Genomic DNA, 132,232 nt, shown 5'->3' with positions numbered 1-132,232 from the left:
ATGGCGCGCGGTGGAGTATGGCTCTGGCTGGTATCACTCGCACTTCTACGTCCAGGCATGGGACGGTGTTTTTGGGGGTATCGTGATCAATGGCCCTGCTACGGCCAACTACGATGTGGATCTTGGACATCTGTTCCTGAATGATTGGTATCATGTATGACATCTCGGTCCCTTGTCACTCCCCAATGGCGATAGCCTCTGAACTGACCGGTAGAAAACTGCCGATGAACTCGTCCTGCAAGCGTCTACCAATGGACCACCTACACCTCCTAACGGTCTAATCAACGGAACCAACACCTACGGCAGCTTAGGGTCTCGTTTCGAGACAACATTTGCTGCGGGAACCAAATACCGTATTCGCTTGGTAAATGCTGCAGCGGACAATCACTTTCGCTTCATGATCGACAACCATACCATGGAGGTGATTGCGGCGGATTTCGTCCCAATTCATCCCTACAACACGACCCAGCTAAGCATCGGCATGGGCCAGCGCTACGACATCATCGTGACAGCCAAGGAGCTGACCAGCGGCAATGTCTGGCTACGAGCGATTCCTCAAGAAGCTTGCTCCGAGACGGACGCTTTAGACAACATCAAGGGCATCATCCGCTACGACAACTCATCCACGGCCGACCCCACCACCATGGCATACAGCTACACAGATTCCTGTGCAGATGAGGCAGCGTCCAATCTCGTGCCCTACCTGGCCATCAACGCCTCGGACAGCTACACATACAGCACCGACGAGGAGGTCGCCGTCCAAGTCACCGACAACGCCCTACTATGGACGATGAACAAAACCTCCTTCCACACAGAATGGGACTACCCAACCCTAATGCAAGTAGCAGACAACAACCAAACCTGGAGTGCCAAGGAGCGGGTCATCCACCTCCCCTACCAAGACAAGTGGGTATACATTGCCGTTCATTCCCCGTTTGCGCAGGACCATCCGATGCACCTGCACGGACACGATTTCTGGATCTTAGCCTCGGGGTATGGCAACTTCGACTCATCCCAGACAGACGGCTTGACGCTGGTGAACGCCCCTCGGCGCGATGTGGCCATGATGCCTGCTAGTGGGTACTTGGTGATTGCGCTCAAGACCAATAACCCCGGTGTAAGTGCCTTCCTATCCCGCCCCGAATGATGTGAGTGACTGATGAAACAGGCGTGGCTCATGCATTGCCATATTGCTTGGCATACTTCTGAGGGCTTTGCGGTGCAGCTGTTGGAGCGGGCCTCGGAGATCGAGTATGATTATGACACGCTGAACAATACCTGTGCGAGTTGGAAGAGCTATGTGGCGGCGAGGGATGTGACTCAGCATGACTCGGGGGTATAAATTGAGATGGAATCAGAGTCTTTATTAAGACCTGCTTTTTTAAAGGAAGGGTTTGCTGCTCAGATGTTCGATCACTCTTGGTAAAACAGGGTTTTGTGGATGGGTGGATGGTGGATGGATCGGTTCATCCCGCCGACGGCGCTAAAGGGACTAATTGTCACTGCCACGTCTAGCCTCGATTGTCACTCAATGATGTCCACCAAACACCGTATGAGATTCTGTCAGTGGGGACACTCAATTAATGGCGCGTAGCTACTGTCAAGTGTCAACAATAACCCAGCACCCCAGCAACCCAGTAACGGTAGAAATATCCGGTCAATGCCGTACAATACGTTCCATACCGTACCACCATCTGACTCAGCGGTAAGCACACGCGTAACAATACACCTCCGGTACGGATATATATAGCAGCCCTTCATTGCTCAACCCACCCAACAGGCTAACCACCATGGCGCGCCCCTTCAACCCCCCCGATTATTACAGACTGGACCGTCGTTCATCGGTAGAGTCCAATGCACTTTTATCCGTCTCCGACCTGGATGAAGATGACTTGGTGCCACTCCGAAGAAAATCCGCGCAGGCCCGCGGAGGGCTGTGGTCCTGGTGCAGGGCGTGCTTCCGACTCTTCCGTCGCGGTAGCGCTGGTCGCAATGGACGGCGACTCGTGGCTCTGATCCGCCTGGTTCTTGGGTTCCTGATCGTGCTCGTCGCGGTGACGGGGATATTCTGGCCCTCGTATACACACTTGCCTCCTCACTACCAGGCTCTCCGCAGATCAGCCGCCCAATCCAACATCAGCGGTCCGGGGAATCCCCACGACGAGAAGATCTTCGTCGCCGCCATTCTGTACGACCAGGAGGGGGAACTAGCAGGCGGTAGATGGGGAAATGCCTTGCTACGGCTAATCTACCTCCTCGGCGAAGACAACGTCTTCCTGAGTATCTACGAGAACGACGGAGAAGCCAAGGGCCACCAGGCCCTTCGAGATCTAGAGCGCAAGCTGCCATGTAACAGGTCCATTCAAATAGATCCGCATCTAGATCTGAACACATTCCCAAGGGTTATAGCCCCGGGAGGGGCGCAACGCATCAAACGAACCAACTACCTGGCCGAGCTGCGGAATCGCGCTCTTCGCCCTCTGGACGAGCACCCAGAAATCAAGTACGATAGAATTCTCTACCTCAATGACGTCATCTTCGATCCTATCGACGTACTTCATCTCCTTTTCTCCACCAACAGCGATCAAAACGGGGTAGCCCAGTACCGTGCGGCATGTGCGGTCGACTTTAGCAACCCGTTCAAATTCTACGACACCTACGCCACGAGAGATCTGGATGGATACGGAATTGGACTTCAATTTTTTCCGTGGTATACCACGGCCGGTAGCGGTCAGAGCAGAAGGGATATGCTTGGAGGGAAAGATGCCGTGCGTGTTCGCAGCTGCTGGGGAGGGATGGTGGCTTTTGATGCAAAGTACTTCCAACGACGCGACAACCCAGTGCGGTTCCGCGCCGACCCAGATGTATTCTTCGATGGATCCGAATCCTGCATCATCCACGCCGATATCCAGGATCCCCCTTCAAATGACAAGGAAGTGCACGACAGCGGCATCTACATGAACCCCTTTGTTCGAGTCGCATACACGGAACGCACCTACTCCTGGCTATGGCTAACCCGGCGATTCGAAAAGCTCTATTCCATTCCTCATAACCTTGCAAGCCAGGTGGCTGGGTTCCCCCGGGCTAACCCCCGTCGAAGCGAGACTCCCGGCCAGGTGATCAAAGAGACCCTCTGGGTTCCGGATGCGACAGATACCCGTGGGGGCGCATTTCGAGAGGTAGATCGGGTAGCGGGGAATGATGGCTTCTGTGCGGATGGATTTGGCGGATATCGTGGGCTGCAGGTGATTGTGGAAGATCGAAAACCAGGCCAGGGTGGATGGGAGGAGATTCCCTTGCCATTGAATTAGCTGGTAACCCTATATTCCAACTACCGACAATAAACGCGAGTACTGTTACAATAGACCGAATACCAAACATACTGCATTAGCTGAACTGAATTAACTTAATAACCCCTTAGGCACTTTCGACCAATACCGACACCTGCCAAACACCGTCCGACAGAACTTGCCATACTCGACGCGCAGGTTGAATGCTCGCCAGGAGCCTTGCGCGCGGTGCAGCAGACGAGCAGAGGGGTCAGTAATAGGCTTAGACCCCATGTTCCCATACGCCCCTCGACCAGGACTACCCTAGTTAGCAAGCAAACCTCCACAAGGGGACAAAACATACCTAAACCCCGTAATCGGCAACACCAACACATCCTCCACCAACTTACTTCTCCCCCCATCCTGCAACCCAGACAACGCATTCCACCGCAGCCCCGTCATCGTACCCAGCCAGCTCTGCACCGCGTACGTGAACGCCACTGGCCCCGTCAACGCAATGGGATCCAACGCCTGCAACTCACTCTGCGTCGACTGTGCATGAAGCTGTCCGGCATGATGAGCAGAGACCGTCTGAATCTCCCCGAAAATATGATCGATGAAAACCTGCAACACCGGGTGACCCGGCGCCCAGGCAAAAGCCCATTGCGTCAACTGGGTAGGGAGGAGATATCCCATCCTCCAGTAGGTGTCACTGTCGGGGGGACAGTCTGCTTCTAATCCGACAATGGCTTTAACTGGACGCGTAGAGGTGGAGGTGTATTCGCGACCGGTCTCGGTATCTTTCCAGGGTTCTAGATCCGATTGTGTGATCCACGCTGCGGGGGATTGGAGGGGTTCGGTGTCGATGTCTGCGTACTACTCACCACTCCTTGTCAGTATCCCAACGGCATACAATAAGTAGAGCTGGATGGCATACCACACCCCCAATCCACTTAGCCACCAACACCCTAAAAACATCCGACTGCTCGACATGACTCGGCAACGCATAGAACTGCTCCTCTAGCTCCGGTTCAAACCGTCGAATAAACTGCGCGATGCCCTCATCATCCCAGAGAAAATAAGCCATCTGGCCATTGATCACTCGCAGCCATCTCTCCGTGCTTTGTTGGATCTCATGTGGCCAAGTATCCACCCGGGTGTTTTTCCAGGTTTGATGGACGATCAATGGGATGGAGGAGTGAGGGATCTGGTATTCGACTGTCGAAAGGGCGGCGTGGGAGGCTTGTTCGGCTGCGTCGACGATATTCTCGGGGGTAGGGTTGGTGGTAGTGTTGGAGGTCCAGCCTGCGGGGATATACCATGCTAGATATCGTGGATGGGTTAGTTAGTTCGGGGTGTTTAGCACCTATCATGGCAGTAGACTAACCTCCACCAATAGCACTATTCGTATGAACACGTTGAAAAAGCAGAGGGTATCGATGCTCGAGCAGGGATATCTCCTGCACAGAGGTATCCGGACGATAGAAGAACCAAGTGAGCAGAACTACCAGAGTTAGCGCGGCCAACACCGGCCGGCGTAGTAAGTAGCGGGTAATCATGAGGAAAATGTCTCGAAGCGTAGGTTGTAATTGGGTGTGTCAGCACGAGGTTGTCTATAATAATAATATAAGTAACCGACTATGGAAGCGAAGCGAAGCCATGGTAAAGATCCATCATCGGAGCTTGTCTTCTGAATCTGCCCCTTTCACGACTTCACCCCACTGGGCACTTGAGGAAGGGAGGCTGTGTGGTAATGGTAAAACCCGATGGTGACACAGAAAAATACGGTTGCCTAACGGATGGCCCCAAACAGAGGGATTAATTCCTGCGGCATCGAACCCTGCCGCCAGGCTGTCAGACTGTCTTTCTCTTTGGCACTTGGCAGAGTGTTTGTCCCACCATGCCCGGATGGGATAGTCACCCTTTCACTAGACCCTGAGGTGGAGGGTTTGCGAGGTAGAAAACTGCCATTGGCTCTGGTGTGTCCATAATCATCCGAGCCGGCCAATGGCAACTGCTGCGCCTCGCACGGTGTCCGTCGGGGACATATCAGACCAATAAAGAGACGGAAATGTCATCAGGGCCCACGCCCTACGCAGCCCTAGCCGCGGTGGGTCGATGCTTGGTATCGCTTGGTGAAGACCCTTCCTTTGCACTGCCTCTCTGGCAGGGCAGTGCAGATGGTTGCTTCTGGTTTTTCCTCATGATGGTGGACCCGACTATCCCGAATTCAGGCATTGTGGGGTCGTCTTAATAATGGTAAATGCGGTCAGTCGACCGATGCTACTCTATAGATTAATGTCTCAGCTGAGCCTCATCGCCAAGGTGCCAGCGAACTTTCCAAGGACTTGTCCGTTTGTTGTGGTGCGGCGGTCCTTGCGTGGTTTCTAGAGTGATAGATCACTCGATTGATATCTGTGGGTAATGTATTTGCGGTGAGGGCAATAGTTCATATTATGTCTTAGCTGAGCCTCATGAAACCTTCTTCCGCTACCTCAGCAGTCTGTGGGTGTAAGCAGACCCACGAGGTATTATCGGAGGAAACCTCGGAATGACAACCGTAGACGCCAGGCAGCCCCTGACCAGGGCATGGTGAAACCAGGCTGCAGTACGGACAATACCGTGCTGCAGACGGTATTACCCGTCAGGTATCGATGGTATGGAAGCCGCGGATCCCACCCAGTCGGATATTCCCTGGGCATGCATGGCATTCACCGGCTGTAAAAATCATACCCTAAAAACTTCACCTGGGCCTCATCTACGGTGCCTAATGTTATGTCCTTTTCTTCCTGCTTGTCCTGCTCCAATTCCTCAGACCATGCACCTATTAATCGCCAGCCATGGCCCACACTCGCATGCGACTGCTCTTGGCAGTAATCCTGCTCTTCATTCTGACCTGTCTTCTGGCCCCATTCCTGTGGAATCTTTACCTCCTCCTCCGACTACCTTTCGTCTGGAAAGGTTCCTCGACAGATGCCATTGTTACCCAGGAGCATGATGCATTCGACCCAACCTTTGCCGCCTACGACAGCAGCTATTCCACAGCTGACTCCGGCCTCCCCGTCCTCATCCCCGCGCGACTACACCACGTCCACCTAGGCCCAGAGCCAATCCGGCCCGAATGGAAGACAGCTCGCGACGAATGTCTAGCGCAGCATCCCACCTGGGAATTCTTCCTCTGGGACGACCGAAATGCCACCCGCTTCGTCCAAAACCATTACCCGCATTTCCTACCCACCTGGGACAGTTACACCCATCTGGTGCAGCGGGTAGACGCTCTACGATACATGATTCTGCATACTTACGGAGGTACACACCCTTCTTATCTTCTACCATATCACCATAACCCCCAACCGAAAAACTAACCCATTCATCCTAGGCGCAATCCTCGATTTCGACCTCGCGTGCAAACGCCCCCTCGAACCCCTCCGACGCTTCGACTTCGTCGCCCCAGCCGCCAACCCCGTCGGCATCTCCATCGGAATGATGCTGTCGTCACCGAATAATACCTACGTGGGGGATTTAGTCCGAAACCTGCCCAATTTTAATCGTCGGTGGTCGCTTCTCCCTTATATTACGGTGATGTTTAGTACGGGGTGTCATTATGCTTCGTATGTATCCTTGTCTTCCTTCCTTTATACTTTCCCATTGGGGGTTCGGACTAATGTGTTGTGTATAGTACGATATACACCATGCAACGCAATACCTCCAACCTGCGCATTCTTACCGGTCCTCCCGAGAACCCGAAACTGCATATGCTTAATGGGTTGGTGGATACTCCGCTTTTTCATCATCTGGGGAGTTCGTCGTGGCATGAGATGGATGCCAAGTTGATCAAGTCGTTTGCGGGTTTTGATCAGCGGTTATCGTTTGGGATGGTTCTGGTGGCGGGGGCGGGGGCGATGTGGGCTATGGGGTTGTGTGTTTCGAGAGTGAGGAGGTGGGGAGGACAGGGGAGGAAGGGGGTTGGTGAGGGTTGTGGGGGTATTTGGGGGAGATAGAGATGGTTAGGGTTGCTGTTTGGTTTGTATTGATGGGTACTTCTAGTAGTAATATGTCTAAAGTATGCAGGTATGATACATGGGATAGTTATGAGAAATGAATGCTTGAATCTGCTATGCTTGTAACAGTAAGATGCTTGGACTAAGCTATGCGATACAAATTGTTGAACCACATGTATCGACTCACCACCAAGTACAATACTCGGTCCCATGAATATTGACTGGTGTGTTGGCTGAATGCGTTTCTGGCCACCAGATATGTCCTCCACGGGCTGACCAGCAGTGCTTTGTCTCCGTAGGGATCCTGTCCTCCTACCAGCTGTTTTCCTGGCGATGTGAAGACCGCTTTGACGATCCGCCAGGAGAATGGCACCGAGGTGAGTACCAAGTCGATCAGCGATGAGTATTTGCGCAGTAAAAAGGTACTCTGTAATGTGTAGACCGGTGGGGTGTGGGGGAAGCTTTCCGCGTATTGCCTATATTGTCAGTCGATCATTCTAGAGATGGAGAGGTATACATACAGAACACCGGCGCTAACAGCGCGATGATTGACGTGACCAGATACTCCACCATAGTCAAAGGTAAAGATCTATATCCATCAGTATCATCGCCTCATCAATGCTGCAAACCTACCAGATCAACTTTCCACATATGGACGTAATGCGCCACAATATCCTGAATCACATCCTCACGCCACCACTTCTTGGGATTATCCTGCAACGCGCCATGCTCCAGCACAACACAACGGGCGGGTAGAATGCCCAGCGCGGCACAACTGCGCTCGATTTCCCCTTTGCGGGTCTCGCCTAGGCCATTGTAATCGCCTGTACGTCGTTAGGTGGTCTTTAGGCAACCATGTCACACAGTACTTACCTGTCGATAGTACCAACAAAGCCCGGGTTACATCCGGGTTGTCGTGGCCGTGGAGGATGGTTGGGCTGAAGAACAAGGTCTCATCATCCGGATGGGCAGTCACGAGGAGGACATTGCGCGCCCGCTGGATAGTCTCCGGAACCAGACGCGGGTCCTCGGCCAGCCAATATGCCAGCAAGAAATACAACCACAGCGATGCTGATAGCAGGATCAGCGCCAAGGACACCATCAGCCATTTCCAGCCATATCGGCACGTCTGGCGGACGAGGCGCTTGAGCAGGCGGGTGGGGGAAACCATCAGCGACGGTGGGCTGGACTTGGCGGGATGTTCGAGGGGAGAATGCGTCCCGATCATGATGTGAAGATGAATTGAAGACTGTCCACCTACGTTGCGGAAAGTCCCATGAATAACGATGAATTCACCTGCTCGAGTGCCTGGGGCATGGCTGCCGCCTGACGGTACGGTACGGTTCCGCCGGTCACAATACCCCGCGGAACCCGACAATACAGCCTTACCGTCAGGGTCTCACGATGCACAAGCTTCAGCGTCAAGCTCCATCCACAAACTAGGCAGCCATTTACGCTGTCACGGTCATTGGCTCGCCTGAATAACTCTATTTTCTTCAAAGTCTGGCCATGAGCGATTTACCTGGCCAATGGCTGTGAGCCAGTGGCGGCTGAAAATGGCTGACAAGCTTTGCTGACCGAGGTCTCGATGCTTAATTGTCTTCAAGCAGCACCGTGGGGGCCAGATGAGCAGGATGCAGCAGAGTAATAGGGGTTCATGTCACACGGCCATCCTGGTCCGACTGGTTTGCGAACCGGCCCCAATGTTCAATCCAGGGCTTATTGCGTATGGCCCTACGGAGTAGCCGTCGCAGGATGGCAGTGCCCCGCGGCTATCCAGATCCTGGGTTAAACTTATTGCCAGGTTATCATTCATTCTAGACTCGGGATTCTTATTCCTGCTGCCTATCCCTTTGCTTCCTCCCGTCTCTTTGTTGCATGTAACCCCGTGTCACCGGCTTCATAGACAGGTACCACCTTGTCATCCGATAAAAAGCCACGGTCATCTCCGGACATTGGCATCGCTGTCGCTGCAAACGCGACTATCAACTTATGTGAAACACAGGGTTTGTGTAGCCTGCATGACGCGGCTTCGTAACAGAATCCTGGATGGGGTTCGCTGCAGTACCTCTTAGCTACTCTCCGTGCAAGTCCAAGCGGTCGCAACAGTTATCAAGAAATCCATCGTTCCTGTGATCAATTGACCAAATCAACCCAGACTGTCTATGTCACAACAAATGCAGGAATCAGGGAGCTGCTGGTTCCTGCCACAATGGATGATTGGAGGTGTCCGATGGGATCGATCGGTCCTCCAACCGGAAGGCGCGGACGATCTGCAAGGGATTGCCAAGTCCACCACGTCAATCATCTCAGCTCGACCGACAGCTAACATCACCACCTCACCACTGACCTTTCAACCATTGCAGTATCCAAGATGATTCTATCTAACCTGGGTTTGTACCTGCTGGCTCTGGTGGCCCCCTCCCGCACCGACTCCCACCGACGAACCTATTTCTATGTCGGAGGCAACTATACGCTCGACAGCAAGGGCGAGCATATCTACACGGACCAGATGTACGTGGAGAAGCTCACCCCTGCGCATGTCACCCAACCCCATCCCATCGTCTTCATCCATGGCATGGCACAGACAGCCACGGTAGGTCCCCAAGCTACATGGTGATCCTCGCTAATGTATCCCAGAACTGGCTGAACAAGCCGGACGGCCAACCAGGATGGGCATCCTACTTCCTCCAGAAGGGATATGAATGCTACCTCCTGGACCAGCCATTCCGGGGCCGCAGTCCCTGGCAGCCGTCCAATGGCCCGTTGGAGACTTACTCGGCCGAACATTTGCAGAAATACTTTACCGCGCCCGCCCAATATCGTCTGTGGCCACAAGCTTCGCTGCATACCCAATGGCCTGGCTCCGGTCTGATGCATGACCCTATTTTTGATGCCTACTATGCCAGCACGGTGCCCTCTGTCAGTGACGATATCTCCCAACAACGTGCCATGCAGCAGGCTGGCGCCGCTCTGTTGGATCGGATTGGTGAGCCGGTCATTCTGGTGGCTCATTCCCAGGCCGGTCTTATGGCGTGGCTCATGACCGACCAACGGGCGGATTTGGTTCACTCCATCGTTGCCATCGAGCCCGCTGGTCCTCCTTTTAGCTCCATGTTTGGGGGCGCTCCCACAAAGCCATACGGTCTCACCGATATTCCCCTCACGTATACGCCACCAGTGTCGAATCCTAGCTCGGACCTTGTCACCACCGTCATTCCGGCCAACTCATCGGACGTGACGGATTGTCACATTCAGGCCGATGACTCTTCGGCGCGGCAGTTGGCCAACATCAGCAAAGTTCCTGTGCTCTTGGTAACTACGGAAGCGTCGTACCATGCTCAGTATGATTGGTGCACGGTCAAGTTTCTGCAGCAGGCCGGAGTGCAGACGCAGCACTTGCAGCTGGGGGAGATTGGCATTCACGGCAATGGTCATATGGTGTTTTTGGAGAAGAACAGCGATGAAGTCGCAGCTGCCATTCAAAAGAGATTGGAGACATCTCTTGCGGTGCACAAGTCGGATCTCTAATTGGCTTGTACTGAGACTAGTCCACTTATGTGATGTCGTTAACATTCCATGTCAGTGTCTTGACTTTGGCTTTGTCTATTGGTATGAGATATTTCTAGGACGTCGCCAGATCCTGAGCTGTAGTCACTTACAATCATATAAAACCGCAAGATGTTCCGTTATGGGGAGCTCAAGGACATTACTTTCGTCTGTAGCAACGAAGTTGATAGATCGGCCTGATATAGGACAATATCTACCCCATATTGTCACGTGCAGGGCAGTACCTAAAAATAACTTGAGAGGAAATACCATCACCTGATCCTCCTCCTCCGGTAATTGCCACAGTGCCGAGAATGGCGTACCGTAGCTAGCCGTCTCCTCAGCCAATGAGAAGGCTCAGTTAAGCCCAACAACTCAAAATACAGAGAACAAGAGCGATAGGAGCAAAGGAGAATCGGTATAAACACTCCAGATAAGGAGAGATACAAGGAGTCTCATGAAGGTCGGTGTTTGATCTCGAGTTGATGCTAGTCGAAAGACACAGATAGTCTATATATTTGTCCCATACTGTGGGTTTCATAAGTGCGTTTCCCTGCGGCAATAAAATGCGAGCGTTCACACGATATATATCTTTGGACACGGCTGTCTGGTTCTGCACGAAAATTTGACATTAGTATTTTAACCTACTAATAATGCTGCACACAAGAAAGGGATATTACAATTTGCATCTCCGCATAAAATCGTCGACTAATCAGCAACATGGCCAAAATGCGACCGGGGAAGCTTTCTCCAGACCCCGCAGATGGTTGCCAGGCGAGCGCACGAGCCCCAGTTGCGCATATTACCCGTTTCGGCAGGTTCTTCAGCCACCCGTGACACGGGTTCATTGTTTATAACCTTTCCTCCTTTCTTTATTTTTTTTATTTTTTGCTTTTTTAAAAAAAAACCATCCCTCGTCTAATTACTTGACTTTGTCTTAGCAGGCTGTCAACAGGTTTGTCAGGCTGATTCATTGCATTATCTGCTGCTCTCCATGGATCCCGCGGAGCCGGAATTCATCAGTCTCACCGACACCGGACGCGCCCCAATCCCACCGGTGGAAGAACCCACCATAGTTGATGCTACCCCAGGAGGAAAATCCCTTCACCTCAAGCTCATCGCATCCGGATTCTCCTTCTTTGTCGCAGGTGTCAACGATGGTAGTCTCGGTTCGTTGCTCCCATACGTGCTACAGTCTTATCACGTTAGCACAGGACTTGTCATCGTCGTGTATGTCTTTCTAGCTGCAAGAATTGAGATATGATGAGTCGAACCGCTGATACGCATCAGATACGTGTCTACTCTCATAGGCTGGCTTGTCGCTGCCCTTACCAACAGCTCCATCTGCCAATACTTGGGTTTAGGGGCCATACTCGCCCTGGGAGCTTCATTCCAGGTGCTCGCCCATGTATTGCGGGCCTGGCTTCCCTCATTCCCACTGTATGCCATCACTTTCTTCCTGGCTAGTCTTGGGCAGGCCTTTAACGACACCCACGCGAATACCTACGTGTCTTCGGTGAAAGCTGCCCATCGATGGCTCGGATTCATCCATGCCATGTACATGGCTGGATGCCTAGTTGGCCCATTGGTTGCAACTGCCGTGGCGGCAGCAAATCGGCAATCACATTGGAATTTGTTCTACGTCTTTCCGCTGGGGTTGGGCGTAATTAATCTGATACTGGTCCTCATAGCATTCCGCGACCGAATGTCCATCGAGGCACCAGTCCCAGCCACTCAATTGAACGACAGTGCGGACTCCAAACGCCGCCGTGCTGTCAGAGAAATCAAGGATACCCTCAGAGTGCCGGCCGTGTGGTTGACAAGCTTGTATTTCTTTTTCTTTCTCGGAGCGGCCATCACGGCTGGCGGTAGGATACCTCCTTTATCTAGACTAGCAGAAGACTCACGGGTAATAGGATGGATTGTCGAGTACCTCGTTCACGTCCGACATGGCGACGTGCAACAGATGGGCTATATACCGACAGGCTTCTACGGCGGCGGCTTTCTCGGTCGCTTGATCCTAGCGGAACCTACATATCGATTGGGAGAGCGTCGCATGGTGTTTATCTACGCAGCTCTGTGTGTGGGTCTGGAGTTGACCTTCTGGCTGTTAGTTCATTGCTGGTTTCTGATGAAGTGGTTGACTAACTCATAACAGGGTCCCCAACATCGCCGTGGAGGCTGTGGCTATCTCCCTGCTGGGCTTTTTCTCAGGGCCATTTTTCGCGACCGTGCGTATACAATGCCCATGGCGACTGGGGAGAACTAACACTTTAATAGGGCATCTCAGTCGCATCCAAGATATTTCCAGCCAATATACGCTCCTCGGGAATCGGTACGTGCCTGCAGTTTCTGTTTGATGACTATGCTAACAATGGTCAATGGCACCAGCGTTCGTCTTCGTCCTTGGTCAGGTCGGTGGATCACTCTTCCCGGTGCTGACGGGGATCATCTCCTCTCATACTGGCGTCAAGGCACTGCAGCCCATGTTGCTGGCCTTGCTTGCTGCCACTGGGATCAGTTGGCTGCTGGTGCCCAAGGCTCCCCGCATGCGAGCAGACTGAGGCATCACTAGCTAGAGAAACCATTCAGTCAAAGGACACCCCTGCTAGATCACAGAATTCAGAACCTGCTGCGCTACCGCCCATCCGTGGCTTTCGCATTCGATGTCGATATAGTGTTTACATAATTACCAGGCAAATCCAATATACACGATGGATCAAACTGAGTTGTGGAGCTTTGAGTGGTGAAGTTGATAAGTTGAAGATCATTGACGATTTGCCATAATCAGAGTTACAGAACAAAGCCACTGCGATAACCACAGTATCATTGGAATAGCTACTATAAATCACAACATAAAGCACCCAGAAGCGGAAATCAGAACAGCGGCTGATGACCATGCTTCTCCGCCAGCAACTGCGCCGAAGCCGCAACAGCCGCATTACATCCACTCGAAATCGCCCCTGCAACCACCTTGTACGGAGTGATACAGTCACCCGCAGCAAATACACCCCGAATGCTGGTCTGATAAAAGGGCGCGGCAGCAGCTACATCACCAGTGCCGGGAACGAAGCTGGGCGAAATGTCCAGTCCAAGCTGACTAGCCGACGAGCCCTTGACCTCCGTGTTGGGGTTGTGCACGAGAAACGCCTCCTCAACCTGGCTTCCATCGGAAAGCTGTACCTGAACGGCGGTGAAGTCATCGTCATTCAGCGCCAAGCCGGTGATTGCACGGTTGTCAACCTTGAACACAGCATTGGTGCCCTGACTAGATAAGGTGGCGGTCAACTGTGCCCCCAGATCCTCAGTCCCATTGGTATAAATGGTGACCTGCTCAGCCAGCTGGGCAGCATTCTCCGCCTGATACATAGCCATGGGCACATTCGCAGCGGACTGAATGGCAAGGACACCGGCCCGTTTTGCAGTTCGGTCCTCGTATCCTTTGCAGAAGAGGCAGTGGAAGCTACAACCCACATTAGCACAGCCAGTTAGAGAGATGAAGGACATCATACATGCGCTTCCCCCAAGCCTCAGCATATCCGGGAATCTCTGGGAAAATGTCCTTTGATCCGGTAGCCAGGATCAACTTCCTTCCTTTCCACACGCCGCCATTGGCATCTGTCAATTTGAAGAGACCATCATCGCTCTTCTCAGCCTTTCAATGCCGATGTCCTCAATGCGAATGGTGGAATAATTCGATACGATCTCCTGACGGGCTTGAGCACGGAATAAAGCTGGATCCTTGTGGTCCCATGTCGGGATCATATGCATGAAAGGAGAGTTGCCATTGCGGTAGGACTGGTTGTCGAAGAGGACGGCCGTGTGGAGTTGACGTGCCAGAGTGAGGGCGGCTGTTAAGCCGGCGGGACTACCGCCAACGATGAGGACGTCAACGGGTTCGGTGGACATCCTTGCTAAACTGAGGACACAACTGAGCTGATGGAATATTTCCAACGCCAGAAAACAGGAGAATCAGCTCCAGACTTAAATGCTGGCCTCACTGATAGGTGTGACCTGTCAGCAAGGCTACGACGCAGAGGTTTCTTTGTTGGATGCATACAGGAATCGAATCCCTGTAGAGAAGACCCACGGCTCGGGCAATGAGAGGCCACCCTATTTTCTTATCACCCGACGGGCCGATCAAGAGGTTGGGCGGGATCGACCCGAAAAGCGGCCGATGATTTGGCGAAGCTTTTGTAGTGGGTTTATCTTGGGTGGTGATAGCCAACGGCGGGAAAGGTGTAACCGCTCAGCTAGTGATCGGCGATACACTGTTCTTTGTTCCTAGTGCTCTGTCACATTCCATCACATAGGGTAGCTGCCTGTTTTTAGATCGTGGGTATGACTGCATGATAGATTCTGTTCCGGTCATGGTGGTAAGACATGTTGGATCTTTGTAACGCTGTTAAGAGATACTATATTCATCGACCTGCAATTTCCATATAAGACATAAATCATCAGAATCATCAATGAACAAACCGCTAAACATAATGAAAACAAAGTGGAAGATAATCCGCCAGACCAATAGATGCACCAACGTGATGCCATGTGTTGCTCTCTACTCAACATGCTCCACAGTCTGTTCATCCACCTTCGATAGGTTAGCTCCCCCCTGTTTCGTAGTCTTCCGTAACTCTTCATCTTCATGCTGGATATACTTGAGTGGTCGCTTCACACTGATCGCATCCGGATCATTGATGACAATCAAAGGCGGGTTTGAACGGTAGTAGGCATCTAGATCCTCGAGTGTCCGGTTCGCTGGGAGGGTCAGCCTAACTCAATCCCATAGATGCAAACCACTCACCTGTCTCCGGATAGAAGAGATAAATAACCGGAAGGAAAGCAGCATTAAACACCGTCCATATGACCCAGAACTTCCACCCAATACTCTGGATACCAATAGGAGTAATCTCCACGACAACAAAATTCATGATCCTAAACCATCAGCCTCAATCAACAGCACTCATCAGACAACCTTACCAATTTGTCGCAGTCGACACCGCCGCTGTTTTCGTCCGCATCGGAAGCGAGCTAATCTCCGTCGGATAAAGCCACGGCACGCCCAACATACCCATCCCGAACGCAATATAGAACAAAAAGAAGAAGACAATCGACGCCGACGCAAACTTCTCCCCATTCGGCTGCGTCCCTGAAAACCGCAACATGATCGTAATCAACAAGAACGAGAAAAACTGCCCAATCGTAGAGATCATCATGAGGCCCCGTCTTCCCCATCTCTCCACCAACAGCACAGCCCCGGAAGTAAACACAAAGTACGACACGGCATTGCAAGCTGTCAGTAACCGGGACATTTTGTTCGAGAGACCTACCGATTCCATCAAGACAGTGGGCAAGTAGTATGAAATGACGTTGACTCCCTCGAACTGCTGCATGAATTGCGTGCCCGCGCCTAGGACCAGTCGTCGAAGGGTTTTGGTGTCGTTGGTTTTCTTCCCGAGGAAGAGATCGCGCCATGAAACGGCATTCTCTCGTTCGTATTGGATGCTGTATTCGATTTCGTTGCGCTGGGTGGAGATGTATGGGTCGTTGACGGATTTGGCTTCGATGCATGCGATGACCTCGATTGCTTCGGGGATGCGGCCTTGGGCCATGAGCCATCTGGTTGAGACACTATTAGCCGGCGTCCAAGCAAGAGGCAAGATTGAGTAAAAAATAAGGGAGGGGGATTACCTAGGGGACTCAGGTAGCCACGGCACCGTAGCGAACAAGACAAAGATAAAAAAGAACTGAAACGCAATAGGGAACCGCCAGGCGACGGAACCACCATGAAAGGACAAGCCATAGTTAATCCAATTGACCAAACAATACCCAGCAAGATTCATCAACATTTCGAAGATGACTAGTCTTCCGCGCCACCTTGCCGAGGAGGTTTCCGTCTGCCAGATCGGGGCGGTCGTGGTGTTGATGCCATTTCCTAGACTATTCCCATCAGCAGGCTAGATTGAACGCATGAGGTAATGACTTACCCCGAAACCACACGACCAACAAACATCTGAGCGAGGTTATACGAACTCGCCTGCAGAATCGTACCCACGGCCATGATCGAAGTGCCCCAGATGATAGATTTCTTTCGACCGAGACGTTCTCCGAAGCTGAAGGCGAGGATTGCCCCGAAGAAACAACCCACATCATAGATAGCGGTCACTGTGGATAGGACTTGGGTCTTGCCGGATCCCACGAGATCGAGGGTTTCGAGGAAGTTCTCTGTTACCACCACGCCACCTTGTAATCTTAGTATCTGTTCGGGTGAGGAAGGGAAGGGAAACCTACTGAAAACACCTTGATCATATCCGAATAGAGTCATGTCGGTGGCACATGCTACCTGAGGAGTTTAGCTGTTGTTCATGGAGTTGTGTCAGGTGGCTTACCGTGATCCAGACTGTTAACCATCCACCGGTGAGCCCAAAGTAGGGCTCCTTGCTGGAGAACAACGAGAGTCCCATCGTGGCAACTAACGATGAAGCAAAGAACAAAGAAAGCAATAAAACGACAAACCAAGTGATTTACTGATTAGTAAGTGGAGGGGTGATTGAAAACAATCGACTGCCATCTGCCCGGTGGCCATCATCGCTCTATATAAGGGCCAGGGTTAGGCACCGGCACCTTCATGCTGAATCCGGGCTAGGCGTCACTCCCCGCTCCCGACATTTGCGGGGAAAGAGTCTGGAGGAACTTATTGACGCGGCACGATTCGGGCATAACGCCTGCGGCATTTTCACTTGCCGCTGGTCTCCGGTGAACATTGGTCCGTCCGTCGTGGTCTGCTCGGATCAACATCATACTATCCGGATGAGGAAAATTAGGAGGCGCCATGACGCATGGCGTCAATTCGTTTTCCCGGTAGTCATGGCCAGTTGACTCCGAGGAAAGAAAGGACGGGATTGATATCATACGACGCTACTGGGATACACAGCTATGTTGATCCGGTTGCAGTGGTGTTACAGTGGTACTACTGACTGAAGAAGCTGAATGACGTGAACTAAGGAAATCTTCATTCATTAATCATATCTAAGGCAAGGTGTATCCTCCATCGATGACGATGTTGGCGCCGGTCATATACGGGCAAGCATCGCTGGCAAGGAAGACGTACGCCTATGAGAAATTAGCCGGGGTGCTTAGTTAAAAGAAAGGGATGGATCTTACCCCCTTCAGCTCTCGGGGATCGCAGATGCGGCCACCGGGGACCATGTTCAACCACTTGTCGAACAGCTCCTTGGGCTGCTGCGTGAGCACTAGGACATATCAGTATCTAGCGTGCTGGTTGCCGACGGTCACTTACTCTTGGTCATGATGAACCCCGGGGAAATGCAGTTGACTCGGGCAAAGTCGGTCCACTCGACGGCCAGACCCTTGGCGAGATGGACAGCCGCGGCTTTGGAGGCATTGTAGGCGACCTGAGTCTGGGGGATGTTGACGAGGATGGCGCTCACCGAGGCGGTGATGACCAGATTCCCGCGTCCCTGCTTCTTGAAGATCTTTCCCGCCGCCTGTGCAGTCCACATAACCCCATCGTAGTTTACCCGGTTGTCCCTGGCCCAGCTTTCCTCGTCGTATTCGAGATTAGGGGAGTTGGTGCAGACACCGGCATTGGCGACGACGACGTCCAATCGGCCGTTTCCGAACTCTTCAGCGATCTGATTGAGAGTAGCTGCAATGGTGCTCCGAGTAGTGACGTCAGACTGGAAGGCCTGCACGCGGACGCCCGTCTCTGCAGCCACCTTGGCGGCGGTCTCATCGGCCTCGCTGTTGGAAGAGTAGATCAGGGCCACGTCGGCCCCGGCCTCGGCCAAGCCGCGGACGACCTCGAGGCCGATACCTCGGGCACCGCCGGTGACAGCGGCAATTTTACCCTTGAGGGAAAATTGGGAGAGGACGTTGTCGTCGAGGTTGGAAGGCTGGTAGAGAGGCATTGTGGATGTCAAGGAAGGCAGGAAAGATCAGATGGAATGTGATGTCAGGAGATTGGCATACTGGATAGGGGGACCTGATGACCCATTAAATAGGTCATGATGGTGGTATTGAAGACGTGGATATCGTGAAGATTGGAACCCCTCCATGTTGGAGGACAAAGTCATGATGAACATCCGGGCTGAACTACCCGATCGGGCAACATTGGCGGTCCCCCAAACAGGCAATTCAGGCGACCCCACAATCTTCTGGTTTTCCAGCAAACCTTCAAAGTTCAATTTCCCCCTCCATTGTTTCTCATTGTTTCTTGCTGCTCCACCAGGCACCCCTCAATTTCGATCCAGTTTCCTCGGCCCACTATCCGTGCTGATACGAGCGGCTAAGTCTTATTTGGTCAGGAGCCCTGAATACTCCAGACTTTGGCTGGGAAATAGCATGACATCAGGGGCACCCGCATCACGTGGTTCTCCGCAGCTGGCTGCCGGATGCCCTCGAGTGCCGAACACATCGTCAACCATCCCAGATCCCGCTCATTAGATCATGGACACCCCTGATGTCGTCCCCTCCGATGACGGGCCAACTGCCCGATTCCCCCAGCCACCGTCGACTGGCTGCCAGGAGAGAAACCCAACGTTCCCGCAAAGGCTGGTACGTGCACTCCTATTCCCGGTTATGAGCCTGACTGACCATCCAGCCCTGCATGCCGGAGGCGGAAAATTAAATGTGATGAGCAAAAGCCCAAGTGCGGCCAATGTGTGCGGAGTGGCCGGTCCTGTCGCATCATTGACAGCCTGTTCCGGCCACATGCTTACTCCTTTCTCACGGGATCGTCGCCACGCAGCCACGACACTCGCCCGAGAAGTCGGTCTCCCGATTCCCCCAGGGGCACCCCGGACGTCGCATGGGCAGCCGGCAGCCCCCAGCCAGGTAATGCTCACTCCCACGTGAGACTGGAGGTCACTAACCGATTTGCAGTCGACTTGGGTGGTCTGCATGCCCCAGACACCGCTCCCACATCGCCGACCTCCCCTACCCCGACTAATGTCCTTGCCTTGGTCAATGCATTCACTGTAGTTGCCCCATCAGAGGGGTTCCCTGTAGACAGAGACGCTCTTCCGGTGCCTACGGAGCCTCCCATCCTGACCACAGAACCAAGTCCCCGTCAGTCGCATAGCGATCATGGGCCACGTCGGCCCAGTCACGAGCAGTCTCGAACACCGGCGGATCCTTGCTTATCACAGGAGGATGCCATCGCAGATAGCTATCAGGATCGATGTGAGATTGCTTTCTTCCTTCGATATTTCTCCGAAGAACCTGGGAGGTGGATGGACCTGGGTAACGACACCCAATACTTTAGCCGCTATATTGTGTCCCTCGCCGATATGAGTGCGCTGATCCGATACGCTGCCTGCGCGCTGGCAGCCAAGCAGTTGGGGCAGGTAAAGGACCCTGAATCCAGTATTCGACAAACGTCCTGCCATCGGACCATGTTGAAGGCGTTTTCCAATTCCAAGCTGGACTTTCTCTGGTACGGGGCCAAATATTATGAGCGGGCGATTCAGATTCTTGCCCGCCAGATCTCCCATGAAGACCGATCGGACTGCCATATGTCGCCTGCTTGTATCTACCAATCCGGATTGACTCCGCAAAGTGTGGATTATAGCGTCCTGGGCGACCAGGAAATTGCAGCAGCGACGTTTCGTCTTCTGGCTGCATGCATACTGTGCCAGTATGAGGATTTGAGCGTGACCTTGCGGGCTTGGTCCGGCCATCTGGATGGAATCTACAAACTGCTTCGTCCCCATCTCAGCGGCGCGGTTGAATTGCAACCCTCGCATCCCATTCCGCAGCCCGCAAATGTGGTGGAATCCATATTCTGGTTTCTTGCGATCAACGACATGATGGATGCCTGTGAGTGTGTCTTGATCATTGCTAGACTGCAGTGTTGACCTGTATATCTCTTAGTTGTGTCGCGAAAGCGTACCAGAATAAATACCGACGACCTCTCGGTCTGGCGCAAGTTCGGGGGTCTACCTTTAGATGACACTGGGAGTCTCATCATTCACTACACTGACGAGCGACATGCCGAGTCCATTCTATCAAAAGGGTTGGTCCGACTGCTGTGTCTGATGGTTAATGCCAACCTGGCCAACGTCATGGAGTGGAATTACATCAACGCGGAGCTAGACCGATGGCATAGTATTCTGCCGTCCAGCTTCCTGTCTCCTGTCAGCTGGCCTCCTTCCCAGTCTGCAACCCAGACGGATGGCTCACAACCCAACGCTATCCCCGAATTATTCACCCGCGAAACATGGTTCTCAAGCGACACCTGTGCCATCGCGATGGCCTTCTATCACATGGCCCGAATGGTGTTGTTGATCAACCGACCCTTGGAATTGTTCTTACAGCAGCAACCCCACCAGCTGGATCTGCTTGCCACATACCGGTCTCTGCAAGAAGGCCTTCGTCACCATGCATCCGAAATTGTCCCTATAGCCCACGGGATGCCCAGCGATGTGGTCCGAAAGTACTTGCTCCAGCCCCTTTACGTCGCAGGCCGATGTCTCCAGGATATTAGCGACCGGAAGAGCCTCCTGGCTATTCTTAGCCAGATCGACGATGATCTCGGGGCTTTTACAGACTACCGCAAGAGGGACCTTTGTGAAGAATGGGGGATTCCGTACGAACCGGTCGAGCGAAATATTGTATTATGACAATGAGCCATGTAGCAATGGATGCCTGCCGTGCCATTTGATTGGGCTGTATCTGAAGTTCGATTGCGGGACAGGGGTGGATTAGCCGTAAGCTTACCCACGACATTTATACGCAGGTTGTCTAGCAAAATAAACAGAAATCATCCAGCAAAGAAAAATAAAAACAAAAACATACAACAGAAGGGATTCGCTGGTGGTCACCCACCCAACTACTAACCTCCCGGCGTGTGGCTTAAGTACGGCTGAGCGGACGGGAAGCCCTGTTCTCCACACCCTATGGTCGTATGTACTGGGTGAAGCATGGGAATGAATGATATAGGGGCCCCAGGCCAGAATTTCTGTTGATTCTCAATAGGATTGTGTCCTAAAGTCGCATAATGACGGGTAGGATACCTCAACATGACCTTAAGGGCAAGATACCCTCAATCACTCAATTTCACCTGGCTGACAAATTTAGAAGATTGTTTCTCAGCACTACTGTAACCCTGCATGAAGAAACATAAAGACCCATTGATACTTGGGCTATGCAGCCGAGCCCAGCTTCCTATTCCTCCATCACAAATTCCATGATGGACATGATACTCCCAGCCGGTTTGAATAAGCGCCGCAGTTTCAACCCCGGATGTGCATCCTGACACAGCTTCTTCCAGTCCTCCAGCGGACGTTCCCGCGCGTTAAAACTGGTGATCATCTCCATGTCCATGATTCTATATGTATTAGCCAAGTCACCTCGAAGGAATGCACCACTTACCGTGCAGTCCTCTCCTCGCCCCTCCCTAGCGTCAATGGCTCCGGCAGAACTCCCTCATTCAAAATCACCCGACTTCCCTTCTTCATGGCGGGGATGAGATTCTGCAAGATCTGGACGGCCCGGGCATCGGGATGATCATGTAAAATGAAGCGCAAGAGATACACGTCGGCGCTGACGGGCTGCGGTGTGAAAAAGTCGTGCGTCTGAAAGGTAACCCGCTCTGTCAGCGCAGCAGGCAGGACGGCGCGACCCTGTTCAACCACTCCCTCGACATCCTGCACCACGAACCGGGCCGTGGGGAACTTGTGGCTGATGGCAATGCTCGCATGGCCTGTTGACCCACCGACCTAGAAACATTAACACCTACACATTACTCTATATCAAGGGGCTAAGCAGGGAGAGATACATCCACCACCGTGCCTTCGATCTCCTCCCACGGATACCCGTCGACCAAGTGATGCACACCATAACCCTCGGTGGAGGTCATCTCGACCATGGTGTTAGCGAACCGCCGCTCCCGCTCCGGGAAGCGCTGCAGGTGGACGAACATGGGCTCATCGGTATCAAAGGCAAGGTTATAGGCAGCATGGTTAGCGAGCTGGCTGGATCCATAGCGCTCGGTGGCTTCGACCAGCTTGACCGAGGCGGGATAGCTTTCCTCGGTGGTGTACCCGACCCAGTCGTTTAAGGCAGGCGAGGTGACCAGGAGAGCCGAGGCAGCGTTGTGGGCTACGAACCCCGGACGCGGCTCGCTGAAGAGCCGGTTTGTCATGGCCAGGCGCAGGACGGTTTTCAGTCGGTTTCCATCCACGTTGGCTGTGGCGGCGACCTCGCTGTACGGGACGGCCCGGTCCAGAGGAATGGCGGCGGCGATGTTGAAGTGGTAGAGCCATCGGAGGCTGGACATGTCGTGGTACTGTTGATGTTAGTCTCCTTTATTTTATCTTTCTCTTTTTTTTCTTTTTTTTTTTACTCCTTTCATTTCATCGATCTCGATTCTTGCCAAGGTTCAGACATACTCTACATGCCATCCAACGGAGATGCTCGGCCGGTCCAACCAACGCATCATACATGGACTGACAGGCATCCAGGATCTGCTGACGGGCGGCCTGAATGGCGGCCGGTGCTTCGGGGAATGCAGGGGGTGCATCGCGGTCGAACGAGGGCTGGGGATGGCCGTTGGCAACCAGAAAGGCATTGACTTGGTCGGTGGCTTGGCTGATTTGCGCGGCCAGGTCGGCCAGATTACTCGAAGGGATACTCATTTTCTTGATTTTAGGGATGCAAGGGGTACGTACAAATTGAAGCACAAAATGAGGGGCATGAAGAAACGGCCACATGGGCCGACAACTGCCAATTTCTGCTAGGGTCCACTCAGATAAGACATGACGTGCTTATAGTCACCCTCGATCCTTTTTATTGTGACTCGCCGTTAATCCTATCTGGGTATAGCAATCCTTCCAGCCGACCCCCTTATTCTGCCAAGAGAAGGAAGGATGAATTGTCCCATTGAAGAGGGAATGGTCTCTATTCCTTCATCAACTTCGGAACGAATGATTCCGATCAATCTCTACTGGTACTTGATTTCCCTTCGATTCCGGCAACTCAGAATAACTGTGATCCCATGGAAAAGCACCTTTCAACTCCCCCGTGGGTAGGATGGAATGGACTATACCAGGTCCAGTCTAGCATCGGGGTACTTTTGCTTAGAACCAAGCAGATTGGTCGCAGTACTTAAGACGACCAAGTAACCGAGCACATCTGGCCACCCCCGAAGCAGCGTTTCTTCGGTTGATCATGTCTTCCTCCTCCCATCCGATCGAATCCATCGAGGCCGATGAACCGTCCGTGCACCACGTCCTGGTTGATCCCGAAGTGGGTTGCCTTTTGCCGAGTTATTTGCTTCTGGGGCTGACGATCGCTAGGATGACACGTGGGGGTTGATGGAAGACGGAGGATATCCGACCGACGTGTATGTCTTCCTTTGCTTTTTATGATGCATAACTGACTGTTCGCAGCGAGAGCTTTGCGACCTCGCTGAGTTCCACCGTTCTAGACTACAAATGGGTCAATGGACGACGTTTCCACGCCTACAAGGAGGGCAGTAAGTTTCTTGCCTCCTCTTCACGCGACAGTGATTCATCGACACAGGCTACAAATTCCCCAACGATGAACGAGAACAAAACCGACTGGATATGATGCACTGCATGTTCAAGCTGGCCATGGGTGGCCAATTATTCCTCGCCCCGGTGGAAGTGGAGCAGCCTTTGCGGGTGCTGGACATTGGCACGGGAACGGGTATCTGGGCGCTGGAAGTTGGTCAGTACATATACAACCGGCAACTATTACTTCACTAAAACCCTACCAGGCGACCAAGACCCAAACATCAAAATGGTATGCCATCGATCCCATTCCTTCCCACAGACACTAAACCCTTCAGATCCTAGGCAACGACCTCAGTCCCATTCAACCCGATATGTATGCCTCCTCTCCTCCCACTCGACCAAATACTAACCAAAAAGTGTTCCGCCCAACGTGGTATTCGAAGTCGACGACGTCGAAGCCTTATGGCCTCCACGTCAACCCTTCGACTTCATCCACGCCCGCTACATGTGCGGATCCATCCAAGACTGGCCCAAACTCTTCCACCAAGCCTACCAGTACCCGCCCTTACACCCATTCAACGACCCCAACTAACCAATCCCACCAGACAAACCCGAGTAGGAGGCTGGATCGAATTCCAAGAATTCCACCTCGTCAACTACAGCCAAGACGGCACACTCACCCCCGATAACAACGTCAACAAATTCTTCCAGCTCCTCGCCGAGGCATGCGAGAAAATGCACCGCCCCGTGACTGTCGGAACCGAACTAGCCAACTACGCCGCTGCAGCCGGGTTCCGTAACATTCACCATCAAGTCTATCCCTTGCCGTTAGGGCCGTGGCCCATGGATCGCCGAATGGTATGTACCTCACACAGACTCAACGCAGACATTCCAAAAAAATACTGAATCAGTAATAGAAAGAGGTTGGGGCCCTCAACATGATCCAGTTCCTGGAGGGACTGGAGGCATTTAGTGTGGCGACATTCAGTCATGTACTTGGGTGGAGTCCTGAAGCGGTGCAGGTGTTTTTGACTCAGGTGAGGGCGGATTCGCTGAAGAAGGACGTGAATATGATGCATAATTTGTATGTTTATCCCCTATCCTTCTTTTGAACTTGCCGGGAGGGTTGTGGGGTTATGATACTGACGGAGTTGGTTGTAGTCATGTGGTGTATGCTCAAAGGTTGTAAGTGGTCTCGATTGATGATATCCGGGTGGGGACTTTATCTATTAGCAGTATGGTATCTCAGTATCATCCTAATCATACTGTAATTATCTGATTTGCCGGTATACAGTGCAGGTCCGAAATATTAATGGGGTATGTCAAGATAAGATGCGAACAGGCTGCCAATAGCCTATATAGCCGGAATCAAGAGGTCGCTGGCATATGCGAAGCAAATCCAGTCAGGGCAGATGCTGCCTCGATAGAATCGCATCATTGTGGGTTTATCGCTTGTGTCAGACGTTCAAACTGCGCGAATAGCCTCTCGTGTTGTTCTTTCTGCTCTTGCCGTTCCTTATCATGTTGTTCTTGGTGCTCCCGCCATTCCTGCTCCCAATGTGCATGTAGCCTTTCTTCATGCTCTTTCCCATCCCTTCGTTCTTGCTCCAATTGCGCCTGGAAATTTGCTCTCCACACTCTCCCCTCCTTTCGTTTCTGCTCCAACTGCTGCTGTAACGTCTGAATCATGGCCCGGATCTCAGATTCAGTGACCGATTGTATCTCGCGAGCATCGTCGACGTCATGGGATGATATGTCATGCGGCTCGGGGATCCGGTCCAACATATCCATCACCCGTTGGATATGACGGGGTAGGAATATCTCATCCAAGCTCTGCACAAAGCGATAGCAAGTCCACTTTTGCTCTTCAGCCCAGATATGGACCCGTGTAATCGACCGCCGATAGTAAGATGCTTTGTCGCCCTCAATCTCGGGATAATAACCATGGATATGAGCCGTCTCTAGATCGTGAGATATCGAGAAGCCCAGGATTCGCCGGTGGACTGCTTCAACGCACCCAGCCCTTCGAGCCAGATGCACCAGACCACGAAGGGCGATACACATACTATGAAGGTTTAGTTGATCTGCAATTCCTATCACCTCATGGACTTCCCCTGTCAAGTAAGAGGATCTGGCATAGACCGGTCTGCCCACCCGGAACAAAACTGGACACTCCGCATCGGCAGCATCACTGCCCGAGTCGGGCTCCAGCTTCCCCGCAGCCGCGCCGCCTGAATTGCCATGTTGGGCATGGTGGCCGCGCAACGTGGGGGTTTCCCGGGGAAGCCCTTAGCCGGTGGTCTGGCCAGTGTCTATCAATACTATTAGTGCGGGGAGATTTATTTGGTAATGATTGTCCTCGGTCCTGATTCTAATGATAATGTTGTGGGGGTATACCAAATACCATTTGTATGACATGGGACAGGACAGTTCAGCTGAATTACTTGCTTTTGAGAACTTTATCGAAGTACCAGTTCTTCACATTCAACAAAGCATTAAGCAGACATCTTATTCGCAAACAAATCATCCCATTGACTTGGCATCAGCTCACCTAGCACAATACCCCCCATCAACAATAATATCCGACCCAGTGGTATAACTACTCGCATCACTAACCAAATAAACATACAACCCCTTCAACTCCTTCGCCACCCCATCCCTCCCCATCGGAATCAACCCCATCCACAACTCCTTCGTCCTGCGATCAATAAAATCCGACAACCCAGTATCAATATACCCAGGGGACACCGAATTGACCCTCGCAAAATCCCTCCACTCATTCGCCAACGACTTGGCAAAATGCACACACCCTGCCTTGGACACATTATAACTCGTCTGCTCTTGGGGGTAATTGGCAATATGGCCCGACATGGACGAAGTCACCACAAATGACCCGGTGCCCCGCTGTCGGAAATGCTCCCCAACAGCCTTGGCACAATGAAACGTGCCGTTCAAATCCGTCTGCACAATCTCCATCCAATCGGCCACTGAGCCTTCCAAAACACCTGCATCTGCTGCGCGGCCCGCATTGGCAATGAACCCGTCAATGTGTCCAAAATCGCTAATGACAGATTGTACGAGAGTCTCAGCGGCCGCATAATCACGGATATCGCACGGGTAAGCCTTCGCCTGGACGCCGTATTCCTCGGCCAGATCGCGGGCGTTCTGCTCTGCCGAGTCCTTCCGGGTAAAGTAAGTGATGGCTACCGAGGCACCCATTTCGGCGCAGCCCCGGGCGGCTTCGATGCCGATGCCGCGGGGGTTGGAGGCGCCGGTGATGACGATGACCTTGCCTTTTAGGCTGAGGAGGTCGGTGAGTTTGTTTGCGGTGGGGATGGGGATTGGCATGGTGACTGAAGTAGATGGATGAGGTAAACTGAGACTAAGAATTGGTAGCAATTGTTGGTATGAAAAATGGTAGTGGATGAGATGTAATGTCTGGTTATACCCCGCTATATAAACTATTGCCTGGGGCCTGGAGTGGTGGCCTTGCCGTGGGGTTCGACCGAAAAGGTAATTGTCGCGGGGAAAAGTGGGACCGCCAGAATTACCGCTTTGGGGAAGTTTGCCTTGCCCCTCCATCACATACTCCAACTCTATCTCTATCTCCCCACCATGAGTTCAGCAGTGTCTCTGGGATATATAAAGGGTATTCCAGCTCGTACTTAGAAGGTATCATATCATTGCAATCATCTACTACACAATGGAGGTAAATCATCCCCTTCCCCACAAGTGACTTCTTCTAACTGGTATATGAAAGAACCCCTCATTCGTCCTCCGCGATATCAAAGACGTGGTCATCGAAGACCGTCCCAAACCTGTCCTCACCGATCCCCACGACGTGATCGTCCACGTCGCACAAACCGGTATCTGCGGTAGCGATGTATGTCCCCCATCCCCTCCTCCCATTACCCTCACTTCTACTAACAACCCCAGGTCCACTAGTATGCCCCCTACCCTCACCACCCACCCACCATCCTAACCCTAATCCTACCCAGTTGGCAACGCGGCCGCATCGGCGACTATATCCTCACCCGCCCCATGGTCCTCGGCCACGAATCCTCCGGCGTGGTCGTCTCCGTCGGAGACAAAGTCCAGCACCTCAAACCCGGCGACCGCGTAGCCATGGAACCCGGCGTCCCCTGCCGACGATGCGACTACTGTCGCAGCGGGAACTACCATCTCTGTGGGGAGATGATCTTCGCAGCGACGCCACCCTGGGACGGCACATTAGCCAAATACTACGTCAACGCAGCGGACTTCTGCTATAAAGTGCCCGACCACATGTCCCTTGAGGAAGCGGCTATGGTAGAGCCGGTATCTGTTGCCGTGGCGATCGCTAAAACGGCTAACTTGCAAGCGCATCAAACCGTCTTGGTTCTTGGGTGTGGACCTATCGGCGTCCTCTGCCAGGCTGTGGCTAAGGCCGCGGGAGCGAAGACTGTTATCGGTGTGGATGTTGTGCAGTCGAGGTTGGATGTCGCCAAGTCCTACGGGACGGACTATACTTATATGCCTGTGCGGGCGGAACAGGGGGTTGATCCGATGGTTCATGCCGAGAAAGTCGCTACGCAGATGAAAGAGGAACTAGGACTAGGCGAAGGGGCAGATGTAGTCCTGGAGTGTTCTGGGGCTGAAGCCTGCGTTCAGATGGGTATTTATGCTGCTCAGCGCGGAGCGACCTTTGTGCAGGCGGGGATGGGGAAAGAGAATATTCTTTTCCCGATTACGGCGGTGTGTACGCGTGGACTGGTTATTAAGGGGTCGATTCGGTATCTGACTGGGTGTTATCCTGCTGCAATTGATTTGATTGCCAAGGGGAAGATTGATGTGAAGAGGTTGGTGACGAATCGGTTTCCTTTTGAAAAGGCGGAGGAGGCGTTTGAGTTGGTTAAAGCCGGGAGACAGGATGTGTTTAAGGTGATGATTGCGGGGGTGCAGTAGGTGCTTGTTTCTTGGGTGGTTTTGTATGGGTCTAGGGGGATGTGATTAGTTGTGGTGATTGGATCAGTATATTGATAAACTAAGTAAAGTTCTAAAGCAGTGCAAGTAATTGTCTATTTACATGATAAGTGTATAACAAGCATCTTGTGTAGGCCAGGCTATCTAGTCCAACTTGCGGAATCCCAAACTCTCCCAGTTAGCCCTCACCTTCTCCTTCAGTGCCTCCGGGTAGGAGTGTTCGAAATCAGCCGCCTCCCAGTCCGCCCCGGTGGTATACTCCGTCGGCATCAGAGCATCAGAAACAACCTTGCCGCCCTTGTTCGGGATTCCTGTACCGTGAGACATGTACGGAATGAGAGGGAATCCACGAACATCTTCAAAGAACGTCTCATCGGCATTGGGACGGCACCGAGTGGAGAACGCCCACATGACGTCCTTACCATTGTAGACGTCGATATCGTCACCAACCAGCACCAGTCGGTGGATAGTGTATCCGGCCTTGTGCGCGAACACGACATCGCCGACCTGCTTCTGGAAGTCCTTCGGGGCGATTTGCATAGCGCGCAACTTCTCCGTATCCACCTTCAACGCCACCCAAGTGACCTGGGACTCGAACGGGGAGAACGCCTCGGTGATAGGCAGTCCGGCGTTCTGGCACACCTTGCGGATTTCAGCTGCCGCCAGAGCACCGATCATAGTGTGAGTTTCGTCAGTGAGACGGCCGCACGCGGACATAGGCATGATGGGGTTGGTCCGGTAGGTGATCTTGTTGACGGTGTAGACGGGCCATTTGTGGGTATCCCCGGGGAAGACGTATCCGTGCATTTCGCCAAAGGGACCCTCGTCAGCGGTCTCGCTAATGGAGAGGGTACCTTCCATGACGATCTCAGCGTTGGCAGGCACGTGCAAGTCATTGGTATCGCATTTGACCAGTTCCAGAGGACGACCGGTCATGGCGCCGACGTAGTCAGCCTCGGTGACGCCGTCGGGGATGGGCATGGAAGACGCCATGATAGCGGCAGGGGGAACACCGAAGCAGAGGGCCCAAGGGACGTCACGGCCCTCCTTTTTCCACATCTGGTGGATTTGCCAGATGTGTTGGGGTTCGATGACGAGGCCGGTCAGATGGTTCCGGTCCTTGACCATGGCGCGGGCGATGGACCAATTGGTCCAGGAGCCGTCAGGGGATTGGACGACGTGCATGCCGTAGGTTTGGATGTATTTCCCGCCATCAGACTGGTGGATCATGGGGACGGGAAGGGCCGTGAGGTCGATTTCGTCGCCGGTGAGGGAGTTCTCCTTGACGGGGCCAGAGGGGACGATGGTGGGAGGGATCGGGGGGAGGGTGCTAGCGGAGAGCATCTTATCGAGGATTTCCTTCATGCTGGCGGTGGGAGGGAGGGCGAGGTGGCGGGCAAGACGGCCATAGCGGTCTTTTTTGGATGCGCGGAGAGAAGCGGGGGCACCGAGGATCCGGAAGAGGCCTTTCTTGCCCATGCCCTTGAGGTTGTTGAACAGGGGGGCTTTGTCGTCGGTTTCGCAGACGAGACGGGTGATGGCGGCGGCTTCGAGATGGGGGTCGATTTCGGTGTTGATTTCAACGAGGTCATTGTCGGTGCGGAGGGCCTCGACGAAGGCGCGGAAGGAGTGGTCCACGCTGAAGGTAGAGTGGTTGGACATGATGATGCTGACGTGCTGCTAGGGGGTAAGATTGAATAGTAGGCTGTGTGTTGTAATGGAGGGGATGTGGTTGCGGGGGGAGGCTGCTTATATACCCGTGGAGTGGGTGAGGCCCGCATCGCTGAGGCAAGTTACAGACAGCTCGGAATTGATGCAGTACATTGGCAGGCAGGACTGGCACGGAAGCTCGTTGCTTTCGGGACCTCGGAGGCCTCGGGGAGAGTTTCTGGTTCAAGGCGGGAAGACCCAGTTTATGATGATCTTCATCCGTGATATCCGAGTGACGGAGTTGTAGCTGTGTTGGATAATGACATTGCGAATGTAGCATTTTGTGGGTGGATGAGACTACGGCAGTAACTGCATGTTGATATTAGGGATGGTGAAAATGACATTGGGAACCTCTATTTCAGTAATATTGAAATTTCATGCGGTTGAACCTTTGAAATTTTTCAATATCACGTGATAATAGTGGATCCTTATATGATCAATCAATGAAATTTAAAATCGCGGGTAATATGTAGTATATATACTTATACTAAAATACATATATCTGTACACAATATAGTATTTTTTATATATATTTTTATTAAGATTACTTGTACTTTTCTAACTTAAATTAGAATATTAAGTATAGATTTACTTATATTATCACTATATAAAATTACGGCTTTATAGTGATTTTTTACTAAAAAATAAAAAAATTACGCGATTTTATGACTTATATATTAAAAAACGAAGTATATTTCTACTAATTTAGACAGATAGTCTAGTAGTATAATATTTTTTTATCATCACAAGTTCGATTCACGTTTATATCTTTTTTTCAAGAAAAAAGTTTAGTCTAAAGAAAATTAGCTTTAAGCACTATGAAAAGGGTTAGACCCTGTTAGCCATCCGGAACTGGAACATCCTATGTTCCAGCCTGTCTGGCGCTATAACTCTAAATCAACAATATCTGAAGAAGTACAGAAACTATCTAATAAAAAAGAATAAATCCAGAGAACTCTCTAAAGCTATAAAAAAACTAGTTAAAAGATATAAAGATCTTTTAATACTGTACGGGAAGTCTTTAAAAAAGATTATTTATAAAAAAGATTATTTAACCTATAATTAAATAGCTCTTTAAAGAATTTAATTTCTATTTACTATTATATATTTTGTGTAGTTCTTGAATTCTTAAGTCTATTATAATTTTAAATTCTCTTTTTTTAAGAATTACTTATTAGATTAGTATTAACTATGTATTATAATTATAATATACTAATAAATTTAATAAGCTAATCTAGTAGTACTTATCATGATAATATTATAAAATAATTAATTAGATAAATTAAAAAATTATTTTTTTCAAAATATTTAGATATAATATACTCTCTTCTAACAGGACTCCATAATAAATAGCCAGATTTAAACTAGTCTTTAATAAATTAAGTAGTTTATTAATAACTCATTTTTTTTCTCCGATATTTATTATATTATTTCTTATATTAGTACTAGTTCTCTTCCAAGAACCAGCTAAGATAAAGGAATCTAAGTTTTTAATCTTTATAAACTTTAATAAAAAGAATAAAAGGAAGTTTTCTAATTAACTTAATAATATATAAATAAAGATTAAGATTAATTAATAATTTATTAAGTTATTAGCCAATCAGGTCTAATATAAATTTATATTCTTAAATAAAGAAATTACGATAAAGATTAATTTATAGATTAAGATTAACCAGAAGAGTCTTACCTTCTCAATCATAATCTTAATTAACTATTTTAAACTGATTTATAAGAACACTGCCTATTAGAAAAAAGTTATTAATAAATTATTTATACTTTATTAAAAAAAAACTAAGTAAACAATAATCTTTTTGTAAAGATTAACAATCTGTTAATTAAGATCAACAGCTATAACTAAAAAGATATAAATAAAAAAATCTTCTATATGAAGTCTTGAATAATGATATCTGTTAATAAATAGTAAGTATTAAATGAGAGATTAACTTTAAAGATTTTTACTAACGGGTTAACTAAATAATAGATAAATTAATAAAGATTAACTAACTCTTAAAATAGCCTACATATTTTAACACTTAAGCAAGCAACTCTATTAAGAAGAATAAGCTTAAATAATATCATAAACTAAAAATAAACTATAGCCAGTACTAAACCTGTTTAATAAGTCTAGTAAATATTAAAAAAGATCTTAAATTAGTATGAGAAGTAGAGACTGTATTTCTATTATAGAATCTTAAATTATTATATTATTAAATACTCCCATCTGCCCCTATAATATTCTTTAAATAAGAAAAGCTTAAAGAATAAGATTTTTTAAATCTTACTTAAAAAGCCCCTGTAATAAAAATTAGTTAAAAAGTCTTAATAATCCTCCAGATCTCTTTAAAAAAAAGTATAGCTTTTCTAGATTATTATCTAAAAAATTATCTATCAATAAAATATTATTATAAGAAGTTTAAAAATAAAGTATAGAGATTTAAAGATTATTATACCTTCTCTATACTAAAATTAATTAATAAATTTTATTTTATAAGTATCTTGATTAATATTAGCTATATGCTATATAGAATTATTAGCTAGAATTTTATAATTAAATATAAACTAGAGTATATATTAATTAAACCATGAAGTATTAAAAGTTTTAAAGGAGGTAAGGTTTTTATGATTAAATTTATAAAACTATTTTTAGATATTAATAGAAATCTATAGAAATATATATATCTGTATGTTCTACCATGTCTCTATAAGTATAATATTATATTAAGACTTCTATAAATAAAGTATCTGTGACAGCAGCTCCGCCAGGTATCACGTGACGCGTATGTCATCCTGTTTGTTTTGTTTGCTTTACTGTCACCAGTGTTGTTTTTCTTTAGTAAACATCCACAACACTTTCTGTTTTCCTTTTTTTCTATTTATACTTAAAGTTCTAGAGTAGTTAGTATTAATACAACTTTATTTTATATTGAACAGCCATTTTATAACTTTAAGTATTCTTTTTATCTCTTTTTTACTGTTATATATAGTTGGCTTCTGTTAATCTATCAGTAGTTTTCCCTACTCACATTCTTAATAATATTTAACAGCTAACATAATCCACGGCCTTGTGACGCAGTTTTGCCGCCACCTCAAATTATTCAACAACAACACCACTTCAACGCGTCACCATTCTATATTTATTAGATAAAAATGTCCCTTTCTCAAGAAAACCGATTACAAATGGCTATTTTAGCTATTAAAAATAAAAAAATCCAGACAAATCGAAAAGCTGCTGATATATTTCATATATCAGAAGCCACTCTTCACCGTCGGCTTCGAGGAAAGAAATCACGTACAGAAACACGCGCTAGCGGCCATAAATTATCAGTTCTTGAAGAAGAAGTCCTTGTTAAGAGACTGCTAGGTGCAGATAAACGAGGCTTCTCAATTCAACCCGAATTTCTACGTAGAATGGCGCAGATTCTACTTCGCGAGCATACACAAGATCCGACTACAGTTCTTGAAGTTAACTGGGCCTATTCATTTATCAAACACCGCCCTGAGCTACGTACAAGATACAATTAAAGGATTTCATATTAGCGGGCAAAGCAAGAGAATCCAAAGATAATAAAGCCATGGTTTGAAACTATATGTGACGATATTCAAGAACATGATATAGATAAAGATAATATCTAGAACTTTAATAAGACTGGCTTTATAATAAGACTCTGCACAACCTCTAAGGTTATTACTACAGTAGAGTGCAGTGAAAGACCTCGGAGAGTCATCCAAGACAATCATAAATAAGTGATAATTATTGAAGGTGTAAGTTTTAAGAGAATTATTATACTATTAATGATTATCTTAAAAAGGAAAAAACATCAGGCTCTGTAGTATCAAGAGCCTAATCTTTCTCTAGATTGGAGGCTTATCAACAGTGCCAATGGCTGGATAACAGATAAAATAGGCCTAAAGTAGTTATCGCAAGTGTTTAATCCTTTTCCTAAGCTCTATTTAACTGGTGTAAAACAGTTGCTTATTCTTGATAGTCATTCAAATCACTAATCTACAGAATTTGATACTTTTTACAGAGAGAATGTAATTATCTGTCTTTGTATGCCTCTACATACGTCCCATCTTCTTCAGCCACTTGATATTGGTGTTTTTGGACTGCTTAAATGCGTATACAGTAAATTAGTTAAAGATATGATAAAGGCTGGAAATAATTATATTGATAAACAGGATTTCTTATACCTATATCCTTCTGCACGGAAAAAAGTCTTTATTTTAAAAAATATATGCAACAGCTTTACAGGAGCTGGTCTTAAGCCATTCAATCAAGACTGGGTTCTTAAAAAAATCACCTTTTAACTTCGCACACCAACACCACTATTACTTACTGAAGGCTCAATATCATCAGCTTTTCAAACACCTCAGAACTCTCGCTAGATTGATCGTAAGGTTCAAAGGCTACAAAGAAGCCTTTAAAAGAAAAGAACACTTTCCAGCAGTCCAGTCTCTCATATTCAACATCTTGAAAAAGCTGCGCAAATGGCAATAAATATGAACCTTCTTGTTACAGACCCCTGCTAGCCAGGTCACTAGCGGAGCGGACTCGTTAGGCAGAAAAGCGATAACAAGGCAGGACTCGGACAACCAGCAACTCTTATCAAGTAGAATCCCGGTCTGAGTAATGTCTGAAGCGGTGTTGTATCACATGGCCATCTACTATCAGATCTACTATTAAGAATATATAATATAGTATATGGGAATCCAGGAACATGATTAGATTAATCCTTAATCTACCCTGAATAGTATATGATATGGTATATAGAGGATAGGATATAAGAATACTCTTTCATATACTTAGCTAGTTCTGTTCTTCATACTCAATAATACTGTCTTTAAGTAACCATATATTTTGATAAAGCTTAGCAACAATACTCATCTGTACTTACTTACGGATAGCTGCACGGTACTATCTGGCCTTACTTCTCTTCTCTTGTTCAGGACCAGTCATCTTTAGATAGTCAACAGCCTGACTTACCCTGATTCAGTTCGAAGGTACGTATTGGAACGGGAGCTAAGCTAACAGGAACAGGGAGAAGCGATCCTAGGGTTTGACACTTCTTCTCCAACAAGAAATAAAGGTTCTACGGGCTGAAAATGAGTAGAAAATAAGGAAGAAAGCAAGAAGGCGCACGGCTCTAGAAAATGATCTCTTTATTTCTGTACAGGAAGGTCGTGACCGCATTCAGCAGCTTGATACGCAGCTTAATGAGCAGGTTGACGAGCCTACACCTGTCCTCGCCAACGCGTTCCACCACGCTGCAGTGGCTGTGGGACTATTGAACATACTATAAGAAGCTGCCCTAGTAAATAGCTATTTATTTCATTTTCTATACATTCAAATTAATGGTGTTGTTAGTTGCAAAGCCTCAAATACATACTGGGTGCGGCAAAACTGCGTCACACGGCCGTGTGCGTCACTTGGCCGTGGATTACGTTAAATGTAACCTATCTGACTGACTAAACTAAACAGAATGGCTAGAGAAAGCAGTCAGACCTCTATTTCTGAGGATAATCAAAGATTCTTTATAATAATCCCTGATACACCAGACTAGAAGAATAGATTTAACCAGGCTGAATTCAATGCCTGATACCAAAGGGACCCGAAGCAGACCTTTGACATCCTGCTACAGATTTTTACCAACCTGGAAACTGAAGGAGGTGACTCTGTACAGCTTCAACGAGGACCATTCCTTTGACTGCTATGTGAAAGAATGTGCTAACTCTGCTGGCCTTGTTAATGACTTGATAAGATACTATACTAAGGGTAATACTGTAACTACTGGCAGTCATAAAAAGGCCTACAGTCCTTATATTATTTCAGTTATATTAAGTATTAAATATATATTCTTTAAAGCTCTTACCTGCACTTCTAACATGAAATCCAAGAATAAGAAGACTTTAATAAAAAAAATAGTATTTTTACTGTAAGAAACTACATTATTAAAATAGAGAATATTTAAAAAAGAAGACTATACAGATAAAGGCCCTGAAAGTCTTAAAAAGTCTTAAATTAAGAAAAGATAATATTTAAAAAAGACTTCTTTTTAGTTAAGTTAAAAGCTTAAGCTAGTACAGTAAACGTATAAGACCTATTAAAAATAATAATAACAATTTTCTAATTATTATTTTATTTTTTAATAATAATATCACTGTTCTAACTTATATACTTACTAATTCTGGAGTTAATATTTACTTATTAATAAATACTATCTTTACTATTAAAATAGTATAATACTTTAAAATTCTAATCTGATTTTTAAGTAAGACCACTCCTGTAATAAGCTTTAATAAAAAGTTAATTATAAATTTAATTTATATAATTTATCTAAACTTAATAGTTAATAATTACTTATTTTTAAAGACTCTGTTTCTTATACTGGATTTAAAGAGATATAATATTATTTTAAACTAAATATAGTTTATTAAATATAATTTTATATTAAATTATCAAAATAGTTAACTAGTCTAGGTGAACTAATTAATCTTAAAAGAGAAGATAAAGACTGGCTTTTTTATAAATATCCTCTGAAGTAATAATAAAATATAATTTAGAGAGATCACAAGATATAACTTGTAAAGATATGATTAAAATCTTATTCTCTTATTATTATTTTTATACTAGTTAAGGTAGTCTGTATAAGACTTTTATAAAGATAAAGTATAATCTAAAAAAAGAAAATTACTAGTATTATTATTCTGATTAAATATAGATAAAGATTAAAAAAATTAATAAGAATTTAAAAAATACTAGAAGACTGTAGCTGAAGATTAGTCTAAATTTTTTAAATAATTAAAAATAAAGATCTTTATTATAGAATATTAATTAGATATTAATAAGTATCTACTCTTCTAAGAACAGATTTAAATCTTTAATTTAAAATTTTTATAAATCTGAATTATTTAAAAAATTTATAATAGTATGATTACTAAATATTCCAGATAAAATTAATTATATGAGATTATTATTTGCTATTATTACTAGCTAAATATACAGAAGAATATTGTCAAACCCTAGGATCGCTTCTCCCTGTTCCTGTTAGCTTAGCTTCTGTTCCAATACGTACCTGTGAACTGAATCAAGGTAAGTCAGGTTAATGACTATCTAAAGAGAACTGGTCCTAAACAGAAGAAGAGAAGTAAGGCTAGATAGTGCCGTGTAGCTATCCATAAGTAAGTGCGGACGAGTATTATCACTAAGCTTTATCAAAACATATGGTTACTTAAAGACAGTATTATTGAGCATGAAGAACAGAACTAACTAAGTATATAAAAAAGTGTCCTTATATCCTATTCCTTGTATACTATTTTATATACCATTCAGGGTAGATCAAGGATTAATCTAATCACGTTCCTGGATTCTGTATATCATATTATATATCCTTAATAGTAGAACTGATGATAGATAGTTATGTGACACAGTGCTGCCTCAGACATTACTCCAACCAGGATTTTACTTAATAAGAATTACTAGTTGCCCGAGTCCTGCCTGGTCATTGCTTTCTGCCTGACAAGTCTACTTCTACTAGTAACCTGGCTAGCAGGGGTCTGTAACATCACTTCTCCTTCTTCAAGGTTTCTTATCCTCAAGAAACATAAAGATACATGGTTTTCCTGTGTTTATTAAGTTTTCTCAGTTTTCTTTTCTTTCTTATAATAGGCCATCATATCTCGTCACTGCGCTAATTATGATTGAATAAAGAAACATATTCATCAGTCTAATAAAATCTGTAATAACAGCTTTATTACTAAGAGTTCCTGTAAACATTGTTTTCTAAGAGATATCTCTTATATTATGGATTCAAAAAGCTGAAATTATACTGTCTGTATTTATTATAGTTGAAAATATAAAAAGTAATTTTACAGTGATAGAGAATAAAATAAATTAAAACATAATTAATCAGATATATAAAACAAACTTGCTAAAGCCCTTGCTAAACAGGCCTATATTGCTGCTAAGATGGTTCATTTATTCAAGCAACAGTAATTCCTAAAAGATCATGGCGAGCAGATGTTGGATCACGACTCAACTGTATTAGAACAGTTAGATAAGAAAGATTCTCTAAGCACTGAGGATCTTCGGGAGCTAGAGTATCTAGTTAATAAATATAATATTACTCAACTTGTCACTGTGTTAGACGACCCTAGTCTGATTCAGTTAATTAGTTCCCCTTCTTTCTGGGCGAACTTTAACCTGTTTGTTAGTAATACTACTCCACAAGCTGGTAACAGCCTATCAAATTCTTAATAGATTCTCATATATTTTCTGAAATATCATATTCTTCCTATTTTACCAGATACTATAACCTACTGCTAATCTTTTTATAGTCCAGGATTTTTTTAACTTTATATTCTTATTCTATATTATCATCAATCTCCATATTTTCTATAATTCTAATGTTCTTTAGTACAGGTTCCAGTAATAAGATATAAAATACTGGATAAATTTTGCTCATTAATTTTAATAATCTTAACCTGTAGTTAACCGGTCTCTTCTTATCTTTAATAATAAATAGCCCTAGCTTGTAATGATCAAGCTTCTAATTTAATTATTTTATCTTAATATTTCTACAGAGTAAGAACATTTTCTTCTCCCTTTTTAAATCAGGTTCCTTCCTATATTTGTAATCATAGTATATCTTACTATATAAGTTTATAAACTTAATATTTTAGGATAATTATAAATACATGTTTTCTATAAATAAGACAATATTCTCAGCTATATCAGTAACTTACTATTTTTCTAATAATGTTTTCAGAAACCTCAGGTGGTAACTGTAATTAGTATAAAATAATGAGACTCTAATAATTAAGTAATTAGTATTATTATATAAGAACTATACTATTAGTAACAGGTTTATTTAATCATCCTGCTAGTAATTTATATAACATCTCAGATATTACTTAATTATCTGGTTAATTCTTTCTGTTTGCTTATTTGTCTGCGGGTAATAAGCTATTATTATTTATTCTTTAATTTTCATAAGATCTGCAAGTAATCTCTAGAACTTTAAGATAAATAACTTATCTTTATCTAATATAATATACTTTAGTATCCCATGGTGTGTAACAATATTTCTAAGAAACAGTTTTACTATCTATATTACTGTTATTATTATCTTACTTAATACAAGATAAATATATTTAATAAGATGATTAGTAATGACTGTGATAGCATTAAACCCTTCTAATTCTGGTAGTAAATTAATAAAGTTAATTATTATCCATTTCTATGGCTGCTGTAACGCCTTTTATACTTATATTTATCCATAAGACTAGTATCTTGCAGACTTATTTCTAATATAAGTCTCACATTGTTTAATATAATCATATATTTTCTGTCTGAGGTTTGGAATGTAATAATTCCTCACGATTAGTTCAGTTATTTTTTCCATTCTTAAGTAACCCTTAAATAGTCCGTCATAGTGTCTAGCCATAATCTCTGTTCTTATTATAATTAGTATAAAGATTAACCCATGAAAATAGACTAGTCTGTTTTTATTGATAGTAATCTTGTCTGGTGAGCCTTTGCTCATCTTCTAAAGTATTTTATTATTTTTTATACTGTTAGCTAATTATCTGGTTAAGTTACTGCCTATCTCCAGCATTGCTGCTAAATTAGTCTTATTATAACTGATTGACTTATCTGTATTCCGCTTTAGGATGGCCAGTTTAATAGTCTTTTTATTTAATTCATAATCTGGCCTGCGGCTCAGTACATCTACGTATTTATTCTCTACTTCTTTACAGTGTATGATTCTGAAGTCATATTATAACAGAATCTTAGCCTATCATGCCTGCCTTCTAGTCAACTCTTTAATTATTATAAAGTAGGTTAAGTTCTTATAGTCTATCTTTATAATAACAGTATACTTTATTTCTTTAAGATAGATCCTCTACTGCTTAAACATTACTATTATAGCTAGCAATTCCTTGTTGTGAATATTGTAGTTGAATTCTGCTTAAACCAACTTTCTTAAGTGAAATATAATCAGTCTCAGCTTTCTGTCTTCTCTGGGTTATGTTATATACATACTAACAGTATAGTTCAATATATTGATCTTAATAGTGGTTTCTTTCTCTGGATTGTGCTGTACAAGTACTAGTAACATAATAAGTTATTACTTAATATTCTTAAACATGCTCTACTGTGGTTCTTTCCACTAATATTTCTTCAACTTCTTTATAAGCTTGAAGAGTGGCATTATATAGATAGTATATCCATCCACGAATTATTAATAATAATTAATTAATCTGATAAACTGCTGTAGTTCTTTTAGATTTCTAGATTAAGATTAATCCTGTATAACTTGCACTTTAATCTACTCAGTATAGATTCTCTTTATGGATATTTAATATTCCAGAAACTCTGTTTTCTATACATGGAATTCACACTTCTTTAGCTTATATTATAACTAATATAAGTATAATTTATATAGAACTAGTTTTATATATCTTACATATTCTTCCTCAGTCTTCAAGAAGATTAATATATTATCTAGATAAGTAATTATAAACCTATCAAGATATTCTTTAAAAATCTTGTTAATGTATCACTAAAATGATACTAGTGTGTTAATAAGTCCAAATAATATAATCAAGTATTTAAAGTATTTATACTTTATTCTAAATATGGTTTTTCATTCTTTATCTTCTGTGATGTGTATATGATAATATATATCTAACGTAATTCCCGGGTCGTCCGATCATCCCGGGTCATCCGATCACCCACCGAAAAATCATCACACGTTCAACGCGTAATTATTCAAGCAACCACCATGCCACCAAAATCGCGTCAGTCACGTCAAAACTTGGTGAAGCAAGAGGGCAGAATCCAACTTGCAATTAAAGCCCTAAAGAACTGTGAAATCCCAAGTATTCATCGAGCGGTAGAAACCTTTAATGTGCCCTATACAACGCTTTCAAATCGACTAAATGAACACTTATTTCAAGGAGAACTTCGGAACCACAACCTCAGGCTGTCTAAAACTCAAAAAGAGGCCTTGATACAATGGATTATATCTAGAGATATGCGTGGGGTCGCTCCCAGGCCATCACATATACAGCAAATGGCCAATATAATCCTCCAACAGGATTTACCAACACCCCCCAAGCCAATTGGAAAGAACTGGGTCACTGAGTTTATCAAGCGCCATAATAGTATCAAATCTCGATTCACTCAACGATACAACTATTCTCGTGCCCTTTATAAAGATCCTAAGATTATCAGGGATTGGTTCAAGCGCTTAAAAAAGGTTCAAGACAAGCACGGCATTCAGGATGAAGATATCTACAACTTTGATAAGACTAGCTTTACTATAAGTCTTATTATAACTACTAAAGTAGTTACACGGTTAAATATGCCAGGAAGGCCTCATATTATTTAACCAGGCCAGCGCGAATGGGTCACCACAATCGAATATATCGGCTCTACGGGATTTAGTATTCCAACATGTATTATCTTCAAAGGAAAAGTCCATATACAGGGATGGTTTGAAGAACTCGATTTACCCTGCAACTGGAGGATTGAAGTAAGCGCGAATAGATGAACAACAGATCAAATAAGCCTTCAGTGGCTAGAGAAGTGCTTTATTCCTGCAATAACTGCACGGACCAAGGGGGGGTCTTAATTACTAGTTCTAAACAGTTATAAGAGTCATCTCACGCCTGAATTTAATAAGATATATAAGGACAATAATATTATATATATCTGCATGCCTTCTTATTCATCTCACCTCTTGCAGTCACTAGATATTGGTTGTTTTGGCCCATTAAAGCGCGCTTATGGGGGCCTTGTTGAGGCAAAGATGCGGTTAGGATATAACCATATTGACAAGCTTGACTTCTTAAAGACCTATCCTGCGGCTCGCCAACAGGTCTTCTCTATAGAGAATATTCAAAGCGGCTTCCACACAGCTGGAATACAACCTCACGATCCTAGCCAGGTACTTGATAAGTTAAATTACACGGTTTATACACCTACCCCCCCAGGAAGCAGAGAGGGGGCTTCAACCAGCTCTTCTACACTTGCCACGTCTTATACAGTTCGTCAACTATATAAAAAAGCTTTATCAGTCAAGAAGATGCTTGCTAGAGGCTGTCAAGCCTCTTTTAGTCCTTCTAAGCAAGCACTAGATAAGCTTATAAAGGGCTGTGAGATAGCGATATACAACACCGCGATGATCCTTAAGGAATTGAATGATCTCCGTGCAGAAAGCCAGATTCAACAGCAAAAAAAGGATCGATCTAAGCGGCAAATGAGTCCTATAGCTGGTCTACAAGTGCAAGAGGCAAGGGACCTAATTACATTGAGAAATGAGCAACTGGAAGACTTGGGGGGGGGGGTCCAAGTACATTTACTTTGGAACCTTTAATAGCCCGAAAACGCGCTCCACCAACATGCTCTGAATGTCGAATTCAGGGGCATATTAGAACTCAGTGTCCTAAACGTCGTGTAATTTAATTTATTTAAAAATATTATGAATTGCGTTGTTGGGAATAGCTTCAAGTTTAACAAGTATCTATATTTTTGATGGGTGATCGGATGACCCGGGATGATCGGACGACCCGGGAATTACGTTATAATATTAAGCTTAGTAAACTACTTCATTCTTTATATCTTATCTTAGATTTCTGAAATCAAAGATAACAGGTGTCAATCCTTAATCATAATAATATTTAATAACTGATAATCTATGTATAGTTATAAATTACTGTCTTTTTTCAGTATAAATAGGACTCCATATCCTGCTGGTGATTTTGAAGACTTGATATTATCTTTAATTAGCTAATTATTAATGTATTCTCATAATGCCTGTGATTTCTTTTTAGATATTGGATAAATCTTTTTATATATCAGTAACTTTTCTTTTTCTATAGAAATAGTATGGTCATGCTTTCCGTGCTAAGATAATTTAGATTGTTCTAGCTACTTGAACAAGTTCTCAAATTTCTTATACTGTGATAGGATCTGTATATTACTCTTAATCATAACTAGAAGTTTCCATGAATCTTCTAATCTCTAAATAGTCATCTCGATCTCTGTATCAGTACTGTTAATACTATACTTTCAATATTCTTTTATTATTATCAATGCCTTTCCTGATAATCTTATGAGCCAATCTCTCTGTAATGGCTTAATTACTGCTATTACTTATATAACTATATTTAAGATGTTATTTTTCTCTAAGTTATCTCTGATACCTGGCGCGTTAAGCTTTCATAGCGATCTTAACCTTTCCTTGATAAGTTATTTAGTCCTTACTTCAGCTTCTTGCTGTGTAGTGGGCTATACAGATCCAGACTCTATATCTGGTTCTTGCTGGTGTTGTCTTGGGCAATCACAATTCATGAATTAAAGATTCTCAGTCTTTTAATTAATCTGTAGATTATGATTTCTGAGCCATAAAATCTTTAACATAATATCATATTATCTTAAAGATATTATATTAAAGTCTATACACTCATAGTAGCTCTTTATAATTATAAATATAGTTCCTGACTTGACTGTTAATGCGAGAGTTTCCAAATTCTCTCTGTTCAGTCCTGCAATTGGTTCAGATTCTGCTTTCTGTTGTCTAAGTATCTTAAGCTGTTGTATGAATTGCGGGTTCATAAAGTTTCTAATCACTCTAGAATCTATCAATACTTGAGCTAATTAATCTAATACAACTACTTAAATCTTCAGATGTGGTCCTGATTTAGTAGCTACTAATTACTATTCCGGCCAGTTAGGTGCTAGCTACTGTGGATATCTTTGTCAAACCCTAGGATCGCTTCTCCCTGTTCCTGTTAGCTTAGCTTCTATTCCAAGGCGTACCTGTGAACTGAATCAAGGTAAGTCAGGTCGATGACTATCTAAAGAGAACTGGTCTTGAACAGAAGAAGAGAAGTAAGGCCAGATAGTGCCTTGCAGCTATCCGTAAGTAAGTATGGACGAGTATTATTATTAAGCTTTACCAAAACATATGGTTATTTAAAGACAATATGATTGAGCATAAAGAATAGAACTAGCTAAATACATGAAAGAATATCTTTATATCCTATCCTTTATATACCATTTCGTATACCATTCAGGATAGATCAAGAATTAATCTAATCATGTTCCTGGATTCCGTATACCATATCATATATTCTTAATAATAGATCTGATGATAGATGGTTACATGACACAGCGCTGCCTCAGATATTACCCTAACCGAGATCTTACTTAATAAGAGTTACTGGTTATCTGAGTCCTGCCTAATCATCACTTTCTGCCTGACAAGTCCGCTCCTGCTAGTAACCTGGCTAGCAGGGGTCTGTAACATCACTTCCCCTCCTTCAAGATTTCTTATCCTTAAGAGACATAAAGATGCGTGTCCCTCCTATATCAGTTAGGTTTTCTTAATTTCTCTTTTTCCCATGATAGTCTATCATGTCTTATTATTGCACTAATCATGATTGGGTAAAGAAATATATCCATCAGTCTAACAAGATCTGTGATAACAGCTTCATTACTAAAAGTTTCTATAAATATTGTTTTCTAAGAGATATTTCTTATATTATAGATTTAAAAAACCGAAATTGTACTGCCTGCACTCGTTATGATTAAAAATATAAAAAGCAATTTTACAGTGATAAGAAGTAGAATAAATTAAAATATAATTAATTAAATATATAAAATAAACTTTCTGAAGCCCTTGCTAAACAGGCCCATATTGCTATCAAGGTGGCTTGTTTATTCAAACAACAGCAGTTCCTAAAAGATCGTGGCGAGCAGATGTTGGATCATGACTCGACTGTATTAAAACAGTTGGATAAAGAGGATCCCTCAAGTGCTGAGGATCTCCAAGAGCTAGAGTGTCTAGCTAACAAACATAACACTACTTAACTTGCCGCCGTGTCAGACGACCCTAGTCTGACTCAGTTAATTAGTTCCCCTTCATTCTGGGCAAACTTCAACTTGTCTGTCAGTGGTACTGCTCCACAAGCTGATAACAGCCTGTCAAATTCTTAATAAGTTTCCATGTATTTTCTGAGATATTATATTCTACCTATTTTACCAGATACTTTAATCTGTTACTAATCTTCTTGTAGTCCAGGATCTTTTTAACTTTATATTCTTATTCTATATTATTATTGATCTCCACATTTTCTACAATTTTAGCATTCTTTGGTGTGGGTTCCAATAATAAGATATAAAATACTGGATAAATTTTGTTTATCAATTTTAGCAACCTCAACCTATAGTTGACCAGTCTCTTCTTATTCTTGATAATAAATAGTCTTAGCTTGTAATGGTCAAGCTTCTAACTTAATCATTTTATCTTAATATTTCTGTAAAGTAGGAACACTTTCTTCCCCTTTTTTAGATTAGGTTCCTTTCTATATCTATAATCATAGTATATCTTACTACGCAAGTTCATGAACTCAATATCTTAAAATAATTATAAATATATGTTTTCTATAAACATAACAATATTCTTAGCTATATTAGTAACTTACTACTTCTCTAATAACATTTCCAGAAATCTTAGGTAATATCTGTAATTAGCATAGAACAGTAAGACTCTAATAGTTGAGTGACTAGTATTGTTATATAAGAACTGTACTATTAATAATAGATTTATTTAATTATCTTACTAGTAGTTCACATAATGTCTCAGATATTGCTTAATTATCTGATTAACCCTTTCTATTTGTCCATTCATCTGTGGGTGGTAAGCTGTTATCATTTATTCTTTAATTTCTATAAGATCTGTAAGTAATCTCCAGAACTTTAAGATAAATAACTTATCTTTATTTAATATAATATACTTTAGCATCCCATGATGTGTAACAATATTTTTAAAAAATAGTTCTGCTATCTATATTACTATTATTATCATCTTACTTAATATAAGATAGATATATTTAATAAGATGATTAGTAATAATTATAATAGCATTAAATCCTTCTGATTCCAGTAATAGACTAATAAAGTTAATTATTATCTATTTTTATAATTATTATGGCGCCTTCTGCACTTATATTTATCTATAAGATTAATATCTTACGAGCTTGTTTTTAATATAAGTCTTATATTATCTGATATAATCGCGTACTTTTTATCTAAGATTCAGAATATAATAATTCCTTATAATTAGTTCAGTTATCTTTTTAATTCTTAAATAATCCCTGAATAGTCTGTCATAATGCTTAATCATAATCTCTATCCTTATTACAGTTAGTACAAAGATTAATCCATAAAAATAGACTAATCTATTTTTATTAATAGTGATCTTGTCTGGTAAGCCCTTACTCATTTTCTAGAATATTTTATTATCTTTCATATTATTAGCTAATTATTTAGTTAAGTTATTACCTATTTTTAATATTACTGTTAGATTAGCTTTATTATAGCTGATCAACCCATCCGTGTTCCGCTTCAGAATAGCCAGCTTAATAGCTTTCTTATCTAGTTTATAGTCTGGCCTGCAGCTCAGCATATTTACATGTCCATTCTCTACTTCTTTACAGTATATAATTCTAAAGTCATATTATGACAGAATCTCAGCTCATCATGCCTGCCTTTTAATCAACTCTTTAATTATCATGAAATAGATTAAGTTCTTATGATCTGTCTTCATAATAACAGTATACTTCACTTTTTCAAGATAGACCCTCCACTGCTTGAATACTATTATTATAACTAGTAATTTCTTATTATAAATATTGTAATTAAGTTCCGCTTAAACTAACTTTCTTAAATAAAATATAATCAATCTTAGCTTTCCATCTTCTCCGGGTTGCATCATACGCATATTAACAGCATAGTCTGATATATCAGTCTTGATAGTGGTTTCTTTCTCTAGATTATGCTATACAAGTATTAATAATGTAGTAAGTCACTGCTTAATGTCTTCAAACACACTCTGCTATAATTCTTTCTACTGATACTCTTTCAACTTTTTTATAAGCTCAAAAAATAATATTATATAGATAGCATATCCGTCTACAAATCATTAATAATAATTAATTAATCCAACAAATTACTATAGTTCTTTCAGATTCCTATATTAAGACCAATCCTGTATAACTTATACTTTAGCTTACTTAATATAGATTTTCTCTATAAATATCCAGTGTCCCAGGAACTCTATTTTCTGTATATAAAATTCACACTTCTTCAGCTTGCATCGCAACTAATATAAGTATAATTTATATAAAATTAGTCTTATATATCTTATATATTCTTCCTCATTCTTTGAAAAGATTAATATATTGTCTAAGTAAATGATTACAAACCTATCAAGATATTCTTTAAGAATCTTGTTAATGTATTGCTGAAATAATACTAGTGTATTAGTAAGCCTAAATAGCATGATCAAGTACTTAAAATATCTATACTTTATTCTGAACATGGTTTTCCATTTTTTACCTTCTGTAATGTATATACAATAATATACATTTATAATATTAAGTTTAATAAACTACTTTATTCCTTATATCTTATCTTGGATTTCCGAAATCAAAGATAACAAGTATTAATCCTTGATCATGATAACATTCAGTAATTGATAATCCACGTATAGCTGTAAGCTACTATCCTTTTTTAATATAAATAGGACTTTATATCTTGCTAATAACTTCAAAGACCTGATATTATCTTTAACCAATTAATTATTAATATATTCTTATAATATTTATAATTTCTTTTTAAATATTAGATAAATCTTTCTACATACCGGTAACTTTCCTTCCTTTATAAGAATAATATGGTTATACTTTCTGTATTAAGATAATTTAGATTACTCTAACTGCTTGAACAAGTCCTTAAATCTCTTATACTGTAATAGAATCTGTATATTACTCTTAACTACAGCTAGAAGTTTCTATAAATCTTTTAGTCTCTGGACAGTCATCCCGATCTCTATATTAATATTATTGATACTATACTTTTAATACTCTTTTATTATTATTAATACCTATCTTGATAATTCCATGAGCCAATCTCTCTGTAATAGCTTAGTTACTGCTATTACTTATATAACTATACTTAAGATACTATTTTTCTTTAAGTTACCTCCAATACCTGGCGTGTTAGGCTTTTATAGTGATCTCAACCTCTCCTTAATAAGTTATTTAGTCTTTACTTCAGCTTCTTGCTATATAGCAGGCTGTATGGATCCAGATCTCATACCTGGTCTTTACTAGTATTATCTTAGGCAATCATAATTTATGAATTAGAGACTCTCAGTCTTCCAATCAATCTATGGATTATGATTCCTGAGTTATAGAATCCTTAATATAAGGTTATACTATCTTAAAAATGTCATATTAAAGTTTATATACTTATAATGATTCTTTACAGTTATAAGTATGGTCCCTGACTTGACTATTAACACGAGAATTTCTAAATTCTCTCCATTCAGTCCTGTGATTGGTTCAGATTCTGTTTTCTATTGTCTAAGTATCCCAAGCTATTACATGAATCACAGGTTTATGAAGTTCCCAGTTACTCTAAAATCTACTAGTACTTGGACTGGTTAATCTAATATAACTGCTTAGATCTTCAGGTATGGCCCCGATTCTGTAACTACTAACTACTGTTTTGGCTAGTTAGGTATTAATTACTATAGATATCTTTTTAGAAATCTTAAGCCTTCTATCTTTACCGCGTAGTGTATTATACACTGATTATTAAAACATGCTAGCCAATATATTGATCTGTGGTAAGAGTATTTCTGGTATCCTTTACACACATACCCAAAGATAAAGCATAAATAGTGGCTTATCTTAGCCCTAACTATTTCCAGTATCTTAGATCAATATTTGATGATATATTTCTAATCATAATATGTTAAGCATGTGTTTATATAATATATAAGCTAAAGAAGTTCATCATGTCTCCAATAATCTCTGCTTTCTTTAAAATAAACACACAGACATGGTTTATCACACCAAGGTTCTGTTCCAGCAATATTTATCTTCTAGCTAATCTCTGATAACTAATAATAATAGTCCGTGTTATCTTGTCTACATATCAAGCAAACTTCTAGATAATAAGAGCATCTCTGTAAATATTGTTCCCAAATCTTGTTTTATGATTTTCAATATTCTAAATCCCAATATGGGCAATGCTGCATGATTATCTTAAACTCTAGACAAAATTATATTAGATTTTCTAAGATCTTCTTTAAGATACGGTCTAACTAATAAACAACATCTTCTTTATTATTCTTTTAGTTCTTCTTATCCTTATCTCGCTGCGATGGACAGGGTTTACTTATTTCTGATAAGGGTTTTTCCAGGATATCAGGTACCTTGTTGAGTCTTTTCTTACTAGGTTCAAGGTCTTTAAGTAGTATACTGTACTCTTTATCTAATGATTTATCTTTATTCTAAACTATACTAGGATAGTTATTCCTTGAAACTAACTTATAACTGTTATTATTAACTTCTATGGTCTAAACTAATAATATAGATAATCATCAATCCTCTTATTAACTGGATAGTACTATTAGCTTATCTATAATAATCTATTATCTCAACCAATCATAATATATCCTATTCTCTAACAGCTAACTATACTAAATAATATATAACTTCTTATTATCTAGTATCCATGTTATAGATTCTATCCAAACTTCATACTAAATAATAGTAACATTATAGACTCCTCTGCCTTAATCTTGATTCATAATTCTTAACTATTTCTGAGGCTGTTACTGTTTCTAACTACAGTTCTTTAATTAGTGACCTGCTTTGCTATAGCTAAAGTACAAGTAGTCTTGTTTACACTGTTTAAGTTCTTTCTTGGATACTTGAGTCTATTAAGTCTGATACTATACTACATCTAGCTCCATTGATTTTAGTCCGTAAGAATCTTTGTATCTTAAGTTTCTAGGTTATACTGACCTTCCATTATTGACTCAGTAATCTGATTAATTATTTTGTTAAGATATAGACCTGCTGGTCTATCAACCCTCTCATTATTTTATATTATATTTATATAATTTATTATCAATCTTGACTATTACTTTAATCATCTTTAATAACATGTCCAATTATTCTTACTAGATGAGTTTCTCTTGAATCTCCATCTTGAGTCCTTCTTCAAATCATGTGATATAGGCGTTATTATCCTAATCTAAGTAACTAGTGACTTGTAAAAACTCTAAAATATATTTAAATACTAATCTAGTTTGCTTAAATCATTATAACTTTTACTTAATATTCTATACTGTATTAATATCTTTAAACATCTATTCAAGATATTACTTAAATCTGGTATAACTAGTAAAGAGTCATATTATATCATTATTCTAATTATTTACTAACTTCTCTTATCATTCGCAGATGTATAGTTTAAACTAATTAAATATTATTCTAATCAGATAAGTAAATATGAAAAAGATCTTATTTTTCTTATTCTTAAGCTTTTTCTTATTTATGTTAAGATACAGATCTAACTAGGTCAAGAAAGCCCTGAGCTTTGCTCGATTACTGTCAAATAGCTCTAATAGTCAGACCTTAACAGACTTGATTACTAAGCAACCTTTAAATAACTGATTTTATTATTTTAAGACAGTGATGCTTTCTTATAACTAATTAATCATACTTATTAGTTTCTATATTGTCAGGCCCTGCTGCTGTGGGGTGCGTGATGAGTTTAATATAGTTAATATAATAAATAATTATTACTAGATAATACTCATACTAACTGATACTTAATATATCAAACCCTAGGATTGTTTCTTCCTATTTTTATTAGCTTAGTTTCTATTCCAAGGCGTATCTGTAAACTGAATCAAGGTAAGTCAGGTTAATAATTATCTAAAGAAAACTGGTCTTGAATAGAAAAAGAGAAGTAAGGCTAGATAATACCTTGTAGTTATCTGTAAGTAAGTACAGATAAGTATTATTACTAAGCTTTACCAAAACATATGGTTACTTAAAGATAATATGATTAAGTATGAAGAACAGAACTAGCTAAGTATATAAAAGAATATTCTTATATCCTATTCTTTATATACTATTTCATATACCATTCAGGGTAGATTAAGGATTAATCTAATCATGTTCCTGGATTCTGTATACCATATCATATATTCTCAATGGTAGATCTGATGGTAGGTGGTCACGTGACACAGCGCTGCCTCGGATGTTACCCTAACCAGGATCTTACTCAATAAGAGTTGCTGGTTGCCCGAGTCCTGCCTGGTCATCGCTTTCTGCCTGACGAGTCCGCTCCTGCTAGTAACCTGGCTAGCAGGGGTCTGTAACAATCTTCTTAAAAATCTTGAGTCTTTTATCTTTACCGCGTAGTATATCATACACTGATTATTAAAACATGCCAGCCAATATATTAATCTGTGGTAAGGATGTCTCTAATACCCTTTACACGCGCAATTAAAGATAATATATAAATAGTAATTTATCTTAGTCCTAACTACTTCCGGTATCTTAGATTGATAATTAGTGATATATTTCTAATCATGATATATTAAGCATATATTCGTGTAATACATAAGCTAAAAGAGTTTATTATATTTTTAATAATCTTTACTTTCTTTAAAATGAATGCACAGACATGGTTTATCATATTAAGATTCTGTTCTAGCAATATTTATCTTTTAATTAATCTTTAATAACTAGTAATAATAGTCTGTATTATCTCATCCACATGTTAAGTAAACTTCTAAATAATAAAAATATCTCTGTAAATATTGTTTTCAAGTCTTATTCTATGATTTTTAACATTTTAAATCTCAATGTGGGCAATGCTGTATAATTATCTTAAGCTTTAAGCAGAATCATACTAAATTCTTTAAGATTTCTTTTAAAATACAGTCTAATTAATAAGCAATATTTTTCTTATTATTCTTTTAATTTTTCTTGTCCTTGTCTCGCTGCAATAAACAGAATTCACTAATTTCTGATAAAGGTTTTTCCAGAATATCAGGTATCTTGCTAAGTCTCTTCTTACTAGATTTAAGATCTTTAAGTAGTATACTGTACTCTTTATCCAACAGTTCAAATTCATTTCAAACTATACTAGGATAGTTATTTCTCAAAACTAGTTTATAACTGTTATTATTGGCTTCTGTGGTCCAAATTAATAATATAGATAGTTATTAATCCTCTTATTAACTGGGTAGTACTGTTAGCTTATCTATAGTAATCTATTATCTTAATTAATCATAATATATTCTGTTTTTTAATAGCTAATCATACTGAATAACATATAATTTCTTATTATCTATTATCTGTGTTATAGTGTCTGTCTAAACTTTATATTAAATAATGGTAATATTATAGACTTCTCTGTCTTGATCTTGGTTTATAGCTTTTAACTGCTTTTAAGACTGTTGCTGTTTCTGATTATAGTTTTTTGACTAGTGACCTGCTTTGCTACAGCTAAAGTACAAGTAGTCTTGTTTACACTGTTCAAATTTCTTCTTGGATATTCAAGTCTGTTGAGTCTAATATTATACTGTATCTAGCTCTATTAGTTTTAGTCTATAAAGATCTTTATATCCCAAGCTTCTAGATTGTGCCAACCTTCTATTATTAGCTCAGTAACCTGATTAACTATTTTATCAAGATATAGACTCACTGGTCTATTAATCTTCTCATTATTTTATATTATATTTATATAATTTATTATTAATCTTGACTGCTGTTTTAATTATCTTTAACAACATGTCCAGTCATTCTTGCTAGATAAGTTTCTCTTGAATCTTTATCTTGAGTCCTTCTTTAAATCGTGTAATATAGATATTATTATCTTAATTTAAGTAACTAGTGACTTGCAAAAACTCTGAAGTATATTTAGATATTAATCTAGTCTGCTTAAGTTATTATAATTTTTATTCAGTATTCTGTATTATATTAATATCTCTAAACATCTATTCAAAACACTGTTTAAATCTGATATAACTAGTAAAGAGTTATATTATATTATTATTCTAATTACTTACTAACTTTTCTTATCATTTGCAGATATACAGTTTAAACTAATTAAATATTATTCTAATTAAATAAGTAAACATGAAAAAGATCTTGTTTTTCTTATTCTTAAGCTTTTTCTTGTTTATGTTAAGATACAGATCTAACTGGGTCAAGAAAGCCCTGAGCTTCGCTTGATTACTGTTAAATAGCTCTAATAATTAGACCTTAACAGACTTAACTGCTAAGCAATCTTCGAGTAACTAATTTTATTATTTTAAGATAGTGATACTTTCTTATAACTAATTAACCATATCTATTAGTTTCTATATTGTCAGGCCCTGCTGCTATAGAGCGCGCGATGAGTTCAATATAGTTAATATAATAAATAGTTATTACTAAGTAACACTCATACTGACTGATACTTAATATATTAAATCTTAAGATTGCTTCTTTCTATTTTTATTAGCTTAGCTTCTGTTCCAATACGTATCTGTAAACTGAATCAAGGTAAGTCAGGTTAATGATTATCCAAAGAAAACTGGTCCTAAATAAAAGAAGAGAAGTAAGGCCAGATAGTACCACGCAGCTATCTGTAAGTAAGTATAGATGAGTATTATTATTAAGCTTTACCAAAATATATGGTTACTTAAAGACAGTATTATTAAGCACGAAGAACAGAACTAACTAAATATATAAAAGAGTGTCTTTATATCCTATTTCTTGTATACTATTTCATATACCATTCAGGGTAGATTGAGGATTGATCTAATCACGTTCCTGGATTCCGTATACCATATCATATATTCTTAATAGTAGAACTGATGGTAGATAGTCACGTGACACAGCGCTGCCTCGGATATTACTCCGACCAGGATTCTACTCAATAAGAGTTGCTGGTTGCCCGAGTCCTGCCTGGTCATTGCTTTCTGCCTGACGAGTCCGCTTCTACTAGTAACCTGGCTAGCAGGGGTCTGTAACAAATATTTATTATTTTTACTAGAATCATAATAATTATAGAGTTAATAATATCTAGTAAGACTGTGAATAAGACTTACATAATTTATTACTACTCTTACATTAATTTTAGTAAGATATTATATTTAACTTTCTAGTAGACTTTCCCGAGTCTTAAGATTATAAGAATATTATACTTGTTATTAAAATTATATTCAGTATAGATATAAAAGATTTTATAAATATTTTTATTAAAGTTTTTTATAATTATTATAAAGTACTGTAATCCATAATCATTAATTGAGATTTATAATTTATAAGTAAGCTTTAAACTATATTATATAAGACTTTATAATTTTTTAAAATTTACTATCTAAATATAGATAATATTATAGAATACTATATTATAGTTATTAAAATATTTTTATAATACTTTATTAATCAATTATAGATTAATTAATAAGAACTACTGCTTATAGCTTAACTAGTTCTTAATAACTGGAAATCTATATTCATAAAGATTAGCTTCTTCTTTTTATAATATAATTTCTATATAAAACTTCTAAATCTGATAATCAAAATTAATATTTTAAAAAGTTATTAAGCTAAAATTTCTAAGAACAGATTAAAGTTATTCTTAATAAGCTTTAAAAAAAACCCGTAATATTACTAGTTTAATAATAATAACTATTTAAGAAGTATAGAAGTAATATATTAATTAATAATAAAATTTAGTATTCTGTTATAAAATTAGTAATAAGATCTAGTTAAATTCAATGAATATTATTATTAACTATTCTAGTAAGAAATTAGATTAATATAAAATAAAATTTGCAGTATTTAAACAGATTAAAATATATATTTATAAATTAAATATATTATCTAGAATCTAATATTTTATATTAATTTACTTCAGTTTACTGTTATAAATCTCTTATTAATATAAGAGATTACTGACTAGTAACCAGATATTATAATTATTAAAGATAAGATTATAAAATAAGAAGTTAAAAAGATTTTGAATAAGAAAAATATATCTTAAGAGAAATATAGCTATAAAAAATATTCTTAATTGTATAAAATATTATATTATATCTATCTAGAAGCTGGCTACAGAGCTTTATAGAATAAAAATTTATAATATTTAGTATAAACTTATTTATTTTTCTTTATTGATATTTATATTAGTCCTTGTCAAAACCTAGGATCGCTTCTCCCTGTTCCTGTTAGCTTAGCTTCACTGGTGTACGTACCTTCGAACTGAATCGAGGTAGTGTCAGACTAATGACTATCTAAAGATGACTGGTCCTGAACATGAGAAGAGAAGTAAGGCCAGATAGTGCCGCGCAGCTATCCGTAAGTAAGTGTGGACGAGTGTTGTCGCTAAGCTTTCCAAATGTATGGTTATTTAAAGACAATTGTATTGAGCACGAAGAACAGAACTAGCTAAGTATATGAAAGAGTGTCCTTATATCCTATCCTTCGTATATCATATCATATACCATTCAGGGTAGATCAAGGGTCAATCTAATCATAATCTTGGATCCCCATATACCTTGCATATACCTTCAATGGTAGATCTGATGGTAGATGATTACGTGACACAACGCCACTCCGGACGTTACTTAGACCGGGATTCTACTTAATAAGAGTTGCTGGTTGTCCGAGACTTGCCTTGTCGTCGCTTTTCTGCCTAACGAGTCCGCTCCGCTAGTAACCTGGCTAGCAGGGGTCTGTAACAGTCCTGTTATATCAGAATCAGGTAAGGAATAATTAAAAAAGATTAAATCCTGTTAACTATCTGAAACTAGAATATCTTATATTTTAGTCTATCTAATTCTATAATTTTAAATTAAAAATATCTAAAGAAATATAGAAATTATTTAATAAAAAAAAGAATCTAGAGAGCTTTTTAAAGCTATAAAGAAATTAATTAAAAGATATAAAGATTTCTTAATATTATATAGAAAATCTTTAAAAAAGATCAATTATAAGAAAGATTATTAAATCTATAGTTAGATAGCTCTCCAGAGAATTCAGTTTCTACTTACCATCACATATCTCGAGTAGTTCTTGGGCTCTTGAGCCCGTCACACACTAAACTAAATTAAGTTTTAGAATAGGCTAAATCATGGCGCTAAGCCTATATAAATTTAGTGTGGTTTAACCCTTTTCACCCCCATACACCGTGAAATGAAAAAACGCCAAAAAATCGTGTTTTTTCATGAAATTGAAAATCAACTTCGCATCCCTAGTTGATATGCCCTGCGACTGGGGATGGTGTCAAACCCTAGGATCGCTTCTCCCTGTTCCTGTTAGCTTAGCTCCCGTTCCAATGCGTACCTTATGAACTGAATCAAAGATAGTCAGGTTGTTGACTATCTAAAGGTGACTTGATCTGAACAGAAGAAGAGAAGTAAGGCTAGATAGTGCCGCGCAGCTATCCGTAAGTAAGTATAGACAAGTATTATCACTAAGCTTTTATCAAAATATATGGTTACTTAAAGATAGTGTTATTAAGCATGAAGAACAGAACTAACTAAGTACATGAAGAAGTGTCTTTATATATCCGTTCCCTGTATACCATTCCATATACCATCAGGTCTGTTATATACCCACTTAGTAGTTATAAACCATGATAGTATGTTATATACTACATGCTTATCTGTATACCATGGTTATATGATCCATACTGCCTGATAGTTCAGGTCAGGATCCTTCTTGATAAGAGCCCCCTTTTGTCTGGATATGGCCTTCTGCCTGACATACCTGCCTTACTAGTTATTCAGCTAGCAGGGGTCTGTAACACTACCTCCCCTTCTTCAAGGTTCTTGTTCTTAAGAATATAAAGGTGTGTGTTTCTTATTCAGATTGGCTGAGTTTCTTGGTTTTCTTTTTTCCTTAAGATAGATTATCATGCCTCTGCGTAATCATTATAAGGAGTACTATCAGCAGGCTAACCAGATTATTTATAATAATATTCAGGTTGACTTTTCTTATACTTGGTGCGATTTTTATAGTCTTTCTTGTTTCATGGATTTTAAAAACCGAAATTGTGCGGCCTGCACTCGTCATGGCTGAAAATATGAAAAGTGATTTCACAGTAATTCTGAGTAAGATAAGCTTTAATATGACAAAGAAAGGATAGCTTAAGAGATTAAAGAGACCGAAGAACAGATTAAGCTATTATTTGCAAAAATAAAGCGGTTGCGAAAACATTACAGATTTCTGAAGAATTATGATAGTCAGATGTTAGATCACGACTTAAATATGTTAGAGTAACTAAATAATAAGGATTCTCCAAGCACTGAGGATCTCCGAGAGCTAGAGCATCTGGCTGACAAACATAACACCGCTCAACTTGTTACTGTGTCAGATATTCCTAGTCTGACTTAGTTAATTAGTTTTCCTTTTTTCTGGGCGAACTTTGACCTGTCTGTTAGTAATACTGCTCCACAAGCTGGTGACAGCCTGTTAAATTCTCAATAAGTTCCCACGTGTTTTTTAAGATATTATATCCTACTTATTTTACTAGATACTTTAACCTGCTGCTAATCTTCTTGTAGTCTAGGATCTTTTTAACTTTATATTCTTTCTCTGTATTATTATCAATCTCCATATTTTCTATAATTCTAGTGTTCTTTAATGCGGGTTTTAATAATGAGATATGAAACACTGGGTAAATTTTATTCATTAATTTTAGTAATCTTAATTTATAGTTAACCAGTTCCTTCTTATCTTTAATAATAAATAATTCTAGCTTGTGATGGTTAAGCTTCTGACTTGATCATTTTATCTTGATGTTTCTGCAGAATAGAAACACCTTCTTCCTTCTTTTAAGGTCAGGTTTCCTCCTGTATTTATGATTATAATATATCTTGCTATACAAGTTCATAAACTTGATATCTTAAGATAATTATAAATACATGTTTCCTATAAATATAACAATATTCTTAATTATATTAATAACTTATTATCTCTCTAATAATGTTTTCAGAAACCTCAAATAATATCTATAATTAATATAAAACAGTGAGACTCCAATGATTAAGTAACTGATATTATTATATAAGAATTATACCATCAGTAACAGGTTTGCCTAATCATTCTATTAATAATTTATATAGTGTCTCAGATATTGTTCAATTACTTGATTAACCTTTTTTATTTGCCCATTCGTCTGCGGGTGGTAAGCCGTTATTATTTATTCTTTAATTTTCATAAAATCTGCGAGTAATCTCCAGAACTTTAAAGTAAATAACTTGTCTCAATCCAATATAATATACTTTAGTATCTTATAGTGTATAATAATGTTTTCTAGAAACAGTTCTACTATCTGTATTACTATTATTATCATCTTACTTAATATAAGATAGATATATTTAATAAGGCGATTCGTGATGACTATGATAGTATTAAACCTTTCTAATTCCAGTAATAAACTAATAAAATCAATTATTATCTATTTCTATAACTATTATAGCGCCTCCTGTACTTGTATTTATCTGTAGGGTTAGTATCTTGCAGGCTTATTCCTAATATAAGTCTTATATTATTTAATATAATCATGTATTTTTTATCTGAGATTTAGAATGTAATAATTCCTCGTGATTAGTTCAGTTATCTTTTCTACTTCTAGATAATCCTTAAGCAGTCTGTTATAATGCCTAACCATAATCTCTGTCCTTATTACAGTTAATATAAAGATTAATCCGTGAAAGTATACTAGTCTATTTCCATCAATAACAATCTTGTCTGGTAAGCCCTTACTCATTTCTTAGAATGTTTTATTATTTTTTATATCTTCAGCTAATTACTTAATTAGGTTACTACCTATTTCCAACATTGCTGCTAGATTAGTCTTATTATAGCTGATTAACCCATCCGTATTTCGCTTCAGAATGGCTGGTTTAATAGCTTTTTTATCTAATTTATAGTCTGGCCTACAGCTTAGCATATCTGCATGTTTATTCTCTACTCCCTTACAGTATATAATTCTCAAGTCGTATTATAACAGAATCTTAGCCCATCATGCTTGTCTTCTGGTTAATTCTTTAATTATTATAAAATAAGTTAAGTTCTTATGGTCTGTCTTTATAATAATAGTGTGCTTTGCTCCTTCAAGATAGATCCTTTACTATTTAAATATTACTATTATAATTAGTAATTCTTTATCGTGAATATCGTAGTTGAGTTCTGCTTGAACCAACTTTCTTAAGTAAAATATAATTAATCTCAGCTTTCTATCTTCTTCAGGTTATGTTATACATATACTAACAGTATAGTCTGATACATCAGTTTCAATGATTATTTCTTTTTCTAGATCATGCTATACAAGTACTAGTAATATAGTAAGTCGCTGCTTAATATCTTCAAACGCGCTCTGCTATGATTCTTTCTACTAATACTTCTTCAACTTCTTTATAAACTTAAAGAATAGTATTATATAAATAACGTATCCGTCCACGAATCATTAATAGTAATTAACTAATCTAATAAACTGCTATAGTTCTTTCAGATTTCTAGATTGAGGCCAATCCTATATAGCTTGTATTTTAGCTTACTTAATATAGATTCTCTCTGTAGATATCCAGTATCCCAGAAACTCTGTTTTCTATATATAGAATTCATACTTCTTTAGCTTGCATTGTAACTAATATAGGTGTAGTTTATATAAAATTAGTCTTATATATCTCATATATTCTTTCTCAGTCTTTAAGAAGATTAATATATTATCTAAATAAGTAATTATAAACTTATCAAGATATTCTCTAAAAACCTTGTTAATATATCACTGAAATAATACTAGTATATTAATAAGCCTAAATAGCATAACCAAGTACTTAAAGTATCTATATTTTATTCTGAATATGGTTTTCTATTCTTTATCTTCCGCAATATATATATAATAATATATATCTATAATGTCGAGCTTGGTAAACCACTTTATTCCTTATATCTTATCTTAGATTTCCAAAATCAAAGATAACGGGTGTTAATTCTTGATTATGATAATATTCAGTGACTGATAATCCATGTATAGCTGTAAACTACTGTTTTTTTTTAATATAAATAAAACTCTATGTCCTGCTGGTGACTTCGAAAGCCTGATGTTATCTTTAACTAGCTGGTTATTAATATATTCTTATAGTATCTGTGATTTCTTTTCAGATATCAGGTAAATCTTTCTATATACTAGTAATTTTCCTTTCTCTATAGAAATAATATAGTCATGCTTTCTGTGCTGAGATAATTCAGATTGCTTTAACTACTTAAACAAGTCTTTAAATTACTTATACTGTGATGAAATCTGCGCGTTACTCTTGACCGCAGCTAGAAGTTTCCATAAATCTTCTAGTCTCTAGACAGTTATCTTGATCTTTATGTTAAAACTGTTAATACTGTACTCGCAGTACTCTTTTATTATTGTCAGTACCCATCCTGATAATTTTATAAGCTAATCTCTCTGTGATAGCTTGATTATTATTATTACTTGTACGACTATACTTGAGGTGCTATTTTCCTCTAAGTTACCTCTGATGCCTGGCGTGTTAGGCTTTTATAGTGATCTCAACCTCCCCTTGCTAGATTGCTTAGTCCTTGCTTCAGCTCCTTGCTGAGTAGCGGGCCGTACAGATCCAGACCCTATACCTGATCCTTGCTGGTGTCGTCTTGGGTAATCACAATTCGTGAATTAGAGATTCTCAGTCTTCTAATCAATCTGTGAATTATGATTCCTAAGTCATGGAATCTCTAATATAATATCATATTATCTTAAAGATATCATGTCAAAGTCTATATGCTTGTAGTGGTCTTTTATAGTTATAAATACAGTTCCTGACTTGACTATTAATATAAGAATTTCTAAATTCTCTCTATTTAGTTTTATGATTAGTTTAGATTCTTTCTTTTATTATCTAAGTATCCTAAGCTGTTATATAAATTGCAGGTGCATGAAGTTCCCGGTTACTTCAGAGTCTATCAGTACTTGGGCTAATTGATCTAATATAACTGCTTGGATCTTTAGGTACGGTCCTGACTTTATGACTGCTAACTATTATTCTGGCTAGTTAGGTTCTAACTACCGTGGGTGTTTTCTTGAAAATCTTAAGCCTTTTATCTTTACCGTGTAGTATATTATACACTGGTTATTAAAACATGCTAGTTAATATATTAATCTGTGGTAAGAATGTCTCTGATACTCTTTACACGCGTAATTAAAGATAGAATATAAACAGTGGCTTACTTTAGTCTTAACTACTTCTGATATCTTAAGTCGGTAGTTGGTGATGTACTTTTAATTATGGTATGTTAAGTATGTATTTGTGTAGTATACAAGTTAAGAAAGTTTATCATATTTTTAATAATCTCTACTTTCTTTGAAATAAATATACAGATATGTTTTATTACATTAAGACTCTATTTCTGTAATGTTTATCTTCTGGTTAATTTCTAATAGCTGATGATAATAGTCCGTGTTATCTTATCTATATATTAAACAAACTTCTGGATAATAAGAATATCTCTGTAGATATTACTCCCAAGTCTTGTTTCATGATTTTCAATATTTTAAATCCTAATATAGGCAATGCTGCATGATTGTTTTAAGCTTTGGGCAGAATTGTGCTGGATTCTCTGAAATCTTCTTCAAGATACAGTTTAACCAGTAAGTAATATTCTCTTAATTATTCTTCTAGTTTTTCTTGTCCTTGTCTCGCTGTAATAAACAGAGTTTACTAATTTCTGATAAGGGTTTTTCAGGGGTATCAGGTATCTCGCTGAGTCTCTTCTTACTAGGTTCAAGGTCTTTAAGCAGTGTATTATACTCTTTATCTGACAGTTTATTTTTATTCTAAACTATACTGGGATAATTATTCCTTGAAACTAGCTTATAATTGTTATTATTGATTTTTATGGTCCAAGCTAATAGTACAGATAATTGTTGATTTTCTTATTGACTAGGTGGTACTATTAACTCATCCGGGGTGGTCTGTTATCTTAACCAATCACAGTGTGTCCTGTTCTCTAACAGCCAATCATGCTGAATAATATATAATTTCTTATTATCTAGTATCTACATCGTGGATTCTGTCCAAACTTTGTGCTGAATGGCGGTGATATTATAGACTCCTCAGCCTTGATCCTGGTGTGTAGCCCTCAATTGCTTCTAAAGCTGTTGCTATTTCTGACTACAGTTCTTTAACTAGTGACCTACTTTGCCGCAGCTAAAGCACAAGCAGTCTCGTTTACGCTGTTCGAGTTCTTTCTTGGATACTTGAGTCTGTTGAGTCTGATGCTGTGCTGCATCTAGCTCCATGGGTTTCAGCCTATAGGAATCTTCGTATTCCAAGCTCCTAGATTGTGCTGATCTTTTATTATTAGCTCGGTAACCTGGCTGATTACTGTATCAAGATATAGACCCGCTAGTCTACTGACCCTCTTGTTATTTCATGTTAAAGTTATATAATTTATTATCAATCTTTATTACTGCTTTAATCATCTTAATCAAGATGTCTAGTTATTCTTGCCAAATGATTTTTTCTTGGATCTCTATCTTGAGTCCTTCTTTAAATCGTGAGATATAAGTATCATCATCCCAGTCCAGGTAATTAATAACTTGCTAAAACTCTGAAACATACACAAATACCGGTCCTGTCTACTTAAGTTATTATAACTTTTATTCAGTATTCCGTGCCACATCAATATCTTTAAATATTTATTTAAGATATTACTTGAATCTGGTATAACTAGTAAAAAGTCGTTTCATATCATTATCTTGATTACTTACCAACTTTTCTTATCGCTCGCGGATATACAGTTTAAACTAATTAAATATCACTCTGGTAAGATAGATAGATGTGAAAAAGATCTTGTTTTCTTTATTCTTGAGCTTTTTCTTATTTATGTTAAGATACAAGTCTAACTGGGTCAAGAAAGCTCTGAGCTTTGCTTGTTTGCCGTTGAATGGCTCGGGTGGTCAGACCTTAACAGATTTAACTAATAAGCAACCTTCAAGTAGCTGGTTCTTTTGTTCTAAGGCAGTGATGCTTTCTTGCAGCTGACTAACCATGTCCATCAGTTCCTTGGTTGTCAGGCCCTGCTGTTAAGGCGCACGCGATATGTTTGATGTAGTTAATATAATGACTGGTTATCACTGGGTAACACTCATACTGACTGGTGCTCAATATATCAAACCCTAGGATCGCTTCTCCCTGTTTCTATTAGCTTAGCTCCCGTTCCAATACATACCTTATGAACTGAATCAAAGGTAGTCAGGTTATTGACTATCTAAAGGTGACTTAATCTGAACAGAAGAAGAGAAGTAAGGCCAGATAGTGCCGTGCAGCTATCTGTAAGTAAGTGCGGATGAGTGTTGTCACTAAGCTTTTACCAAAACATATGGTTACTTAAAGATAGTGTTATTAAGCACGAAGAACAGAACTAATTAAGTACATGAAGGAGTGTCCTTATATATCCGTTCCCTGTATACTATTCTATATACCATCGGGTCTGTTGTATACCCACTTGGTAGTCATAGACCATGATGGTATGTTGTATACCACATGCTTGTCTGTATACCATGGTCACGTGATCCGTGCTGCCTGATGGTTTGGGTTGGGATCCTCCTTGATAAGAGCCCCCTTCCGTCCGGATGTGGCCTTCTGCCTGACATACCCGCCTTACTAGTTGTTCAGCTAGCAGGGGTCCGTAACAGATGGCTTGTAGAAGATTCCTTGGCGATCTTATCGTGTCTTAATTTATGCAAGTTCCCATTGGTCTGTCTTGGCGCTGTCACCTTGGTCGTCTTGCCGATCATAAAAATTTGTTGGATTGCAATATTCTCGATGTATCATTAGTATCTGCATTTAGTTCTGTATGGTAGACATACTGTCTCCTTGTAACGTGACGTAACCATTTTCCTACATCTATATCCAGCCGTAATACTCATTGCATGTTAACACTATATCCTATCTTCCTAAATCCTTGATGTCATTTTCTTATGGAAAGACTATTAGGGAGCCATTCAATCCAAGGAATATCTCAAAAGGTCCATCGTCCTTTTAAAATTGTTAACGGTGGTGTCTGAGTTGATTAATTCCACTTCGAAACATATATCGTCACGGTCAAGCAGACGGAACAAATATTCACGACTTGTTTCTTCAGGAGGGGCAGTCTTATTTATCTTGGTCAGTTCTACATGGCGTATAGTAAGCTCTAATATAGTTTTTCTATTTCCCCCATGTCGTCTTTTTTTGTTTGTTCTATTTTCAGGAATGGCTAGACACGGAATGGGCGGTTGGCCTGAGGCCACACATGGCCCGCGACGCGTTGTTTGCATGCATCATTCCGCCTGGCATTTATGCAGACAACAAAATAAAAAGCGTCTGCCAATTCCTCTTTAACATATTACTCACGGAGACTACCTTCCATAACAAACCTCTTTACCGGCAACCAAACCCCACAACAAGCATGTCCCTGTTTCATCGGCCAGCGACTCACAATCACAAAACATCTCCAGGACTGTATCTGGCTAGCGAGGTGGGCCAATCACCACGTAGTTCCTCCCAAGCCAAGCCACATACTAACCCACTCAGATGTTCAACCGGCAATACCGTAATCATCAAAAGCGTCCACCACTTCCGCTTACACAACGAGCGAGACATCCTCACCAGATTCCAAGATCGCACTGCATTCCCCCGCCCCTTGCTCGATGAGATCATCGAACCCAACGATGCACCAGCCATTGTGCTGAAATATCTTCAAGACCATCTGCTGAATGGATCGTCATCCCGAAAGCTCACCAAACCCGAAATCAAATACGTGGCCAAGCGCGTCCTTCAAGCATTAGATGTATTACATCGAGACGGATTTGTACATACCGGTTAGTGGACACCAATATACAATCCACGCCGCTATCTAATTTTAGTATCATAGATATCAAACCAGACAATATACTTGTAAACTACAGCTCCGGTGGTGATGAAACCATCCGCTTCACTGACATCCAACTAGCAGACTGCGGGAATACCGTCCCCGCAACATCCGGTCACGCCAAGGACGGAGATCTGATAGGCGCACCGATCTGGCGGAGTCCCGAGGCACAGCTCAGGATTAGTTGGGGTACGCCGACGGATATATGGTCATTTGGTGCGATGGTGAGGCCCACATTACTGCTTACTGGGATGAGATATCGCTAATCGCTGCTGTAGCTCATTACTCTAATCTACGGAGAGGATTTCTTCATATTCAAGCCTGATGTCCCGGCGGATCACGAAGAATATGAAATGAAGATCCTGGCTAGACAGTGTCAGTTCTTTGGGCCGTTTCCGGTCTCGTATCAAGAGATTGCACCGGTCGCTACTTTGCATGTTCTGATGCAAGTGATGAGGAGCCTAGGTGGGAAGCAACGGCCGTTTGCGCGGATTTCGGAGGCAGAGGTGTCGAAAGAGGATAAGGAGTTTATCATCAAGATCATGAAGCTTGATCCGAGGGAGAGACCTTCGGCTCAGGAGTTGCTGGATGATGAATGGTTTCAGTCTACGTAGGGTGATGTGTTTATGTTTATGTTTAAGGAGGCTGCTGCATGTATCGAGCATGGTGATAACTGGATAGATTAGTCCCCCTTATATAACACGAGGAATCACAACTCATCCGATGGGTCCGAGCTGTCCATCTGTAACTAAACATCCCCTAGTAGAAAGGACATCCGGCATCCCCCGAAGCAGCCACACCCAGAGTGGTGGTGACCGTCTGGACGATAACATCCGACGTAGCAGTCGCTTCTGCCACGGAACTGACCGAGGACGGCACATCGGTCGGCGTCGGGACCTTATCCAAGGTCACAGGGTGGGAATAGTCTGAACACCAACCAATAGTCTTAGGCACGATTCCAGGCTTGACGTATCTCGAGGAAGAGGGAGTGGTGGTGGGAGAAGGAGTCGGAACACGAGGGGTGGAGTGGTGATGATGGCTATGGTGATGGTGGAATAAAGCAGAGCTGGACGCGGTAGGGCTCACCGTGACATAAACGGTCGATGGGGCTCCGCAGGTGGATGCAGCGGCAGTGGTAGGAGCCGGAGTATCCACGCAGGTACTGTTGATCGGGTCGGACACGGTGAACTTTTCACTCTGGGCGTAGATGATATAGACGTTGGTGCCGTTGATGCCGCTGATCTGGTAGCCCCATTCGGGCGTAGTGTCGCAGGGGATCTGCACCGGATAAGCCCGATCGGCGGTGGGGATGTCGATCGCCAGGGGCACGTAGGTCGGGGGCCAGTACACAAAGTTCCAGAGATAGAGACTGAAGTAGGTTGGGTCGGTGTCGACGGTGGTCCAGTTGACCAGGACGGTGGAACCCGCCGGGTAGGACGCGTTTAGACCCGGTTGGTTGATGGTGATGGCCGAGGCGAGGGATGCCAGGGCGAAAACCAGGGGGGTGGACAGATGCATGTTGATGCAGCAAAATTTCTTGCAGAATATGGTGAAAAAAAGGTCAAAAATAAAAGAGATAGCAGAATAGTAGAACAGAACAAACGAGTGACTGGGGTTGGGTAAGGAGCGACAGATGAAGGTTGAAGGGGGGACCATGGACTGGGATCGGGGAGGATTAAGTATGATGATGGCTCCCGGAGATGTTCGTGTCACCGTAATCAAAAATAGAGCCACGCGGGCACACTAGCAGCCACTGGTGTCTACCCTAGCCCCGTTGCAGCGACCGTTGCTCGATTTTTGCGACTGATTGGCCGGGAATAACACGGTGTTCCGCTAGTGCCTGGAGGATTGAAATGGTTCTGAGACCTGGGAAATGAGAATCAAGAACTGTGGCGTGGCACGGACCTGCCTGGAAGGGCTGACCCGAACTCTGGGGCGACTGAGAATCCCCGCGTGGAACCTAGGCGATCTGGCGATGGCAATACCAGTGTTCTTGGCCTCTACCCCAGGTCAGTTTTGTTCGCTTCGAATTCTCACCCCTTTCCGACCGGCTTATCGCTCGGAGAGTTTCTCCCTTTTAGTTGGTGGTGATCGGAAAATACCTTTCGCGCCGCCGCCGCAGTCTCCACCCAGGTGGAACATGGTCTCGGAAGTCCCGTGTCGCGCGGAATTAGATCAGGTATCATAAGAAATTGAATGGATTCTTGAGTCTCATAGACAAAATGGATTGATGGTCTGGATGCCAGGCTAAGCATATGAGCTGCAAGCATCGACCCAGTCCATGAAGGGGTTGGCAGAAGCTCCCAACTAGACCGAAAGAGATAATTCCCGGCTACGGGAATAATTTCCAGGATAGATCCCAACCAGTAGGACCTACCGGCTTCAAATGTCGTCAACGTCACACGTGAGCACGAAGACAATCTCTGAAGCATGGTTGTCTGACTGTCTCTATTCCCGCTATCTCCGTCTTCTTTGTCGACGGGTTTAACGGACATAAGACAGTACTGAGTATACGTACCGCTGTACGTGGCTGGTCTCCCAGCCTATTTAAGGTCTGGAAGTGCATGGTGGGAGTGGAGTGTTGAGGCATCATTGGGATGATAAAGATAACTCTGCTACCGTGATGGACTCCCTCCCAGATACTCACCAAGCTCTGGTCCTTGACGCCATCGGGCAACCCCTTCGAGTCGAGACACGTCCGACCCCCAAAATCACCTCCGGATCGGCCATCATCAGAGTGCTCGCGGCTGGAGTCCTCCCGTACTCGCGGGACATCTATAATGGCAAGCGCTATTACGAGCCGCCCGCGCCATCCGTTCCTGGGTGTGCTGCCATCGGCCGCATCGTCGCGGTGGGCACGGATGCCACCAAGCTCCAGCCCGGGAACCTGGTTCTAGCCGATGCAGTGATCCGGGGTCGGGATGATCCCACGACGGCCGCGCTGTCCGGCATCTCGGGCGGTCTTTCCGCCGCCAGCAAGCGCCTGATGGGCACCGAATGGCGCGACTCCACGTACGCCCAATATGCTCGAGTGCCACTGGAAAACTGCTTTGTGCTGGATGAGAAGCGACTGCTGGGATCGCCCTCCGATGGGGGCCTGGGATATGACCTGGACGGCCTGCTGTACATGGCGGTTCAGCTGGTGCCGTATGGAGGACTGCGGGCCGTCGGGGTGAGCGCGGGAGACCGCGTCATCATCAGTCCGGCCACTGGTTCCTTCGGCGGTACGGCAGTGCAGATTGCTCTGGCGATGGGGGCCAGTGTCGTCGCGATGGGCCGCAAGGGTGAGGTCTTGGAGAGGCTGCGATCGTTTTTCGCCCCGCAGTATGGAGAGGATCGCATCCAGACGGTGCGGATGACGAATGACGTGCAGGAGGAGGTGACCGCTCTAGCGCGATCTGGACCGGCGGATGTGTTTTTCGACATCTCCCCCCCACAGGCGACCGGATCCACCCACGTCAAAAGTGCGATTCTGTCTCTGGGGCATTCGGGGAGGGTGTGTCTGATGGGGGGTCAGACTGGCGACCAGGCGATTCCGCCTCAGGCGGTGATGCATCGAAATCTGACGATTCGCGGGCAGTGGATGTACGGGCGCCAAGAGGTCCTGCATTTGATCCGGATGGTGGAGTCGGGAGCCTTGAAACTGGGGCGGGACGCCGGCAGTCGCACGGTGGGATCGTTTCCCCTGGAACAATGGCAACAAGCCTTTGATCTGGCAGCAGAACGGGCTGGACCGGGAGAACGAGTGGTTCTGACGCCATAGTGGCGGGCAGTACATGATTGGGCAGGAAGTGCCGAAACAGAAAGAAACACAGGAACCGGCCGGTCGGGTCGGAGCCTCGGAGCCTCGGGGAGAGCAGCCGCCCCGTGGACGCGTTGCAACGGCAGGCGGGAGGGATATCAGGATGAATTATTTGCTGGGTTATTTTAGTACTTGCACAATTCCCCTTTTTCTGTTCCTGCCTCGTAGAAAACAATAAAAGAGGGTAATAACACACCCCTGTTGGCCCCATCGATGGATGGATGACGTACACTGTAGAGAAAAATAAAAATAGCCACGCCGAACAGTTGTTCCGGCCGAAGCTGGAGCCGGGCGGTGAGAATACTTGAGGGGGTTTCCCACCAAAATCCACGAGGGGCACCAGACCAGCCAGCATGGTCGACGCGGTGCTGTGTTCTCCCTCTCCTGCCCGTCTCCATGTCACTTCCATCCAGTCTGCCCGAGGCTCATCCGGTCATCGACCTGTATGCCTCTGGAGGGAAGGGCTCCCTGCGCTACTGCTTCCTGCATGGCAACCATGCCCCCACCAACCACCCCTCTGAGGCGCACATCGAGGGGAAAGTTACCCTGTTCAATCGCCAGGGAGAGATGTAAGTGATTATCGCCTCGTGTCCGATTGCCCCGCATCGGAACGCAACGGAAGGGATCCTGACCATCCCAGAATCTTCGAGGAGCATCCTGGTCGCCGCTCGGCCCAGTACCACTTTGTCGATGGAAACTGCATCAGCGTGGATGACCAACCATGCCCGTATCTGCCCGCCCGGAGGTTTGTCGAAACGCTGCTGCGGAATGTCTCGGTCCCGGCCCTGCTGGTGGCCGAGGTCCCCAAGTAAGTCCGCTGCCTCCGCCATCCGAATCACGCTAAGAAGCAGGGACGAGGCGAATCTGTCACCCGACTCGGATGATTTCTTATACATGTATGTGCATGTATCTGCCTCTCATCCGATCTCCGAATTACTGATAGCATTAGGTCCCTACTCGTTCTGGGACGAAGTGGTCTCGACCCGATATCTATGGCGGATCGCAATTATCTGGAACAGATGACACAAAGCTTCGCCCCGTATTTTGTCATGGCAATGGCGCGCAAGAGTGACGCCTTTCTTCCGGGAGATGCGCGAAATCTGTCCCACGAGATAGCCGACTCGATCATGACAACGGCGGCGGAACCATCAGGTCTCCACGCCTTCCTGGACCTGTACGAAAAGCGTTATATTCACAAGTCCCAAACGATGGGGGACATTCTCGAATCGTGTCTGCTGCACGTGCTTAAAATGCCCTTTGAGCTGAACTCGTCGATCCGGTACCGACTGGTCTCGTGCTGATCATGACACGCAGCAGGCAGGAATCTCGCGAACCGGTCGGCGACCGACCTGTTTGACAGGCCAAGGAGTTGGGCAAAATTCTTCGCGTCTCATCCTGCAGATTCTGAAATTGCCAGTCGAGGAGGCTGCCATTATCCAGTCTTACCGAGATGGCATGCATCACAGTAGGATAAGGATACAGTAGACGACCGGGCGGAGGGAGCAGCCGAACTACTAAAGCCCCGAGCGGGGAACTGATAAGCTCCATCCTTCGTTATCGGAACCCAACAATTCAACTAGTTATAATGCATTGACACCCCTTAAGTTCGATAGGATCATTGACATCTTGAACATGACAGTCCCTACATCCATCCCACATCAGCCGCTGTGCCACGGGGTTCCATATGTCAAAGGCAGGGCTTCGGGTCTGCTAGTCGCCAGTCCCCTGGAGTTGAGTTTCTGGGGTGGCGTAGACCCCCAGACAGGCCTGGTTATTGATCAACACCACCCTTTATGTGGACAATCCCTCCAGGATCGCATCCTCGCCATCCCGGGCGGTCGTGGATCATGCTCGGGAAGCGGCGTGATGCTGGAACTCATGGTCCACAACAAAGGACCCAGGGCGGTTGTATTTGAGCGCCGCGAGGGGATTCTTACGCTGGGGGTAATGATCGCAGAAGAGATCTTCGGAAAGGCTGTTCCTGTCGTAATGCTGACCTCGGGAGATTTTGGCAAGATGCTGGAGTTGCACGGGAGTGGGGTTTCGATTATTGAAGGCAACATTTTTGACCAGGAGTTACCCGAGGCTGTGCTCGCAATGCCCAACATTGACCACGTCAACCCGCCGATGACGTTTGTCACGAACATACGCCTCTCAGATGTCGACAGAGGGTTAATCCGAGGGGACCACGGGGAAGTCGCTCGTATGGCGATGCGCATTGTTCTTCGAATGGCAGAATTACTCGAAGCTCGCGAACTGATCGATGTCACCCAGGTTCACGTCGATGGCTGCATCTACACCGGGCCTGGATCTCTGCATTTTGCAGAGCGATTTCGAGATCTAGGAGGCAAGGTCCGTGTTCCGACATCCCTCAACTCCATTTCTGTGGATCAGAAGCGGTGGCGTGCCCAAGGCGTGGATGTGGCATTCGGTGAGGCAGCTGATAAGCTAGCAAGGGCTTATATGGATATGGGGGCGCGTCCCACGTTCACCTACAGTCCATACCAGCTGGACAGCGCCCCAAGGGTGGGTGACCAGGTAGCATGGGCAGAGTCGAACGCTGTTGTATACGCTAATAGTGTGCTTGGTGCGCGGACCATGAAGTATCCCGATTTTCTGGATATCGCCATCGCTCTCACGGGTCGGGCTCCTAATGCAGGGCCTCATATCGATCACAACCGCCTGGCGTCGCTCATCGTCAGAATACCCGATGTCTCGGAGCTGCAGGATGTCGATGACTCGTTCTATCCCTTGCTCGGCTATCACATTGGAACCCTTGCTACCAACCAGATCCCGGTAATTGTTGGCCTGGAATCTCTTGCCGTGAATAAGGACGACCTGAAGGCGTTCGGGGCAGCATTTGCGACCGTGTCAAGCGCGCCAATGTTCCACATGGTGGGTGTCACCCCTGAAGCAAAGACACTGGAAGAGGCCATCCGTCCTGGGTTCAATCCTCTTTTGGTTGATGTCCTGATCAAGGATCTTATCCCATGTTGGGACACGCTGAACAGTACCTCTCATGGCCAGCCAGTGGACCTGGTATCTCTGGGCAATCCCCACTTTTCCTTGACTGAAATCCGGAGGCTGGCTGCACTCTGTCGGGGGCGTATTAAAAAGGACGGAGTGACGGTAATGGTGACCTGTGGCCGTGCCACATATGGTCTGGCCAATCAGGCTGGGCTCGTCGAGGAACTGGAGCGGTTTGGGGTTCAATTTGTCACGGACACCTGCTGGTGCATGATTGCGGGACCCATCATCCCCAAGTCCGACCAGGTGATCATGACCAACTCGGGGAAATATGCCCACTATGGGCCTGGACTGACAGGTAGGACGTTCTACTTTGGCAGTCTGGCCGGGTGTGTTGATGCTGCCTGTCGAGGCCATCCTTGTGAGCGTCGCCCATCGTGGCTGGGAGATCGAGACCTGCTCTCTGATCAATCCTGACTTCTGTAATCAACATAATACTACCTTTTATCCTAGCTCTCCCAATAGACCAATGCCCTCATTTTAGTACTCAGTTGTTCGTAGAAATGAGGCCGAGTCTTTTGATACTCAGACACCTTACTTATGCCTCCGAAATTGACTGTGGCAACCTAAGAAATCCCGGGCCCTGGCAGCATGTCATCGGAGGCCGGAAATTGAGGGCTTGAATAACTTCACGTGGTTCCGGCTTCAGCGGCCCGGAATGCTGTTCCCGGAAGGCGCCCCTCCCCGCGCTAGACGAGGGGAACTCCGTCACCAACTTCCCCTCTTCTTTCCCATCCCACTCCTGGTCTATCTACCGTCCACAATCAAGATGTCCCAACTCTCCGAATACCGACTTCTCAGCTTCGATGTTTACGGGACTCTGGTAGACTGGGAAGGGGGCATCCTAGCCGCCTTTCAGCCCACCCTTGATAAAACCAACGCCCAGTTCAGTCGCGAGCATCTCCTCACCGTTTACCATAAGCTCGAGCGAGAACAACAAGAAAAGACCCCCGATATGCCCTACTCACAGCTTCTCGCCACTATACATCCTATGTGGGCAGAGCGTCTCGGCCTTGCCGCTCCCACCGCTGCAGAAAGCCTAGAATTTGGCGAGTCGGTCGGCAATTGGCCCGCCTTTCCGGATACCGTCGATGCATTGAAGCGATTATCCCAACACTACAAACTGGTGGTTCTGTCTAATGTCGACCGGACATCGTTTGCCAAAACCAACGCTGGCAGTCTGCAGGGCTTTCCCTTCGATCTGATTATCACCGCCCAGGATATCGGCTCCTACAAGCCGGATCTCCGCAACTTCGAGTATATGCTCAAGACGGTGAAGAATACGTTTGGGATTGAGCCAGCACAGGTACTGCAGACTGCCCAGAGCCAGTTCCATGATCACCATCCGGCGCGCAAGGTTGGACTGAAGTCAGTGTGGATTGAGCGACCGGGAGCTACGATGGGGAATTTGGCGGAGACAATTTATGATTGGCGGTTTGATACCCTGGGAGAGATGGCCGACGCGTTGGAGAGACAATAGACGCATATCATCGCTTTTTCCGATTGCTTCTTTCGATTGAACCAGTGTTGACGGGTGACCCTTACACGTTACAGAGATCCCGTCCAAGACATATAAGGAGTATAATGCCAAAGTTTGATTGAATGATTTTGCGAATCACCGGAGAAGGATTGAAGCAGCCATTTAAAATTTAGCCTTTGAGACTGAGTGCGCTGCATCGCATCCTTTCCACATACTCCCATTCCCAGATCCCGAGCCTCAAAGGATGGAATGGCTTTGTCCCGATGATTCCAATGTCGATATCTCCCCAGGTGGACAATACACACTCTGATAATGGGAGACTAGGAATTATAGTCAACTAAGATGAACCATGCCCGTCATCCATGCGTAGCCGGGTACATATACCCGTTGACTACTGCGAAGAGGGACCAGTGATCCTAGTCAAGGACACGTTTCTTCCCCAAAGGAATAAGGTAATGGAGGCAAGGAAAGGGATATATGAGTATTCATCGGGAAACTTATGTCCTGATATGAGTCACAGCTTCAAATTGCCAAGCCATTTCGGCAACGGCACCCGATGAAGGGCGTGACTGTGGTTCCCGAGGGGTAAATTATCAACTACAACATTTTACAGGGGATATCATGATCCATCACGAAGGCTGTTATGATACTATGCCAGAGAATTTCTCCGATTTCGAGGTCGCATAACCGATCGGGTTGGATTGGCTATCTGATTGACTCTGTAGGCATCTACACATCGAAACTGCCGTTAAGCAAGTCGCATCTAATGCCATTCGGGGGTGGAAGAGAACGAGGTATTGGGATTTATTGACCGGTGAGTGATTACCATCGTGAAACAATACAAAACAAACTCAATTCAAAGACCATCTACAGTATTAAAAACAGCCATCGGATTGTGGCGTGGAGAAACAAGATTTAATGTGACTTCCTGACCCAAGAACCCCTCAGTTCGGGAGCCCTTCCGAGATCGCCCCGCCATTCTTTTAAATCTTCACCAACACCTATATCCACCCACTGACCCAAACAAAACAATACACTGTCTGCATCACTCATCATGGACGTCGCTCGATCTCTCGAACTTACCACCGGTGAAGTTATCAAATGTATTGACATGCACACCACAGGGGAACCCACCCGCATCGTCTACGCCGGGTTCCCCACCCTCACTGGAAAAACCCTCTTCGCCCAACGAGATCAAGCAAGGGATGAATACGACCACATCCGCAAGCGAATCATGCTTGAGCCTCGCGGCCACTACGACATGTACGGTGCGATTCTCACACAATCGACCGAACTAGTCGAGTCCGGCCAAGCACACATTGGGGTCCTTTTCACCCACAACGGAGGATTCTCGACCATGTGCGGACACGCTACTATCGCTCTTGGACGATTCCTTGTTGATACTCGGGACTTGACTGTTTTCCCGAAACGCAACGAACTGGTTCTTGATACTGCCTCCCAAGCGGTAGCTGTCAATCTACACGCGCCGTGCGGATTAGTCCATGTCACCGTGCCTGTTACCTCCACTGCCGAGGGATTCAAATCTGATCCCTCCCGGGCGGTATCCTTTGTATCAACACCTGCCTACGCGGCCGCTACCAACCTGACAATTCCCATTCCCCCGGAACTGCGCTGGAATGAGCTGGGGACTCGTGACAGCATCACCCTCGATGTCAGCTACGGAGGAGCCTTCTACGCACTAGTCAGTGTAGAAGAAGTAGGATTTAACAATCGGGGATTAGCGAAGATAGACCTCGATAACATAATCCCAGTGCTTGGACAGCTGCAAAAATACCTGACCACCCATCCCGATATCGTGGCTGCATGTCAACACCCGGAAGATAAGCGGTTATCATTCCTCTACTCCGTCATGGTAGTCGATCCAGACGTCGGGGATACGCCAGAAGGTGTTGATGGAGCAGAAACAGGACTATGCTTCTTCGCTGATAGTGAGATTGATCGGTCCCCTACTGGTTCGTGTGTAGTTGCTCGGATGGCATTGGCGTATGCAAAGGGGGAGAGAAGAATCGGGCAACGGTGGGCGTATCATTCGGTTGTGTCGAATCATTTCAAGATGGGAGCGTTTGTGGGGGAGATTGTTGAGACGGGGGTAAGAGTTGAGGGGGCAATGGACCGGCGAGGGATGCGGTGGTGGGAAGGGTGGAGGGGTCTGCTTTCTATATTGGGACGTCGAGCTTTGTGGTTGAGGAGGGTGATGTTACTGGGCATAGTGGGTTTATGTTGAAGAGTGTGACGCAGTGAGCTTCTTAGAAGGGAAATTAATTTAAATCATTCACTTACCCTGCTGACATGCCTCCTATGTTTATATGATGGGACATATATATATAGTGGGGATAGCTTTGGCTGTCAGAATTGAGATTGTGTATCCCGTTTCTGGGGTTTTCGATGGAGACATTTTAACCCGGTTAAGAGGAAAATCAATCCTGGCATTTATCCAGTCAACGTCTGCCCTTGACGAAGGATCAACGTCTTCCCAGTTCCCCGTCCCGCACCGACATCACCAGGCTTGGCCGTTATCTATAGCCCCCACACGATTGGTAGCCGACAGCCCTCCCCACTTGCGAACAGGAACCGGTGCCTGCACGGTCCCATCCCGGTGCAGTAGGTTCTCTCGAGACCTGACAGATGCAAGTTCATTGGAGCCAGACATCCGGATTTGCCTAGTCGTGCAGATGTAATTCCGGCACGCAGGTGGGGTACCCTCTGGACAGGTGTCTGTTATCAATGCCTTCTGTCACATTTTCATCCTTGTTTGACTTACTGCAACCCCAAGAGATGTTCAGTGACTGAAAATGGATATATCTCTTACTATTCGCGCTCTGGCTGCAACAGCCTCCCTCTACTGGGTCGGATGGATATTCTACGCCAAATGGCTCCACCCCCTGGCCAAGTTCCCCGGTCCTGCGTTGGCTGTTGTTTCCCGACTTTGGGTGGTCCTGCATGTTGCTCGTGGACAGGCGGAAACGGAGCAGAGGCAGCTGCATGAGAAATATGGTTGGCATTTCTTGCTCCAGTGCTATAGCTGACAACTGACACCCCAGGCCCCATCGTCCGAATTGCCCCTAACGAGCTCATCATCAATGACCCGCGGGCAGTTAGGGCCATCTATGGCGTCAACTCGCATTGCATCAAGGTTCGTTGCAAGCATCATAATCCATGAATAGTCACTTACTGAAAAAGACCGACTTCTACCTCCCCTTTCGATCCCCCTTTGGTAAGCACCCCTGTTCGCACAAAACAACACTGACCGATCCAGCTCGTCATCCCGACCACCTCACTGCCACCGATGAAAAGTACCATGCCAGTCGTCGCAGAATCACCAACAACATCTACTCCATGACCAGCATCCTACAAGCAGAGAAATACGTTGACAAATGTACCGACTTATTCCTGCACCGGCTCGGAGAAATCGCCGATGGCAAAGGCACCGTGGACATCTTTTACTGGGCTCGCATGTAAGTACCACTTACTCTACACTCCACCCACCTAACATCATCTCAGGTACGCATACGACGTAGTCGGCGAATTTTATTTCGGTCGCATGCTGGGCTTTCTGGAAAACAGACACGACTACCTCGGCTACATCAAATCAATCGACACGATGATTCCAATCATGGCCGTGGCTGGTGTCATGCCCACGTACATCCGGTCTGTTTTCATGTTCGGCGGACTGCTCTTCTCCCGGATGAGAGAGGCTCTCTCAGCCCTAAGCACCCTCACCCAAGCCGCGGATGCAGCGGTCGAGGACCGCGTACAGGCCCAACAGCGAGGCGATGAACAAAAGCCGGATGTACTGTCCAAGATACTCAAGGTTTATCATGAGCAGGGAGAGAAGTTGGACTTTAACCTGGTGGATGTGAAGATGGAAGCCTTTGGCGCGTTGTATGGCCCCCCCCCCCCCCCCCCCTTCCTATCTTGAGAATATCACTAACCAACCCATCCAGTTTCGGAGGCAGCGATACCACTGCGATCGCCTTATCCGGAACATTATACCACGTTCTCAAAAACCCACACATCTACCACACCCTAGTCGAGGAGATCGATCGAGCGACCATCAACGGCGACCTCAGCACACCCCATCTAACCTACCACGAAGTGGCCAAACTCCCATACCTCAACGCATGCATTAGAGAAGGAATGCGATTCCATCCGAGCGTGGGCTTGTCGCTTCCTCGCCAAGTACCCAAAGAAGGGAAACAGGTCGCTGGCTACTGGATCCCGGGGGATGCTCGCATCGGAATTAACATGGCGGTCATGCACCTGGATTCATCTGTCTTTGGGAAGGATGCGGACAGATTTAATCCGGAGAGGTGGCTTGTCTCTGGGGCGGATGAGATGAATCAGTATATTCTTGAGGTATGGTTCCTGTATGAGTGGGGGGATTAGACTGACTGTGATAGTTTGGGGCGGGATCGAGGACATGTATGGGCAAGAATGTGAGTTCACCTCTTATTTAGTAGGGTGATGGCTTGCTGACTGTGTCAGATTGCAATGTGTGAGCTTTACAAAGTTATTCCCGAATTGCTCCGGTCGTTCCATTTGGAACTGGAGGCTCCCGAACAGGATTTGAAAAACACGTCTTACTGGTTCTATAAGCCGGATGAAGTTATTTTGAAGGTTAGGCGAAGATGAACCCCATCGATCCGTCTGCTGGGGCGTATCCGGAAAAAGGGACCTGTTGTGGTAAGCATGGTGGATGTTTGTAGGAAAGATAGATTTTCCCCCAGGTGAGTCGAGTCACCGGTCGGATATCCTGGGGAGCCAAGCCATAGAAGACTGTTCCTGCTGGTTGTGTTTCAAGATTACAAGTTCGAAATCTGCGGCGGAATAAGATAACTGTTATCCTTGCATAGATACTTGGCAGAGTAACCTGAAAAGTCTCACCCACCAACCCCCACAATGCGAAGTGGAGAATAATGCCAATGGGATCCATAATAAGAAACGGAACAGCAAAGGCCAAATCGGAAACAAATCGCCTGACCAGAAATCCACAAACTTTCTAAACAAAGAAACCCATCACAGCAGCAGCAGGCCGACAGTAACCGACAATCAACATCGAGTGTCAATTTACTTCCCACGGAATCATCGATACGAACAAAGTTCGGCAGCTACAAAGCTCAGGATAAGCTCGAGTCCATGATCACCAGGAGTCAAAACAAAGTTCAATACGAACCAATGGCACCCGCGGAAGCTTGAAGGAGAGCCACATCATCGAGTGTCCTTGTCATGTGCGAAGAATGGCCCGCCGCATGCGGGTATCCCCAAACCCTAACTTTAATGTTCCCGCGGAGCCCCGATTCGATGAACTCCGCCAGTGACGTTTGCATCTGGAGTTATGCGGATGTTAATTGGTATAGAGTGATTTGTGCTGATCGGTGGCTGCATCTTGTTTTTGTCTACTCTGCATTCGAAAATTACAAGGTGGCGGTCGCAATGGACAATGGCATACGGAAGCGCTCGTTCCTACTTATGTCATGTATAAAGAGTCTGGTACTCGATGGTGTCAGCTCGTATTCTCGCAATGTACGAGATTTTACTGACTCGTGTGAAGACTCGATACGTAACCGATTCTACACATCATTCTCAGCGCACATTCAGACCACCCCAGTAAATCACGATTGGCTCATCTAGATCGAGCTTTATGTTACATGAACCCAATTGCAGCTTCAGTAGCTTCATCCAGCCTCCCCAGCTTCGGCTTCACCGTCGCGAACCATGGGTAGCCTCCGATCAGAGGCCACTCCAACCAATCTGCGATCATTCTGGTATCCGGAGAAGATTCTCCGCCGGATCTGCATCGATCATTGATGCGCAGTGGGGGTAGCTTCTCCACTACGGTCTGTCACTGGCCGCATCGTAGATCGGTGCTGGCTAAAGAGTCTGGCTTTAAGTTGAGCTACCTCATCTTGACGTCTTGCATTTGTAACAGAAACACGAACAATGTATGGAGGTATAAAGAAGCCCACACAATGTGCTAGCTACGTGGCTGTTCATTCAATGTTTCAAGTTTCTGAACCAAGATTGTCACGATTGATGTGAATGACCTCGCAATTTAATAGCGAGTGTCATCCGATTTTTTACCATACAAGCGTGTTTTTCTTGATTTTATTCTAAACTCTGCCTATTGTCTGATTTCCCCAGTACTGTTACCTGCTGAATCATCCCAACATGGCCACCTCGTTCCAACCTAATGTCCATTACACCTTCGGGACCCCGCTTTCTCCCACCTCCCTCTTCGGTCCTCGTCGAGCATCCGACATTCTTGAGCAAGAAAACTACACCAACACCGTCTTTCAAGCTGGTACCTCCCGCCGAGGATCTAGAAAACTCAGCGGCGGAAATACCAGTCTCGCCGACGTGGTCAATTCTCTTGCCCGCCGAAGCAGCGACGCTATGATGACGTCGAAAATCACCGACGCCGACTACGCCAGTCTGCTGGAATGGATTCGCTCCGATCGCATGCACAAGCTCCCGCCAGAGGGTAGCAGCTATGATAAGGCCCTGGTCTGGGCGGCCTTATTCGTGGAGCGGTTGCATTCGTTTGATTCGGCCATTGAGCAGTTCGCTGGCGATAGTCACATGGCGGCGCAGCTAGCTTATGTTCATTGTGCTAGCCTGCTAGAGGTAGGATACAGCCCTGATGGACGAGGAATGTATTGACTCGTGTAGCACGGCGAGCAAAATGCCCCTGCCCTGCAGGATCTCTTCGGGTTCTTCTACCGCTGCTCAGTTGGACTCGGCAACCTGCTGGATCGGGTGGAGTTGTTTACTGTCTCGCAGGATATCAAGGACCAGCTCGTTCTTGCGTTGGCTGACCTGGTCACGCTGGTCGTTGGCGTTGCGAGCCACTTTCACCGGTCTTTGCTCACCTCCGAGTCTGTATCGATCGATATCTGCAGCACGTTCCCTGGCCCCATTGACAGCTTCCGTGGTCGCTGCGAGCATGTCTCCGAGTTGATGTGGAGGCATCAACTCATGCGTGAGGGCCTCAACGGGGATAAAGGTAGGATCGTTTCCAACTGATAAAGATCTTCGCTAACTAATCAGTCACCGAAATCAAAACCATCCGAGACTGGCTCGAGCCCGAGGACCCCGTTCTCGCCAACATCACCGAAACCACCGCCCATTTTGCCCAGGAGCGCGAGGAATCCACCTGTCTCTGGGCTACGCAGTACCTGACGCGGTTCCTCAAAGGCCAACAGCAAATCCTATCCTTCGTGGGAAAGCCAGGCTCTGGCAAATCAATTCTGTCCACGGTCATCAACGATCTTCTTCAGCATCCCATCGGAGGCGTGACCTACAAATCTATCTTTGCACCTATTAGTCAGTATCCCTCCTATCGTATACCACCAGTCTAACAGCAGTAGATACTCGCATTCCCGCCAATACCACTCCCCGCGCCATCGCCAAGACCATCCTGTCTCAGTTGTTCAGCAAGCGCATCGGCAACGTGCGGCTGTATCAGATTCTCGCGGATGCATATTCCCGCAGCCAAACTACGATCGAGGAAGAAGACTATGACGATGTCCTGTGGACTGCCCTGGGCAGCGCCCTCAAAGCCAGTCTCCAGGGCGCCAAGCAACTCGTCCTGGTGGTCGATGGAGTGGACGAGGCCAGCTGCGGCGAGACGGTCTTGTTGAAGAGACTGCACAATGCGGCCCAGAATGCGACCAATGTCAAATTGATTATTTTTGGCTCCCACAAACAGACCTCGAGTGCCTCGCATACCGCCGTCAACATCACCCCGGAGCTGGTCTTCGACGACATTGCGGCGGTGTCTCGGAAGATCCTGCAGCAGAGCCCTGCCTTCACCTCCATGTCTGGGGAAGACCAGGAGATCAACGTCACTCGCATCACGGAGGCATCTCACGGCTCGTTCTTGTGGGCCAAGTTGGCCACGAAGCGGGTTCGGGAGGAGCATCCATCCAATGCAGAGGGGCTGGCCAAGTCCATCGAGAGTGTGGCCAAGGCAGGCTACTCGATCACCGACCTGGTGTCCCATGCCTTGCGCGCGAAGCTCAGTGAGGATGGAAAGAAGATCATCACCTGGCTGGCCACGGCAGTTCGACCTCTCACCCAGCAAGAGTTGACAGCTCTGGTTTCTATTGACTTGGAAAAGTCCTCCATCACGGAGCGCGAGGTCGACCTTCCACACGTCCTCAAGCCTGTTGCTTCGTTGGTCTTCTTCCAGAACAATTTGGTGTTCCTCCGACATGGCCAATTCCGGACTGCCATCCTCGACATCTTCGCCAAAGACAAGTTCCTGCCCGCCATCAAGAACCGAAACAGCGACTTGACTCAACGGCTGCTCTTATACACCAAGCATAGCGTGACGGAGAGCCATGATCCGTCGCTGACCCCGTTGGACGAGAGCGTGGTCGACACGCATCTGGACAAGCATCCTCTGCTGGACTTTGCTCTCCGTTACTGGGTCAATCATGCCAAGATTGCGTTCGGTTGTACTACCGACCAGGAGATTGTCACCGCTGCAAAGGAGCTGCAATCGGTGATCCCGACCTCTCCGACGGTGCCTCTGTTGGAGATGGCCGTGTGGGAAGCCAAGTCAACGCCAGCCCTAAAGTCGTTGCACGAGATCCAGACGCGTCTGTACCGCCAGATCTTGACCACCAACCATCCCACCACTCTGCAGACTATCCTGTGTCAGGCCCTTTTCTACCGACGCATCCACGACAGCCTTCCGGCTCAGATTAGTCAGATTTTCTACGACGCTGCCCAGATCAGCAAGGACGTGCTCTCCGACAGGCACCTCATCACCATGCAGATGACCAAGTTCTTCCTGGAAATTACCGCGGATCAAACCTCGGATTCCAAGACCGACATCATGGTCAAGCGGGTGGAGATGCTCGAGCTACTAGTGGAATGCTACAAGGTCCACTACGGAGCCACCAGCACCACGGTCACCTCGACGTTGAGCCAGCTGGTCGAGCACTACCATTCGATCAAAGAGGAACACAAGGCACAGCAGATCACCACGCTGCTTCAAGGCTCCACCACGGAGGGTCATCACCAGCGCAGCGGGTCGCGTCAGATGGATGAATCCTTGTTGGTCCACCTTCGCGGCCGTCAAGACACCGAAGGCGGCACCGCCCTGGCCCTGGATGGCGTCGAGGCGGACGAGCTGATCACCTGGTCTGTTGACTTCGAGAGTCTTTTCTCCAAGGCAGAAAAGGCCGTTGCTGCTGGCCACATGAAAGAGGCTGAAAGCGCCTACGTGGAGCTCTGGCAGCAGGCGAGCAAGGAATACCGCCTGTCGCGGTCTACCGAGTGGGAATTGAGAAATCTGCGGGCAGTGCTGACCTACTCCAAGTTCCTCAAGTCGCAAAGACGCGAGAACGAGGCGGCCTCCATCCTGGAAGGCTTCTGGGAGGAATATGAACAGAGCACCTCGACCTCCCAGGCCGTGTTGTCCCAGTTCCTCGAGGTGGCCAAGGTCATGAAGTCCGTCGGCATGTCGGTGTTGGCCCTCAATGTGTTCAAACACTGCTGCCAGCACAGTAGCCACGAAAGCTCCACGTACAAGGAAGCTGAGCAGCATATCAAGTCCACCTCTCGCGAGGTGCTACGGATGGCCTCCTCGTCCACCTCGGCGGTCACCGAGTCGACTTTGCAAGAAATCGTGTACGAGTCATCCAGCACCGATCAGGAGTCCATCTCGGCCACCAAGAACCTGGTGGAAATCTACCTGGCGCAGCACCGGTGGCACGACGCTACCAGGACTCTGAAACAGGTGCTGCGTGGGGTCTGGCCGGCGTTGTTTGCCCCGTCGCTGGACGATGTCGTCCTTCCCTCCACCAATGTGGAATACGCCGTCGAGCTTGCAGAGCGTCTCAGCAACTGCTACCGTTCCCGACGTCATCATATCAAGGAAGAGGACATCCGGGGCCGTCTGTATCGTGCTGTTCGCCGAGACCGACCAGCCGGTGACAAGCTCTTGAGCCGGGTGACTTTGAGTGTTCTGCGTCTCTACGAGCGCACCTCCCAGACCGACAAGGCCATCACCGTCCATCAGGACATTCTCAATGCCTACACCAAGCGCTTTGGCAGTGACCACCCGACTGTCCTCAAAGAGCTCTGGACCTTGGCTGAGCTGACGCGTCCACGACCCGTTGCCGTCGATTACTACCGTCAAATCGTTCATATCCTGAACAAGGACTCGGAGACCTGTCACCCTGATGCATTTGAGCCCTTGCTCATTGTGGCCACCGAGCTCTTGAACCAAGCCCGGTACCCAGACGCACTGAAGCCATGTCGGGTGCTGTTCAACACCATGCAGAACCCAAAGATCAGCCAGAAGCTACAGGACCAAGCCTTCGTGCAGACCATTTACGAGCGCTACGTCCACTGCTTGCGCATGGTCCACAGCGACACGGCGTCCATCCACGATGTGACGGTGCAATACCGCAAGTCGTGCATCAGTTTGTTTGGCGCCAACGCGACAGTCACCATCCAGGCCACCAAGATCCTGGCCAACATCTGTCAGGAATCCAAGCGATACGAGGCAGAGGCTATCCAGCTATATGAGGAGCTTCTCCGGACCAAGTCCACCGAGGTTGAGATCGACCACCAGGACATCCGCGCCACCCTGGACGCCATCTACGAAGAGCAGAATGTTTCGGTGACTTCATCCAAGTTTGAGGCGATGAGCACGCAGGAAGCGCAAAAGTGGGTGTCGATTCGCACCAAACGCCTGTCCTCCATCCGCACGACCCAGGGATGGGCCCATGAGGAGGCTTTGTCTCAGATGGAGGAGATCGTCAGTCTCTACTCCAAGCGTGGAGAGACCCATACTGCTGCTTCCATGCTGCAGGAAGCCACCACGCAGATCCTGTCCACCGAGACGTCTTCCACCCGGTTAACTGCCGCGGCCAAGAGCATCGCCTCCAGCTATATCGCAACCGGGCAGGTTGAAAAGGCCAAGAGTCTCAGCCAGGAGATCTACCGGCAGTTGGTCACCAAAGACACCTCCAATGTCAGCTCCTACGGCTTCAACATCACCACCAACCAGCGACAGAGCCTGGCATTCCTGGCGCAACTCGAGTACAGCCTCCGGTCCCGAGAAGATTCCACCGTCACGTTGAACGAGATCTACTCGGCCCTGACCACCGAGTACCTATACTTCGAGCAGTTCCGCACCGAAATGAGCTCCAAGACCAGCAGTCTCCAAAAAGTCACCATTTCCGTGGCCCGTCTGCACGGATTCCTACTCGCTCGAGGCCGCCAGTCAGCCGCCACCCGAGTGCTCGAGCAATTCACCAACTACTTCCTGGCCACCGAGGGCGCCGGCCTCAAAGTCAACAGCCACCAGGCCAAGGTCTTCACCGAAACAATCCTGGACTACTTCAGCACGCACAAGTCGCAGGACCTGATCCGCTCGGTCGCCATCGCCAGCTACAACCGCACCACGCAACTGCTAGCCTCCAACAACTACCAATCTGCCTGCGACCTCGCCCTGACCGCATTCAAATATATCTGGGCCCACACGGGCTACTCATCAGAAGCCACCCTCAAGCTAGTCTTCAAACTCGGCCTCGTCATCGCCGGCCGCGACCTCAAAGCCCGTCCTGCAGCATCCATCCGCAAAGAAATGCTCCGCGTGTCCGCCACCATCATGCACGACACCCTAGACTACTTCAAAAAACACAACATCGACCTCTCCCAACTCGACCTCGTCAACCTCAACAGCCTCATCGGCATCCTCGACGAACAACACGACTACCAAACCCTGGCCTGGGTCCTCACCTCCCTCTGGACCAGCCGCGACGCATACGAACTCTCCCAGCCGCAATACACCTACACCCTCGCCCTAGGCCGCATGCTCGTCATCACCCGCTACCTCATCGGCGAATACACCTCCGCCATCCGCCTCGCCGAAGACATCGTCTACAACTGCGCGCGCGTCCACGGGCCCCGCCACCCCAGCACCGTGGAAATGACCGTCCTCCTCTCCCAAATGTACACCAGCGTGGCGCAGGGGTACCAAAACCAAAAAGACCGCCGCGAGCTCGCCTACCGATACTACAAGAAAGCGGCGGGACTTCACGAGAACGCCTTGCGGTTCTTCATCGACCCGACTTCCGTCTCCTCTACGGAAATGGAATCAGGCACTATCTCCGGCCTGTCCTCCCCGTCTTCTAGCCCGGGCGAAGCCACCGAAGAAGAAGGAAAGTATGTGCGGCAGCACCTCCATCTGCTTAAGTTGGCGGTTGAACGGCTGGGGGATTGGCCGAAGGAGTATTCGGAGTATGAACGGTTGAATACGGACCTGTTCCGGACATTTTCGAATGATTTGAAGGGTGTGGAGGGGATCGAGAAGTGGAATTTGAAAAGATTCGGATCTGGGAAGGCAGAGGCCAGCGATGATCTTATTTCGGAGGCCAATCAGGGAGTGGGGTTTTATGAACGATTGGCGATTGCGGTGTGATTGGGATGATGTAGGTGCAGGTGCAGGAGTAGGTGCAGGTGCAGGTGCCAAAAGTGTTTTGGGTTTTGTGTATAGTGTGGTTATGTATGTAGTTGAGAATATGTGGTGAGGGGAGAAGAAGAGAGTATTCAGAATGGAATGGATAATTACTAGGTCCTGGCCTGCGGGAAGCCCCCAGCCCAAGGCATTGCGAAGCGCCTTAGTAAGCAACATGCAACGCACATTGACCGCATTTAAAGAGCTTTGTCAAGCGCATGTAAAGGGCTACTAAAGGGCTCCATCAAGCACTACTAAAGGGCTCCATTGAGCGCTTCTAAATGGCTTCATCAAGCGCATTTAAAGGGCTCCGCTAAGCACTCCTAAAGAGCTTTATCAAGCGTATTTAAAGAGCTCTGTTAAACGCTCTTAAAGGGCTCTATTGAGCGCTTTTAAAGGGTTCAGTCAAGTACTTAAAAATACAGTACTTAATTCAGATCTACAGCCTGAATGTATGTAAAGACCTGATTCAGACTTACAGTCTAAATATAGACTGGGGGGTCTTTCCCCCTCCAGACCCTCTCCAAATCCCTTATTAGACTGAAACAGTGAGTACGAATAATATAATTTAAATTATATTACAAGTGAATTAAATAATTAATCAAAAAGCTGAAATTGTGCAAACTATTAGACTAATAAGAAGTCTTGGAACTGGAAACTTCCCTAGCAGGACTAAACCTAGTATTGCTCAGCGCTAGCGCGCTTCGCAAACAAGTGATGGTTTGCATTGTTTGTTTGGTAGATGCTAGTCCCGAAGCTACTTAGTGTTTGATAATTGTGCACGGATAGCTGATGTAAGCGGGACATATTTCCGGGCCCCTGAAGGTGCAACCTATTCATCGTGATGGATTAATCCTCTGCATTGGAGGGAAATATACATTATTTATATTCCATCATTTGAAGGGGACAGTGGACCTGCTAATAATACCAAATGATTTCTCCTTAATTATGGAGTTCTCACTTTCATTTCCATAACGGTAGAATGTCGGCACGAGATGCCGGCGAAATATATGTATGCAGCAGTAGATCCCCACCCCCTCGTTATTACTACCTAGTTGAAGAGAGCACACCTAATAATAGCGGATTCGGAGATAAAATCTTTAGCATCTAACTGCCACTGACGAAATGTCAGCCGAAATATACTATGTGTAGCTAAAGCTTAACCCCTGGCAGTCCCGATACAATACCTATCCGCGGTCTGGACTCGGACTTCACAACTACAACAGGAAATTTAGGAAATGAGTGACAGTCGAGTCAGCCACCAGCTCGGAGAAATCATCAAACCACCAGACTCCATCGCTTGCACTCATTGGTGCGGACCCCGGATGTCAGTCAGCGGATGTTTCAGCCCAGCTTTAGCTTGAAACGGGGAAATTGCTGTATCCCGACCCTACCTCCATAAAGTCATACATATAGACCCTATTCCACCATCCTACACACATCCGTTACTCCATTCATTCATTCCTTTCATTCTCTTCAACGCCACTGGTGGCCAATTCCTTCCTTTCAACCCATCCACTCTTTTCATTCCATTCCTTCACCAAAACAACAACCATGCACGTCCTCAGCACCCTCAGCACCCTCGCCATCCTCCCCTCCGCCCTCGGCGCCGTCCTCCCCGCAGCCCTCCAAAGCACCACCAAACTCACCAAGCGCGACTCCTGGGGCGGCAGCGTCTCCCTCGGCCCAACCACCTCCGACATCATCAACGCCGTCACCACCATCATCCCCGGCGTCGCGCCCTCCACCCAAAACGGCGAACTCTTCCTCTGGCCCGGCATGAGCAACGGCACCGGCGACCTCATCCAAACCACACTCGAAAGCTGGCCCAGCAACGCCTGGTGCGGTGCCACCACGGGCCAGTGGTGTGTTCGCGCCAGTATCTTCGGCTCCTTTGGCCAGTTGGACGGTACCGGTTCGCCTGTTAGCGCCGACGACCACGTTCGTATCGAATATAACCTCGCTTCTGATGGCGAGACATGGACGCAGAATGTTACGAATGCGTTGACTGGTGCTGCGTTGTCTAGTTACTCCTATGCCGCGGGGCCGTACATGACTGGGTAGGCACCTACCCTTCAGGAGATAATGAATAATGTTAACAGTGGTTGAAGATACGGCACCGGCACCGAATGCGACAGCGACTGCACCGGCACTGTCGCCTCCCAGCTATACATCAACACGACTATCACTCTCCGTGAAGCGGATACTAGCTTCGGGGATACTATTGCCACTGGTGCGGGCGCGACTTATACCGGTCTGACCTCTAGTGAGGGTGGTAAGGTGTGGAAGATTGCTACTATTAGTATTCCTGCCATGGGGTCGGAGACGGCAGTTGCTTCGTCTACCTCCGAGGCTACTCATGCTACTCCTACCCCGACGACAGCGGTTGTAGTGGAGGAGACAAGTTCCGTGGCTACGTCGACGGCTCAGGAGACTGGTGCTGCGGAGACTGGCGCGAAGACTGGATTTAGGTCTGGTGCTGGGTCTGGGTCAGGTTCTTTCTCGGGGTTCGGTGCTGGATTCCCTTCTTCGGGAGAGGACTGCTCTGAGCAGTAAATACATTTTGTTTTAGTTGCTGGGACTGGTGGTTAGATAGTTCAGCTGAAAATAGTATACTTTATTCCCCGGATTCTCCTCTTGACCAACTGGTCGCAATTATGGTGACTAATCAGATCTAGCAGATGATAATCCAACATGAGTCTAACTAGATAATTAACAGATGGACAATCATGCTGATTACACTACCCCAGATGGAGACATCATCTAGAGTGCTGATCACGGCACGGCTTTGCGATGAGGCATTAGGGCTGGTCCCGAGGGTTTCCATTGGTCAGAATCCCCACTTTATCATCTGGTGCAAAATCTGCCGGAAATAGATTGCTGAGCCGTCCATGCCAATTATTATTAGGAAATTGAGTACGCAGCAATTGAGTGGAGATACCACTGATATATCTTTAACCCTGGAATTGATGTCTAATTTTGGCAATCCACACTTGTTTGTGTGGCGTTCAGCCCTTGAATCTGACCTGATCCTGACCTTGACCCTTGACCTTACCCTTTCTAAAGGGTCTCATCCACTGCAGGATCATAGGAATAGTGGCACCAGACGGTCTACCGGTCGGCGAGATTAAGGGGGTGAAACCAGCCCGGCCGATATGCTTCATTCGCCCTAGTGACTTGCACTTCCGCCCAACGGCGTCGTTTTATCAACAATGTCTCGGAGCAGCTCCACCCACGCGTCAGGGATCGTCCCCTTCAACTCCCAGACGGGCACAAAACGGGGCAAGGCATGATAGCTTAATCGCCCGTCAAGAACGACGCGTGGTTCCTGCGCACCTGGCCCTATCACAACCACCAATTCCGATCCTGCTGCATCCTCGGTGGATGCTCCCAGCCAAGAGATGTCTTGGCGGTCCCTGCGTGCCGCGCCTTGATCGCGCCTTGAGATTCCCTCTTATCGTCCGTCGTCTGCTACAGTCTTCCCTCCATGAAACCATCCCATCCTCACTGCTGGGACACCTGCAGAGATGGATGTCGGATCCCACCACCATCATCATAATGGCAGTTCCAGCAACACGACCAGCGGGGTATATCCGAAGCCGGCATCATCCATCAACTTTGGCCCGGAGTTGTTGGCCGCCGTGTGGACCATGAGCGCATTGTCCATCGTGGTGGTGTCGCTACGATCCATCGGAAATGCCAAATTTGGTAATTTTCAGATCAGTGATCTGGTTACTTTGTTCGCGCTGGTCAGTACACCAATCCCCCTCCGATGCCATCTAACAACACACAGATTCTGCTCTTCATCGCGGCTGTGCTGTCCACCGTCGCAGTGGACTACGGCTATGGACAAACCGCCAGCTCGCTGGAACTGCACCACGCGATGAATTCCCTGAAATACTCCACCATCAGCCAAGCCATCGTAACTTTGGCCGCCACAGCCGGCCGTCTAGCCTTTATTGTCTACCTGATTGAACTTCTCGCAGCGCGGAAACTCCACCGTATCATTCTCTGGATTCTAGTCCCTTGCCAGGTCATCGTCAACGTCATCAGCGTATTCCTACTATTCTACCAATGCACGACACATATCGACGAGCTCTTCAACCCAAGTGAATCCAACCACTGCATGTCATTAACTGTCCAAATCGACTATGCCTACTTCCAGGGATGTACGTATTCCCCCATCACTTCCACAACATTCATTAATCATAAAAAATAATAGCATTCAACTCCGCCTGCGATCTCCTCCTCGCCATCTTCCCCATCTACATCTTCTGGCACTTCAACTGGAACATCAAAGTGAAACTCGTCCTCATCTCCCTCCTAAGCCTCGGCGTCGTGTCCGTCCCCCTCCCCTTCCCTCCCCCACCACACCCCAACCCTAACAAAGCAAACAAAACAGCGCAATGGCCGCCTCCCTCGTCAAAACCCTCGAATACCCCGGCATCATCAGTTCCACCAACCCGCGAACCAACCGCGTAACCCTTCTCCGCTGGATGTTCATCGAAGCCGGAATCGTGCTCATCACAGCCTCAATCCCATGTCTCCGCCCCCTCATCATCCTCTGGATAAGGAAACTCCTCAAACGAACCCCCACCCGCCACCAGAAAATGCCCAATACCAACAACAACAACGTCCAAGAAAGCACCCAAACACGAAACACATTATTCAATATGGGCCAAGTAACAGAAGATTGGAAACAACGATGGATTATGCCATATACGCAGGACCATGCCTCTGGGGAGAGTTTGGAAAGATATATTCTGGGGAATATTACCACGCATATATTTGCAGGCGATAGGGAGTTTCTCGATAGATGTGTTCCGAGGAATGGGATTGTGAAGGATGTGCAGGTTGAGGTGGTGGTGGATGAGATTCCATTGACGGAGGTGGAGGAACATACCTGATTTTTTGACTCAATATTATTGCAATGTTTGTGGGAATGGATTACATTTATTGTAATATTGTTTTTGTTCTGGCTGATTCGTGGATTTGATGGTGAGTGATGCATTGCCATTCATGGTGACTATCGGGATAAATGGCCGAGCATTACATTGATGGGAATGGGTAGATTCGGAAATTAGATGATATCTCTGTGCAACGCTAGGGAGAGATCGGAGTATGTGGCCAAGTAACAGGGATACATACATTCGTGTAACTATTACAGGTATGGGTTTGAATAGAAGCCAGGCAATGGAGATCAAGACGATACCAGAGCATGGCCATGAACCAGTTAACAGATCGATGGCCACTGCTAAAATTCAACAAGTTGATATGTAGTTAAAGTACCAATTAGAGATAGAAATAAGATCAATAAAACTATCCCGCTTCTCCCCCAAACCCTGATTTCAATAATCCCCAGACGAGTTTATTCTATATTCCGCTCTGGGGTGGATCACAATCTGTCATCACTTACTTTGCCAACCACCTACTGCCTAGACCGTAACATGTTGCTTTTCTTTAGCAATCTCTCAAGTAAATTGCTTATTTTGATCGACAATTGTGTAGTGCACATGTAAGCATGTGCATGTATCCCCTTGGCACGGTCCTCGTTTCGGGTCCCTGACACCTCATCCCCACAACCCCCGCTCGCGATTTAACCCCGCAAATGGTCTACATTAAGATAAATACAACATCTAAGACGAGTATTATCTTCCAAACGACTACTTTCAAATCCCGTCCACTAAACAACCCAACTTAACAACCCACAATGTCCACTCCCCACCTCACCATCACCCGCACCCCGCTGAGGTCTGACAAGGACGGCGAATGGAATTAACATACAGGTATATGGCCCTTAGGTGGCCGTTAAGGAATTGAGACCTTCCAGATTTTCAATGGCAGTTTGTACAACTTTAGTTTGAAATAAGTTAATCCTGTGTAATGCTTTCCCTTAGCCCAAAAGCGCAGCCGGACCGACAGTATTAGGATGGATGTCGCCATTGTATTTAACTAGGGCGCAATGTCTTATCCTTTCTCTGATACGTGCAGCAATATTATCACAAAACAGCCATCAAGCATATATTATGCACATTCTTAAGATGACATCAACCGCAGCAAGATATGAACCCCCTCCCCATCTAAAGTCCCTAGAAAAACAGAAATCTGAACCGACGGCTAGCCCCCGAGGTCAACGTAGTAGTCGGAACAGCGCTGCTCGCCGTGGAATTACTTCCCGATGGGATAGCCGAGGAGGAAGTCACTGAGGCCGAGACCGAGGGCGCCGCCGAGGACATCACCGAGGACACCGAGGCACTGCTAGCAGAAGTTGTCGTCGAAGCCTCCGTGGAGGTGGTTTGTTCTAGGCTAGGATTCGAATAATCCTCCGTCAGATCCCATACTGAATACGTTCCATTGCCGCCACCTATGCCCATAACCGATTAGCCAGCTCTATAACTGTATTCGAGAGTGCAGTTCACACATACATGTCTCCTCAGGCCAACCCGGGCAGTCCTCATCGCAAGTTGCGCCATTCATGCTGGCAAAGGCGGGAGGCTCGCTGCCACACCAGCAGCCTTCGGCCTGGAGGGCGAAGAAGTAACCGTTCTCTTTCTCACATTGGGTCTGGCACATCCCGGGGGAATTGTAGGTGTATGAGCCCAGCTTCTTCATGTCGCCGGTGCTGGTCATACAGGCGTATTCGTCCCATTCTAGGCCTTGGGCTGCGATGAACAAGGAGGTAAGAGCTCCGAGCGAGGTGTATGAGAATGCCTTCATTATGGTGTGAGTAGGCGGTGCGGAGTGCTTGAGATGATAATGAAGGTGGGGTGCTAGACGGGGTTGGAAAGTAGTTGTTATATCAAGGTTAAAGGGGATTCAGCCGAATAAATATCCACAGGTGGGCAATGCAGAGGTTCAGGAAATTCGAACATGTGATCCTTGCAAGACCTGTCAGCTTAGTTTCACTTGGCTTTCGTTGTTGGGTGCGGCGAGTGAAACCGGGCGTATGAGGGTTGGCGCAGCCCTGCTTAGTGCTTAGTCGACCATGGTGAGGGTCTGGCCCCACAGCCTCCCATCTTGGGACCTGAGATGAGACGAGCCCCTTTTGTAGCTGAGGAGCTGATGCTATTGGTTAGGTTCATGTCCGGTTTGTCGGGCAGCTGGAACGGGTTTAGAGCATTTCCTGTGTGGGAATTAGTGTGGGAATTAGAGGCTGTTGGTCTGTGCAGTGGAGTATTTTATCTGTGCTCACGGCGGATTTACCCGACCCGACACTGCATACTCGTCGCGCCGCTAACCCACCCTTTCAGGGTTGGGTCGGTCACAGCTCGACGAATCCCCTCGGCTCAACGAATCGGTCACTTTTGTATGTGATTCCCATATAAAAGATACTTTCAGACAATCTTTGATAACTCAACCACCATAGTCCGGAGCCTTGAAACTTTGATATAGAAATATAGCTAGAATCTTAAACTTATATATACTAGAATATTTTTAATATTGAATTCTGATTTCCAATTTATATTAGCAAAAAACTAAAAAGTAGTCTATAAATCAAGCATGAAATCAAGTATTTCTATAATCTGATATATTTTTCTAATTTTTTTGGTATTTACTAGTAAATAATATAAACATAAAATCTATATCAAAATTTGAAAACTACAGCTCTTATAATGGTTGAGTTGTTAAAGATTTTCTGAAAGTATCTTTTATATGGGAATCACATACAAAAGTGACCGATTCGTTGAGCCGAGGGGATTCGTCGAGCTGTGGCCGACCCAACCCTGAAAGGGTGGGTTAGCGGCGCGACGAGTACCATGATCTTTTATTAATTGTCAATGATTGGAATACTACTTATATTGACTCATTGTGAATGGAAAATAGGGCTGATGGGGTAAGTTTAGGTTTTTGCAGGTTATTTTTAGAACATTATAATTATCTATATGCCACGGGCAGCTCTCCACACCTGGCATGACAAAGATCCTGTAGCATGACACTGACATCATTTGAATATTATCTCAAATATGCTCTAGATAAAAGAGATGTTCCTTGGTTCACCCTTACTGGTACACTGTATGCATAATAAACGCATTCCCCCAGTAACAATTCCCGCATACAGCACAAATCTCCACCCACCCTAAGCACCTCCTATTCATCTACACACAATTCCATATACACGGAACTCTCAATGACATTCACCCTACCATGGAGCAAAACAAGATATACCATGGCACTGCACTGCACTAATCAAAAACAATAGCAGCCTTAACAACCGACTTATTCCTCATGGCCTCAAGATACTCCTCCCATTCCTCCAACCTGAACGTCCTATTAACAATCCCTTCAACCCTAACCCTCTTGCGATCTACCCATCAGAACCCATTAGTAAACCCCTCCCCGCACACAAAACCCGCACAACAAAGGTAGCACTCACCAAGATAATCAATCGCCGCCGGAAACTTATACGTCTGGCTAAACGCCCCCAAAACATGAATCTCCTCCTTAAAGATCATATTAGGCGACAGGGACACCCGATCCTCATCCCCATAAACCCCATACACCACCAACTTCCCCCCCTTCGTAACAAAATGTATCGCCTTCTCCAACACCCTGGCACTCCCCGTCGCCTCAACCACAATATCAAACCCATACGGATACTCCTCCTTCAATTCCCCCAACCTCTTCTCTGCTGCCTCTACCTCCCTAGGCAACTCCACATACTCATCCGCCGCATCCAACCCCCTCGCCAACTCCATCTTCAACCCCCCCGGCGCCGCAACAACAACATGGCATCCTCCATTCAACCCAAGTAACTGCGCAAGCATCAACCCCGTCGGACCAGCCCCAAACAGGAGGACTTTTGATCCCATCTGCGGGGAGATTTTATCTAATCCGTGCGCGGCACAAGACGCCGGCTCCACCAAGGTCGCATCAACATCAGATAGATTCTCGAATTTGAATACCCGATGGGCAGGGTATGTTGCATATTCGGCGAATCCACCGTCAACCATAACCCCGTGCGCGATGAAATTCTCGCAGAAGAGTTCCTTCCCCCGACGACAGTAGTGGCAGTGCCCGCAGAGCTCGGAGTTGTCGGCTACGACGCGGTCGCCGAGAGTGAAGTTGGTGACGGAGGCGCCGAGGGCGGCGACGATGCCGACGGTTTCGTGGCCGGGGACGAGGGGGAACTGGGGGGCTTTTAGCATTGGGGTTGGGAGGGAGAGGGGGAATGATTAGGGGGGAGGGGTACTTGAGCGCCGAATTCACCGTCGTGGATGTGCAGGTCGGTGCCGCATACACCGCAGGCTTTTACTTTGATCTGATGGCTTGGTTAGGAGGTTTTTGGTGGGGTGGGGGGGTGGATGTACTAGGATGTCGTGTTCGCGGATTTTAGGCAGGGGCTTCTCAACGATGCTGAATTTGCGAGGCCCGGAGTACTCTGGGATGGATTTGTTATTTTGGTTGACTGGGATTTATTCTGGGGAAGGTGTTACTAACCTAGGGCTCGCATGGAATGTGGGAGATCGAAGGAGCCTATACTTCCCATGTTGGATGCAAATAGGTAAGTGATAGATGATTGACTCTTGCTGGGTGTTGTAGATTTGAGTAATTAATGAAGAGCAGAATTGACGGAATATGGAGAGTTCAATTAAATAGATGTATATGGCAGTGTGCCGCAGCCCTCTGATGAAGAGATTTATTTTGCGAAACAGGCTGCCAAACTAAATGGTCTCGGCTTTGATACTTGAATCTTCACGACGGGAGGGGTAGTGTGATGTACATAAGTCACTTCCATTCTTGGTACGAGGAACCCCGAGACGGGGGCTGTGATAAGGGACCCCGCAGTATCAACTCATACCAATCCTTGCGGACATTTGTCGGATGATACTTGCCCGTAGGAAGCACTCATAATTATCATAGTGGTTTTTGTACACTCGGTGAAAGGTGAATAGGACTTATGTGCCAAGCAGCGTGTCATAATTATTGTCTCTCTCGTAATGCTCCCAAAGGTCCGTGATAAGATAGGGACTTTTTGACTGAACATTTGATTTATATGGTCTACTATCATTGGTATCCATTAGCTTGAAAGATGGGTATGCCTGTGAAACAAAGAACGAATGCTGTCCAGAGTATGTGTATTGGATGACAAACATCAAACGTCAGATATAGTATAAACGAGAGCCATAGCAAGCAAATAATATAGATGATGAGAACATACAAGCAAACTCCCACTTGAGGACTAGAATAGACATCAAAATCATCAGTAAGCCTCCATACCATTCAGACATCCACATCCTACTCATTCCTACATGGTCGGACTAAGCTACCGTGTCTTCAACATGCTGCGGTGCCTCAACAACGTCCTCCTTAGCCCGAATGACATGTTCATCTCGAGCCTGGAATCTCTCAGGCCGTTTGCGAGAGATAGCCTCCCTGTCCAGACAAGCCAGGAGAGGCGGATTCCCACGATAATAGTCATCCATGTCCTCCAAAGAGCGACCGGCAGTTTCTGGATAGAAGACATAGATAACCGGGACCATTGCGGCATTTAAAGCAACCCAAATCGTGTAGAACTTCCAACCGAGGTTTTGTATACCGATGGGGGTGATTTCCACAACCATGAAGTTGAAGATCCAGTTTGTGGCTGCTCCGAGAGCGGCGCCCTTGGTCCGCATTGTGAGCGAGTTGATTTCCGTGGGGTATACTAGAGAGGGTATTAGCATGATGCATATCAGGTAGATAGTGGGGACGTACACCATGGCACTCCTTGCATGCCGATTCCAAAAAAGATATAGTACAGGAAGAAGAAAGCGACAGATGCTGAAGCCACCTCGTGTCGATGCGGATAGCCTGGCATCTCATTGTATCTGATGAGAACAGTGATGAACACATAACAGAAACATTGGCCAGCGGCACCAAACATCATCAGCGCTCGACGTCCCCAGCGTTCAACATTCGGGATTCCTATCATGGAGAAACACAGATACTGAACGCTGTTGCAGGCTGTGAGGAGCCTTGCTAGGGATTCGCTCATGCCGACCGACTTGGTCAGGACAGTGGGTAAGTAGTAGGAAGTAACATTGATGCCTGAGAATTGCTGCATTGCTTGGGCCCCCATGCCTAGAATCAGTCGGCGGATTGTGTTGGTGCCGGACCGTTCATGAGCTCGTCCACGCATAATGTCACTGAAGCTGACACTGTTTGCTCGCTCGTACTCTACACTATATCGAATCTCGCTCACTTGAAATTGAACAAAGGAGTCGCTGGTGGATTTATCTTCGAGGTCCGCGATAATCTGCACAGCTTCGTCTTCGTGACCATGGGCAATAAGCCACCTGTAATGGTGAGTGAGCAGTACTATGCGGAAGAGGCATCTCGTACCTAGGAGACTCGGGTAGCCATGGCACAGTGAAAGCCAGTATCAGTATGAAGAGAAATTGAAACGATAGAGGGAACCGCCACGAAACCGGACCACTGGCGAACGAGAGGCCGTAATTCAGCCAGTTGGCCAGAGAAAAGCCCACGAGCACCAGGACATTCTCGAGTATGACCAACTTCCCCCGCCACTGGACCTTTGATGTTTCCACCTGCCAGATGGGTGCTGTGGATGTATTCAGACCTGGTCGGTAACGTCAGATCTATCTTTCAAGGGGCTGGGAGTGGTACCGTTGCCAATGCCCGCAATTATTCGACCGGTCATCATTTGACCCACGCTGTAGGATGATGCCTGCAACACAGCTCCTATTGTCATGACAGTGGTACCAAGAAGCACGGTCTTCCTACGGCCTAGCCGTTCTCCCAACCAGTATGCACAGATGGATCCGACGAAGCAGCCCACATCGTATATAGCAGTCACCGTACCGAGCAAGGTTGTTTTGGTGGGCCCTTCAAGATGGTGCAGTCGAAGAAAGTCCTGCGAGATGACGACTCCACTAAAGACTCCCTGGATTCGCGTGAGCCTTGCACGTGCAATTGCTTCTTGAACCCACCTGGTCATATCCATAAAGGGTCATGTCAGCACCACAGGCCAATGTAATCCAGAATGTTAGCCATCCGCCTCGAAGGCCGAAGTATGGCTGCTTATGTTTCAACATATTGAAATAGCGGTCAAGCGGAGATGCTCACCTTCTTGGCTTCGAGCCCATCGGGGCATTATATCTCCCTAGATTCTTCTTCGAGGTGCCAAATCCGGGGTATACACTGCAAAGTTCACTTATTTGACATGACGTACTGATCCCCGAGACGGCCATGATTGACCAACAGCCTGATGGCCTGTGGCCAAATGCGGGGTAACGCGGGGGATCACGTGGGCCCCACCGGGCCGGCAAGGCGGACATCCCCCGACACGAGGTCAACTCGGTCTGGTTCACGAGTCGATATGGATTCTGCGTTTGACTTCGACAGTACCTGCAGTGAATGGCTCTATGGCACCGCAACGATGCCCCCGAGCCTGCCCTCTAGACGGCCACGGATCCGCAAGTCTCGAGGCCGGGGGTTACGGACGAAGAATGGGTGGTGAGTAGCATTCCAGCCGTGTCGTGCCTGTCTTACGCAATGTAGCATAACATGTCGCAAGCGGCACATGAAATGCGACGAGGTCAAGCCAGTGTGTGGACCTTGTACCAAAAAGGACAAATCCTGCGAGTATCACCCGTCGGGACGTCGCAGCATTGTGGCTCCGGTGTCAGCCCAGGAGGAAACCACGACCCCAGGCATTGATGATTCTCAAAACGATGCTATTCCTGACCCGGTCACCTATGAGCCGCATGAGGCTGCAGGAGCATCCTGGAACTGTTCGGACGTGGACGTTAACCCGCCGCTGCCGGTGCTGGACCATCTGCCAGGGAGCGACCTGGCTGCAAGCCAAAGTCCGATAACCTTTCAACATGCTTATCTGTCACCCTCTAATGCATCCTTTGCGGCGGTGCGATGGTTCGGACTGCTGGCAAATGATGCCGCTAGAGATAGTCCCCAGTTGTCGACAGCCCCGTATCCCCATGCAAGAGAGAGTATCCCACTCGACCACTATGGAACGGATAGCCTGAACCAGCCCCGATCGCTGCAATATGCGACCCAGTTACTGGATAATACCCTTGACATTGACCCTAGTCATGACCAGACAGGAGTCACTGCCACGGCAAGCAGTCCGTTGGAGGAGCAACTAATCTGGCAGTCACGAGAGTCAATCGAGCTGTTGCCGACCGAGCAGGCCCTGTTCGAACATTTTGTCAATCAAGTGAGCCCTTGGGTAGGACTATTCTTGCACTGCAACGTGGATACAAGCCTAACGATTTTATAGTTGGACCTTTTTGACCCAACCTGTCAATTCTCCACATTTGTTGCACATTTAGCAGTAAGCCTATTTCTCACTTCATTTGTGCCATCATAGCTGACTGGTTCAGATCCACAATGCCGGCCTCATGAACGCCATACTTGCTCTCGCCTTCCGACATCTAGCATTAAACCCTCGTCTGGACAATCAAGACATGCCCAACAAAGGCGAAGCAGCTCTGCAATACTACTACCAAACCCTCCACTATGTGCAACGAGCCATGCGTTTCTCCAGCTACAAGACCAGTCTCGAGCTTCTTGCAACTGCTCTTATCATTTCCGCTTACGAGATGCTCGACAATTCCACTAATGACTGGGAACGGCATCTCGAAGGGGTCTTCCTGATCCAAAGATCCCAGACCATCCATGGAGAATCAGGAGGGTTGCATTCGGCTGTGTGGTGGGCATGGCTCTGCCAGGATATCTGGGCCGCATTTCGTGAGAAACGCAAGACGTTGACGTTCTGGGTTCCACAGAAACCTTTATCTGCATTGCTACCGCATGAACTGGCTATGCGTGCAATTTATATCACTGCGAAGGTGATTAGCTACTGTGCCGATACTACAGACGAGGAAAATTTACAGAGCCGGATTGAAGAAGCAAATCGGCTTCGTACCATGTTGGAGGATTGGCAACAGCATCTGACTGTTGAATTTTCCCCGTTGCCGCTAGGCGCTCGCGAACAGTCGACGTATTTCAAACCGATATGGATCCGGCCTGCTGCATCCGGTATGTACTGAACTTGCTCTTCTAGTGTCATCGGAAGAAGTTAAACTGACAGTACTACAGCTTTAGCCGTGCAGTTCTTCAACGCGTCATACATCCTCCTACTCGCCCATGAGCCCAGTCTTGGTGGCCTGGAACAGTATTTCCAGCGACAAAGTGCAATCAAGCGGCACGTAGGGGATATATGCGGAATTGCCATGATGTTAAAAGATAGTGAATCTAGCTTGATGTCATCACAAGCTCTCTTCATAGGTAGGTCATAGTGATGATTGATGCTAGTACAAACTAACCAAATCATAGCGGGAATGTTCGCAGAAGGAATCCAGGCTCGAGAAGCTATTTTAAAACTGCTGGAAGCTTGTCGCGAGCGAGCTGGTTGGCCGGTTAGATCGTTGGGGGTTGAGTTACAGGAGCTGTGGGGGAGGCATGAGTCTGCCAACGGGGGAGCAGATGGAAAGGTACACATGCGGTCTATGGCTTCATCCTGATGATACCTCGAATATATATCCTCTTCATATGCGCCATCCTCTTTTCACAATCCAAGAAGTGCTCCCTTCACTTCTCCTCCGAGCTGGACTCTATATATGCGATGCTCATTCAAGGCAAAAATCTCCCCATTCCTCCCGAAACAAAAGTTGGCAACGCCACCATAAATAAGAATACGGCCCAACAGCACACCCCCCGGGGACCAGACATTAATTCCATCCCCGCACCCACTGTACACATTCCCGTTCAGATCGCATTTGATTCCATCGGGAATTCCACTGTCCGCGAAGGCAAAAAGCCGACGGTTCGTGAGGAACGGCTCTCCATGATATACAGACACATCAAAAGCGTAACTGCAATCCATTAATCAGCATCGCAACCCATAATCAGACCTCGAAACAACAACACTTACATCGTAGAAGCCCTCTGATCATTAATTGTCCCATCCCCATGCTCCCGATCTGTATCAGTCACATAGACCGTTTTCTCATCCGGCGAGAAACAAATCCCATTCGGTCTTCCAAACCCATCGGCCATAGCCCGAATCGTGCCCTCTCGCGGAGACCACCGATATACCTGACTCGGTAGACGCGGCGACGGACGGAACTTCTGCTCAAAGCCATAAATAGGATCTGTAAACCAGATCGACCGATCACTGTGCACGACCACATCATTGACCGAGTTGAATGGCCGACCATGGAAGTCGCCGACCAGCAGTTCGGATTTATACGGCGGGGTGGCAGACATGCGATATAGCCCCCCGGGCTGGGTCATGGACCCCTGTCCGCAGAAGAGAATGTCCTTGCCGTAGTTCACCCCGCCATTGGCCATGGGCACATCGGTGTCGATTTCCTCGTAGGTGACTGGGTAGGTGGTGAGGTCTACCCGAGTGATGTGGACTTTTCGCTGTCCGTCGGGTCCATCGAGTCTGTTGCTGGTGATGAAGAGACTGTTGGTTTCGGCGATGAATACCCCGGCTTCGTGCGCGAAGGGGTAAGCTTGGTGCTCTGCTAGGAGCTCTAAGGTTGGGGATGAGCCGAGGATTGCGTCGAAGCGCTGGTGGTGGGTTTGGAACCCTGTTACGGCGTTCTTCGTCATGGTTGTGGTCTGTGGCGCACTGATCATGAAACTGCAGCGAGAAACAGCAGAGATGTTTAGCGAAGCTGGTTTATGACGGAGTGAGATCAGCGAAGAGGGGTGAGTCAGGGCAGGTCCCATCTCGGAGAAACCCCGCCGTACTCCGCCGGCGGTTCTCCGATCCTCGTCTCGTGGCCATTTACCCGCTAGGCCTATTTCATCATAGTTTATCACCCACACTTATAAGAAAGTGCAGCATACACTATTCCTTCGACCAATTCTCCTCCATCAACCACTCATTTCTCGTATAGTAGAAAATGTCCTGGAAGGACACCAACCTCCACAAACGCATCCTGCGCGACGCCGAAGCCGGCGGATACGGGGTCATCGCCGCCATCGCGTACAACATCGAACAAGTCCTGGGTCTAGTCCGGGCAGCCGAGACCGCTCGTTCACCTCTCATTATCCAATTCTTTCCATGGGCGATCGAAGCGACCGATGGGTTGCTCATACGGACCGCCGCGGATGCTGCCCGACGCGCGACGGTCCCTATCAGCATTCACCTCGACCATGCGCAGTCGGAAGATATCATTAAACGGGCGGCGGATCTACCGTTTGATAGTATCATGGTCGATATGTCGCATTATGAGAAGGAGGTCAATTTGAAGAAGACTCGCGAGTTGGTGCGATATTGCAATGAGCGACAGAAAGCTACCGAGGCCGAGCCGGGGCGTATCGAGGGGGAGAGGACGGGGTTATGGATACGGCTGGCCTGGAAGCGTGCATGACGACTGCTGAGGAGGTGGATGAGTTTGTGGATACGGGGGTGGATGTACTCGCCCCGGCGTTTGGGAATGTTCATGGTGAATACGGGGCGCGTGGTCCGCAGTTGGATTTCGAACGGTATGTCTTGAGTATTTGTCTTTTGCATGGTTTCTAATTGATGTATGACAGGTTCGAGAGGATCCGCGAGCAGGCCAATGGACGAGTCAACCTGGCACTTCATGGCACTAATGGATTCCCTCCTGAGTTGATGAAGCGCTGCGTCGCCGCGGGAGTGAGCAAGATTAATGTGAACAAACTCGTGTTGGATGACTACTATGACCATCTTCGATCGAGCGTGTACAAGATGCCACACACTCAGTTGATTGAGGAAGGCATTCAGAAAGTGGTAGACCTGACAGTCAAGTGGATGGAGATTTGTGGGTCTGCAGGACGGGCATGAGATAGTATAGATAGATACCTGAAGTCATGGATGAAGAGAACCTTGACAGTAGTCTGTTGCCCCTAGCAACCAGCGCGTATCATCACCGCGTCATCAGATTAAATCGCATAGATAGTCCTCAGCTCGTTGCCACTGTCGGGCAATTGCCTCCATGAAGACGCCACTGGTCCTCTAGATATTTTATATTGTCCTATCAAGCTCTCCAATATGGCTCAACGCACATCCGGGGTTTGCAACCATTTCATGCCTTATGTTGTATTGATTTTACTATATATATCTTGCTAGACCTCGAAGCCAACTGTCTATTTCACAAACACCCAGGCTCTACTCACTCAGTATACAGGGAATATTCTACTGCAAATTACTAAACATTCCCCCATCCGCCAACAACCCCGTCGCATTCACATACTGACTCATCTCCTCACAAGCCAAAAACACCGCCGGACCTGCCATATCCTCCGGACGACCAATACGACCAAGTGGAATCCTCGCCTCGAGCGCAGCCTTCTTGGTGGGATTCTTCATATCGTGATCGGCTAACTGCGTGGCGATCGTCCCCGGCATTAGGGCATTGCATCGGATCTGGTCCTTACCGAGTGCAATCGCCATCGACTGCATCATGGAGAGAACAGCGGCTTTGGTGGGCGTGTAATGCGTCTGGAAGCCTCCGCCAACCAGCGCACTGACGGAGGAAATGCCGATGATTGAACCGCCATGGCCTTGTTCGACCATCTGCCGGGCAGCTGCTTGACAGGAGTAAAAGCAGCCTTTGATGTTGACGTCGACGCTGTGGTCCAGAAGGGAGGGTTGGATCCTGGTATGTTAGCTATGCTTCCATCCTTCCGAGGTAGGAGGGACATACTTGAGAAATTCGGCCTGCTTGAAGACTCCCGCATTGGCCACGAAAATATCCAACTTCCCCCATTGCGATACAGCCTCCTTGAATAGGTTGGTGCTGGTCTCCGGGGCGGTCACGTCGCCGGGGATTTCGAGGATTCTCCCCGCGTCGATCCCCCTTTGTTGAATCGCCTTGACTTCATCGAGGAGACTGTGCCGATGGACTTCATCCTGAGGAAGGCCTAGGTGGTTGACAGCGACATTGCACCCTTGGGTGATGTATGCCAGCACGATCGCCCGGCCAATTCCGGTAGTGCCACCCGTGATGGCGGCAGTTTTGCCTTTGAGCAGATTGCAAGCAGGTAGAACCATTATCAGAAGATTTGTTTGAACGAATTGAACAGCGAAGAAGAACTTGATAGAGGTTGTGTGAGGAGTGACTTATCAACACTACCCCGCTGGGATGATCCATCGGGATGACGCCGTCTCGAGGGCTTCCCCGCGTTTGCCCCACTTTGCCGTCTCGAGGACATGTCTAGATGATCAAAGCATGTAGACGATCGCGAGAATTATAAAATAACTAGAGTTACCTTCCGGTTCTTGATCAATCACTAGCTAACTCAATCATCAATATCAACCAATTCTCCATCATGACTATGGCTCCCTCCGCGACTGCCCCTGACTCAACCACCCCCGAGACCGCCCCCGGCCCTTCAACCCAGGTCACTCTAGGAGGCAAAGTCATCGCCAGTACGTCCCCAAACCCACAGACACCAATCCATCCCACCTAACCCTTCCAGTCACCGGCGCCAACCGCGGAATCGGCCTCGGCATCGCCGAATGCTGCCTCTCCAACGGCGCCGCAAAGGTCTACTCAATCGACATCGGCGAGACAGGGGATGAATTCGCGGCCCTGGCCAAGCGGTACCCCGGACAGCTCTTCGCCGTGAACGCCAACGTAACAGAAGAGTCCACCATCACTGCGGCCGTCGACAAAATCATCGAGGAATCCGGCGCTCTGCACGGAATGGTCGTCAACGCGGGTCGAACTCACCACAAGGCTGCTCTTGACTTTACCAAGGAGGAGATCGAGACACTTTTTAATGTGAACCTGTTCGGTGCTTTTTATACGGCTCGTGCGGCTGCTCGGGCGTTTGTTAAGCTCGGCATTAAGGGATCCGTTGTGTTCACGGCGTCGATGGCGTCGTATAGACCTAACAAGGCATGTTCACTTCCCATGTTTTGGAAAAATGACTAATGATATCAAGCGCGTCCCATCAACACCCTACGGCGCCTCCAAAGCCGGTGTTCGAAACATGACCCACACGCTGGCAATGGAATGGGCGCAATACGGTATCCGGGTTAATAGTGTCTCGCCGGGCTTGGTAAACACTGCCATGACTTACTGGGTTCCTCAGCAGCCGGATTGGGAGCAGCAGCTTAAGTATTACGGGGGGTTCCCGCGGTTGGCTGAGGTGCAGGAGCTTGGTGGGGCTTATGTGTATCTGTTGAGTGATGCGGCGAGCTATACGACGTCGATTGATATTCCGGTGAATGGGGTGATTGGGAGTAAGTTTTATGATTTCGTGTTGCAGGGAGATGGTGCTGACTTGGATAGTTTGTTAAATTGGGGAGAGCGTGATGGAGATGGGGCTATGGGTATGGTTTATTGGGGATTGGTCTGTTTAGAAATGAATGACTTCTCTATATCTTGCAACTCGCTGGCTTGTTTCATTATATATATTGGCCTTGTCGTAGATGTCGGAATCCCCGATGGCGATCCCCAATGGCGACTATGCAGTCACGTGATGCTACACCGCTACTTCCCCTATATCAGGCCACCATAATAATTAACTAGACATTATCTATAATCACTTCCTCCTACATCTTCCTCCCCTTAAGCTGTCCTCCTAACAGGTTATAAGCCTTCTCTACTTAATCATCTAGAATCATTTAATTAAACTCTATACTTAAATTCTTATTAATATAACTACTAACCAATTCCTGCTTTCCAAACCCCCTTAAACTAAAAGGGCGGATCCTACTATTGTTACGGACCCCTGCTAGCTGAACAACTAGTGAGGCGGACTCGTCAGGCAGAAGGCCACGTCCGGAGAGACAAGGACTCTTATCAAGAAGAATCCTGATCTGAGTAGCTGATGCCCGAAATGGTTACACAGTACGTGACCACAGTGGGCATGTCACCGACATGCTATAACATGTCAGCACTATAACAAGATATAACAGTAACATAAAATAATATATCAGTGATATAATATATCATAGCGATACTATAATAGAGGATAGAATATAAAGACACTCTTTTATATACTTAGCTAGTTCTGTTCTTCATGCTTAATATAATCATCTTTAAGTAACCATAAATTTAGAAAGCTTAATAATAATACTTGTCTATACTTACTTACGGATAGCTGCGCGGCACTATCTGGCCTTACTTCTCTTTCTTTGTTCAAGACCAGTGTCCCTTAGATAGTCATCAGTCTGACACTACCTCGACCCAGTTCGAAGATACGTTCACCAGCGAAGCTAAGCTAACAGGAACAGGGAAGCGATCCTAGGGTTTGACAACTATCTCTTCTATTAATTTAAAGAGAGTATCCTAGTTTCTTAATCTAACTGTATTTAACTATCTCAATCCTACCTCTGCATACTAGAAAGAATATATATACCTGCTTAAACAAGTTTATTATATTATTTTTACCTAATCCCATGATTTACAACACTACAGAGCAAAATAAAAGAGTAGTAGAATAACTAGAAAAGACAGCCAGTAACTAAATATATTAAAGTTTATAAAAATTCTTGATATTAGGACTACTAAGCCTCTAATTAAATCACTGAAGCCAGAGCTAATAAGTCTAAGGCTAATTTTAATGCCTGAGCAAATAATATCTCTATTTAAAATTAAGAAGACTTTATCCATACAGCCTCAACCAGAGTCTTTAATTAGAAGAATCTCAAGACTGATTCAATTTATACTGCCGGAAAGAAGAAATCCCTGTAAATACACTTATGAATGATATCTTAAGCTAGCTAAAAATAACTATTATTTATACTACTGAGAGAGCTACTACAGACCCTTAATCTGTTATTTGTTACGGACCCCTGCTAGCTAAAGGGACTAGTGAGGCGGTTACGTCAGGCAGAAGGGCTGTACTCGGAAAGATGCAACTCTTATCAGGGAAGACCCGAACTGAGCCGCTACGTGTCACGAGTCACGTGACTGCGGGTATACGAGAAGGTATATGGTCGGGTATATGGTATATGCCTGGGGTATACGGGATGGTATACGGAATGGTATACGAGGGACGGATATATAAGGACACTCTTTCATATACTTAGCTAGTTCTGTTCTTCGTGCTCAATCCAAATTGTCTTTAAGTAACCTACGTTTTGGTAAAGCTTAGCGACAACACTCGTCCGCACTTACTTACGGATAGCTGCGCGGCACTATCTGGCCTTACTTCTCTTCTCTTGTTCAGATCAAGTCACCTTTAGATAGTCAACAACCTGACTACCTTTGATTCAGTTCACAAGATACGTATTGGAACGGGAGCTAAGCTAACAGGAACAGGGAGAAGCGATCCTAGGGTTTGACATTATTATCTGAATCCAGTAATATAGCCAGATTACTGAAAGCCACTGTTAAATATATAGTATCTAGACAACCAAGACTTTAAAGTCTTTAAAAGGACTCGGACCATCTTACTAAAGTAGTCTATTAAAATTTTTAATCAGGTCCTCAAGAATCTGAAATTACATATACAAATACCTATTCTACTTATCTTATATATAACTTTATCCCCTGATTAAAACAGAGTAAACTCCGCAGCTAAAAGCAAGGCAGATTCCCCTGATCTTATAGCTAATTATACTCTTAACTTATCTTCCTGATATGATAAAATCATGTGTATAGAACCCCCTTCTAAAAAGAACTACTAGCTGAATATCTTTATTATTTTAGATCTTAATCTAGTAGTAAATCTTATCTTTGATAGACCACTCTGCGCATTCTAAAAAGAAAAACACCAAGAAAAATCTATATAGAGAATATATTATATATTTAGAACATCATAATTTCCTGTCTAGAAAGCGGTATTAAAATCCCTGATAATAATCCCCAATGACAACTAGACAGTCATGTGATGTTACACCGCTACTTCCCCTATATCAGGCCACCATAGCGATTAGCTAGACATCATCCATGATCACTTCCTCCTACATCTTCCTCCCCTTGAGCTGTCCTCCCGACAGGAAATATGCCGTGTGTTTGGAATAGTTAGAATGCAGCAGAAGCATCCCATTTGAAGTGTTGGTAAAGTGAAGACTCCAAAGTAGAGTAGCCTTGGATCATGTGGAAGGTAATCCAGATCAGTGGCACAGTCTACATTGCTTCATAATGCAAATCACAGCTTTTGTTTTGGTCACCTAATTCAGACTTTAGGTGCTTAGAGCCTTATGTCTTGGTAAAGCTCGAGGGGATTTATAGTATGTTATGGTACCAATTGATCCAGGTGCAGTGCGCTTTAACGGGGTTCATAATAAGTTTCACACTCTACGTGTAATGCTTTCTCCCGATCAGATATTTCTTCCAGTCACTCAGAATAATGGTAATCTCCCATGACATCTTCCTCTTATTTATTTCATGTGTCCACTACTGGTTAACATCTAAAATAATCCAACATATGCTGTTGCGTTTAGCTATCATAATTTGTCAGACTCCCACTCATACTAGTCCGCTGATCATCGAAGGAACTAAGATTTTCAGTGACCCATCTCCATAAACAGCTCATCACCTACTGGCTCGCTATCGTCTCCGCATGCTCTGTCTCTATTTTTAGGCCCTTTTCAGCTTCATTCATGCTGCTCCGTCGACCACCGGCGCCGAGCTCTGGATTCTCCGCCAGTAGCGCTTTAAAATTGGCCTCGGCCGTCCATACCCAGGGCGACTTAGCTGCAAACAGCAGATCAATTTCCTCTAGTGTACGCTGACTTGATTCGGGATAAAGGGCCCATACTGTTCTTATTAGTCAAAGCTTTCACCAGAGACGATAGGTAGGGACTTACCGATTGGGATAGAAATAAGATTGACGGCGCCAAAAACATGCAACGTATTGGCCCCAATAGAAGCAAAGATGTACGGAAGGGCCAGGGTAAGCGACCTGTCTGATGTTAGCTGCCTGCAATAGAAGTATTAGGAATGAACATACCCATTTCCCAAACTCCATCCAACCACTCCCCATGCATTCCCCTTGGCGCGTACCTTGAGTGGGAAGATCTCTGCCGGATACAGCCACGGCACCGTGAGCCAGGTGGCACCGAAAATGAAGGTATAAAGGTAGACCATAGCCGTGGCGGCAATTCCCCATGCCGCCTGGCTTTGAGGATGGGTCAATCCCCCACGGGATAACCCTCCAGCGAGGAACATGGCAATTGCTTGACCGGCTGCTCCCCACCAGAGTGTCCATCGACGGCCGATGCGGTCTAGAGTGAAGACGCAAATGAGGGTGGATAAGGTGTAGAAGATATCGTTTAGTCCGGAGATCCACATTGTTTTTTGGGAGTCGAAGTCGGCGATTTTGAAGATTGCTGGCACCTGTTATTATCTGATCATGGACGTGGGAGAGAGAACTTACTAGGTGCGTACATGGTAACACCAGCAATTCCTGACCAGCTCTGCAGAATTTGTAACCAAATCACCAACTGCACGCGTCGAGCAATATGCCAATCTTCGTTCCCCAACCCAAAGAGCATATGAAAATAGGTGATACTATCCCCAGACGCTTCCATCTCGACAATAGCTTCAATCTCGCGCATCTCCTGCAAGGCCGCTGCTTCATTCTCGGTGCCCCGAAGTCGTCGCAGTACATACAGCGCTTCTTCGCGACGTCCAACCATACACAGCCAACGAGGGGATTCAGGAAACACCCAACATCCTATCACAAGAAGCAACAAGAACACAATCTGAAAGGCAATAGGAAACCGCCATTGAAAATTGGATTCGCCATGGTCAATATAGCTGAGTCCGAATCCCAGCCAATAAGCGACCGCCACTCCAGATATATTCAATGTAAACTCCATGGCAATGAACTGACCCCGGGATTCGTAGTCGGCCAGTTCGGAGCCATATACTGGGACAGTGGCGTTAAGTACACCCGTGCCAATGCCATTGATCAGACGAGCCACGATCATCCACGAGGGATTCATGGCCGTGCATTGTAATGCCGCACCGATGATTCCCCAGATGGCTCCGAAGCCGAGTGACCTGATTCGCCCGTACCGATCACTGACATGTCCGCCTAGGAAACAGCCAACTAGAGTTCCAAGGTAGTATACCGAAACGATGCCTCCTTGGAGGAGAGTGTTAGTCACGGTCACTGAGCCGTTGGCTGTATAACCAAGTCCCATCCGGGTGACGTATGCGGCCGAGTCATTGACTCCGCCCATCATGCCCTGGTCATAGCCTTGTTTTGGTTAGCAGGGCCATGTATAGGGCGGGATATTCGGGGGAAGCAAAGAAGACTAACCGAAGAAGAAGATGGCGAGGCCGGCGAGACAGTTGATGGCTATTAATAGGGGCTTCTGCTGTAGCCGGCTGGTGATCTTCCATCGTGCCCGCTCATCGTTGTTAATGGTAAACATGATGCAGTTGGAAGACTAGAATGTCAAACGTATAGTCAGAAAAAAGGGTATCGCGGAGGCCATATCAGGTGTGGGTGTTTCATAATATACCCACGCTCACCCCACAAACGTCATTCTCTACCCCACGGGGATAGGTTGCCGAGCCGGGAAATAGCAATGCCATTCGTCCGATATGGCCTGATAGGGCTCGACTCGAGGACCGGGCGCGAAACGGGGCCTATCCTTCAGCAGTAGGAACATGGAGTGATGTCAGGATGCAGCAACGCATCGGATAATCATGGTCATTGGCATGAAGGCAAATCGTACAGTACTTCTTACTGTAAAGTGAGAATGCAATTTCTGGGGGTAGCAATCCATCTAGTACAGGATCGATTACTGCCCTGCACTAAGCTTCCTATCTACCAAGTCCCGATACTCCCGCTGCCGGAAACACATATCCAAAAACACTTCATACTTGGCCTGAAGCAGACGTTGCTCGTTCTCGTCAGTGCTAGGGTCCACACGCCAACCAGGTTTGCTCATCTCTCCCATGACAGTCCATAAGTCCTTCGACACCGAAGCAAATTGGCTACTAGCGGCCATGGCCGCCAGCATTGCAGCGCCGTGACAAACCGCAGCATGAACATATTCGGGCAGAACCACTGGCACTTTGCACGTCGAGGCTATCAGGTTCACCAGGATGCCGTTTTGTATTTGGGACCCGGACATGAAGAGAACCGAGATTTGATGTCCATGTTCGTTCATCGTGTCCACGATCTGACGGGTTTGCAGCGCAATGAACTCCAACGCTCCGTAGTAATGAAGGGCCAGATTGTTGATTGACAAGTCGCTCTTCAGCCCGATGATGGTACCTGTCATATCCGGGTCTGCAATGGGTGAACGGTTGCCCCATAAGTCGCCGTAGAAAAAGAAGTGCTTGGCCAGGTGGGATACACTAGGGGCTGTTTTCCTTAGGGCTTCTTGCTGAAGGTGCTTGTTAAGGAAATCGTAAATATGAATGCCACCGGTCTTTGCGGCCTTGCAAGCCACCGGATAAGCCGGATGACTCTCAACCACGTGTCGAATGAGCTCTCCTGTAGCGGATTGACCTCCTTCTGCCAGATATGCACCCGGGAAAAGTACATTCTGGTAAGGTCCCCAAACACCAGGGACGAACAGTTCCTCATTAGACATGGCCAAATGACAGGTCGAGGTACCGGCTACGACTGCCAGCCGATGGACCACTTGTTCTCGCTCATCGCCTGAGTCAATGCCTAGGCCGACCTTGGCACCTACAGTGCCAATCCACCCTGCATAGGCGTCGATAACTCCGCTTCCGACTGCAACTCCGGGGAGGAGTCCGAGGCTGGCCGCCGCCTTTTCACTCAATAAGCCCACACATTGGCCAGCACTGAGGTATTCACCATTCTAGAAGCGTCAGCGTATGCAAAGTGGGGGGAATGAAGTGATGTACCTGGCCGTTAATGCCCCCAAGCTGCCCAAAATCATCTGCAGCAAGATTTTCCAACCCGACTGCGGTCAAAAAGTCCAATTGCCAGCCCTCAGCACGGCCATCGGTGGCAGATGCAAGGTAGCCCTGCTTGCAAATGGCGCTGCAGTAGCTTCGTGTCTCTTTGTCTGTTGCCAGGTGGGTGAGGGCATCGGCGAGATCGTAAAACTTGCAGTCCCGGAATTGGTCCGGCCGCATATGGTTCTTCAACCACAGGATTTTCGGCATCTCCATTTCCACGGACATTGCACCTCCGACGTAATCCAGCACTGGGTGATTGGTTGCATTGATTATCTTTGTCTCGTCCACTGCGCGATGATCCAACCACAGAATCACATTGCGATCGGTGGTAAAATCGGGACTGCTGATTGACACAGGACTGTCAGACTCTCTACTGAACACTGCCAGAGAGCAAGTGGCATCGAATGCAAGGCCTCGGATATTCGATACGGGTGTACCGCATTGTTGGACTGCTTCTTTGACTGCGACACAAATACTGTTCCAGATATTGGAGGTTGATTGTTCATAGTACTCCGGATGGGGTCGCCATGTTTTGATATCCTGCGATGCGAGACCGACAATGTTGCCCTGGTGATCGACGACGCAGGCTCGCGCACTGCCGGTGCCTACATCCACCCCGATGTAATAATCTCCGTGTTTGTCGGACATGTCGGTGGTGGTTGTTGAATCCAGAGACAGTGAGCTGGGCAAGATGGCAGCTTGAGGGTCCCATTGGAATTTTAAATTCCTTCACAATTGTTGTTTGTTATTCACCGTTCTATTCACTTCTTGTGGCTTGGTTGAGTTCCCAATCTTCCTGTATCGTGCCATGGTGTCCCCGAGACGGAGTTGGTCCCCGACACGGCGCGCAAACAGTCCTCCACGTGACCTTGGCATGAATATCGACACGGAGTGAAGAGTGGATAGATTGATGGGATAGTCCGATATAAATAGCTTGCCTGTGATCTCTACAAATTCGTAAAGGAGTATTAGTTGCATCCTTTAGCTTCCAAAATGGTCCTCTTCAAGCCCAACGATGCTCCAGTGCAAAAGCTCTTCGATCTCACCGGCAAGGTCGTTGCAATCACCGGTACGTAGAACACGCATACCACGTACATGGCTAACAGATCAGGTGGTGGACGAGGCATTGGACTGACCGTGGCGACTGCCTACGCAGAGGCCGGTGCCCAGGTATGCATCCATACCCTCTGACACACATAGCTAACTCATAAAGGTGGCCATTCTCTATCGCACAACTACCACAGCCCCAAAGACAGCAGAAGACCTTGCCGCCAAATACAACACCGTGTGTCGCGCATATCAAGCTGATGTCACCATCCCAACCCAAATCTCGGCCGCCATCGACACCGTCGTCCTGGACTTTGGAAAATTGGACGTAATTGTCGCCAATGCAGGGATATGCTCCGAACACGCAGGCGAGCAATACACTCCCCATGAGTTCCAAGAGATCATGGACGTCAATGTCAACGGAGCGTTCTATACTGCCCAGGCCGCTGCAAGAGTATTCAAGAAGCAGGGATTCGGCAACGTGGTGTTTACGGCCTCGGTCAGCGCAACTCTCGTGAACACGCCCCAACGACAGGCTGCGGTATCTCCTTCCCTTTTATCTCTACCCTGGAAACCATGAACTAATAATTTGTAGTACAATGCTTCCAAAGCCGGGGTCCTGCAACTCGCCAAGTCCCTCGCAGTGGAATGGGTGGACTTCTGCCGCGTCAACTGCGTCTCGCCAGGATATGTCCAGACTCAGATGATGCAGTATGCGTCGTCGGAGATGCAGGGTAAATGGTTGGGTCAGGTTCCTGCCAAACGATTTGCTTCGCCATATGAGCTTAAGGGGGTAGGTAGAATCGCCTTTTGGATGAGTGTGAGCTGATGGTAACAGGTTTATCTTTTCTGTGCTTCGGATGCGTCTAGTTATATGACGGGGTCGAATTTGGTGGTTGATGGGGGGTTTACTTTGCCATGAAATATTAAAGCGATATGAATACTATGGCTAACAAATATCGGTGACTAGACTGTTGATTTCTGTATTCTTATAACTGGCCGATTTGTAGAGTATCGCGCTTCGACCCAGGATGTTTATTTTCGTTCTCTAAAATGCACTACCAACATTTATAAATTATGATTGAATGACTTTGTAGGACTATAGCTCAAATAGTGAATAATCTATCAAGCTACTATCAAGTAGACCAAAAGAGATATGTCCATGGCTCCTACCATACGAATAGAGGAGATGCCCAACATGGTCTACTGAGGTCTAACCCTCCACTCACTCAATTGACCGGGATGTAATTCTTTGTGTTTACTTGAAAGCTTCTGACAACATCCCTAATGACAAGACTGCCTACCATCTATTCATACACATGATTCTACAATATATTTATACAGAGTTATCCGCTGATAGCTAAGACGTTCAATGAGTGATTCGCAAATATAAACTGTTGGAGTGGCTACCAAGGCGATTCAACCGTGTAGAATGAGATGGATGATGATCTAGCTAGGGGCCTCGTAGGCCATCTATATGGACTAACTAGCGGTGTAAGGAGGAGTGTCACGTGACCCTACGTTGCCTACCGGCGTGGGAGCCCATCGGGGATCCCAACATAAACCTTACTGGAGTAATGTTCCAGCCTTATAACAAACCAATATATTTACTATCTATTGTATTTCCAACTTGTCCTTATAGCACCACCACCCAAAATAATATCAAAAAACACAACCACATCTCTACAAAACACTCAATGCGTCCTCCCCCTCACCGTCCCATCAATCCCCTCCAAATCACCATACAATCTCCACTCATAATCCAAACTCGGATCATTAAACCGAGCCTTCGCATCTAACGTCGCAATCCTCGCCATATCCTCCGGCATCAACTCAAAATCCGCCGCCAAATTCTCCTCAATCTGCCAATCAATCACACTCTTGGGGATGACCGATCTCCCACTATTAATCCCCCACGCCAACGCCACCTGCACAGGACTCTTGCCGTACTTCTCCCCAATCTCCTTCAAAACCGGCTGATCAATCACCCTCATCATATGCGCAATTTCCTTCGACCACCCAGTCTGTCGATAAAAATCGTTCATATTACCCAGCGGACTGAACTGAACAACATGAATCCCCTGCCCGTGTAACCACTCATTAAACCCCTTTTGCTGAAGATAAGGATGCACCTCCATCTGATGCACCGCAGGGACCTGCACACTACCCATTAGCCCTACCATACCCACACCCACCAACCATCAACCATAAGAAAGAAACTCACCGTGTCACTCTCCCTTATCAACATCTCAACCTCCGCTTTACTAAAATTCGACACCCCAATAGCCCTCACCTTCCCCGTCCTCTTCACAACCCTCTCCATCGCCCTCCACGTATCCACAAACGTCGTCTCCCCATGAATCATCCTCCCCTGACCATCCCTCGGAAACCGCTCTTCCCCCCGCTTAAATGTACACGGATAATGCATCAGTAACAAATCCACATACGGTGTATCCAAATCGCGAAGAGAATCATCCACCGCGCGCTCCACATCCTCCGGATGGTAATCATTGCACCAGAGCTTCGTCCCTAGGAAGATGTCTTCTCGGGGAATTCCGCTCTTCTTGATCCCCTGCCCGACTTGCTTTTCGACGTTGTAGACTCGCGCTGTGTCGATGAGGCGCATCCCGCGCTGTAGGGCTAAGCTGACGGTGGATTCTTGGGAATTGGGATCTTGGAAGGTGCCGAAGCCGAGGGCGGGGATTTGGGCGCCTGTGTTCAGGGTGTAGGTTGTTGGGGCGCGGGCGTGGGTGGTGAGGGGGCGGGTGATGGTGCAGGTGGAAGGTTGGTGGAGTAGGGAGGAGAGGGTTTTGCGGAGGGTGGTTCGGGTGAGCTGGGGAGTGGACATGGTGGATTGTTGGGTTGGTAGCGAAAGGGACTATGAAAGTAGTTGTCTAGAAGAGTGAATTCGTCTTGGATAGATGTTTCCTTTATTTTAATGTAGACTGTTTGCGGGGTTAAGTTGTCTTCATTGCGAGTGGGGGTCGGTGGGGATAAGGGTTCCCGCGTCGGGGTCAGGGACCCGAGACGAGGCCTGCCAAGAGTGATACATGCAGTGGTTACATGTAGTGCTTTTGCTTTGCACACGATAGCAATTGTCGATGAACATATTCGAGTCAGATGAGGGATCGTCGAAAATAAACAGGGTGATTATATCAAGTACAGTGATTTCTATCGATTAATTGATTGCGGTCGGACTGTATGAAAGTATTTGATCGAAACGCTAAGGGGGTTTTAATGGAGTAAAAAGAACAGTAGAGTCGGTTGTACAAGTGAGGAATTTTGCAAAAGACTATATGAGGGTTTATGTAATACAGAAAACGGTCTGGATCGGTATATATTTTCGCGGACATGGTCTAGTTGACTATTCTTGACCCGAGAAAGCCCTTTCAAAGGAGTTGTATTTGAGCATACGTGATCCTTATTATGTACGTACATGCTGGCTTATAGAGTGGCTCAGTTTGGAACATAGAGAGAATATCCCCACCTCAGGTAATGATCGGATAGACAATTGACTAGGATCAGAAAGAAAGATGAACTGCACAACTAGGACAGTTAGTCGGCGTAGATTTATGCTTTCTCCACTACACTTGATATGTCACAATTGAAAACTTGATCCCATCATCTGAATCAAACAAATCACCCATTCTTCATTCCAGAAACCCCGCAACACCATCTTCCAACGGAAAGCTCTCAAGCAAAGGCATCTTCCTCCAATTCCCACTTCGATTCCTGTCTGTATTACGCGGCCACAACTCCTCCAGAATATTCCTGATTACTTCCGGAACACGGATCGATTCCTCTGCAAAGATATCGTGCTCACGCCACAATTGCCATGGAATACTGCCAATATTCTCGACCTCAACTGTATTGAGATCCGTCCGCGTGGCTAGGAACGTTCCACCAACCTGCCGAATGACGTGTTCCAGGTCCCGCTTGAAGAAATCTGATCCCACGAGATCAACGCGTAACCGTTGGAGCTTCCGCGTAGCCTAATGCGAGAGTATGAGATCGAATATGCTCTTGACGAGCGCCTCGTCAATGGCTGCATTGATGAGTGTTTCCCGGATGTAGGCTGGACTCGGAAGTTGTTCTTCGCGATCACCAGGCTCTGGTAACTCCCCAGTCGGTGTGGGCCGGAGGTCACAGTCGAGATCCAGAATTACAGTGTGCAACTGGGACACGTGGCCAAGGGCCCGGTAGATGTCACACTCGCGGGCGTTGCCCTTGGTGCGCTGTACGGGCAGACGAAGCTCCGCCAGTCGTGGACACAACTTTGCCACGGATCTGAGATGATCTCCGTTGCTTATGGGGTATTTGTGCTCTTCTCCTGGTGGCGGCGACTCACGTTGTCGATATGATGCCTCCAGACTCAGACCCTCCAAGGTGGTGTGGTGGGAGAGGATGCGGTCCAGGGAAGAGAAGCTTAGTAGTCCTCGCATGCACAGGAATCGCAGCGGTCGGAACGCTTGCACGGTTGAAATCATCTCTTCAATATCCCAAGTCGCATCCTCGGACGTACTATCCCAATGAACTTTGAATTGCTTGTTCCGTGGAAGCATGTGAATGTACAGACGTTCCAATCCGACCAACGTTGGCGCGACTTGACTCAAAATCGCTGGTTGTGAATGCACACCTATATCAAGGGACCGAAATTTAGAGAGATCGATCATGGTTGAAATGTTCAGAAGGATATGCTCGTACGGTTCATGCGGGGCGCGGATGAAAGTCAACGAGTCCAGAGAGACTGTCGGTGGAGAAAGCCTGGATTCGGAAGTAAACCTTTGCCATTCGTCTTTGACAATCAAAAATGGATTTTCACCCCTCCCATCCCTGGCGTCAATGATTAGATGTTTGAGGTGTGGGGCTGTGAAAATAAACTTGAAAGGCTCGTCAATATGCACCCATCTCTGTCGGTTTTCCGGATCGATGTCGAACGTGTAGACTGCGTGAAAGGTATGGAGCCTTGGCGCAGATAAGATGTTCAGATCAAACGGCTGGTTACATCCCAGTGATACGAAACGATGAGCGCGTCCTAGTCCAGGTAGATCCAGAGATGGAGACTGGGGCGTCCAGATATCTATCTGACAGTTTGGGTGAAGTCGTTCCAGTGCTTGATAGAGGCAAGTCGGAAACATATTCGTCACAATATAGTTGAATAGCCGCAAATGCTGTAGTCGCGAGATAAGACTAATAATGGGCTCCCAGTCATTTTCCTGATAGTAGGCTTCTGCTTCGGTAAGGAACCCGAAATAGGAGTCGTGAAACTCGGACAAGGAGCCCACCAGGAAGCTGTCTTCAGTTGCCGGGGGCCTGAAGGTGACGAACTTGCTTGCCCAGTCTTTCTTCTGCCAGAGACGCTTGGCTTTCTTTAGTCTCGATCCATGGTGGCTCGAGGCAAACAAGATCCAGACTTCGGGCGTACTGTAGGTACTGCCGACCTAGGCCATGTACGCAAAGCTCGGAGATATCCTGCTGGAGGCTGGGAAGGTTGCGAAATTTAATCCGCAGGTTTTTATACAATTCAGCAGCCGCGATGTCATGCCATTCCTTGCTTGTTTGACTTAGAGCGGACAGATCACGCCATGAGTGTTCAAGGACCTGCAGAGTGCAGGTTAGATTAGTGTTTGTTTGCCTGATAGCCTAACGAGCGATCCTGACTGTCACTTACGAACTTGGGAATTTCTCTCCGGACCACCACGGGGAGGCTGTCGATGGTTAGCATGATGTTAGATGGGATAGGTGGGTGAGGAGGTGAATCCTAGAAAGTAGAGGGGAGCGGCTGAGACTAAATAAATAGACCAGGGTTCAGGGTGCGGGTCGCCAGGACGCGTGGTTCACTAGTTGGCGCACTATGTGAAAATCACTCCGATGACGCCTGCCCAATAGGGGCATTCAATGTTAATTAAAAACGGCGACATTTGTAATTTTCGACGGATGTATGTTAGACGGTGCAAATAATCTGGAGTAGCGTTGGTAATGATATAGCTACTTTAGGCAAGGGGCCAGCGTAATGATAGATATGTCAACAAAAGAGTACCTCATCCTATCACTCGAGTGGCTCTGCACACAATGGCTACATGACTATTCAGAATGCCCCTTAGGGCAATGTCGGTGACATATCTCAACGAAAAAAAAACAAAACTGTTCCGATTCCTGCTAGCGCCAGAATGCCCGCCCGCCATGAGTTGGGAAAAAACAACACCAACCTATTTCTAAGCCACTCATCATGGGAAGATAAAGTGACTGTAACGCACACTTTCATCCGCAACCGATTCTAATTCGTCCAAGGCGCTTAGGACAATCAGTTTGGCGGGGTCGTTGTCGCTCTCATCCTGCCATACCTTACGCATAGCAGCAATCCCATTCGTGACCCAGGTAGAGGTGCGGTCTGCTTGGTAGTCAATGTAGTCATGCCACCATTCATCCCATGCAGGCAAGAATAACGGGACTTGCTGGTTGAAGTGTTTGTCAACACCCGTCCAGATCCCGCGCAGATTGGATACGATCTCCACAAACGAGTCCTTCACCTGTTGATTGTTGAGATAATGCCAAACCGCAATAGCTGCCTTGATTTCTTTCAGTGGGATCCCCGGGTTCGAAGTGTCCGCGACGAACTTTTTCCATTTTGTGCTCTCAACCAGGTCTACATTTCGAGATATCTGGATAGCAAAATGATAGGCTTAATTTCCAAAATATTCAAGATCCAATGCTTTTTCGTACACTCACCCGTGCCTTCATGCCATTAACAGCCTTCTCAAGCAGGTAGAAGTTTTTCTTATTTGTTGTTGTTCCAAGTGCTGCCATGATTCGGTATCTGGCCTTTCTGCCATCTTTGGCTGACCTCGGCTTTGGCTCACCTGTGTAGAGTACTTCCTTTTCATCCATTCCCTCTTCTTCCAAAAAGTTCTGATCCCCCTGGGCTTTGTTGAGAAAGAACGAACAATCGATAGGGAGGAATGATGGCGTGCTGCCCGAGGCTAGCTCTCCCTGGGTCGCGTATTCAAAGAACATTCCGATTATCTGAAGTTCCAGAACGTGCTCAGTATCATAATTATTGCCTTGCTTTTGCATTGGGTCGATCAAGGGGTTCGCGCAGTCTTGCCGGCTCTGGTACGTCCGGGCCTCCTCATATTGGATTTCCCCCGGTTTCCATTTTCCGGCGCTGGGATATGCGGCAGGTTTGATCTTCAAGTCGTCCACCCAGTTTCCAGTACCGGCGCACCAGACTCGGAATGTCTTGGGGTCCGATCTTTTTTCAAGAGGGCTTCGAGGCCGAAGAGGAGAGTACCCCAGTTCTCTCTTCTCCAAAGGATCGTCTTCGTCGTCGTCGTCATCGTCATCGTCGCTATCAGTCTCGCCGTCCAGCTCAGCAGTCTGGCAAAGCTCGGGGTCTGCCCCCTCATCACAAGGATCTCCTTGACACGCTGGGATAGACTTTTGTTGTGCCAGGTCGCTCCAGACATCGGGACGACACAGGATGTTCTCTGCAACATATCTCCCCCCCCCAATATCAGACCACAGACTCGAAGTCTCCGCGTACGGCCTCAGAGATTTCATAGAAAGTCCGCTGAACGAATTCCTCAAGGCCCATTCATCCCATTCGCTTTGCTCAACTAGCTGTGACTTATTAAGCAGGTACTGGTTGGTCTGGAGCAGCGAGTAAAGAATGGGAATCACCAATTGGAAGTTGTCGTACGTGTTTGTATCTCTCTTTACAAGGTCTGTGGATGCACTGTCTCTGCGACTCAACCCACTACTGCTGCCCATGGGGCATGTTCCATTTGTCAGGTAATTGTTCAAGGCCTTCTTGAATTGGCCAACCATCGGATCCGTTCGAACCTTTGTGATATAGTAATTGTCAGAGCAGCAAAAGGCCCGAGTACCGCCCTTGCATGTAGAGTCGTGCTTTTATGTCGCCAATCGCACCATGTCCGATGGACAGGAGTCGACACAGTAATCTTGGGACTTCCCTTTTGGCGGGCTGTCAACCGAATGGTACCAGTCACAATCGTCCCAAGTCTTCTTGTCCTGACCAGCGTCGTAACACAACTTCCGCTCTTGAAGTTGGTTATTGGAGTTGAAGGATCTGATATAGCACTGTACATCTCCGCTTCCTGAGGTTGCGAGTGCAAGCGTCTCGGATTTGTTTTCATCAAGGACTGGACATTCACCACTATCGCAGCTAGGGGCTTTGGACCATTGCAGTGTATCGTAAAGCGCGGTGGAGTCCTTGCCAGATTCGCAACAAGCCGCCTCATATCCATCGTTATAGCAAAGACCCTTTGAGGAAAGCGATCCAATCTCAAAATAGCCCGAGGGACATTCGGAGTTGCAATTGCCGTTCTTGTGGGTATACCACCCACACTTAGGAATATCTTCCTTCGGACAGCAGAGAGTGTGGCTAGACCCCTTGGGACAGTCGATCGAATCCAACACCAATTCACCCTGCCTGTATTTCGGGTCGGAACGCGAGATGGCCACATAATCTCCTGTGTAGGTCTGACCGCATGCAGTCCACTTGCATTGTCTTTTCCTCTCGTCTACTGTGATTGTCACCCAATTGGCGGATATGCGTTGGTTTGCAACAGGCTGTGTCAGGGGAGCGAGACCCCCAAGGGCTCTGGAGTAGGCCGCATCACTGGTGTCGTGACTCACAGCCCATACCATGACACCTCCAAGACATGTTTTCTTCGCAAAATCAATCCGCAACTTGAAAGTGGTCCCATCATCATATGACGCCCATTGGTTATCCCACGTGAGGATCTGAACAGCGGCATCTTTGTCCAGGGATGGTGTAAGACTGTTCTTGGCCCTGATATCGTCGATTTCGCTGTTCATCAAGATTCCAGTCTGCCTGCTACAGGGACCTGGAGTGGAACCGGATCCGAAAAGACATCCCGGAGTCCTAGAGGTCCAGTGGCACAGTCAACAATCCGTCTCTTCCCTGACTGAGAGGAAGGTCTGGTTATGGAAAGAAACTCACATGCAATTTGTGTCTGCAACCGTGAATGCGCGAGAGTAGAAGGCGATTCCCAGAACCACTTTATCGGGACTGATATCGTTCCGCCAAAGCAGGTCCAAGCTGTCTGTGATTTCGGTAAGGTTGGTATGCGCATCGAGGTATTCACCTGTCCATTTATTTCCTATATAGCGGAGGTATTAGTGAAGGTTCAATACACTGGAAATATCAGAATCAGTACCTCGGTCCCAGGTGCCATGCAGATCATATGATATATAATTGAAATAGTCCACACTCTTCGCCAGAGACTTGATATCGAAATGTCTCAAATACCAGTATGATGTGGGAAGAGTCAAACTCAGTCTGTCACGGCCGCCTGTTCCCATCAATGCACTCTTCAAGTTAGCCATGAATTTAGGAAAGTTCTTATAGTCTTCTTCCCTCCCGCCACGATCGCTATCGACAGGATACTCCCAATCAATATCGACGCCATCGAAGTCATAAGTAGCTAGAAAGGAAGTTAATGACTTGAAGAACTTCCTCTGGTTAGCTTCTGAAGCAGCAAGCTCGGTAAAGATCGAGCTTGTTATGCCTGGGTCATTAAAGCTCCATCCGCCGATCGCTATGTTAACACGCAATCCTCGATCGTTTTGTTTCAGTGATGTCAATCTCTGCATCAAATTGGCGTCCGACGATGTCGGTGGAAGAATTTCGAATGTGTTGGGATCAATAGTTGCAAAGGCATAGTTGAGGTGGGTATAGATGCCCTTGGGGATCTGCTCTGACAGAAAGGCGTTGCAAGATCTCTGCTTTGCCGAACTCTCATAATAGCCAACAGCACGCTGAAGTTTCCCTTTCGTTCCACAGAAGCCGTATTTGCTGCAGCACACATTCAATGGGCAGGTGGTTGAGTTGGCAAATTCTGATCCCCAGTCTCCAGGGTCGCTTTCGGAGGGTTGTCCGCAGCCCGAGACACAGTTGTCCTTGCTGCAATCTGAGTGTACTTCAGCAGCCGTCCATAGCATATCTTGAGGAAGGAGTGACTTACAATCAGGACCGTATCCGCAGATTCCAAACTTGGAGCAACAACCCTCTGCACAGGGCTTCGTCGCACTACATTTCGCAGTCGACTCATAGTCACAGTTCGCGATACAGTCTGCTCCCTGTGAGCCGACAATTTAGTCCTAAGAGCAACATCAGCTGAAGGAAGTCAAATACTTACACAATGATCCTCCCCCGGTCCGCAGAATCCAAATCTAGTGGACCAAGAGACAGCCCCGGTTAGCATGTGTAACTGGCAGATGTGCTAAGAGCTTACTTAGAACAGCAGCCTGTGGCACAGGGATTAGACGCGCTGCAACCCTGTGCAACAACTTGACAAACAATACTGGCGAGGAGAAACAAAAGATATGCAAAGGCCGGAAGCCTGAGCCCTTGTACAGGGCCATCGATTGCGCCTTTGCGGACCAAATCTGGATCCGGACGTGCGGCCTATTATCTTGAGTGAAGTGTATCCTCAGAGCGGACTTTAGGCACGAAAAAGCCTTATTATATAGCTGCAAACCACATGTGTGATTTAACCTATATAGCACCGCGGAAGTCATCCGACACTCCGAGATTACAATGCGCCATTTCTCTCCTGAATGATGGGAATGATACCCCTGAACCGAAGAGATAGCGGGTCTGGCCAAACGATAGCAGTCCATCGTTAACATTGGTTTCGAAGTAGTCCGACTGCAGTGTCTAGGAGATGTGTCTCAGTTCTAGGCTATTCACAAAGGCTTTACTGCTTTCGGAGAAAAAGTTACGGATTTAGGTGAGCCTCAATACGCACGCACAAGCAGCACAAATACTCTATGAATACAATTGGCTAGGATCCTGAACACTAATATCAGTCTTTAGGACCCGGGATCGTACTGTGTTTCTGAGAATTGGAAATAGCCTCAGTGACATTTTTACGTAAATATCTCAGAATCATTCTCATTCGGGTTTACGTTATGCCCAACTATCATTAACGCCGTCGGCCGACATACAGAGATATTGGCATGAGTCAAGTGATTAACGTCAAAGCCTGGGGTGCAGCAGGTGATGGCAAGACAGATGATACTGCGGTCTTGAACAGTATTTTAGATCGAGCGGCTAACATGTCTTCCATTGCTTTCTTCCCTTATGGAGTATATGTTATCAGAGACACCCTACATGTCCCTGTCAATTCTCGGATAATGGGTCAAGCGTGGTGACAGATCATGGCCACTGGATCGAAGTTTCAAGATGAACAGAATCCGCATGTTGCTATACAAGTCGGGCGGACCGGTGAAAAAGGCATTATTGAAATTCAGAGTCTAATGTTCACCGTGTCTGGTCCAACAGCCGGTGCCGTTCTGATGGAATGGAATGTCCATCAAGTCACGCAAGCGTCAGCTGGCATGTGGGGTATGTATCTGAGGTCTTATTCTGGGAAGATGAAGAGCAAAGCTGACGGTTCATTTTCATAGATTCGCATTTCCGAGTTGGGGGAGCGATCGGCTCGGACTTGCAAGCAAGCCAATGCCCCAAGGGTTTGGGTTTTGTTAACCCAGATTGCATCGCAGCTTCTTTGTTACTACACCTCACACCTCAGTCATCGGCGTATCTTGAGAATATTTGGCTCTGGACAGCGGATCATGACTTGGACCTACACACGCAGGATCAAATCGACGTGTATGCAGCACGCGGTGTTCTGATTGAGAGCCAGGGTCTAACATGGCTTTATGGAACTGCTTCGGAACATAATGTCCTCTATCAGTATCAGGTTTCACAGGCGAAGAACCTCTACATGGGAATGATCCAGACAGAGTCGCCCTACTTTCAATCGATTCCTACGGCCCCAAGCCCCTTTTCCCCTGGATTGTTCCCTAATGATCCTACCTTTGACGATTACGATTCTGGTTCACAAACATGTCCTGTATCCTGGGCTTTGCGGATCGTCGATTCCACCACAGTCTACTCTATGGGAGCAGGTGAGTAATTGACTTACCCCTTTTCCTCGCAAATTCTGACGGATCCTAGGCCTTTACAGCTGGTTCTCCGCCTACAGCCAGGACTGTCTGAACACGGAAGATTGCCAGCAACGAGCGGTCGAGATCTCCCAGAGCACAGACATTTGGCTATACAATTTAGTGTCTAAAGGGATAGTCGAAATTGTGAGCCCGGTCAATGAAAATCCCACGCTATCGGCAGAAAATGTAAATGGGTTCATGTCGTCTATCCTCGCGTGGGTTCGCGAAGAGGATGCTACAACCGGCGCCAGAAAGTTTCCCGGTTTCCAGCTCTATGAGCCGGAATGGCTTGACGGTCTCACAAGTACCTGCAAGACTGCTCCTTCTCAAAACATTCTCTGCCACCCCTACTTGGAGATGAAATATAAAAATGCCGGCGTAGGCCGATATATCGAAAACAGCACTCTGGCAGATGAAGTCTGCGATAAAAACTGCGGCTGGTGGCTACATCTACGCAGGGTACAACCTGACTTGCTTGAAAGACCCGTCCACACAGAAGTACTGTCCCGACGTGCTGACCCATTTCACCCTCGTTGATGATTTCCAGTCCATGCCTCCATCGGAGATGTGCTCGTACTGCTTCACTACCTCTCTGGAGATGAGACAGGCCAGTCCCTACGCCGCCTACACCGAAGATGACAAGGAGGACTTGGAGACTCTGCATGGCAATTGCGGCCTGTCCGGCCCAACAGACCTCCACAAGCCTCTCTACACCGAGGAAGTGGTCGAGGCGCCTTTTTGCGCATCCGGCATAACACACACCACCACGGAGGGCGAATCATGCGATATCCTAGCCGCTAAATATCAGGTCGCTTCTGCGGCCATTCAGATCGGCAACCCCATGGTTGGGAATAATTGCACCGAGTTGATTCCTGGCCGGGAGCTATGTATCCCCCTCGGCTGCGACAGCCAATATACTCTCAACGACAACGACACCTGCTTGTCAAGCGAATGGGACCAACTGATCAATTTCGGCGACGTCCGCAAATACAACTCCTGGATCAATGCCGACTGCACGAACCTCCAATCCACCCGCACAGTCCACGGAAGCGTCCTCTGTCTCTCGCCGCAAGGGGGAAGCCATAATGCCACGGGCAGTGCATCGATCGCCCCTAGCGTCAATAGCGGGTATACCAATGTGGTCCTGTATGCGCCTGAAGGTGCTACCGTGGCTAACGGAACGACCTGTTACTGTGGGAAATGGTACACAGTACAAGAGGGAGACTCTTGTGCCACTATATGTATTAGGCAGGAGGTTTCCTCTGATCTGTTCATGGCTGTTAACCCTTCCCTTTCGAGCAGTGATTGTGATGGCAGTTTGAAGGTCGGGTATACGTATTGTGTTGGGCCGGACTTTCATTGGGACGATACTGACTTCTGGGATGAGGATAGTCGATGTGATGTAGACTGAGGGTTGATTTGCGGATTAGTGGCTTTGAGGTAGGGTAGTTAGCAGCTACCCCGGCATATCATATCGACCAGATATATAAACAGTCGCCAAGGTTATCAACCTGAGCAATGGAAATAATAGTAGTGACCTGCCCCTGATCACTGATAAAGTATAGTCTGGATAGTATAGTGCCGAACGCCAAGAGTCCAAGTTGATAGGAGTGGTGGTATGTTGAGGTGGAGATGCCTGAGGATACAACTGAAAGTCTAATTGATCACTAGGGTCTGCGTGAGGTGAGTGCTGAATCGAACCGAGGACGCGAGCACAATTTGGATCCATAATCGAATAATGTAAAAACACAAGCTAGCTGTCATAAGGCAGGGCAATGGGTCAAGAGCGGGTCCACCTTTTTATGGGCCTCGGGTAACCTTATTGCTCGGTGATCATGGTTCCCGCCCCGCCAGACCCACACATTTCAGTGCAGGCCAAGCCGATGCCCAAGCCGGGTGAAGTTCAACCCACCCAGTGCGAACTCAAAATCTCATCATGTCGTCATATACCAGTTGATTAATCATCATGAACTATTTTTCCAAAGTTTAAGGGAGATATAGTCTGCGCGGAATTGGCCACTTTAATATATTTGAACATTACTAGATTTTTTCTCCGCTTTGAATATATATCTCCCTGGTTAGGGTTAACATGGGGTAAAGGCTTTACGGTAGAAGCGGTAAAGTGTTTTCTCATTTTGGTAAATCTGTACATTACCAGATAAAAAACATACAGATCATCAACTATTTTCTTCTGAAGTATATCGAACAGCCTACAAGGATATTTCTCGTTCGAACAACAAAACCTTTGTTGTAGGCAGAATCAATCTGTTTGTTAAGTCAGGCATCCTATTCCTGCTGAAGAGCAAACAGAACCAACATCGTTTCGAAGCTGAACTTGTAGAAGCTTCTCTCAAGGGGACCCGGGTCTATTACATTAATATACAAGATTCTAACACCCTTCAAATGCCACGCGGATAGAGGCGACTCCATCTCGTGGGCTGGCCTATTATAGTTCTGAGGAGTGTACAGGAGTGTTTGAGCCGCACTTTGAAAGGCTATCTTATCGAAAGACAGGCGGTTGCTAAAGCCGATCGGCTAATGACCAGCATTTCACCGAGGGCCGAATTTTATGATTACTGAACAGCCGCCAAGGCTACAAACAGGGTTGAACCCACCGAAAGATAAATACGTGGGAATTACTTTTCTCTACATATAAACAGGGTATGGAGCCCTTCAAGACATAGTAGTAATGAGCGGAATTCCAGACGACGTGATTAACATTGCCCGGCAATTGTATATCGAGATGTATATATGTAACTAAGGATGGTACAATTAGCTAGTCATCGGCTGTGATTTCGGAAGTTGGCACGTGTGGGTCCAGGACATTCCTCTCACGGAAGCACATGCCAGCAACCCGTTTTCATATATTTGTGGCCACTGGACATTCCGACGACATTCAAGAAATTCCACCCCGGATACAATTCTGATCATTCACCTACTCTGTCCACACATATACCTATACACTACCAACTACCATGGCAACCACTCTCGCAGATCACATTGCCTTGAGCAAAGTCGGCATACAGTATGTCTCCTCACACAAGCCTCAGCGTATGGGAAACGCGGCACCCATTGCCTACGGAGGCTATGACATCGGTCTCGGAATCCATGCCGCGTACAAAACCGCCCCAGCCGGGTTTCATCTCTATTCCGCCATGGGTCACTATCTCCGGGCCGTCAGCACCGATGCACATCTAATCTGTACTCCGACCGAACTCCGCAGTACCAGGAACTTTGTGACCTACCGTGTTCTTGTCGAGCAAAAGGCCCAATCGTCAGACAAACCACGATTATGCATGGAGCTTCTGGTCGATTTCCACAAGGATGAACCATCTCTCCTTAATTACTCCACCCAACCCACTCAATCATACACTCACTGGCAAAACTGCCTCCCCTGGGACTCAGTGGTTGAAGACCACTGGCGCAAAGCGGGAAAAATCGCCGAAGAAGATTTCAAAACGTTCAACACCCTCTTCGGCCTTCCTCGAAACCTCTACGAATCTCGTCCATGTCCCGAAGGCATCACGGGTCAAAATTTAATGGGAATGGTCAAAACCACCCAAACCACCCAGGATCATCTATCCCCAACAGCAAAGACTTCGGCGGATTGGTTCCGAGCGAAACATCCTTTGCCAACAGAAGGAGAACACATAGCCAGTTTGGGGTTCATAATGGATGGATTACTATCCTTTCTACCATTGACGCACAATCATATGTTTTTCGATGACGCTGATGCATGTTCTAGCTTGGACTTCGCTTTTCGGGTTTTCTCGCCTAATCCCAAGGTGGATGAGTGGCATTTGAGGGAGGTTGTTAGTCATCGTGCTGGGTATGGTCGGACTTATAGTGAGAGCAGAGTGTGGGATGAGAGGGGGGTTTTGGTGGCTTGTATGACTCAGCAGTCGATTTTGCGGGTTCCAGGGAGTGCGAAGATATGATGTGACTTGGTAGGGTTAGGTTGAGGCTGGGGTGTCGCGGTCAGATGAGTCCTGTTCATGACGAGGGGGACTCAGTGGCTGGGTATGCTGATCTGAGATTATATAGAATAGATTCATCCGACGACCTTTGCTCACTCACTATTTAGAATATCAGCTAGACTGTAGAATTATTCGATACTTTTCCATTCATAGTTCATCACGTCTTGCAGATTAGTCTTGGTACATGTTGGAAAAGCCGGTTAGCTTTTGCTGGACGTGCCTGCGGCCTGAGGTGGGGTGATGTATCGATTACAAGCTTATACATCGTAAATTTTTGGGCATCTATAAACCCGACATATTCCCGTTATCCTTTATCCTTTGAATCGAACGTCATCTCTATCGCAGGATTCCGGAGTCCGGAGTCTGAAGACGGAGTAAACAGTGGAGCATATCCCGATGCATGACGGAGTATTTAGGCGGGTAAAATATCGAATGCTCTGCCCTGTTTTCACAGTTGCTAGCGCATCACGCTTCCCCTCGTCAATCAGTCTGTCCTTGCTATATAATGACCAATGACCAACAAGAAAAGAATGTCAGCAATTCCTTCCCATTTTTATCGCATCCATCCTATTGGCAACTACACCTCCTCGACCAAAATCATGGACATTGACATTGTCATTTCGGAAATTAATGGGTTCGCTAATAACCTGAAGAGTGGAGGCCAAATGCCCCCCCGTCAGCAAGAACGGCTTCTTGAAGCCTGTGACAGGCTGTCGATGCAGTTGAAGAACCCCGAACAGGGCGTCGGGAAGGTGGATTTCCAGGTATGCTATTCTCTGCCAATACCTCTACCTGGTCACTTATGCCATTCGCTTCTAGTTTACAGCGACCGCGGCCGTCAAGATTGCCATCGATATGGGCATCTTCGATCTGACCATCAATCGAGACCCCGAGGAGATCACAGCCGAGGAGATCGCTAACTCTACTGGGGCGGATCAGGTCCTCGTCGGTCAGTGCTCCTCTTCTCCCCATCATCCAACATATCTAATCCCTAGTAGAACGCATCATGCGATCCCAAGTCATCAACGGGCTGTTGAATACCACGCCTCAGAACAAGTACGCCGCCAACGAGGCAACCAAGGCCCTGTCATCGCAGGGATCCATGCAGCATATGGTTTCTTTCATCCAGTAAGTGATCAAGCAAAACCCCATGCACTGGCTAGCCCAGCTCATTTCACGTGTGCCACAGCAATGTCACGGCATGCGTAAGCCAGAAACTTCCCGAATTCCTGGCCAAAACCGGCTACCGAAACCCTAACTCCTCCACCGACGGCCCCTTCCAATATACCTTCAATACATCAAACCGGTTCTACACATGGCTCCAGAAGCACCCCGAACTCCACGTCTCCTTCAACGGAATGATGAAAGCCACCGAGCGCCAAGACGTGCGCTGGTCGGATATCTTCCCTGCCGAGGACCGGTTCGCGGTCTTCCGTGGTCCCCAGTCCCAGGTTCTGCACTTGGTAGATGTAGCCGGAGGGACGGGGTATAACATCCAGCATCTCGTGGAGAAGATTCCCGATCTACATGCCCGTTTCACGCTGCAGGATCTACCTGAGGTCATCGCCGCCGGATGTGTGCCTGTGGCCGCTCAGGTGGAGGTGATGCCGCATGATATCTTCCAAACGCAGCCCGTCACCGGTGCACATGTTTACATTTTGAAGCGGATCTTGCATAACTGGCCCGACCAGGAGTGTCGGCAGATTCTGGGCCATCTGCGAGACGCCATGGGACCAGACTCGGTGGTGCTGATTCATGATCGGGTGTTTCCTGATGAAGTTGCGGGAATGTCCAAAGCCGATGTGTCGATCGATCTGGCGATGATGATGCTGTGTGGGTCCATGGAACGGACGGAGGCACAGTTCCGGACGCTGTTTGCTTCAGTGGGATTGAGGATGGTGAGGGTGTGGAGAGGGCCAGCGCAGAGTCAAGATGCTGTTGTTGAAGCGGTATTGGCGGAGAAGTAGCATACATTCCCTTAACCTTTTTGTGTAGATTAAGCTGGAATTATTGGTACTATGACATCAACTTTGCTCCTGCGGAATCCAGTAGACGTGATAGTAAAGCAGACGCCGAGCAACCCCATCACAATAAGCAATTACGATCGGCGTAGAATTTTGTTTCTCAGTAACAATCACAACTATTATTGGTTCCCCCACCTATTAAATAGACAAGAAACCCATCAGTTCACCATCCACCTCAAGGACCTCTATGACACAATGCACAGATATACGTAGCACATACGACCACAGGGTGTGGAAAACAGGGCTTCCCGTCCGCTCAGCCGTACTTAAGCCACACGCCGGGAGGTTAGTAGTTGGGTGGGTGACCACCAGCGAATCCCTTCTGTTGTATGTTTTTGTGCTTTTTTTTCTTCATCCTCAATGCTGTTGCTATGAGCTACTTATTTGTCGGGTAGAAATGTGGTGGATGGTATAGGTGTAATTGCTATGCCGCTTGCATTCACCTCAAGCCCTAACTAAGCCGCCCTCATCTTCATGTCAGCCCTACCCTCCATCATAAAGCCTAAATACTACATCCAACCCACCATCTACAAACCACTAGCCTTTGCTCCTGCCCCTGCTCTCGCAGCAGCCGCCTTCCCAGCAATCCTCCCAAACACCGCCCCCTTCGTCAACCCCGACCCCCAGGATAATTAAACGCAAAGAACCCTCCGAAATCTCCCCCACAGCCCACAACCCGGGCATCGGCAAACCCTCATCATTCAACACCCTCGCTGCCGAATCAGTGCGCAGTCCCCCATACGTAAATGTAATCCCACACGTCACTCCATACGCCACAAAC

General features: G+C 45.9%; 46 protein-coding genes across 46 annotated transcripts in view; 26 read left to right on the top strand and 20 right to left on the bottom strand.

Moving 5' to 3' along the window:
• Positions 1-1,342, top strand: part of BO94DRAFT_613733 (multicopper oxidase) — a gene marked incomplete at its 3' end in the record, with an annotated part of 1,890 nt that extends 548 nt beyond the window's left edge. Inside the window, exons 2-4 of the mRNA XM_025616710.1 lie at positions 1-154; positions 215-1,117; positions 1,169-1,342. The exon at positions 1-154 is cut by the window's left edge and continues 142 nt beyond it. Of these exons, the coding sequence (XP_025461712.1) occupies positions 1-154; positions 215-1,117; positions 1,169-1,342 (1,231 nt within the window). The remainder of the gene's footprint in view (positions 155-214; positions 1,118-1,168) is intronic.
• Positions 1,343-1,790: 448 nt separating this feature from the next.
• Positions 1,791-3,378, top strand: BO94DRAFT_528673 (glycosyltransferase family 69 protein; the record flags this gene model as incomplete). The annotated part of the gene is made up of 1 exon (XM_025610435.1): positions 1,791-3,378. One exon carries the CDS (start codon positions 1,791-1,793, stop codon positions 3,309-3,311), a length of 1,521 nt encoding a protein of 506 aa, XP_025461711.1. The 3' UTR covers positions 3,312-3,378.
• Positions 3,379-3,401: 23 nt separating this feature from the next.
• och3 (glycosyltransferase family 32 protein) lies at positions 3,402-4,828 on the bottom strand (the record flags this gene model as incomplete). Its single annotated transcript, XM_025608744.1, has 5 exons — positions 3,402-3,588; positions 3,634-3,812; positions 3,858-4,145; positions 4,207-4,592; positions 4,657-4,828. The coding sequence occupies 5 exons, from the start codon at positions 4,826-4,828 to the stop codon at positions 3,402-3,404; spliced, it is 1,212 nt and encodes a 403-aa protein (XP_025461710.1).
• Positions 4,829-6,109: 1,281 nt separating this feature from the next.
• On the top strand, positions 6,110-7,270 carry BO94DRAFT_479490 (glycosyltransferase family 32 protein; the record flags this gene model as incomplete). Its single annotated transcript, XM_025608746.1, has 3 exons — positions 6,110-6,578; positions 6,649-6,880; positions 6,949-7,270. 3 exons carry the CDS (start codon positions 6,110-6,112, stop codon positions 7,268-7,270), a joined length of 1,023 nt encoding a protein of 340 aa, XP_025461709.1.
• A 64-nt stretch (positions 7,271-7,334) lies between these two features.
• BO94DRAFT_540630 (PIG-L family deacetylase) lies at positions 7,335-8,522 on the bottom strand. Its single transcript, XM_025612954.1, has 4 exons — positions 8,144-8,522; positions 7,904-8,094; positions 7,792-7,859; positions 7,335-7,746 (listed from the first exon to the last, which is right to left on the bottom strand). The coding sequence occupies exons 1-4, from the start codon at positions 8,496-8,498 to the stop codon at positions 7,413-7,415; spliced, it is 948 nt and encodes a 315-aa protein (XP_025461708.1). The 5' UTR covers positions 8,499-8,522; the 3' UTR covers positions 7,335-7,412.
• A 1,125-nt stretch (positions 8,523-9,647) lies between these two features.
• Positions 9,648-10,966, top strand: BO94DRAFT_504271 (alpha/beta hydrolase). The gene is made up of 2 exons (XM_025609503.1): positions 9,648-9,866; positions 9,911-10,966. The coding sequence occupies exons 1-2, from the start codon at positions 9,783-9,785 to the stop codon at positions 10,799-10,801; spliced, it is 975 nt and encodes a 324-aa protein (XP_025461707.1). The 5' UTR covers positions 9,648-9,782; the 3' UTR covers positions 10,802-10,966.
• Positions 10,967-11,723: 757 nt separating this feature from the next.
• Positions 11,724-13,579, top strand: BO94DRAFT_504268 (putative MFS transporter). Its single transcript, XM_025609502.1, has 6 exons — positions 11,724-12,049; positions 12,110-12,687; positions 12,736-12,928; positions 12,978-13,050; positions 13,100-13,154; positions 13,211-13,579. The coding sequence occupies exons 1-6, from the start codon at positions 11,814-11,816 to the stop codon at positions 13,381-13,383; spliced, it is 1,308 nt and encodes a 435-aa protein (XP_025461706.1). The 5' UTR covers positions 11,724-11,813; the 3' UTR covers positions 13,384-13,579.
• A 117-nt stretch (positions 13,580-13,696) lies between these two features.
• Positions 13,697-15,123, bottom strand: BO94DRAFT_570209 (NAD(P)/FAD-dependent oxidoreductase; the record flags this gene model as incomplete). Its single annotated transcript, XM_025614784.1, has 3 exons — positions 14,522-15,123; positions 14,332-14,474; positions 13,697-14,282 (listed from the first exon to the last, which is right to left on the bottom strand). The coding sequence occupies exons 1-3, from the start codon at positions 14,726-14,728 to the stop codon at positions 13,697-13,699; spliced, it is 936 nt and encodes a 311-aa protein (XP_025461705.1). The 5' UTR covers positions 14,729-15,123.
• Positions 15,124-15,377: 254 nt separating this feature from the next.
• Positions 15,378-17,283, bottom strand: BO94DRAFT_613714 (sugar porter family MFS transporter; the record flags this gene model as incomplete). Its single annotated transcript, XM_025616709.1, has 7 exons — positions 15,378-15,577; positions 15,624-15,754; positions 15,800-16,438; positions 16,511-16,759; positions 16,807-17,062; positions 17,111-17,162; positions 17,209-17,283. The coding sequence occupies 7 exons, from the start codon at positions 17,281-17,283 to the stop codon at positions 15,378-15,380; spliced, it is 1,602 nt and encodes a 533-aa protein (XP_025461704.1).
• A 565-nt stretch (positions 17,284-17,848) lies between these two features.
• On the bottom strand, positions 17,849-19,032 carry BO94DRAFT_613711 (oxidoreductase; the record flags this gene model as incomplete). The annotated part of the gene is made up of 3 exons (XM_025616708.1): positions 18,120-19,032; positions 17,984-18,072; positions 17,849-17,932 (listed from the first exon to the last, which is right to left on the bottom strand). Exons 1-3 carry the CDS (start codon positions 18,748-18,750, stop codon positions 17,849-17,851), a joined length of 804 nt encoding a protein of 267 aa, XP_025461703.1. The 5' UTR covers positions 18,751-19,032.
• Positions 19,033-19,075: 43 nt separating this feature from the next.
• BO94DRAFT_540626 (Zn(II)2Cys6 transcription factor domain-containing protein) lies at positions 19,076-21,538 on the top strand. Its single transcript, XM_025612953.1, has 3 exons — positions 19,076-19,396; positions 19,443-20,659; positions 20,714-21,538. The coding sequence occupies exons 1-3, from the start codon at positions 19,302-19,304 to the stop codon at positions 21,460-21,462; spliced, it is 2,061 nt and encodes a 686-aa protein (XP_025461702.1). The 5' UTR covers positions 19,076-19,301; the 3' UTR covers positions 21,463-21,538.
• Positions 21,539-21,890: 352 nt separating this feature from the next.
• xanE (O-methyltransferase xanE) lies at positions 21,891-23,492 on the bottom strand. Its single transcript, XM_025609501.1, has 4 exons — positions 23,233-23,492; positions 22,620-23,129; positions 22,214-22,560; positions 21,891-22,169 (listed from the first exon to the last, which is right to left on the bottom strand). The coding sequence occupies exons 1-4, from the start codon at positions 23,476-23,478 to the stop codon at positions 22,007-22,009; spliced, it is 1,266 nt and encodes a 421-aa protein (XP_025461701.1). The 5' UTR covers positions 23,479-23,492; the 3' UTR covers positions 21,891-22,006.
• A 517-nt stretch (positions 23,493-24,009) lies between these two features.
• Positions 24,010-25,532, top strand: BO94DRAFT_540625 (class I SAM-dependent methyltransferase; the record flags this gene model as incomplete). The annotated part of the gene is made up of 10 exons (XM_025612952.1): positions 24,010-24,088; positions 24,139-24,185; positions 24,232-24,317; positions 24,365-24,532; positions 24,582-24,607; positions 24,654-24,691; positions 24,736-24,873; positions 24,924-25,176; positions 25,236-25,402; positions 25,480-25,532. Coding segments are annotated over 10 exons (1,030 nt in total), but the record flags the coding sequence as incomplete, so codon positions are not given.
• Positions 25,352-26,055, top strand: BO94DRAFT_331796 (uncharacterized protein). The gene is made up of 3 exons (XM_025606983.1): positions 25,352-25,402; positions 25,480-25,558; positions 25,613-26,055. Exons 2-3 carry the CDS (start codon positions 25,556-25,558, stop codon positions 26,000-26,002), a joined length of 393 nt encoding a protein of 130 aa, XP_025461699.1. The 5' UTR covers positions 25,352-25,402; positions 25,480-25,555; the 3' UTR covers positions 26,003-26,055.
• A 27-nt stretch (positions 26,056-26,082) lies between these two features.
• Positions 26,083-26,382, bottom strand: BO94DRAFT_424764 (uncharacterized protein; the record flags this gene model as incomplete). Its single annotated transcript, XM_025607431.1, has 1 exon — positions 26,083-26,382. A coding segment is annotated over one exon (300 nt), but the record flags the coding sequence as incomplete, so codon positions are not given.
• A 483-nt stretch (positions 26,383-26,865) lies between these two features.
• Positions 26,866-27,771, bottom strand: BO94DRAFT_528647 (SDR family oxidoreductase; the record flags this gene model as incomplete). Its single annotated transcript, XM_025610434.1, has 1 exon — positions 26,866-27,771. Exon 1 carries the CDS (start codon positions 27,664-27,666, stop codon positions 26,866-26,868), a length of 801 nt encoding a protein of 266 aa, XP_025461697.1. The 5' UTR covers positions 27,667-27,771.
• A 250-nt stretch (positions 27,772-28,021) lies between these two features.
• Positions 28,022-29,262, top strand: BO94DRAFT_579677 (NAD(P)-dependent alcohol dehydrogenase; the record flags this gene model as incomplete). The annotated part of the gene is made up of 4 exons (XM_025615284.1): positions 28,022-28,027; positions 28,079-28,201; positions 28,255-28,262; positions 28,317-29,262. 4 exons carry the CDS (start codon positions 28,022-28,024, stop codon positions 29,260-29,262), a joined length of 1,083 nt encoding a protein of 360 aa, XP_025461696.1.
• Positions 29,263-29,367: 105 nt separating this feature from the next.
• BO94DRAFT_570203 (UbiD family decarboxylase) lies at positions 29,368-30,942 on the bottom strand (the record flags this gene model as incomplete). Its single annotated transcript, XM_025614783.1, has 1 exon — positions 29,368-30,942. The coding sequence occupies one exon, from the start codon at positions 30,940-30,942 to the stop codon at positions 29,425-29,427; it is 1,518 nt and encodes a 505-aa protein (XP_025461695.1). The 3' UTR covers positions 29,368-29,424.
• Positions 30,943-65,365: 34,423 nt separating this feature from the next.
• BO94DRAFT_613687 (putative serine/threonine protein kinase) lies at positions 65,366-66,413 on the top strand (the record flags this gene model as incomplete). The annotated part of the gene is made up of 4 exons (XM_025616707.1): positions 65,366-65,406; positions 65,427-65,749; positions 65,803-66,023; positions 66,078-66,413. Coding segments are annotated over 4 exons (921 nt in total), but the record flags the coding sequence as incomplete, so codon positions are not given.
• Positions 66,410-67,744, bottom strand: BO94DRAFT_540620 (GPI anchored serine-threonine rich family protein). The gene has a single exon (XM_025612951.1). It carries the CDS (start codon positions 67,315-67,317, stop codon positions 66,559-66,561), a length of 759 nt encoding a protein of 252 aa, XP_025461693.1. The 5' UTR covers positions 67,318-67,744; the 3' UTR covers positions 66,410-66,558.
• Positions 67,745-68,422: 678 nt separating this feature from the next.
• BO94DRAFT_570200 (GroES-like protein) lies at positions 68,423-69,562 on the top strand (the record flags this gene model as incomplete). Its single annotated transcript, XM_025614782.1, has 1 exon — positions 68,423-69,562. The coding sequence occupies one exon, from the start codon at positions 68,423-68,425 to the stop codon at positions 69,560-69,562; it is 1,140 nt and encodes a 379-aa protein (XP_025461692.1).
• Positions 69,563-69,997: 435 nt separating this feature from the next.
• On the top strand, positions 69,998-70,902 carry BO94DRAFT_591130 (uncharacterized protein; the record flags this gene model as incomplete). Its single annotated transcript, XM_025616091.1, has 4 exons — positions 69,998-70,170; positions 70,242-70,409; positions 70,453-70,497; positions 70,551-70,902. The coding sequence occupies 4 exons, from the start codon at positions 69,998-70,000 to the stop codon at positions 70,900-70,902; spliced, it is 738 nt and encodes a 245-aa protein (XP_025461691.1).
• On the top strand, positions 70,866-73,061 carry BO94DRAFT_331717 (DUF521 domain protein). The gene has a single exon (XM_025606982.1). The coding sequence runs from the start codon at positions 71,234-71,236 to the stop codon at positions 73,043-73,045; it is 1,812 nt and encodes a 603-aa protein (XP_025461690.1). The 5' UTR covers positions 70,866-71,233; the 3' UTR covers positions 73,046-73,061.
• A 336-nt stretch (positions 73,062-73,397) lies between these two features.
• On the top strand, positions 73,398-74,108 carry BO94DRAFT_479516 (putative haloalkanoic acid dehalogenase; the record flags this gene model as incomplete). Its single annotated transcript, XM_025608747.1, has 1 exon — positions 73,398-74,108. The coding sequence occupies one exon, from the start codon at positions 73,398-73,400 to the stop codon at positions 74,106-74,108; it is 711 nt and encodes a 236-aa protein (XP_025461689.1).
• Positions 74,109-75,162: 1,054 nt separating this feature from the next.
• On the top strand, positions 75,163-76,370 carry BO94DRAFT_591127 (putative proline racemase; the record flags this gene model as incomplete). The annotated part of the gene is made up of 2 exons (XM_025616090.1): positions 75,163-76,218; positions 76,275-76,370. 2 exons carry the CDS (start codon positions 75,163-75,165, stop codon positions 76,368-76,370), a joined length of 1,152 nt encoding a protein of 383 aa, XP_025461688.1.
• A 551-nt stretch (positions 76,371-76,921) lies between these two features.
• On the top strand, positions 76,922-78,846 carry BO94DRAFT_528622 (cytochrome P450; the record flags this gene model as incomplete). Its single annotated transcript, XM_025610433.1, has 8 exons — positions 76,922-77,123; positions 77,171-77,262; positions 77,310-77,343; positions 77,386-77,584; positions 77,631-78,011; positions 78,074-78,485; positions 78,530-78,565; positions 78,615-78,846. 8 exons carry the CDS (start codon positions 76,922-76,924, stop codon positions 78,759-78,761), a joined length of 1,503 nt encoding a protein of 500 aa, XP_025461687.1. The 3' UTR covers positions 78,762-78,846.
• Positions 78,847-80,297: 1,451 nt separating this feature from the next.
• Positions 80,298-86,596, top strand: BO94DRAFT_613675 (NACHT domain protein; the record flags this gene model as incomplete). Its single annotated transcript, XM_025616706.1, has 5 exons — positions 80,298-80,753; positions 80,799-81,132; positions 81,177-81,452; positions 81,497-83,399; positions 83,475-86,596. 5 exons carry the CDS (start codon positions 80,298-80,300, stop codon positions 86,569-86,571), a joined length of 6,066 nt encoding a protein of 2,021 aa, XP_025461686.1. The 3' UTR covers positions 86,572-86,596.
• Positions 86,597-88,100: 1,504 nt separating this feature from the next.
• On the top strand, positions 88,101-89,163 carry BO94DRAFT_613671 (uncharacterized protein; the record flags this gene model as incomplete). The annotated part of the gene is made up of 2 exons (XM_025616705.1): positions 88,101-88,667; positions 88,719-89,163. The coding sequence occupies exons 1-2, from the start codon at positions 88,162-88,164 to the stop codon at positions 89,161-89,163; spliced, it is 951 nt and encodes a 316-aa protein (XP_025461685.1). The 5' UTR covers positions 88,101-88,161.
• Positions 89,164-90,134: 971 nt separating this feature from the next.
• Positions 90,135-91,514, top strand: BO94DRAFT_528621 (uncharacterized protein; the record flags this gene model as incomplete). The annotated part of the gene is made up of 4 exons (XM_025610432.1): positions 90,135-90,356; positions 90,401-90,776; positions 90,830-90,947; positions 91,010-91,514. The coding sequence occupies 4 exons, from the start codon at positions 90,135-90,137 to the stop codon at positions 91,512-91,514; spliced, it is 1,221 nt and encodes a 406-aa protein (XP_025461684.1).
• A 932-nt stretch (positions 91,515-92,446) lies between these two features.
• Positions 92,447-93,589, bottom strand: BO94DRAFT_540616 (uncharacterized protein). Its single transcript, XM_025612950.1, has 2 exons — positions 93,033-93,589; positions 92,447-92,971 (listed from the first exon to the last, which is right to left on the bottom strand). The coding sequence occupies exons 1-2, from the start codon at positions 93,322-93,324 to the stop codon at positions 92,697-92,699; spliced, it is 567 nt and encodes a 188-aa protein (XP_025461683.1). The 5' UTR covers positions 93,325-93,589; the 3' UTR covers positions 92,447-92,696.
• Positions 93,590-94,790: 1,201 nt separating this feature from the next.
• Positions 94,791-96,094, bottom strand: BO94DRAFT_613663 (zinc-dependent alcohol dehydrogenase family protein; the record flags this gene model as incomplete). The annotated part of the gene is made up of 5 exons (XM_025616704.1): positions 94,791-94,912; positions 94,982-95,735; positions 95,798-95,866; positions 95,916-95,986; positions 96,046-96,094. The coding sequence occupies 5 exons, from the start codon at positions 96,092-96,094 to the stop codon at positions 94,791-94,793; spliced, it is 1,065 nt and encodes a 354-aa protein (XP_025461682.1).
• A 576-nt stretch (positions 96,095-96,670) lies between these two features.
• Positions 96,671-98,642, bottom strand: BO94DRAFT_613661 (sugar porter family MFS transporter; the record flags this gene model as incomplete). The annotated part of the gene is made up of 5 exons (XM_025616703.1): positions 96,671-97,252; positions 97,303-97,883; positions 97,930-98,167; positions 98,215-98,491; positions 98,538-98,642. The coding sequence occupies 5 exons, from the start codon at positions 98,640-98,642 to the stop codon at positions 96,867-96,869; spliced, it is 1,587 nt and encodes a 528-aa protein (XP_025461681.1). The 3' UTR covers positions 96,671-96,866.
• Positions 98,643-98,986: 344 nt separating this feature from the next.
• Positions 98,987-100,859, top strand: BO94DRAFT_504224 (Zn(II)2Cys6 transcription factor; the record flags this gene model as incomplete). Its single annotated transcript, XM_025609500.1, has 4 exons — positions 98,987-99,063; positions 99,109-99,784; positions 99,951-100,608; positions 100,669-100,859. Coding segments are annotated over 4 exons (1,602 nt in total), but the record flags the coding sequence as incomplete, so codon positions are not given.
• Positions 100,860-100,906: 47 nt separating this feature from the next.
• BO94DRAFT_540614 (SMP-30/gluconolactonase/LRE family protein) lies at positions 100,907-102,266 on the bottom strand. The gene is made up of 2 exons (XM_025612949.1): positions 101,504-102,266; positions 100,907-101,444 (listed from the first exon to the last, which is right to left on the bottom strand). The coding sequence occupies exons 1-2, from the start codon at positions 102,187-102,189 to the stop codon at positions 101,138-101,140; spliced, it is 993 nt and encodes a 330-aa protein (XP_025461679.1). The 5' UTR covers positions 102,190-102,266; the 3' UTR covers positions 100,907-101,137.
• A 219-nt stretch (positions 102,267-102,485) lies between these two features.
• On the top strand, positions 102,486-103,393 carry BO94DRAFT_579662 (class II fructose-bisphosphate aldolase; the record flags this gene model as incomplete). The annotated part of the gene is made up of 3 exons (XM_025615283.1): positions 102,486-102,900; positions 102,948-103,071; positions 103,123-103,393. 3 exons carry the CDS (start codon positions 102,486-102,488, stop codon positions 103,391-103,393), a joined length of 810 nt encoding a protein of 269 aa, XP_025461678.1.
• Positions 103,394-103,627: 234 nt separating this feature from the next.
• BO94DRAFT_528608 (SDR family NAD(P)-dependent oxidoreductase) lies at positions 103,628-104,651 on the bottom strand. The gene is made up of 2 exons (XM_025610431.1): positions 104,256-104,651; positions 103,628-104,207 (listed from the first exon to the last, which is right to left on the bottom strand). The coding sequence occupies exons 1-2, from the start codon at positions 104,600-104,602 to the stop codon at positions 103,745-103,747; spliced, it is 810 nt and encodes a 269-aa protein (XP_025461677.1). The 5' UTR covers positions 104,603-104,651; the 3' UTR covers positions 103,628-103,744.
• A 169-nt stretch (positions 104,652-104,820) lies between these two features.
• Positions 104,821-105,907, top strand: BO94DRAFT_540612 (NAD(P)-binding protein). Its single transcript, XM_025612948.1, has 4 exons — positions 104,821-104,980; positions 105,031-105,452; positions 105,499-105,799; positions 105,849-105,907. The coding sequence occupies exons 1-4, from the start codon at positions 104,881-104,883 to the stop codon at positions 105,854-105,856; spliced, it is 831 nt and encodes a 276-aa protein (XP_025461676.1). The 5' UTR covers positions 104,821-104,880; the 3' UTR covers positions 105,857-105,907.
• Positions 105,908-109,047: 3,140 nt separating this feature from the next.
• BO94DRAFT_528606 (sugar porter family MFS transporter) lies at positions 109,048-110,907 on the bottom strand (the record flags this gene model as incomplete). The annotated part of the gene is made up of 5 exons (XM_025610430.1): positions 110,779-110,907; positions 109,888-110,715; positions 109,462-109,840; positions 109,319-109,413; positions 109,048-109,268 (listed from the first exon to the last, which is right to left on the bottom strand). The coding sequence occupies exons 1-5, from the start codon at positions 110,891-110,893 to the stop codon at positions 109,048-109,050; spliced, it is 1,638 nt and encodes a 545-aa protein (XP_025461675.1). The 5' UTR covers positions 110,894-110,907.
• Positions 110,908-111,265: 358 nt separating this feature from the next.
• Positions 111,266-113,128, bottom strand: BO94DRAFT_629033 (FGGY-family carbohydrate kinase; the record flags this gene model as incomplete). The annotated part of the gene is made up of 2 exons (XM_025617532.1): positions 112,347-113,128; positions 111,266-112,300 (listed from the first exon to the last, which is right to left on the bottom strand). Exons 1-2 carry the CDS (start codon positions 113,049-113,051, stop codon positions 111,266-111,268), a joined length of 1,740 nt encoding a protein of 579 aa, XP_025461674.1. The 5' UTR covers positions 113,052-113,128.
• A 268-nt stretch (positions 113,129-113,396) lies between these two features.
• Positions 113,397-114,372, top strand: BO94DRAFT_528599 (NAD(P)-binding protein; the record flags this gene model as incomplete). Its single annotated transcript, XM_025610429.1, has 5 exons — positions 113,397-113,472; positions 113,515-113,573; positions 113,617-113,991; positions 114,046-114,243; positions 114,289-114,372. 5 exons carry the CDS (start codon positions 113,397-113,399, stop codon positions 114,370-114,372), a joined length of 792 nt encoding a protein of 263 aa, XP_025461673.1.
• A 772-nt stretch (positions 114,373-115,144) lies between these two features.
• Positions 115,145-116,395, bottom strand: BO94DRAFT_528595 (aldo/keto reductase; the record flags this gene model as incomplete). Its single annotated transcript, XM_025610428.1, has 2 exons — positions 115,675-116,395; positions 115,145-115,606 (listed from the first exon to the last, which is right to left on the bottom strand). The coding sequence occupies exons 1-2, from the start codon at positions 116,296-116,298 to the stop codon at positions 115,145-115,147; spliced, it is 1,086 nt and encodes a 361-aa protein (XP_025461672.1). The 5' UTR covers positions 116,299-116,395.
• A 718-nt stretch (positions 116,396-117,113) lies between these two features.
• On the bottom strand, positions 117,114-119,175 carry BO94DRAFT_629030 (uncharacterized protein; the record flags this gene model as incomplete). Its single annotated transcript, XM_025617531.1, has 3 exons — positions 117,114-118,810; positions 118,905-119,051; positions 119,122-119,175. 3 exons carry the CDS (start codon positions 119,173-119,175, stop codon positions 117,443-117,445), a joined length of 1,569 nt encoding a protein of 522 aa, XP_025461671.1. The 3' UTR covers positions 117,114-117,442.
• A 502-nt stretch (positions 119,176-119,677) lies between these two features.
• BO94DRAFT_561323 (glycoside hydrolase family 18 protein) lies at positions 119,678-123,700 on the bottom strand (the record flags this gene model as incomplete). The annotated part of the gene is made up of 8 exons (XM_025614212.1): positions 119,678-120,112; positions 120,180-121,358; positions 121,380-121,481; positions 121,557-122,358; positions 122,437-122,596; positions 122,654-123,406; positions 123,461-123,575; positions 123,635-123,700. 8 exons carry the CDS (start codon positions 123,698-123,700, stop codon positions 119,678-119,680), a joined length of 3,612 nt encoding a protein of 1,203 aa, XP_025461670.1.
• Positions 123,701-124,457: 757 nt separating this feature from the next.
• BO94DRAFT_613635 (putative 1,3-beta glucanase) lies at positions 124,458-127,191 on the top strand (the record flags this gene model as incomplete). The annotated part of the gene is made up of 5 exons (XM_025616702.1): positions 124,458-124,619; positions 124,656-124,845; positions 124,908-125,411; positions 125,461-125,828; positions 125,863-127,191. The coding sequence occupies 5 exons, from the start codon at positions 124,458-124,460 to the stop codon at positions 126,859-126,861; spliced, it is 2,223 nt and encodes a 740-aa protein (XP_025461669.1). The 3' UTR covers positions 126,862-127,191.
• Positions 127,192-128,425: 1,234 nt separating this feature from the next.
• Positions 128,426-129,388, top strand: BO94DRAFT_591107 (thioesterase family protein; the record flags this gene model as incomplete). The annotated part of the gene is made up of 1 exon (XM_025616089.1): positions 128,426-129,388. One exon carries the CDS (start codon positions 128,426-128,428, stop codon positions 129,386-129,388), a length of 963 nt encoding a protein of 320 aa, XP_025461668.1.
• Positions 129,389-129,957: 569 nt separating this feature from the next.
• On the top strand, positions 129,958-131,394 carry BO94DRAFT_479466 (S-adenosyl-L-methionine-dependent methyltransferase; the record flags this gene model as incomplete). Its single annotated transcript, XM_025608745.1, has 4 exons — positions 129,958-130,170; positions 130,247-130,376; positions 130,423-130,555; positions 130,617-131,394. 4 exons carry the CDS (start codon positions 129,958-129,960, stop codon positions 131,392-131,394), a joined length of 1,254 nt encoding a protein of 417 aa, XP_025461667.1.
• Positions 131,395-132,232: the final 838 nt, after the last annotated feature.

The sequence above is a fragment of the Aspergillus sclerotioniger genome, assembly GCF_003184525.1.
Source record: "Aspergillus sclerotioniger CBS 115572 chromosome Unknown BO94scaffold_51, whole genome shotgun sequence".
Classification (NCBI taxonomy): Eukaryota; Fungi; Ascomycota; class Eurotiomycetes; order Eurotiales; family Aspergillaceae; genus Aspergillus; species Aspergillus sclerotioniger.
This window is presented reverse-complemented; position numbering and strand designations above follow the sequence as displayed.

Bases quoted from the DNA above. Each gene is read 5' to 3' on its own strand.
- BO94DRAFT_540614 (XM_025612949.1), bottom strand. From the start codon at position 102,189: ATGACGAAGAACGCCGTAACAGGGTTCCAAACCCACCACCAGCGCTTC. The intron at 101,445-101,503 runs GTAAGTGTTGTT...AATGGATTGCAG, and splicing joins GATCAGAGGGCTTCTACGAT to TTACGCTTTTGATGTGTCTG.
- BO94DRAFT_540616 (XM_025612950.1), bottom strand. From the start codon at position 93,324: ATGAAGGCATTCTCATACACCTCGCTCGGAGCTCTTACCTCCTTGTTC. The intron at 92,972-93,032 runs GTATGTGTGAAC...TTATGGGCATAG, and splicing joins GGGTTGGCCTGAGGAGACAT to GTGGCGGCAATGGAACGTAT.
- BO94DRAFT_540620 (XM_025612951.1), bottom strand. From the start codon at position 67,317: ATGCATCTGTCCACCCCCCTGGTTTTCGCCCTGGCATCCCTCGCCTCG.
- BO94DRAFT_528608 (XM_025610431.1), bottom strand. From the start codon at position 104,602: ATGGTTCTACCTGCTTGCAATCTGCTCAAAGGCAAAACTGCCGCCATC. The intron at 104,208-104,255 runs GTATGTCCCTCC...CTAACATACCAG, and splicing joins AAGCAGGCCGAATTTCTCAA to GATCCAACCCTCCCTTCTGG.
- BO94DRAFT_540630 (XM_025612954.1), bottom strand. From the start codon at position 8,498: ATGATCGGGACGCATTCTCCCCTCGAACATCCCGCCAAGTCCAGCCCA. The intron at 8,095-8,143 runs GTAAGTACTGTG...AACGACGTACAG, and splicing joins TTTGTTGGTACTATCGACAG to GCGATTACAATGGCCTAGGC. The intron at 7,747-7,791 runs GTATGTATACCT...CTGACAATATAG, and splicing joins GCTGTTAGCGCCGGTGTTCT to GCAATACGCGGAAAGCTTCC.
- BO94DRAFT_504271 (XM_025609503.1), top strand. From the start codon at position 9,783: ATGTACGTGGAGAAGCTCACCCCTGCGCATGTCACCCAACCCCATCCC. The intron at 9,867-9,910 runs GTAGGTCCCCAA...AATGTATCCCAG, and splicing joins GCATGGCACAGACAGCCACG to AACTGGCTGAACAAGCCGGA.
- BO94DRAFT_540612 (XM_025612948.1), top strand. From the start codon at position 104,881: ATGACTATGGCTCCCTCCGCGACTGCCCCTGACTCAACCACCCCCGAG. The intron at 104,981-105,030 runs GTACGTCCCCAA...TAACCCTTCCAG, and splicing joins AGGAGGCAAAGTCATCGCCA to TCACCGGCGCCAACCGCGGA. The intron at 105,453-105,498 runs GCATGTTCACTT...AATGATATCAAG, and splicing joins CGTCGTATAGACCTAACAAG to CGCGTCCCATCAACACCCTA.
- BO94DRAFT_504268 (XM_025609502.1), top strand. From the start codon at position 11,814: ATGGATCCCGCGGAGCCGGAATTCATCAGTCTCACCGACACCGGACGC. The intron at 12,929-12,977 runs GTTAGTTCATTG...AACTCATAACAG, and splicing joins CTGGAGTTGACCTTCTGGCT to GGTCCCCAACATCGCCGTGG. The intron at 13,155-13,210 runs GTACGTGCCTGC...CAATGGCACCAG, and splicing joins TATACGCTCCTCGGGAATCG to CGTTCGTCTTCGTCCTTGGT.
- BO94DRAFT_540626 (XM_025612953.1), top strand. From the start codon at position 19,302: ATGTCGTCCCCTCCGATGACGGGCCAACTGCCCGATTCCCCCAGCCAC. The intron at 19,397-19,442 runs GTACGTGCACTC...CTGACCATCCAG, and splicing joins CAACGTTCCCGCAAAGGCTG to CCCTGCATGCCGGAGGCGGA. The intron at 20,660-20,713 runs GTGAGTGTGTCT...TATATCTCTTAG, and splicing joins CAACGACATGATGGATGCCT to TTGTGTCGCGAAAGCGTACC.
- xanE (XM_025609501.1), bottom strand. From the start codon at position 23,478: ATGAGTATCCCTTCGAGTAATCTGGCCGACCTGGCCGCGCAAATCAGC. The intron at 23,130-23,232 runs GTATGTCTGAAC...TAACATCAACAG, and splicing joins TCCGTTGGATGGCATGTAGA to TACCACGACATGTCCAGCCT. The intron at 22,170-22,213 runs GTAAGTGGTGCA...TAATACATATAG, and splicing joins GGCGAGGAGAGGACTGCACG to AATCATGGACATGGAGATGA.
- BO94DRAFT_331717 (XM_025606982.1), top strand. From the start codon at position 71,234: ATGACAGTCCCTACATCCATCCCACATCAGCCGCTGTGCCACGGGGTT.